The 129079-nt window shown below is 56.7% G+C and overlaps 4 protein-coding genes across 9 annotated transcripts; all 4 read right to left on the bottom strand.

Annotated features, from left to right (window-relative positions):
* Positions 1-915: 915 nt before the first annotated feature.
* ANKRD23 (ankyrin repeat domain 23) lies at positions 916-6371 on the bottom strand. Of its 2 annotated transcripts, none has more exons than XM_084900361.1 (9): positions 6308-6371; positions 5131-5277; positions 4820-4948; positions 4101-4232; positions 3790-3888; positions 3614-3712; positions 3421-3519; positions 3005-3103; positions 916-2922 (listed from the first exon to the last, which is right to left on the bottom strand). In XM_084900361.1, the coding sequence occupies exons 1-9, from the start codon at positions 6332-6334 to the stop codon at positions 2827-2829; spliced, it is 927 nt and encodes a 308-aa protein (XP_084756487.1). In that variant the 5' UTR covers positions 6335-6371; the 3' UTR covers positions 916-2826. The 2 variants fall into 2 exon arrangements, with proteins under 2 accessions (XP_084756487.1, XP_084756488.1); XM_084900362.1 differs by having other exon boundaries at positions 4101-4226.
* Positions 6372-11682: 5311 nt separating this feature from the next.
* ANKRD39 (ankyrin repeat domain 39) lies at positions 11683-23045 on the bottom strand. Its single transcript, XM_084900370.1, has 4 exons — positions 22917-23045; positions 20423-20526; positions 19944-20147; positions 11683-12083 (listed from the first exon to the last, which is right to left on the bottom strand). The coding sequence occupies exons 1-4, from the start codon at positions 23002-23004 to the stop codon at positions 11940-11942; spliced, it is 540 nt and encodes a 179-aa protein (XP_084756496.1). The 5' UTR covers positions 23005-23045; the 3' UTR covers positions 11683-11939.
* Positions 23046-23847: 802 nt separating this feature from the next.
* On the bottom strand, positions 23848-33252 carry SEMA4C (semaphorin 4C). Of its 5 annotated transcripts, XM_084900342.1 has the most exons (16): positions 33163-33188; positions 33075-33107; positions 31307-31451; positions 29371-29519; positions 29042-29104; positions 28478-28576; positions 28304-28400; positions 28109-28225; positions 27871-28022; positions 27624-27799; positions 27193-27337; positions 26884-27106; positions 26682-26794; positions 25744-25901; positions 25586-25656; positions 23848-25472 (listed from the first exon to the last, which is right to left on the bottom strand). In XM_084900342.1, exons 3-16 carry the CDS (start codon positions 31413-31415, stop codon positions 24640-24642), a joined length of 2505 nt encoding a protein of 834 aa, XP_084756468.1. In that variant the 5' UTR covers positions 31416-31451; positions 33075-33107; positions 33163-33188; the 3' UTR covers positions 23848-24639. The 5 variants fall into 5 exon arrangements, with proteins under 5 accessions (XP_084756468.1, XP_084756470.1, XP_084756469.1 ...); XM_084900344.1 differs by having other exon boundaries at positions 31307-31454; positions 33075-33252; XM_084900343.1 differs by having other exon boundaries at positions 33075-33197.
* A 3601-nt stretch (positions 33253-36853) lies between these two features.
* Positions 36854-84768, bottom strand: FAM178B (family with sequence similarity 178 member B; the record flags this gene model as incomplete). The annotated part of the gene is made up of 10 exons (XM_084900982.1): positions 36854-37490; positions 38636-38791; positions 39032-39109; positions 55320-55445; positions 63495-63582; positions 74814-74911; positions 75094-75270; positions 75518-75611; positions 81046-81160; positions 84672-84768. 10 exons carry the CDS (start codon positions 84766-84768, stop codon positions 37458-37460), a joined length of 1062 nt encoding a protein of 353 aa, XP_084757108.1. The 3' UTR covers positions 36854-37457.
* Between the last annotated feature and the right edge of the window lie 44311 nt (positions 84769-129079).

Genomic DNA, 129079 nt, shown 5'->3' with positions numbered 1-129079 from the left:
GGCTGCAGTGCTGCTTCTGCCCTCCGCTCTGCGTGAGGACTCCTTCCTGCTCCCGCATCACTGACCCGGGCCGCCCCGTCCTCTCGCCCGCCTCCCTGCTCGCTGGGGACACCGCCTGGCGTCTGCGGAGCTCGGGTGGTGGTGTGCCGCCGCCGACCAGGAAATCCTTTTCTGTTAGTTGTCTGACTTTCAACTTTCTTCTTAGCCTTTGGATGTCCAGTTGTTCCAGCACCTTTGTCTTTTCCTTCGTGAATTAACCATTGAACACCACAAAGTGTCTATACACTCAAGCAGTGGACCTTTTTAAATTCAAAATACTGTGGCAGTTAACTGGTTAAATCTTGCATCTTTGAAGAAAGTCATTTGGGCAGGTGGTGCCTGTTTCTGGGTTGTGGATTCTGAACTATTGGTCTGTGTCCATCGGCACCCACTGTGATCCTGGTGCTGCACACCGCACCTCACTTCACCGCGCCTCACCTTACTGCTCCTCACAGGCGTTGCGTGGCTTACAAACGGCGGCAAGACTCCTCCAGCAGAAAGACCCGCTCACTTTATCGCAGGCATCTCCGACGTATGCCTGTAAGGAGTTCTGAAATCTGGTAGACTCCTTCCACTTCATTCTTTTTCAAAATTGTTTTAGCTACAAGTTTAAAAATAATCTTATCTACCTCTATAAAATACCTTACTGGGTTTGGGCAGGAACTGCATAAATCTGTACATCAATTGGGGAGGGTTAAATCGTTGCTGTGTTGTATCTCGTAATCCATGGTCACCATAAGTCTCCATTTACCTCTTGTTCTGTCTCAGTCATTCGTGTTTTGTAGCTTTTGGCATATATGTAAGTCCTTTTGTGTTTTGTTATATTTACAATTAAGGGCTTTATTTTTAGAAGCAATTGTAAATAGTACTTTAACCTCACCAAGAATATGATTTATTGATTTTATTTTTTAATCCTCACCGGAGGACATACTTACAGGTTTTAGAGAAAGGGGAAGAGAAAAATACTGATTGGTTGCCTCCAGTATGCGCCCCGACTAGGAATGAAAACTGCAACCTAGGTATGTGCCTGGCTGGGAATGGAACTGACCTGTGGTGTGTGGGACGGCACTCCAGCCAGCATTTGATTTTCATTGTGGTCACATGGTCATCGTTAATATGTAGAAATGGGGTTTGCATGTTCACCTTATATCCTGAGATTTTGCCCAACTCTTATTCTAGGTGGTCTTGTGGGTTTCTTAGGATTTCCTGCGCGGACCAGTGTGTGGTCTGCATGACAAAGTAACACCTGGGGCCCACCCCGGGGACTCTGACTGTGTTGTCTGAATATTAGGACTTTTAAAACTTTCCCTTGTGAGTCTAAGCAGCAGCCCAAGGCTGAGAACCACTGCTCTTTGAACTTGTCCACCCATGAGCAGAGATGCCCATGAGCGTGAGGGCCGCGGGCCTGGACTCCCAGCGTGCTGCCTGCTGTGCGTGGTGAGCAGCGTGCCCGGCTGCTGGGGAGGCGGGCCCTGGCCCGATGGCCTCGCTGCTGCTCGCCCCGCACACACCGGCCCGGGGAGTGGGGGGTGACCAGCCAGTTTCAATGGACACATTGATGCGTATAAAAGGTACTGTTGTCGGTCACGTAAGTGTCCCCATTCTCTGGGTGGGGAGCCATCTTCTCCGTGGACTAGAGTCCCTGCTGCTCCCCCGGCCCAGCACCTGGTGGTGCTGGCTCCGTCCCCTGGGCGGGCGCCGCCCTGGGGAGGGACAGTGTGGGCTCTAGTCGGCTTTTTCACAATAAGAAGAGCTGGCTCTTGGCCCGAGAAGGCCACCAGCTTAGAAGTAACTGCCTGCACGGTGTCTGCCCGGGGCCGCCCGGGTGCGAGGGAGGGAGGCGCCTTCACCTGGAGCTGCCCCTCGGCTTACCGCTCGGGTGAGGGCAGAGCTCCTCGAGGCTCCCTCCTGGCACTGAGGACCCAGCCTGCCGGGAGCCCGCCCACACCAGCACAGGGAAGCGCCGGGGACAGTGGGAGGAAGGTCCCTTTGGAGAGTGTGCAGTTGGGCCCACGTGGGCGCCAGCCAGCAGGGGGCAGGTGCCGCTCTGCTTCCCTCCACGGCGGGGCTCAGAGCCTGCGGTGCCCCGCAGGGAGGTGGCAGAGGCGACAGCTGCAGGCACGGACTGAGCTCCCTGCATTAGCGCCTGAGGCAAAGAGGGTCCTGGGCCACAGCCCCAAAGCTGAGTGGGCCACCGGCACCCCCGCACCCAGGCCTTCACCGTTACCGGGAGCGCCCGGCTGACCGGCTCAGCGGCACAGGCCTGCCCCAGCCTTCCCCGGGGCGCGGGCTCCGAGCACTGGCTCAGCTCCTCGGTCTCAGGGCTCCCGTGGCCACCAGGCTGGCTCTGGACTTCTGCGCTGGGGCCTCAGACCTGCTGAGCAGCCCCGTCCAGACCAACACAGAGGTCCTGGGCCGAGCTGTCCGGAGCCGCTCAGACACCCGCCGACGGAGCGGCATCACCGAGAGACCGTCCCCGGCGCCGGCCGGCTGTGCCGTGGCCACCGGCAGGAGGCGCCGTGGGAGGGAGGGCACCTCGAAGGCGGCTCCTGGCCCGGGCAGCCCCGCACAGCCCGGGCTGGAGGCCCGGCTTCCTCAGCTTCGCGGCCGTCCCCGCACCGGCTCCGCCGCCTTGTCTGGCCTCCTGGTTCTGCCGCAGCCGCTCCTGCTCCATCTGCCCGCTGGCCGGCCGGGGCGACACCACCGCCTTCCGAGGCCTGAGGTCCGCGCGGACACGGGAGGGGAGGGGAAGGGCGGAATGGTGGCGGAGCGGCCCTGCGGCTGCCGTCAGCACCGGCTGCGGGGATGCCCCTCGTAGGCCTGCAGAGCCTCCCGGATGGCCCGCTGCCAGTCTCGGGCCAGCTGCACGGGGGTCGCCGAAGCCTGGGAACAAGGTTGCCGGTCAGTCCTTCCTCCTGGTGCCCGCCCGCCCGCCCGCCTTCCCGGGAGCCGGGCTGCGGCTCACCTGGTTCCGCACGCCCAGCCGGGCTCCGTAGAGCAGCAGCATCTTCATGGCCCGGTGGTGGCCGTGCCGCACGGCCTCGTGGAGGGCTGTGTCCCCTTCCTGCCGGGAGCGGACGTCGGTGCTCTCCCTGCCTTCCCCTCCCCCACAGGAACGCACTTCCTACGCTAAGGGACCCCCCAGGTCTGGCCCGGGGGAGCCGCGGGCAGCAGCAGCTCTTCCTGACGCACCCTGCCCTGTCCCCGAGGCTCCCTGCCCTCTGGCTTCTGGGCGCTGCTCCTGTCCGGAGCCGACTCCCCGTCCTCGGCTTTAACACTGGGCTCTGGGCCGTGAGCCCCAGTGCTGCCGTGGGGATGTCCTCCTGGCCCCGAGCTCAGGCCCGGTCCCTGCCCCGCAGAGCCGCCCAAACAAGCGCCTACCTTGTCCTGCGCGTCGATGTGGGCCCCGCAGGCGATGAGGTGCTCCAGGCACTCGCAGTGCCCCGTGCGCACCGCCACGTGCAGCGGGGTGCTCCAGATCTAAGGGCGCGGGCGGCAGGGTCACTGAGCGCAGGCTCACCCCAACCCAGGGCTGCGCCTCCTCGGGAACAGGCCGCCACGGGGCGCCCCTCACCTTGTCCCGCGCGTTGACCTGGGCGCCGTGGTTGAGCAGCAGCTTGAGGACGTCCAGGCGGCCGCCCCGGCAGGCCCAGAACACGGGCGTCCTGTCCAGCTGCAAAGCAAAGCGCTGAGTCCGAGGTGCTGCGGCCGCGCCGGCCCCTGCGGGGGGAGGCGCCCTCCCGCTCTCACCAAGTCCCGCGCGTCCACGGCGGCCCCGGCCTGCAGCAGCTTGTCCACCAGCCGGCCGTGGCCCCTCAGGCAGGCCCAGTGCAAGGCCCGGCGGTGCAGCTGGCGGTGGAGACGGGAGGGTGAGCAGGGGCAACGGGTGCCTCTGGAGGTTCCGCCCCTTTCCCAGAGCTGGTGCCCGGAGAGAGCTGCCTGCTCTTAGTCACGCAAAGAGCCCCTCCCTCTGGGTTTGTGCCCCGCAAACAGAAAAGCCCTGTGGTTCCCACGGTGGCACTCCCGCAGTGCCAGCTGCTCTCCGGCCCCCCTCCCTTTACCTTGTCGTGGGCATTGGGGTCCCCTCCGTCCGCCAGGTACTTGTCGATCAGGGCCTCCTGGTTCTCAGCCGCCGCCTTCAGGAATGTGTCCAGGCCCACGGGCTCGGCCTGGGCCTGGGCCTGGGCCTGGGGCTGGTAAGGTAAGGACGAGAGCAAACCAATTGCACACTGCGGGCTGCAGGGCCTACAGACACTGTTGGCTCACACAAATGAGTTTTAAAAACCGACCTCAGTAGATTCTGGCCAGGTAGCTGGTGGGGTGGGGGGTTATGGGTTGACTTGTGTCCCCGCTCCCAGTTCATACACTGGAAGTCCTGACCCCCAGGACCTCAGAATGTGACCTTGTCTGTAACCGTCATGGCAGCTGCCGTGCAGGGGCGGGAACGGAGCGGGTGGGCCCTAAGCCAGGGTAACCGGTGTCTCACCTCAGAGAAAGGGGCACTGGGAGCAGAGCCAGGCACGGGAGAAGGCGTGTGGGCCTGAGGCGGAGGGCGGGTGGTGTGGCCACAAACAAGGGAGCAGCCGGACGGCCGCAGCCCCAGGAGCTTGGGGAGCAGACCCGCCTCCCGACCCCGGACTCCAGCAGCCGCAGGCCCTGAGTGCAGCGGGGCTCCGCTCAGGCTGTGCGGCTGGCAGCGCCCCTTCCCCAAGCCCGCCCTCACCTCTTCCTCAGCCTTGGGAGCGCGCCCCCTTACTCCCCCCTCTGACTGCTCACCCACCTCAACCACGGGCTCAGGTGCCCTGCGGGGGACTCTGCGTTTCAATCGCTTTTCTCTTCGTCTCTGAACCAAGTTTTCCAAGTCAGCCAGGTTCTCCAGGTTAGTTCTGGAACTCTTAAACCTCTCAAGCTGGGGCAGGAGACAAAACCATGCCACTCATCAGCCAGGTGCGGGCTGGGGCAGCCTCTTGTTCTCGGCTGGCCTCTCCCGCCTGCCGCAGACACAGCCGCCCCGCCCCGGCTGCCTGCCGGCCTCCAGGCCCCCCGGCTCTGGGCCTCCCCCGCTCGCCCCCCCTGCACCAGGGCACTCACTCTCCTCCTCTTCTCCTCTTCCAGCCTCTGCCTCTCCTGGGCCACGGCCTCATGGGGTCCCAGCCTCCAGTCTCCGGGCCAGCCTCCAGGATCAGGAATTCCATGTCCACATCCCAACACTTTCCCTCCTTCTCTTTCTCCACTCACCTGTGAGGACAGGGTGAGGGTGAAGAGGATAATTAGGAGGGTCCTTAGAGAGCCAGCTGTGCAGTGGGGGGTCCAACAAGAGCTCACCCTTTTCGGAACTCTCCATGCAGGGTTGCTGCTGGCTCTCCCACCTCCGCCTGCCCTGCCCTGCCCTGGCCTGTCAGCAAGGGCACAGGATGGGGCGTGACCCCGTCTATTTATATGCTGGGCTTTGTCCAGGGGAGCTGGAGCACATGACACCTCAGCTTTCCCTGCATTCCTACCAGATCACGCCATACTGCCAGCCGACCCCAAGCTCGGGGCACAGGAGATGCCTGGGCAGCAGGGGGTGAGGGGTGAGGATGGGGTGGGGGATGGGGTTGTCTTGGATTCCTGGGTTCCAGTCTTGGCTCCTCACAAAGCTGTTTCTTCATCAGTAAAAGGGTGTGGAACTAGCACTCAGCTGTGCTGGGACAGAGCCCCACACTGCTCCGCCTGCCCCTGCCGGGCCCGCACCAAGGAGTGAGTGTGCAGGGGAGAGGCTGGGTGGCCGGGCCGGGGGCTTCAGCCACAGGGAACTGTATTCCCTTTCAAAGCCAACGCTGGCCACGCAGCACGGCTGGGCCCGTGGGCACTGTGGCACCACAGCATCCCGAAGTGCCACCGGCGCTGCCGTTTCCCTCAGCCCAGCACCCTCCCCCTCCCTCCCAGCCGAGGCAGCTGGCCCCCGGCCATTCCCAGAGCCATGGATGTCCGGCATTGAGCTAAACTGAGCCTGGGCCTGCCGCTTCCTGTTCCTCTTTAGCCATCGCCATCCTGTCCAGGGCAAAGCTCACTCTTCTAGGATTTTCACGTCACTCTTTCCCTCTCTTGCTCCCTAGCCCCCTCCCTCGCCACCCACAGGAGAACCAGCACACAGACAGGGAGCTGCTGTCTGGGCTCTGAAAACCCCATCCTCAGACAGAAGCAGCTGCTGCCCCTCATTCTGCTGAGAAGGCCCGGGGGTGCCCGGATGACTGGCTGCCTCCTGGCCCTCCTCCCACGTCCTTACCAACTGCTGCACGCTGATGCCCTCCATGGTCCCCCGCTCTCCGCACCCCAGTGAGAGGAGCTGAGCTGCCAGCACTTTTATAGGGGAGCTGTCCCTGGGGGCAGGCAGGGCGGGGCAGTGGCTGGCACCCAAGCCAGATGACTCTGTGGCTCTGTAATGCCCACCAAAATACCAGGTGGGCCTGTTGCCGGACAGGCAGATGAGGAGCTGCTCTGAGCTGAGTCAGGGGCATCCTCAGACACCTACTACCCCGCACCTATGCCACCCCCCATGCCTACTCTGGAGCAGTTCCACCGGACACGGGTCCTAGGGTGCCTGGCCACTGGCCCGGATTCAGGGGGAAATAGCTCCCACTTTCCTAAGTCCAGACACCACTTATGAAACAGAGTCAAGTGTGAGCCTCCACACTGTGGGTCCGGCCACCTGTGACCCTGCAAGGCCCAGCCCTACCGCCCGTGGGAAAGGAGGCCTGAGCCCACAGGGCCTGGGAACCCTCATGGCAAGAAGTCAGGCGGCAAGGGGTCTCCCAGTGCCAAGGCTGCCCCCACTCTGGGTGGCGCCCCCAAGGTGCCCTTCTCCCTCACCGCGGGGCCTCGTCCAGCCTGTTGCCAGCACCTCAGCCCTGGAAGGCCAGGCCCCACCAGCAGGTCCCTACCAGCCGCCCTCCTGGAGCAGGACATGTCTTTCCAGAGGGGAGGCCAGACTGACATGGCTGCAGGTCCAAGTGCATAACATTCACCGCTAATCCAGTCGCAAAGCAACCTGTCACCAGCCTCAAAATCAAAGTCCTAACAGGCCCTAATGCCAGCCTGCCCTTCAACCAGCCGAGCAAAACGCTCCGTCTTGACCTTTGAGAGGAAACCCGATAGCCAGTAAATAAGACTCCAGAGGGGGAGTAACATGAGCAGAGATGACCGAACGAGAGGGAGGGGGATTTCGGGTCAAGGACACCCCAGGCCCTGAAGAGCTGCCAAGGCCCTACCCCGGGCTAACCGGCTAGTTTGTAAGTTCTTGCCAGTTCTAAGACCAGATTTTTAAAAAAAGTTTTTTGTTTTTTTTTAAGTATGTTTTTATTGAGTTTTTAGAAAGGGGGAGGGATAGAGAGGAACATTTATGAGAGAAATATCATTGACTAGCTGCCTCCTGCATGCCCCCACAGGGGATTGAGCCCACAACCTGGGCATGTACCCAGACCGGGAATCGAACCCTGACCTCCTGGTTCATGGGTGGATGTTCAACCACTGAGCAACACTGGCTGGGCTGAGACCAGATTTGTTTTTTTAAGAAACTCAATCTGTATGCGTCAGGGTGTTCTGTCAAAGGTGCTTCCCTTTCTTTCCTTATGAGGAGGGAAAGGGTACCCAGACCTGAGTGAGGCGGACAGACAAGGAAAAGTGATAAGCTCTGGGCTCCACTGCCAGCCACCTACTCACCCTGCTCCCTGTGTTCCTGGCGGGTTTCACCTGCAACTCAGCAGAAAACTAGTCTCTTCCACATGAAACTAACTGGCCTATTAAAAAAATTACTCCTTGTAAAAAAATCCATACGTAACAAATAAAGCTCCACAAGAGCCCCTCACTCCCCACAGTGGCCCTGGGAACCTGGTCAGTTTGCTAGACTTCCTCTGACTTCGTTCCTGCCATTTGGTGTATGTACATACGTGTTTCTACAGACATGTTTTAAGAGGCACATGCTGTGATCACAACTCAGCACGCTTCCCACATTAGCAGACACCGTTCCACTGCACTGCACTCAAATGGCATGTGGACCCTTTCCCTATCGGGGAGCACCCTGGTTATCCTTTTTTTTTTTTTTTTTTAATATTACACCCCACGCTCAAATGTGTATCTTTGTGAATACCTCCATAAATAGGCATCTTTGTAGATATGAATATTCTTCTATGTAGCTACAGAGAAACCAAATTATTGGCTCATTTAACAACAAATTTTTAAAATGTTTTTCTTGATTTCAGAGGACAGGAGAGGGAGTGAGAGAGAAACATCAATGATGAGAGAATCATTGATCAATTGCCTCCTGCATGCCCCTACTGACCAGGAATCGAACCCTAACCTTCTGTTTCATGGTTCAATGCTCAACCACTGAGCCACACTGGCCAGGCTGTTCATTTAAATTTTAATAGATACTGCCAAGTTACCATCTATAGTGGCTGTAACAATTCATTAACAGATGCCAATGACAAATAACAATATGAAAGGATACAAAACATACTTCTAAAGCTTCTAATCCAGAAGCCATAAACAACTCCTATCCTTTATAATAAAAGGCTAATAAGAAAAAGGTAAAGATTAAAAATTATGAATAACAAATACATATCTATCAACAAGTGAACCTAAAAATCAAGTGAATTAAAAATCTGAGGAACAGAATAAACTGGTGAATATAATAGAATCAGGGGCATAGAATGGGAATGGATTGATAATTCTCAGGGGGAATGGGGTGTGGGGGGTGCGGGAAGAGACTGGACAAAAATCATACACTTATGGATGAGGACAGTGGGGGGGGGTAAGGGCAGAGGGTGGAGTGGGAACTGGTGGAGGGGAGCTATGGGGGGAGGGAGGGAAGGAGAAACAATTGTAATAATCTGAACAGTAAAGATTTATTAAATTTTTAAAAAGAATGCAAAATAACAGCAACAGCACTTTAAAAAAAAATAAATCTTTATTGTTCAGATTATTACAAATGTTCCTCATTTCCCCCCCCCCCCCATTGCTCCCCTCCACCAGGTTCCCACCCCACCCTTTCCCCACCCCCCACTGTCCTCATCCATAGGTGCAGTTTATGTTCAGTCTCTTCCCGCACCCCCACTCCCCTTTCCTCCGAGAATTGTCAGTTCACTCCCCTTCCATACCTCTGATTCTATTATATTCACCAGTTAATATTGTTCATCAGATTTTTTAATTCCCTTGGTTTTTAGATTCACTTGTTATAGTTGCGTATTTGTTGTTCATAATTTTTATCTTTATTTACTTACTCTTCCGAAAGAACCCCCTTCAGCAATTCATATAATTCTGGTTTGGTGGTGATGAATTCCTTTTAGCTTTTTTTTATTAGTGAAGCTCTTTATCTGTCCTTCGATTCTGAGTGATAGCTTTGCTGGGTAGAGTATTTTTGGCTGCAGGTTCTTATTATTCATCACCTTGAATATTTCTTGCCATTCCCATCTGGCCTGCATGGTTTCTGTTGAGAAATTAGCTGACAATCGTATAGGTGCTCCTTTATAGGTAACTATAGGTGCTTTGCTCTTGCTGCTTTTAATATTCTCTGACTTTTGCTCTTGGAATTTTAATTATGATATGTCTTGGTGTGGTCCTCTTTGGATTCCTTTTGTTTGGGGTTCTGTGTGCTTCCTGGACTTGTAAGTCTATTTCTTTCACCAGGTGGGGGAAGTTTTCTGTCACTATTTCTTCCAATATGTTTTCAGTATCTTGCTCTCTCTCTTCTTCTAGGACCCCTATAATTCTGATGTTGGTTCGCTTGAAGTTGTCCCAGAGGTTTCTTACATTATCTTCAACTTTCTGGATTCTCTTGTCTTCTTGCTTCTGCGGAGGTGTGTCCTCTGGCTCTTTGTGTTCCAAACCTTTGACTTGATTCTTGCAATCTTCCATTCTGTTTTTAGGACTCTCTATAATATTTATTTCAGACAATGTATTCTTTATTTCTAGTTGATCCCTTTTCATATCCTCATAAGTATTGTTTATTTTATCAGCCTTTTCTAGGAAATTCTTGAAAAACCTTATAACCGTCGTTTTGAACTCTATATCAAGTTGCTTTTTGTCCTCCATTTCTTTCGTTTGTGATCTGTTTCCTTGTGTTGGCATTTTCACAGTTTCCCTGAGTTGGTAGGGTGGCTTTGTGTGTTAAGGTATCCTATATGGTTCAGTGGGTCAGCCTCCCAGTTACCTGAGGTGAATACTCTTGGTGCCCCCTTTTGTGGACTGTGTGTACAGTCTTGATTGTTGTTGGTGTCACTGGGAGGAACTGACTTCCAGGCCAATTGGCTGTGAGGATCAGCTGTGTCTATGCCAGGAGACAGCCTTATTCCACTAGACTTGGAAAATTGCAAAAGCCTCTGTGCTCAGCTTGGATGGGGCGAATTTCAGGTTGGAGCCTTCAGCCTTGGCTTCCCTCAGCCCCGCCCTATGAGGTTCCTGAGTCTCAGTGTTCCTCAGGGTCCTTCTGTACTCGCTGCAAGCACCTCTGAGAGAAAGGTGCCCTCGAGTTTTGCCTGCTACGAAACAGTCTAGGCTATCCCCCAATGAGCCCGGAACTGGGGTTCAGTGCTGTTGGAAGTGGGGTTGGAAGTGGGGTTCAAAGCAGTCTGGAGCTTTTGTCTCCTTCCCACTAGGGCAATCCAGGGGCACAGTCAACAGTCTGTTCTCTGGACACAACGTGTGCGACTGCCTTTTGCCACTCCCCTGAGTTTCCACCTTACAGCCCAGACTCCCTCCGTATGAGCCTTGGTCCCCAGGGTCTCGCCCAGAGCTGGGGTTCAGTGCTGTTGGAACTGGGGTTCAGCACAGTCCGGGGCTTTTATCTCCTTCCCGCTAGGGAACACCAGCCAGGCCCTCAGCCTCCCCCTCCTCTCTGGCTCCGTCCTCTCCCTGCGCGCACCGTGTCTCCGTACCTTAGGCTTTTACAGCTCCTGATTTTCCTTCTGGTTTTCTCTTTCCTTCTAGTTGTAGAATTTCCAGTCAGTCAACTTTCCTGTAGTTTTGGATAATGTCCATTTTGTATTTTAGTTGTATTTTTTTTTTTAATTGTTGTGTGGGGCTGCAGTTAGGCGTTTACCTATGCCGCCATCTTGGTTTCTCCAAAATCCCAGCAACAGTACTTTTAAATGTATCAGATTATTAAAATGCATGAAACTATGGTATAAAAACGCGATCAGGTTTTGAGGAAGGATGTGCTCTAATACACTGCTTGCAACATGCCAGGCTCTCTCCAGTGCGTCCCATAACTCAAATACCTAATCTCCAGTGCCTCTGAGGCAGGTCCTATTAAAACCATCATCTCACAGATGAGGAAAGTGTCATTTAGCACGATACCTCAGCTAGCAAGAAGCTGTTATGTATTCTGTAGTTTCTCCTAACACTTACTTGCAAAGTTCTGTGGTTTTCAATTTAGGTCTTTTTATTTAAGTTTTTTGTTGTTATTTATTGATTTTAGGAAGAGAGGAAGAGAGAAAAAAAGAAACACTTGTTGTTGTTCCACTTATTTATGTGTTCATTGACTGATTCTTAAATGTGCCCTGATGGAGAATTAAACCCACAACCTAGGAGTATCTAACCAACTGAGCTACCTCGCCAGGTACAATTTAGGTCTTTAATTTACTTGAAATTTAACCTGGGCATGGGTGAGGTAAGGATATAACTTTATTTTTTCCAAACAGATAGATTTTTCCACATGAACTCATTTAGAAGAGGGTCATCTGTCCAGGCTTAAGCACTTGCAGTCCCCCAAATCCACTTCGTCACTCCAGGGGCCAAAATCAGGCTCTTCCTGGGTCTTCGGGCCTCACTTCCCCACCTGCAGCATGGATGCTGATCAGAGCTGGGCCGTGGAGACGAGTCTATGTTCCCTTGCATGGCAGCCTGAGGCAGAGGGTGGTGATTCAACTGGCCAGCAGGTCCCGCAGTTCACTGTTGTGGGGCAGCAGGTCACATGCTAGTCGTGCCTTCCGATCCCGGACGGCCTTCAGGGCTGGGCTGTGTTGCAACAGAAGGGAGCAGATATCCACGTGACCCTTCTCGGCAGCCTGTGGAGAGAACGGCCTGAATCAGAAGTCACACCTCGCCAGGCCCTGCTCTTGCACTACTTCAGGGGATCTCTTGGTCCTCATGGAAATGGAGATACTGGCTGTTTGGGTAGACCTCGCCTAACTCCTGCCCACTCCCACGACTGGCGCGCACATGGGCGGAGTGCTCGAGGGCCATCCTGGCAGTTAGCTTTAATTTTTGGTTTTTGTGGTCTTTGACTCAGTGGCCATTCTTCCTTGTCCAGGCTGCACAATGAGGACAAGTACAGAACTGGGTCTCTGTGTATTTGACAAATACATGTTCTGATCATCGATGGGGGGCTGGGCACCATGAGCGCAAGAGACATCAGACATGGCCTCTGACCTCTTGGAACTTTCAGATGAGCAGAGAAAAATGGGCTCAGGTCACCAGCTTTCTCCTCTCCTCTTCTGAGACAGATTATCCCAATCTGGATGTCAATTTCTAATTTATTTCCAAAAAATAGCAATTAAGTGATTTACATAAATTATCTTATTTAACTTTCATAGTAACTATCAGAAGTAGGTACTATCATTATTCCCATTTTATAAATGAAGAAACTGAGGCTTATGAAAGTAAAGTGACTTACCTAAGGTCACAAAGCTAATGGGGCAACCTGGGGATTCTAAAGCAGGTCTGTCTGATCTCAAAGTCTGGACTCTTACAACTGTTATACTACTATGCTCCCTACTCCTCCCAATAGACAAACTGATGGAATACAGAACTTTTAAGAGGTATCAAAATTAATATTAGTATCAACCATCATCTCAAGTTTGAACCCAAATCTTTTTTTGATGATATAGACACAGGTTCTTAATTCTGTTGCCTCATTTCAGGCAATGCTATGTTGTGAACAACTGTGAGAAGTATTTCAAGTAATTTTTTTTTTTTTTTTTACCAGAAAAAAAGTACCAATGTTTGCAAGTAGTTTATTAAAAAAGAAAGAAAGAAATTGAACTCCGGAGAATCCAAGATGGCTGCTCGGGTAGGCAACTAGCCGCAGCCGCACACAACAATTTTAATAAAATACAACTAAAATATAAAATGGACATTACCCAGAACTACAGGAAAGTCGACTGACTGGAAATCCTACAACAAGAAGCAAGGAGAAAACCAGAAGGAAGCACGGAGGAGCTGTAAAAGCCTAAGGTACGGAGACACGCGGCGCACGCGAAGAGGTCGGAGCCGGAGAGGAGGGAGGCCGAGTGCCTGGCGGGCGTTCCCTAGCGGGAAGGAGATAAAACTCCGACTGTGCTGGGCCTCCGACTGCTCTGAACCCCAGTTCCCCAGACCCCGGGGAACCAGGCTCAGCCATAGGGAGCCGGGCTGTAAGTCGGAACCCCGGGGTAGCGGAGAAAGGAGGTCCCGGAGGCGCGCACACTGCCCCCAGAGAAGGGACGGTCGGCTGTGCCGCGGGATTGCCCTGACGGGAAGGAGACTGGGGCTCCAGACTGCTCTGAACGCCACCTCCAACTCCACTTCCAACTGAACTGAACCCCAATACCGGGCTCATTGTGGGAGAGCATAGACTGTTTGGCAGCAGGCGAAAATCGAGGGCACCTTTCTCTCAGAGGCGCCGGCAGCGAGCACTGAAGGACCCGCATAGGGCGGGGCTGACGGAAGCCAAAGCTGCAGGCTCCACCCTGAAACCCCGTCCCATCTGTAACTGCGAAATGCGACAACAAAATAGATCACAAACGAAAGAAATGGAGGACAAAAAGCGTCTGGATATAGAGTTCAAATCTACGCTTATAAGGTTTTTCAAGAATTTCCTAGAAAAGATGGATAAGGCCTATGAGGATATGAAAAGAGATCAACAAGAAATGATCAGGGATCAACAAGAAATAAAGAATACATTGTCTGAAATAAAAAATATTCTACAGAGTCCTAAAAACAGAAGGGAAGATCGCAAGAATCAAGTCAAAGATTTGGAACATAAAGAGCCAGAAGACACTCCTCCACAGAAGCTAGAAGGCAAGAGAATCCAGAAAATTGAAGATAATGTAAGAAACCTCTGGGACAACTTCAAGCGAACCAACATCAGAATCATGGGGGTCCCAGAAGATGAGAGAGAGCAAGATATCGAAAACATACTGAAAGAAATAGTGACAGAAAACTTCCCCCACCTGGTGAAAGAATTTGACTTACAAGTCCAGGAAGCGCACAGAACTCCAAACAAAAGGAATCCAAAGAGGACCACACCGAGACACATCATTATTAAAATTCCAAGAGCAAAAGATAAAGAGAGAATACTAAAAGAAGCAAGAGCAAAGAAGGTAGTAACTTATAAAGGAGCACCTATACGATTGTCAGCTGACTTCTCAACAGAAACCATGCAGGCCAGAAGGGAATGGCAAGAAATATTCAAGGTGATGAATAGCAAGAACCTACAGCCAAAAATAAGCTACCCAGCAAAGCTATCACTCAGAATCGAAGGCCAGATAAAGAGCTTCACTAATAAAAAAAAGCTAAAGGAGTTCATCACCACCAAACCAGAATTATATGAATTGCTGAAGGGGGTTCTTTCAGAAGAGAAAGTAAACAAAGATAAAAATTATGAACAACAAATACGTAATTATCAACAAGTGAATCTAAAAACCAAGGAAATTAAAAAAATCTGATGAACAATATTAACTGTTGAATATAATAGAATCAGAGGTATGGAAGGGGAGTGAACTGACGATTCTTGGGGGAAAAGGGGAGAGGGGGGAGTGGGAAGAGACTGAACATAAACTGTGCACCTATGGATGAGGACAATGGGGAGTGGGGAAAGGGCAGAGGGTGGGGTGGGAACCTGGTGGAGGAGAGCAATGGTGGGGGGGGGGGGAAGGAACATTTGTAATAATATGAAAAATAAAAACTTATTAAAAAAAAAAACAAAACAAAAAAAACAAAAACAAAACAAAACAAAAAAAAAAAGAAATTGAACTCCAAGATGGCGGTGGTGAACTCGGCCCTCCATGAGCACACTGAAATATATGCCCACAGAGAGAGCCATTCATTCAAAGAGACCCCTGGGAGCGACTGAGCTGCTTCTGCAGAACAAATGCCAGAGAGGAACGGTACAGGGAGGCTGGCGGACCGCGGGAGCCATCCAAGATGGTGGGAATTCTCTGGGCACCAGTGAACACCCTTCTTATATTTCCCTCCACCTCCATAGGGCAGGGAGCAGCTCTATCCAGGTACTCTGACCTCCAGCCATCCCACCCAGAGCCCATTTCCCTCTGAACATAGGAGAAAACAGCATCCTTAAGGCATTACCACACACAGCTGGCTCCAATGGCCTGCCAAACGACCCAGCACACAAAGCCACAAGGCCACTTTTTCTTTTTTAACTTCTTTTTCTTTTTATTGATTTCAGAGAGGAAGGGAGAGGGAGAGAGAGAGAGAGAGAGACATCAATGATGAGAGGGAATCATTGATTGGCTGCCTCCAGCACCCCCCATTCCCCCACTGGAACCCACAACCCTGGGCATGTGTCCTTAGATCAAAATATAACCTGTGACCTTTCAGTCCACAGCCTGATGCTCTTTCCACTGAGCTAAACCAGCTAGGGCAACACAAGGCCACTTTTTCAAGACTGGAAAATATAGCTATTTTGTCTAATTATATAAACTAGAATGTCAAACAAAATGAGTAAATGAAGGAATATCTCTCAAGGGAAGGAACAAGAAATATCCCCAGAAAAGAATCCTAGTGAAACAAAGATAAGTAATTTATCCAAAAAAGAATTCAAAGAAATGGTCATAAGGATGCTCACCAAACTTCAGAGTAAAAAGGGACTTAGAGAGAACTTCACCAAAGAGTTAGAAAGTAAAATAAAGCACCAAGCAGACCTAAAAAATACGACGAGTGAAGTGAAAAATACGGAAGGAATCAGCATCAGATTAGCTAAAACAGAAGAATGGATCGGCAACCTGGAAGCCAGACTAGTGGAAACCAATCAATCAGAACAGCAAAAATTTTTTTAAAAAATTTTAAATGAGGATAGTTTAAGGGGCCTCTAGGAAAACACCAAGCACACAAAGATCATATTATAGGGATCACAGAAGGAGAAAGAGAGAAAGGAACAAACTTTCCTGAGAGAGGAAACATACCCAGGTTCAGGAAGCACAAAGAGTTTCAACAAGATGAATCCAAAGAGACCTACACCAAGACATATTGCAATTAAAAAGGCAAAATGTAAAGATAAGGAGGCCATCTTAAGTGCAGCAAGAGGCAAGTAAGTTGCATACAAGGGAAAACATATAAGGCTATCTATAGATTTCTCAGCAGAAACTAAACAGGCCAGAAGGGAGCAGTAGGACATATTTAAAGTGCTAAGAGAAAAGAACCTACAACCTAGAATACTTTTTTTTTTTTTTTAATATATATTTTATTGATTTTGTACAGAGAGGAAGGGAGAGAGACAGTTAGAAACATCAATGAGAGAGAGTCATCGATCAGCTGCCTCTTGCACACCCCCTACTGGGGATATGCCCGCAACCAAGGTACATGCCCTTGACCAGAATCGAACCCGGGACCTTTCAGTCCCCAAGCCGACGCTCTATCCATTGAGCCAAACCGGTTTTGGCAACCTAGAATACTTTACTGGGCAAGATTATTATTCTGAATTGAAGAAAAGATAAAGAATTTTCTGGACAAGCAAAAACTTAAGGAGTACATCATCACTAAACCAGCTTTACAATAAATGTTAAAGGGTATTCTTTAAGCAGAAAAGAAGAGGTGATAACCAGACACTAGGAAATATGAGAAAGGAAAATAACTTACAGGTAAAGGCAAATATTTAATAAACACAGCAAATTAGCCATTTAAAAAGCCACTATGATAGATAAAAGTACCAGACTCAATAAAAAAAACTACAAGTAGTTAGGAGACATACAAAACAAAGATTTATTAACAACAAAAAAAGAAAACAAACAAAAAATATCTTAAGTATGACTTCAAAAGCCCTAGTTGGTTTGGCTCAGTGGACAGAGCGTCAGCCTGCAGAATGAAGGGTCCCAGGTTCAATTCTGGTCAAGGGCATATGCCTGGGTTGCAGGCTCGATCCCCAGAAAAGGGCGTGCAGGAGGCAGCTGATCAATGATTCTCTCTCATCATGGATGTTTCTATCTCTCTCTCCCTCTCCCTTCCTCTACAAAATCACTTTAAAAATTATTTAATTAAAAATGAATAGATAAATAAAGTATGACCTCAAAACATAAAGACTAGAGGGAGGGGGAGCAAAAATGTAGTCCTTTCAGAATATGAGAACTTTCATGCCTAGCAGCTTAAAATAAACAGCTATAAATATAGAATGATACACATAAACAGCTAACATCACACTCAATGATGAAAAGCCGAAAGCTTTTTCTTTAAGATCTGGAACAAGAATGTCCACTTAACCACTTATATTCAACACAGCATTGGAAGTTCTAGTCAAAGCAATCAGACAAGAAGAAATGAAAAGCATCCGAATTGTAGAGGAAAAAGTAAAACTGTCATTGTTAGCAGATGATATTATATATGGAGAACCCTAAGGATTCCACCAAAAAACTATTAGAACTAAATTCAGTAAAATAGCAAGATACAAAATTAATATTAAAAAATCAGTTGCATTTGTATACAGTGTACAAATATATTCAGAAAAAAAGAAAGAAAACAATTGCTTCAAAAAGCATAACATATATAGGAATAAATTTAACCAATAAGGTAAAAGACAAACTTGGAAAACTACAAGACACTGAAGAAAGAAATTGAAGAAGATACAAATAAATGGAAGCATACACCATGTTCATGGATAGGAAGCATTAATATTAAAATGTGCTAAATAAATAAATAAATACGTATACCACCCTGCAATCTACAGTTTCAATGCAATCCCTTATATCAATAGCATTTTTCATAGAACTAGAATATATAATCCTAAAATTTATATGGAACCACAAAAGACGCGAATAGCCACAGCAATCTTGAGGAAGAACTTTATCTCTGTAAACATAACATGTCAAGGCTGCTGAGCCCATGCAAGCACCTGTCAGGTCCCCCCTCTCCTGGAGGCCAGCAGCTTGCTGTGAATTCATCAACCCTGAGGTCTCTGTTACTAGCGGGGGCAACAGAGTTGGAACACTGATTCCCAGAGGCTTTCTCCTGGAAAAAACGATCAGTATTTCTTGTCTTCTATGCGTGAGGGGATGGAATCTAGTCTGTAATTAGAGATCCCCTTTTGAGGGACATGTCTTTCATATGAAACAGTTCAATCATTATTGTACACCTCAAACTAATACAACATTGTATATCAACTGTAATTAAAACTAACTTTTTGCCATACCTGGTTTGGCTCAGTGGATAGAACGTCGGTCCGAGGACTAAAAGATTCTGGGTTCGATTCCAATCAAGGGCACGTACTTCAGTTGCAGGCTCGATCCCGGCCCTGGTCGGGAGCATGCATAAGAGGCAACCAATCGATGTCTCTCTCTCAGATCAATATTTCTCTCTCTGTCTCTCCCTAAGAACTAATGAAAAATTATCCTTGGGTGAGGATTAACAGAAATAAAGCAAGCAAGCAAACAAGCAAACAAAATAAACAAACCATTTTTTTTAAAAGTGAGCACAGCCAGCGGGAGTGGCTCAGTCGGTTGGCTGTTGTCCTATGTAGTTCTGTTCCTGGTCAGGACACATACCTGGGCTGGGGCTTCCATTCCTGGTTGGGCACACAGGGAAAGCAGCTAATCAATGTTTCTCTCCCGCCCCCTCTCTCTCCTTCTCCATTCCTTTTTCTCGGGTAGGAGTTAAAAAAAAGAAAAAAGCGAGCACAGGTTTTTAGTGAATAGTAAAAAATGTCAGTTACAGGTTCTGTTGTTAATGTAATGCAGACAAATACTTAAATTTTTCTTTTAAAAAAAAAAGTTTTTATTGATAATTGGAGAGAGGGACTGAGAGGTAGAAACACCGATGAGAGAGAAACATCATCAATCAACTGCCTCCTGAACATCCCCCTACTGGGGATTGCGCCTGCACCCAGGCATGTGTCCTGACTGGGGACTGAACTGGGGACTTCTTGCTTCCTTGGGTCGATGCTCAACCACTGAGCCACACTGACTGGGCTTAAATTTTTCTATCTTAATATTCACAGCCAGAAATGTGTTTCACAAACTACAATTCAAAAATATTATTTATTGTGCTCCTGCTTGTATAAATAAATTAAAAAAAAAAAAAAAAAAAAAAGATGCACTGGAGAGGCAGGGAGGGGCTAGCCTCAAGCCTGGTAAACTATATTCAGGGCTTTAAAAGCTCGGGAAGAGTCTAAGTTTGGCACAATCCAAACTGCTTTTTAAAACTATCACTCTGGAGGAAAATCAAGTGGGGATAAGACAGAAATAAATTTACACATATCCAATAAACCACTTCTCAAAGATGCATAAGAAATGGGTAAAAATGTATGTCTTAGGGAGGCACCCAGAAGAGGGACTAGGGGCCGGGGGTTGAAGGGAAACTCGTTTTCACAGCCTACCATCTTGTACTCCTCAAACTGTCTACCACGTGCAGGTATTTCTAGTTTGAAGTGTATAGGGACAGGTGAGTATAGGTGCAAGTTTCAGGAAAAAATTATGTAGAAAAGCATTCATGACATATCACTAAAGGAAAGAAAAATTAAATGATACCACATTTAATTCTAATTTACAATCACCGGAAAAGTGCTGGAAAATTACACATTAATCCTAAAGTGATGAGACGAGAGCACCGCTTTTTATTTTCTGCTTCATGCTTTCCCATCTTCCCCAGTTTCCTACAGTGAACGTGTTCTATACCTTTTATAATGACATGGAACAGGTGTTGGAGGGCCTGAGGGGGCATACCTTATGCAGACTGGTCATGCCATCGTCATCCACCAGCCTGGGATTGGACCCGTGGGAGAGCAGAAGCCGTGCAATCTCCGTGTGCCCACAGTAGCTGGCCCGGTGCAGAGCGGTGGCCCCGCCCCGTGTCTGGGCGTCACACTTGGCCCCACTCTCCAGCAGGAACTGGCAGACTGCGTAGTGTCCGTTGCGGCTGGCGTAGTGCTGCAGGGGACAGAGACGAGGTCGGACAGCAGGCGACAGGAGAAGGGAAGGGGAGGGGAGGGGAAAGCATGGGTCCCTGAGCAGAGGCCTGGCTCCATCAGCTGTGTGACTTGGGCCACTGGCTTCCTCAGTCATTTCTACCTCACAGGATTGTTATGAAAGTGAAATTAAATAACCAAATAAAAAAATCCAGGTTCACATGACACTTAAAGAGATCAACGCTGCTGGGAGAGAAGAATGGGAGGGAGGAGGACCCCAAGTTCCTCCCAGCTCACCAGAGCGGTGTAGCCGGCCAGGTCGGGCTGACTAGGGTCCACTGCCTTCTGGATTAAATCCTTCACTCGGCCCAGGTCTCCATTCAGGGCTGCTGACCAGATTCCTAAGGAAAGACAACCGAAGTGCCAAAGCACTGACTGATGCTGACCGGGGACATTCAATACTTCCTTCACCCTGGACCCCATTTCCCCATCCATAAGATTGGTAAGAAACGGGCATTGGGTTAATATCCACTCAACAAACATTAGCCAAGCACCTCCTCTGTGCCAAGGATTGACCTAGGTGCTGGGGACACTGTAGTGAGCCAGACTATGAGCTTGCCTGACCAGAGCAGGGGGGTTGGACACAGAAATCCCTTCTCCCCACTTTAAATACTGAGTAACGTTTAACATGGTTGAATGCACAAATTCAAAAGCAAGACAAGAACCTTGCCGAGACCGGTTTGGCTCAGTGGATAGAGCGTTGGTCTGTGGACTGAAAGGTCCTAGGTTCGATTCCGGTCAAGGGCATGTACCTTGGTTGCGGGCACATCCCCAGGAGGAGGTGTGCAAGAGGCAGCTAACAGATGATTCTCTCTCATCGTTGTTTCTCTCTCTCCCTCTCTCTTCCTCTCTGTAAAAAATCAATAAAATATATTAAAAAAAAAAAAAAAAAAAAAAAAAAAAAGCCCAAACCCCCAAGCTAAGAATGTGGCATATAAACTGGTCCAGACAAGTATCCTATAAGGGCCAGTCAGAGGCAACTTTTTTTAATGACCCTTAAGGTCCAGCCAGCCAGCGTAGCTCAGTAATTGAGCATCAACCTATGAACCAGTTGATGGTTTGATTCCTGGTCAGAGTATATGCCCAGGTTGCAGGGTCCATCCCCGGGGGGGAGAGGGGGTGGGATGCAGGGGGCAGCTGATCAAGGATGCTCTTTCATCACTGATGTTTCTTGCTTTCTTTTTTTTTTTTTTTGGTGCCGTGACTCGGATACGAACCGAATCACTGATGTTTCTATCTCTCCTCCCTTCCTCTCTGAAATCAATAAAAATATTTTTAAAAATAAAATTACCCATTAAGATGCTTCTGTTAGCCTCAAAGCTATGTGTGACAATCTCTTACAAAGGAGGACCCCCTGGCCAGTATGGCTCAGTGGTTAACTGGGCCCATGAACCAGGAGGTCTTGTTAGATTCCCAGTCAGGGAACATGCCTGGGTTGCAGGCTAGATCCCCAGGAGGGGGCATGCAGGAGGCAGCCAAAGATTCTCTCTCATCATTGACGTTTCTCTCTCCCTCCCTCTTTCTACAATAGAAAAATAGTGTGAAAAATAAAAGAATAATATTTCCAAAGGATTGGGTGGGAAGGGAAAATAACTGTCAACCTAGAATTTTATACCAGCTAAGATTGTGTGTGTGTTTGAATCATGCTCAGAGAAAACTATTAAAGGATATACTTCAGGCCTGGCCTCATGGCTCAGTGGTTGAGCAGCAACTTATGAACCAGGAGGTCACAGTTCAATTCCCAGTCAGGGCACATGCCCTGGTTGTGGGCTCCATCCCCAGTAGGGGACATGCAGGAGGCAGCCGATCAATGATTCTCTCTCATCATTGATGTTTCTATCTCTTTCTCTCCCTTCCTCTCTGAAATCAATAAAAATATATATATTTTAAAAACAGATATACTTCAGGAACAATAAAGTGAACCAGAAAGAAAATGAGGAAAAAAATCCACACAACAAAAAAGATAGGATCTTTTCCATGTGTGCAAAATAGGTTGCGAACAAGCAAACAAAACACAGGCAGCCTCGTTTCACTGCACTTCACCTTCGTGTGCCTCCTAGATGCTGTGTATTTCACAAACTGAAGGCGAGACGGTCCACCAGCAAAACAATCAGCACTCGCTTTATTGAGATGCTCACTCCCTTTACAGTGGTCTGAGTCAAACCTCCCAGGTGTGTCTGTGGCGTCAGATGGTAAAAACTGCTCTGATGAAAGCAAGGTGATCTACTGGAACTGGAGGGGCCGCGGCCCTACTTTGCACGGGTCAGCAGGACAGACAGGTGTGGCCGGGAACTGCGGGGAGCAGCCTGGGAGCACCTCCCAGCGCCCTCGGCCCTCAGGGTAACCCACGGGCGAAGGCTTTGCCACAGAGCCCAAGGGGCAGAGCTGTGCCCGCTGAGAACTAGCGTGCTCCTCGGGGCCCTCGCGGCGGGGGCGGCGGCCTCGAGGACCCCCGGGGCGCACTCGGTGCGGACGCCGCGGCTCGGAAACGTCAGCCCCGCACAGCGGCCGCCCGCCCCGCGGCTGCAGCCCCGGGTGAGCGCGGGTCCCAGCCGCCCGATCCGACGCCCGAGCGGCCGGAGCCCCCGCGTCGCCCGGGCCCAGCTCCCCTCCCGTCCCGGTCGGCGTTTCCAGTGGCCGAGCTCCGGCCAGGCCCCGGAGGGAGCTGGTGACCCAGGACCGGTGCCCCCGACCGCCCCCTCGGGCCGCCTCGGCCCCCGCGGCCGCTCACCCCTCTCAAAATCCATCTCGTCCAGCGTCTGCCGCGCGCCGGAGCGGCTGCAGCAGGGGCCGCCCGCGCAGGGCCCCGGCGCCGCCATGCCGGCCTCGGCGCCGCCCGGCCACCTGGCCAATCGGCGTCCACCGCCGCGCGGACCAATCAGGCGCCAGGGCTCTCACACGACAGCCAATCGGACGGCGGGGCGGGACCCGGGCTGCGCGCCTAACCCTGGACGGCCGCACGGGGGCGCCCCAGGTCCGGCGGAGGGCGGCGCGGGCGGGGCGGGGCGCTGGGCGGGGGCGGACGCCGCCCCAGGTCCTCCCCGCCTCCCCGCACCGCCCGGGGCCCAGGAGGGAGGCTCCCCAGCCACCTGAGGCCTCGCGGCCACTCGCTCCTCACGCGCTCCCGGTCCGTTTCCGTGGGAGGCAGGAGCAGCTGTAAGCCCCGCGGGCAGGAGGGCGGAACCCGCCCCAGTATAGGGCTCGGCCCTCAGGACATCAGAAGGTCCTCGCGGGTCCAGCGGGTCCCTCAGCCAGGCCCGCAGCGCCGCCGCCGCCGAGGCCCGCCGAGGCCTGTGTGCGGTGCACGTGGCCGCCCTGCACTCCCGCCCTGGAGCCGCAGCCCCGCTGCCCCCCAGCGAGGCGGCCCCAGAGCTTCCAGGGAGCGGCCCTCCAGCCCTCACCCCCTTCCCCTTCCCCTTCCCGAGTTCTGGGAAGTCAGTTCCGCCCCGGCTGTGACTCCCTGTCTTCCCCCCTGGCCAGAGGCCGAGGCCGGCTCCGCGCCCACAGCCACCGCTGGGGCCACTGGGTCCACCGTCCTCCCCTTCGAGGCACCGGCGGCGGGCCAGGACCCAGGGGAGTGGGATGGCATGACTCTTCCACAGGGAGCCTTCCCTCTTGGCACTGAGGCTTTAGCCCAAATGTCTCAGTCCAGTCAGTTTCATTTTCTCCATTTTATTTGTCAATATAAAAATACTCAAATATTTACAACAAATAAATACGCGGGGACACAATAAGTTACACTGTTAGGAGCCCTCCTCCAGGCCTGGGAGAGGCTATGCCATATCCGCAGCATGCCCACCCTCTGCCCCCTCCTCTCCCAGCCCTGTGAGGGAGGACAAGTATAAAATACCACGAACCCAGGGCCAACGGGAGGCCCTCCCTCCCTTCCCCCAAACACAACAGGAGGTCCACTCCCTCCCCGAACCCTGGAAACATTCACCACCCTAGAAGCAGGACTAGGCCCACCCGAGCCCTGCACTCCCCCAGGGGCACAGCACCCTGCCCAGCCCACCCCCATATGTACACCCCTGCCCCTCCTGGGGACAGTGGGGGCAAGAGAAGCAAAGTGATCCACCCCTCCCCCTTCATAGCTCCAATGACTCACCAGGAGGACCCCAGGCCAAGGGAAGACGCCACAGAAACAGAAGACGGTCACGCAAACACGCCCACGTGCACACACACATACACAAACGCACCCATATCTCCAACTTCTGTCTGAAGGTTTGGCTGCTGGGGTCCCGCGTCCTGTGATTCACAGCCCCTCACAGAGAGGAGGAAGACGCCGTGTGGGCGGCTGGTGCCTTGGTGAGCCACACCAAGTGGCAGTGCCCGTGCTGAGCAGAGCAGGTCCTCATGGGCGAGCGGGTGCCCACGCCATGTCCCTGAGGTAGCTGGTGCCTGTGCAAAAGTAGGAGCCGGGGCTCCCGGGCCGCCCCACGCCGCGGTGGGGCCCCTCATACCGAGGACTCCTCGGGATTGGAGTCCGGTAGGGGCTGGCGCTGGTGGAGTTTGCGCCTCATCTCGTCCGCCAGCTCGGGCAAGGGGTGCCCCAGCCCCTCGCCGTGGTCCTCCCCGCCCAGCTGTAAGCGCACGTAGCCGTTGGCGTTCGAGTTCCGCCCGCCCCCCAGGTGGAGCCGAGTGGGGGACGGCAGGGGCTGGCCGGGGATGCCCGGGGGCGGGGAGGGGGGGCCCGTCCCGGGCTGGCACCGGGCGTGTCCGGGCACGATCTTGAGGGAGCCGTCCGAGTAGTAGTAGCCAACGGGGTCCCAGAGCTTCTCGTCAGTGTCGGGGCCGGGGCGGAAGGGGGGGCTGGTGGGCTCCTTGGGCAGCTCCAGAGGGTACACCAGGGTCCTCTCCGCCGCCTTGGTGCCTTTCTCCAGCTCCTCCCGCAGCCGGCGGCGCAGCGACAGCACCAGCAGCAGCAGCACCAGGCACACGGCGCCCAGGGCCACCACGGCCAGCCACACCAGCCCCAGGTTCTCCAGGGGCGCCCGCGCCTCCAGGGTCAGCGCGGAGCCGGCCACCACGGCCACCAGGTAGCCTTCGGCGGCCAGCCGCGCGCCCTGCTCCTCGGAAAAGCAGTGGTAGGCGCCGGCGTGGCGGGGCTGGGCCGCCATCACCACCAGGGCCTGGAGGCGGGCGTCGTAGAGGAAGGAGCCGGGCTGTTCCACAGGCAGGTCCCGGCCCCCGAAGGTCCACCGGGCGTGGGCCAGGTTGGAAGACAGGCGGCAGGGCAGCACCAGGTCGGTGCCCGCCACCACCGTGATGTTCTTGGGCGTGAGCCGGACTGCAGGGCGGAGAGGAGAGGGAGCGGTCAGCGCGGGAAAGCCAGGGCCCAGGGAGTGCGGACACTCCGCTCTGGCCCGGGCCAGCCCCGCGGGAGGGGGCGGGGCAGCTCACCTTTCTTGCTGCCGCGGAAGTTACACATGCCCGAGGTGTCCGAGATCCTCACTTGCTGGACCAGCAGGGACCTGGTTGGGGAAGAGGGTCCATCAGCGTCCCTGCTCCCGCCACCTGCCCCCCCCACCCCTGGCCAGCGGGAGCAGAGCCCCGCTCACCCAGAGGGGCCGCCTGCGGCCACACAGCGGCTGGCGTTGGCGTTCCAGGCGCAGTAGGGGTCCCGGGCGAGGATGCAGTCGGCGCAGGAGCGGTACTTCGCGCAGTCGGCCACGGGTAGCTGAACCAATTGGGAGCGCGAGCCGGCAAACAGCAGCTTCTGCAAGAGGAGCGGTGGGCGTGGGAGAGGGTCACGGGCCCGGGCCCGGATGGGCACTGCTGGGACGGCACAGGGCAAAAGGGGCCAAAAGAAGGGAGAGCCAAGGACGGAAATCTAAGGACCACAGAATGCACGGGGGCTTATTACAGCCGACACCACCCTGAGCACCTTAAAGGTGGCCTTCCTGGAGAGAACAGGAGCCTGTGGTGCTGTGGATAGTCTCTCTCTCACACACACACACACACACACACACACACACACACACACACGCTCCAGTACAGTATAAATAGTGCAGGAAGTATGTTTTCCGGCAGCCCTCACAATGGTCTCACAATAGAATGGGGACATTGGACGGAGATCAGGACCCAGACCAGGCAGCCAGCCCTCTTTTAGCAGCAGAGCATAAGGTGTTTTCCTCTTTGCACGGTGACTGCTAGTCTGTGTTTCTTCAACCAGACTTTCTTTCTGCCATCACTCCACGTTCTGGGAACAGTGTGAGCCACACAGTGGTAAACGAGGAGCCTGTGAACGTCTAGGTGGGACAACAGGCCGGAAGGGGAAAGGTGCACCTCAGGGAAGGGAGTGTGGGGGTCAGAACTGGGGGGCACGCAGCCTGGCAGGGCCCTGGCCATGCACAAGGCCTCCGGAGTGCAGGGGCACTGGACTGACCCCGGAGCTTGGCCCCAGTCCAGCGAGGTGTGCGGAGTGCCCGCTCCGCCCGGAAAGGGCCACGCACAAGACCAGGGAGGAGGACGGGCTGGGGGCGGGGCTGGTGACTACCTTGCTCCGGGACAGGACCAGGCTCTTCACGGGCTCCTGGTCAAACACCTGCAGCTCCTCGATCAGGTGGACCCAGGACCCCAGGCTCACAGCCTTAAGTAGCCAGCCGTCTCCTGTGGGGGGGGACAGGTGTCAGTGAAAGCACAGGGCCCCGGGGCACCCCCTCTCCGGGCACACAGGCCTTCGATGCCCCCGTGCCCACCTGTGCCAATGAACAGCACTGTGTAGGCGGCTCCATCGAGCCCCGGGACCCGGTCCGCCACCAGGTGGGTGAAGTTGGTGTCCTTCTTCACGAGCAGGGGCCGGCCCCTGAGCGGCTTCACCTGCTCCTCCAGCAGGGGGTGCTTCTTGATGAAGTTGAGGGTGTTGTCGGGCAGCTCCAGAGAGCTGGTGTAGCCGTGGTGGCGGTGCCAGTTGTTGATGCACTGGAGAGCGGGGTCGGGGAGAGCGGTCAGTCCATGGGAATGGCGCCGGGGCTGAGGGCAGCGGGCCCCCTCCCGGGGCAACTCACCGAGCCCGGCCGTGGGGTGGGTACGGGGTCGGTGTAGCGGCCCCACTTCTGGGATTGCTCGTGGTACTCCTTGTAGGGACCCTCGAACACCCTCTGAATGTCCTCCAACTGGTACTCGCAGACGGCGGACAGGTCCACGTCACCCCTGCCAGAGGGAGGGACCCCCGGTCAGGCGTGGTGCCCTCTGTACCGGTTCAGGCCGCGTACGGGGAGGGCAGGGCCCGGCGCGGAGCGGTCACTGCATGCACAGTGAAATGGCCACTCTGAAGTGCCGGGGGCAGCGAGCCGGTCCCTGTCCCCCTGGGAGCGGGTGACCAACACCCTCCTTGGCTTCCGGAGGCCGGGCCAGCGGACTCGCCCACAGGCCCGCACCATAAACCACCCCCGACCTGCAGACCCGCTTCTCCCCACCCTGACCCCGGCCTGCTCACCATCGCGCCCGGAAAACCGCGAAGAAGGTGGTGTTGCGCCAGGAGGCGCCCCGCAGAGTGTGCAGCGCCTGCAGGTGGCTGAGGGAGAGGTGGCGGCCGGGGGCCGCGCACACCAGGTGCGCCTTCAGGAAGGTGGTCCACTTCTTCTGCAGGGTCCGCGCGCCGCCCACGTCGCCCTGCGGGGACACGCAGGGTTGGCAGGCGGCCCGCGGCCGGCAGGGCGCCCGCGCACCGCCGCGCCCCGTACCTTGCAGACGCGGGCCACGCGGGCCACCACCTGCTCCGTGTAGCAGTTGTACTCCAGCGCCCGCTCGCTGAAGAAGAAGTACACCTTGTCGTCGTCCCCGGTCACGCTGCCCTCGCTCTCCGGGACGTAGGCGGAGCCCACAAAGTGAGGTTCTGGGGGAGGGGGAGACTCAGCGAGGCCCAGGGCAGCCTTCCCCCTCCCCCCCCCGCGCCCCCCACGCAGGCTCCGAGGGGCTCACCGTTGAGCCAGAAGGCCAGGTACTCTGTCTTCATGGGGTGGTGGGGCCCCATGTTACGCAGGATGATGGGCTCGGTGCCCAGGAAGTTGTTGAGTGTGGCCGAGTACAGCTCGCCATCTGTGGAGACAGAGGGTCAGCCAGGCCTGGGGTGGGAATGAGCCCTGGGGACCCCGGCCTCCGCAGGGGGCCGCTCACCCACAAGGAGGCCGGTGTGGCCCTTCGCGGGGTCATAGGGGCACTTCCCCTTCCCGTCCTCAAAGGCGCCGCGCTCCAAGGTGAAGGTGCCCGTGTCCTGGCAGAGGAGAGAGACAGTGAGGCCCGCAGGCCCGGCGCTCAGGGAGCACCCGGGCGGAGGAGGCGCACACTCACGATGTAGGCGCACTTGGGCTGGAAGGCGTAGGTGCCGCACACGTACAGGTGGGACGCGTTGTACGGCTGTAGGAAGCGGATAAAGTTGAAACACTCCGTCTGGGGAGGAAAGTGGATCCAGTCAGAAGAGGGGGGCCGAGGATGGGGGTGCAGTCAGAAGAGGAGGGCCGAGAATGGGGGTGCAGTCAGAAGAGGGGGGCCGAGAATGGGAGTGCAGTCAGAAGAGGAGGCCCGAGAATGGGGGTGCAGTCAGAAGAGGAGGGCCGAGAATGGGGGTGCAGTCAGAAGAGGAGGGCCAAGGATGGGGGTGCAGTCAGAAGAGGGGGGCCGAGAATGGGGGTGCAGTCAGAAGAGGAGGGCCGAGGATGGGGGTGCAGTCAAAAGAGGAGAGCCGAGAATGGGGGTGCAGTCAGAAGAGGAGGGCCGAGAATGGGGACACTGGAGGGAGATCAGGAATGAAAAGGGAGCCCCGGGCAGAGCGTGAGCCATGAGGCCCAGCCGGGGGGAGGCAGAGGCTCCTGCCTGGGCCCCCCCCCCCCCCCCCGGCCTGTCGGAGGCGCCCACCTGGTTATTCTTCCCTTTCTGGACACACTCGGTCTTCTTCTCCGCAGGAGCTGCCCATGAGATCTGGGGACAGGGACGGGTGGACTGAGCAGGTGCCCGAGCGGCCTGTGGCAGCCACAGGAAGACCCAGTGACAGGCAGGTGCCCACAGCCGGGCGCTGGCTTCGGCGGAGGACACGGCCCCACGCGGCCCACGGAGCAGAGCCAGCGAGTGCCGCGGCGGCCAGGCAGCTCGCTCTGCCCGAGGTGCCGCAGACCCAGCCAGTTCCCCAGGGCCGCCTGGCTGCCCCTGCCTGCCACGGCCCTGCCTCCCGCTCCCCCTCCGCTCACCACTCCTTGCAGCTCCAGAGCCTCCACGCTGAAGGCAAACAGGGCCTCCCGGGCCCCCACGTACAGCAGCCCGGTCTGCTCGGTCAGGGTCAGCGTCAGGAAGTCCTGAATGCCCGTCTGGGAGAAGCGCCGCACCACCGGGGCCAGCTCTGCGGGGCGGACGGGAGCGAGGCTGTGGGCGGGCGGCCTCCTTAGGGCTCCAGGCACCCCGCCCCAATCACCTTCCTCTACACCAGAATGTTCAACCGGTGTGCCACAAGAATGTTTAAAACATGCACTACCTGCCCCAGCCAGTGTGGCTCAGTGGGTAGAGCGCGAGCCTGCAGACTAAAGGATCCCGGGTTGGGTCAAGGGCACATGCTTTGGTTGCAGGCTCCTCCCCAGCTGGGCCCTGGTCGGAGCTTGGTGAGGGCACGTGCAGGAGGCAACCAATCAATGTGTTTCTCTCACATCGATGTTTCTCTGTCTTTCCCTCTCCCTAAAAACCAATGGAAAAATATCCTCAGGTGAGGGTTAACAACAAAAACCATGCCTGACTATTTTAGTCAAGGGCACTGACCACATTTCCCTTAGACTGTCCAATAAAAAAATGACAACAGGCAATATAACAATAGCCATTCCGTATGAATGAACCAAAATTATCTTTCTTTTTTTTTCCGTCAGACTAGCCAAAAATACAACATCTTTTTTGGTGTGCCACAGAACTTTAGTAATTAATTTATGTGTGTCATGAGATGAAAAAGGTTGAAAAATCGCTACTCTATGCAATGGTGTCCTTGTTTCCCACATGAGGGCTGGCAGCCCCACAGCAACGCAGCCCAGTGCCCTGATGGCAATAAAGGGCATTTCCTGAACTGCCGCCTGGCGGACAGCGACTGCGGGCCTTGCTTTCCCGGGAAAAGCCTGGGAGGAGCACATCTGAGCTGCGAGGAGGAAGGAAGGATATCTCGGCCACAGCTTCCGGCCAGAGGAAGCCATCAGAATGATGGCTCCCTCTCGGGTCAGCAGCGCCTCTGGCTGCAGAGCGGGGCAGGCTCCTTCCCGGCTTCCACAGTGGCCTCTTCCTTCTCTGCTCTGCTGCCCACTGCCCACATCAGAGCCCAGCCGGACCCCGCCCGGACCCCGCAGGGCAGGGCATACAGAAGTTGTGAGCGCTCCTTGTCTTAGAAACCTCCCGCTCCTCTCAAACAAATGCAGGCTGCCCGACCCGCCAGCACAGCTGGCCGCTGGAACAGGCGGGGACGGAGGGGAACCGGAGGCTGGGACGGAGATGGAGCTGAAGCCTGGGGCCGGGAGCCTTGCTGCCATTCAACAGGCAGGGCACTACGACATCCATAGTCACAGGACCCCTATGTCGGCTTCCAAAATAGCTGCCGACCTGTCCTCAGGCCCCCCTAACCCAGCTCAGTCTTTGGAGCCAAAGCTGGGCCCAGACACAGCCAGGCAGGAAGGCTTCGTTAGCACCTGAGAGCAGCCTGTGGGAGTGAGCTCATCCCAGGTCCCCAGAGTGCAGGGATGGCACAAACACCTGACATCACCTCTGGGTACGTGCGCGCCCACAGTAAGGCTGGCAGGCCGCTGTCCTCCACAGGAGCACGTGCACACACGCCCACCGGGGGCCACAGGGCGCAGGCCGTGGTTTCAAGCTCGTGCGGGTTCAGGATGTCTATCTGGCTACACTCAGGGAGAGTGACAATTGCAGAAGTGAGGATGGGGAGAGGGATGCAGAAGGGCACTGCCGGACCTAAGCATCGGAGGCAGGGGACGATCAGTCCCAAGTCCCTAGGGTCAAAACTGGGTCACCTGCATGGTGGGCCTTGGCAGCAGAGAAAAGCTGGCACAGTCAAGGGGGCAACCCGTCAGCGTCTCTTCCCTCAGCAGCCCCTCCCGGCCCCTCTCTCCACCTGGTCTGTCTCCTCTGCTTTCAGACACTCACCCCCAGAAGATACCGTCTTCCGGGGCACCAGGTTCCACCACATCTCAGCCCCGAAGCCCAGGCCCCACAGCCCCACAGCCAGCAGCCAGCCAGCCCAGTGTGGGGCCATGGCACGCGCCTGGCTCAGAGCTCCAGGCCAGCAGCCCTGCTGGGGGAAAGAAAAGGGTCAGCATCGCAGCGGCGCACCCGGCGAGGGCACTGCCAGCAGACAGATCAGGCCTCCCCGGGCCCCCTGCCCGGTCCAAGGAGCCGAGACCTAGTTCCCTCTCAAACCTGAGCCCCCCTCCCCCCAAAGGACCAGGGAGTCTCCCTGAAGGGGTGGGGCCGCGGGGGGGGGGTAGGCCCTCCCCCATCCCTCTGCTCCACAGGAAGTTGTTTAAGAAAATAAAAAGGGACCCCTCCCCCACCCCAGGCCTGACAGATTCCAGGGTTTTTGAAAGTAACCTCTGGAAGCAAGACTTGGCCCTGCTGGGGCTCCCGCCACCCCAGGCCTGATTCTGGACGGGACCCCTGGGCGGTGCGGGGCAGGAGGGGGCGGCGGGGACCGGCGCCGCGGGCCGGGGTCCTGCCCGCTCCCCGCCCCCCGCGCAGACAAAGGCGGCGGCCGGGCCCGCTCCCCCGGAGGCCGCCGCGGCCGGGCGGGGGGCGCGCTGCCGGCCCTTTGTGCCCAGAGGGGGCAGGAAGTGAGGGGGGCGGAGTGACCAGCGCCGCCCCCGCTCCGCCAGCGGCCTCGGCGGACGGCGGCCCCGGCCGGGCGGGGGGACGGAGCCGGCCGGGGCCAGGCGGCGCCCGGGGGGCGGGAGGCCAGGCCCGGGCTGGGGGCGCGGGGGCTCCCCGGAAGCCGCGGTGCCGCCAGGGTCTGAGGAGCCTCCCCACCCGGGGATCGCGCCCCGCGCCCGGCCAGGCCAACCGGGCTCATTCCGCCGCCGCAGGCCTCCCAGGCCGGGCACAGAGACCAGCAGCCGGGGCGTGTTACCCCCAAAACAAAGGGTCCCCGCCAGGACCCGTGCCTGTCCCCTCCCCCGCGCCCCCAGCTCGGGGATTTGAATGCAAACAAAGCAGCCGCGCCAGGAGCGTGCGGGCGGCCGGCCCAGGACGCCCCCTGTCGGCCAGGACCCCGCGCGGGAAGGGCGGGGGACGGACCGCTCACCCTCCGGGTCCCAAACCCCCGGCCGCCCTCCGTCCCTTACCCCGGCCTGGCGGCTCCGCGGCGCGCAGGGTCCACACGGAGACCGGGGCGGCCTGGAGCGGGTGCAGGGCGCGGGGTCCCGGGGGGCCCTCACCCGTGTCCACCACGAACAGCAGCCGATGGGCGAGCGGTCCGGCCGGGGACAGGCCGGCTGAGCTCGGAGCTGGCTCTCCAGGACACCCCGCCTCCCGGCGGAACGGGCGGGGGGCCACGGCGGGGAAATCCGATCCCACAACATTGGCCTCGGCCCAAGCCCGCCCCAAACTTTCCATCGGGGGTGGGGGAGCCGGGGCAGCTCGGGGGCCTGGAGAGGATCCCGGCCGCGGACCCGCCTGCACAAGGGACCCTGCTCCGAGCCGCGCTCCGGCCAGTCCGCGCCCAGGACCCCGGCTGCAGGCGCTGCCGGCCCCGCTCCACGCCCTGCCGGGGGCGCAGGGAGGATCTGAGCGGACAACTGCCCCTCCGCCCTTCCCTGCGCCCCCGGATCCCGTCCTGCGCCCCCGATCCCCTCCTCGCGCGTGCGGCGGCCCCTGCCCGGGAAGGGACAAAGCGGCGCCCCGCGCCCCGCGCCTCGCTCACCGTCTCCTCGCGGCTGGCGTCCCGGCGCCGCCCGCACGCTCGGCTCCGACCCGCCGCCCGCCCGCGCCCTCCGCGGCCCGCGCCGCCCTCCGTCCCGCTCGGCTCGGCGCCCTGGGCTCGGGCTCCGCGCGCCACCGCGGCGGCCGCCGGCTCTTTCTCCGCCGCCGCCACCCCGCCCCTCCCTGACGTCAGGCGGGGCTCGAGGGCGGGCCCGGAGGCCGCCGGGAGGGGCTGCGGCCCGGCCTCTCCGCGCCCGGCCCGGCCCCGCGTCCCCCAGCCCCGCCGGCCGCGCGGGACCCGCGGGCGCTCCGCGGCGCCGGGGGCGGACGGGGCGGGCGCCGGGCTTTGTCCGGGGAAGCGCGCACCGGCCTCTTCGGAGTGTGTGCCAGGCCCACCGCGGGCCGCGCGGCCGGGCTCGGGAGGGGCCTCGGGGCCAGAGGGCGCAGGGGAGCCCGGCCCTCCTCCGGGCCGACCGCCGGCCCTGCAGCCAGACTGCACGGGGCTCCCGGGCCGGGAAGACCTGTCCGCGGAGACACTGCGCTGGCTTCTCGCTCCACGGGCACGGGGACCCGCTCAGCGCCCTTGCCCAGCTCCCTCTAGTTGGGGGCACAGGCTGCCCCAGGAAAGGATTCCCTCGGTGCCGCCGGGAGGCTAACCATTGACAGGAGCCTGATGTTCAGATGAAAGGGGCCGAGGGTGGCCACGCTGCAGATCTGCCACCTTCAGAACCGCCAGTCTCCGCCCACGGCCGCTCCTAGAAGTAACTGGTAGCTCCTGGGTGATGTTGCCAGCTGGTCCTCCGAACTGGGAAGGTGGACAGAGGCCAGCACCCAGCGAGATGCCACCTCCTGGCCAGGAGCAGAGGGCAGAGGCGACGAGGCCCAGAGGCTAGGGTGGTGGCTTTACTCCGGCTGCAGCCCTACAGGGGAGGAATGCTTTCGGGCCCCATCAGCAGATCTGGATTATAAATCAGTCCAGACAGAAGCTTTTGTTCTGGGTTAAAACTTGGCGTCTGAAGAGCAGAGACCAGCAGAGTAGAGGAGATAACTGGGGAGGCAGCCCAGTTTGGACTCAGTAACAACTGGGTCTTTGCTGGGCACATAAAGGCCCCTTCTCCCGCTCTGGCTGTGGCCACATTTCCCAGCCCCTTTCCACCAGAGAAAAGCTGTGTGGCTTTGGAGATGCTGGAGACAGGGGGCAAGCCAGCTATTAGGACGGGGTGGGCAGCAGGCTCTGCTCCGCAGGCCAGGGGAGAGGAAGTGGGTGGCTTGGTACCCATTTAAGAGGTGCCCCGTGTGCAGCTCCCTCACCTCCATTCTGTGCTGTAGACTTTGCAACCTGCCTCCACCACATTTTCTTTCGTCCCACCCTCAGGACCACTTTGTAAAGTGGGCATTGTTTGTCCCACTTGGTAGATACAATGAGTCTGAGAGACCTGCTGGAAGTCACACGGATGGATATCAAGGTCAGAATGTTACCTTGGGCCCTGGGACTCCAAACCCATCTTTCCACTAAGTCACATTGGATTCGGGCAACTTTTAGCCCCCAACTGCTCCGTTTCCTGCTACTCTGCCTCCCCTCCCAGCCCCGCCCCCACTGCCACCTACTAGGTGTGAGGGTTACCAGACAGAGACTTGAGCTCCTCCTGCAAGATAGCCCCAGTGGAAAGTTTCAAAGGTGGTTTGGTTTCACTGGCAGGGACAGCCTTCCATGCCCCACCCCCCATGGCAGGCTTCTGCGCTCCAATAACAGCCTGCAGGGAGCCCCTCCTCCCAAATGCTCCTCCCAAAGCTGGGCTGCAGCCCCAACCCTCCCCACCTGCGCCCATTCCCTCCGCGTTCTGTTCACGCCCCGCACTGGCCTTTTCCGGGGGCGGGGGAGCAGGGAATAAAGTTTCCTGCATGACCATTTGCTCATGATTCATACTTTAAAAAAAAATGTTTTCATTCATTTTTTTTAGAGGAAGGGAGAGGGACAGACAGAAAGACTGATGAGAGACCTCAGGGATCCGCTTCACAAGGGATCGAGCCCACAGCGCGGGCATGTGCACTGACCAGGAATCAAACTGGTGGCCTCTTGATTCCTGGGTCGATACTCCACTGCTGAGCTATACCAGCGGGCAAGAGTCATACTTCTTAATATAAGCACAACTGGTCTAAAATGAAGATTCCTGGGTCTTAAGATAAAAAACAATGTGTATCTATTGACCTCCCTGGGGCCTGTCTGGCATTCCCCGTGGAAGTGCCCACCTCAGCCTCAGGCCCTGACACTCCTACTTGTCCCACTAACTCAACTGCCGAGGCCAGTCAAGGAGAGGCGGGCGCTAAGTGCCTTCTGAGTTTGCTCAGAGGCCCCGGCAGCAGAGGCTGGCCCCACAGCGGGCCCAGGGGTCCCTCCTGAAAAGCAGGCTCCATTCCCCCCCACACTGCTCTGAGGCAGCTGGCCGGAGGAGCCGTGCTTCCCTCTGGGGTTCACTGGTCAACATGCCTGGCTCCCCCCCCAGAGAGCCGAGCTGCTGTGACCCCAAGGGGAAATGAGAAAGCCTGGGTGAGCCGCCCTCCAGGGACCTTCCTGAGGGCCTGGGGACTGAGGTCAGTGGGGACATAGGAAAAGGACTTCCGCTCTGCTTCCTCCTGAAGGGGAGTTATCAAAGCCGCCCACCTGGGAAGCCTTTCCCTTCCAGCCCCTCCCTGCACCGTCACCCAGAGGAAGCAGGAAAACATCCTTCACCACAGCCCGGACGCCCCTCCCTTTCCCCAGGGCGCCATCTGGAAAGGGCAGGGGTGCCGGGACCAGCACCTGTCAATTCTTGGCCTAGGGCAGGCCGAGGCTCTAACTGGCCCCAGACTGGTTTTAGATCAGGTCTGCTCCAGGCCAGTTCCAGAGCAGGCCCATTACATGTCCCAGGGGATGGTGCATGCCCTTGGGTCACCTCAAACTGCACACCTCTGCTCAGGTTACAGCCAGGCCTCCGGAGGGACCGAGTCGCCACCAACACCTCCTTTCCTTGGTGTCCATTTCTCCCCGGGGGGACGAGTGAGTGGGGCGGTGCGAGGCCAGAGCCGGGAGTGGAGGGACAGCGCCACCCTTCCTAAGAGCCACAGAGAGAGAGATCTGGAAACTCCCCAGGTCTCCCTACTCTTCTCTGCCCTTGGCAGTGAAACAAAGAGGGGAAATTACAAAGGTGATTTCCAGGTTTCCAGAGTTTACTGAATGGCTGCAGATGAACTGCCGGGATGCACAGTGTTAGAAGCGGGCAGCCCTGCGGGAGGGTGCAGGAGTGGCCCTTGTTTGGGGTGCCGCGGCCTACCTGGGGCCTCAGAAGTGCCCTGGCCCAGGGGGCCTGCGAGGCAGCCAGGAACAGAAACCAGAACTCTCGGTCCGGTCACCTGGGCAGCCAAGTCCCCTGGCAGAGGAGTTCTTCCACCTCTCGCTTGGCAGCGCGTGGAGGCCGGGAGGCGTCCGCACGGTACCAGCCTCTGAATTATAGATGCCCTGGCTCCCGGGAGGGAGGCCCAGGAAGTGAGGGGTGCTGCGGGTATGCCAACTGAGCTACTTGCCCTGAAAGTCCTTTATTTTGGGGAGCCTCTCTCCTAGTGAGCCCCCTTCCCCGACCTCGGTGGCTTGAAAGGACAAAGGACAAAGGAGAGGGACAGTTGAGGCACCCGCCGTGGTGGCGCTCCACTGGCAGACACGGGCTGAGCCGAGGGGTGAGCACAGGCAGCAGCCACAGGCACACCCTGCCCGGTTACTGCCCTTCCATTTCTGCGGCCCCTGCAAACCCCATCCCCACCCCGAAAGAGGCAGGAGGGGCCAGAGACTAGAAGTGGATGCTCAGGGTTGGAGGAATGGACAGAGGGAGGAAATGGACACCCGGGGTCTCCTGGGAAGGCCCCTGGGATGCCAGGGTAGGGAAAAGCCACTCTTTCCTCAAGGGGAGCAGGGCTGCGACATCCAGCATCCTGTTAGGGAGCAGCGCCCACAAAACTTGCCTCGGGCAGCAAGGCCTGAGCCGTCACATGGCTGTCCGAGGTGAGTTCAGCAAACCGGATGCTGGCACGAGACCTCAGGACAGGGGCTGCAGGAAACCGTCCGAACCACTGATGTGAAATCGGCTTTAGTGTGCACAAAGCAACCTCACATTCGTGAGAGAGGAAGGAGGGCGGGAGGAGAGGACACGCTGGGCAGGGAAGGAGAGCGGGAGGAGGGGGGGCGGGCAGCGAGGGGCAGGGTCCCTTGCCGCTGGGAGTCAGGGCAGTGGTGGAGGCAGGCTCTTGCTTCATCAGATGGTCCTCCTCGGGCCCCCATCCTTCGCTGCCTCCAGTTCCAGGGTCCTGTTCACTCCCCAGCAGAGCGCAGCCCTGGCCACCCTGCCCAGCTCCTTCAGATGTCGCCCGGGGGGCTGATGCGCGGGGCCTGTGCAGGGTGAGAAAGGTGTGGTTGCCCTGACTCCCCAGTGTCCATTCACCATCCAGGACAGCCTCCCGTGCCAGCCGCTGAGTGACGGGGCTCCTGGGGCTCGGCCCAGGCAGGGCTCAGGGCAGCAGCCACAGGCACACCCTGCCTGGTCCCTCCGCTCCCCCCCAACCCTCCCTGTTGGCTGCCTGCAGCCCCGGGCAGTGTGAGCGGTGGGCCTGCCTCCCGGCTTGGCCAGGCCACAGATCACTTTTCTTTCTTTTCATGACAAACACAGTTTCCCACCAAAAAACCAGTGTGATCCAGTTCCTTGGGGACCAGGGTGAGGTTAGCGCTCCAGCTTTCTCAGGGACTTGCGTAATCTGAGACCTAAGCCACAGCCTGTGGCGACATGTCAGCCCCGTGTCAGAGGTTACAGGGGAAGGACACACAGAGAAGGCAGAGGAGAGGCTGCTCGTCTCCACCAAGGGCTGGGGCCTGAAGGGAAGTGCCCCTGAGCCAGCAGGCGCTGCTCCTTGAGGGATGGAGGCCGGAGGGAGGATTCCAGGGCAGGGCCGCAGGCGTGGGTGCCAGGCTGGCCCAGCGCCCCAGTTCTGACATTTATACGCTGCCTGCCTGTGCGACGGGCAAGCTAGTTAACCTCTCAGTGACCGTGGTTACGCTCTCTATAAAATGGGGGCACAGCGATACCGCCTCGTGGGCTGGGTGCACTCATGTAGAGCATTAGCTGGGAGCAGCATCGCCTCCGTGTGAGGAGGAGGCGTGGAGGCTGATGCTCCAGAGGGCGGAGGGAGGGCCGGCAGCTGGGAGAGCAGGCCAGCTTCAGCCTGCAGGGCGGGCAGGCAGAGGGGGCACAGCTGGCGCCTCTGGTGCCCGGGTCTCCCCTCTCTGGGCAAAGTTCCTCTGCATTTGCTCAGTGGAGGCTTCTCTACCCCACGCCACACACCCACACTGGTATCTCACTCCTGATAAGAATGCTGAAGGCCTCCAGGCCCTCCCCTCCCCCTCAGGGCCCTCTCCAGCCTTTTCCAGCCCGAAGCTCAGCAGCTGCAGTGGGGGTGGACACGGTGGGGGGGCCGTGCTCTGGCTCTGGTCAGCTGCCTGACCACTTCCCTCCCCTCCCAGTCCGGAGGCGAGAGGGGCACCACCTGGGGCCGGCCGTGGGCCAGCAGCTCCTGCCAGCGGAAGTAGGTCTGGGTAGCCAGGTCCTTGAGCTTGGTCCGGTGCATGGCCTGGGGGCTCTCCCGGATGTGGGCGCTGATATGGCGGTCCAGCTGCATACACAGCAGCCGCAGCTCTTCCTGCAGAGGCACGTGGAGGGGCGGCCGGAGAGGTCGGGCAGGAAAGAGAGGAGAGGGTCAGGGCAAGTGCTGGGGGTACATGTCCGTCACTCTAGAGAAGGCCCCATGGGATGCTGGGAGAAGACAGAGGCCTGCTCCACTCACACATCCCTGCCCCCGCCCCTGTCTGCTGCGCTTCTTTCTCAGCCCCTCTTTGCAGTTCCCGACAGCTGACTGCAGCCCAGCCTCGGGGAGACTCACCCAGCGGCCTGGAGTAAGGTCTTGGCAGCTGACCACCACCCCCGCGAGGCTCAGGAGGCTGTGACACAGGTAGCAGACCTGGAGGGCACAGGAGGGCAGCCCTGAGTCCCTTACCCAGTCCCCCAGTCCCCCTTCCAGGCCCTGCAGGGCGAGGGCTGGGCTTCCAGCCAGGTTCCTGAGGGCGTCTTCAAGGAGCCGGGCCCCTCACAGGCTCCCCCTCCTTCAGAAAGGAAGAAACCCTTCCACCAGGCCCAGCTGCCCCAGCCCCGCCCGGGCTCCAGCGAGAGGGCCGCCTGAGAGGCTGTCCGCTCAGACCTCTGCGCTGCTCCTCACGGTGCCCCCTGCTTCTGTGGGCACGACCCTGGGGGCCACTCTCCTCGCGGGGGCCTGGGGCCCATGGGTGCCTGCTCACCCCTGGGGGGAACACCACTTGCTCAGACAGATGTGCAGCCTGTCCAGACACACAGACCTGCGGACGTGACGAGGGTCGAAGGGGCGGAGGCAGCGGGTGGCCATCTGCAGGGTCACCCTCCAGCACATACCCTCGCTCTTGCCCTAGGCACTGAGGGGTGAAACCGGACACAGGCTGGTGCCATTGTCAGAGTGGTGTGATCCCAGGGCCTGCACTCTGAGTGCTCACTCATCTGCTGTGCAGGGGAAATGAGGTGCCAGGCACCCTAAGACTGGCGAGGCTCCGCTGTGGAGACCGTCTGCTCCTGGCACCCTGAGGTTCTGTCTGCGGACACCCTCCTCCTCCGACTCCTCCTGTATCTGAGACAGGGAGGGTGGCAGGAAATGACCCTGACCTGCAGATAACCGGCCCGAGGCTGAGCTGGAGGGAGAGGCGGCTCCAGAATGGGGCTGGAGCTCAGAACCAGCCCTGGGCTTCCCCTGCCATCACTTCCCCCAGAGCACTGGTGGGCAATCTCGTTAGTCAACAGAGCCAAATACCAACAGTACAAGGATTGGAATTTCTTTTGAGAGCCACATTTTTTAAACTTAAACTTCTTCTAACGCCTCTTCTTCAAAATACACTCGCCCAGGCCGTGGTATTTTGTGGAAGAGCCACACTCAAGGGGCCAAAGAGCCGCGTGTGGCTCGCCAGCTGCAGTTTGCCGACCACTGCCCTAGAGCACCAAGTGGTACCCAGAAATGGGGCAGCCTCTTTGCACAGACCGGAAGCCTCCTTAGGGCAGAAGCCAGAACCGTGTTTGAGGGCACCAGACTTGGCACCATGGAATAGTCTTCATGAATTCAAACACCACAGCACAAGGCCTGACAGAGACCACCTGCCCTCCCCCAGCAGCACCTGCCCTGCACGGACCCAGCCTGTTCTTCAGCCCCCCAGCGAGGCCCGGGGCTGACCCGGAGGCTGGCAGGCACAGAGACAGGCAGTGGGGGAAGCTAGGGGTGTGCCTGCAGGCAGTGCTGCGGGGGTCTCGCCTGGCCTCTCTGAGCCAGCTCCGGCTGCAGGTCCTGCAGCTGCCGGTGCCTGAGTCCCAGCAGGCCCGCTCACAGGGCGCTCACTGGCTGGCCACCTGCTCCCCAGGGCTCCGTCCCCAGACTGGCGCGCCCTTTGGAGGGAGGGCCAGGGCATCTGGAGCCCCTTCTGACCCCTGCAGTCCGGCCAAGAGGCTCATCGCCGCCCTCCCCACCTGGACTTAAGGCGGGCTCAGCTCAGTGTGCCGGCCACTGCACTTGGACTAAACGCAGCCACAACCTTAGACATCAGGGGAGAACGACCTGCAGGATCCTGAATTCCAGCCTCCCCAGCGAGCAAAGGAGAAGGGGCTTCTCAGTTTTCCGCGGGGATTGAGGTGGGGGGGGGGGGGTTCAGGGAGGAAGTGACTAAACTACAGCAGGCTTCCAGGGAACAGCAGTCTGTGGTGAGGTTGGCTATGGGGCCGGGGGGCAGGCTGATTACAGCACCAGACAGAGCCGGGGCTGATTCAGGGAAACGGAGGCAGGCACCAGGGGAGGAAGCTGGCTGGGGTGAAGCAAGGAGGGGAGGGCGCCCTGAGGAGCGGCTGGTGGCAGGGTTCTGGGCGGGGCTGGGGAGCGGGAGGCTGGCCTGAGTCTCACCCTCCGCTCTGGTATGCTCACTGTTTTGAGCTACAGGCGACTTTAGCCTCAGGCTAAGAGAAACTGCGGCCTCTCCTTTTAACCACCTGGAACGTTTGAATGAGGGCCTGGCAGAATGTGACCTCTAGAAAGGTCACAAGAGACAGGGCAAATATCTATTTGCTGAATGCCTGTGCTTCTGGCCATCATCCTGCAATGGCCGGTGGGAGGCCCGCGGACACGACCTCTCGGCTCAGCATCTTCCATCCTCAGCCCCTCTGTCCCGAACCTCGACTCCCCTGTGCCTGTGGGGTTCCCGCACGAACGTACGTGCTACATTTGTTATTTTCTCTTGTTAGTCTGCCTCATGTCTCTGATTATTAGGCCACCGGAGGCACCTCGAGGGAGGAGGGAAGTTTGCTCCTCCCTGACGGGGGGCAGGTGGACACCCCGGAGGCGGGCACAGACCCCGCTGAGGAGGGGACATCAGTGCAATGGCTCTGAGAGAGGGTGAAAGGACATCCTCCTCTTTTTTTTCCTTTTTAAGATTATTTTTCTACAATGCGCATATTTTACTCATATGATCAAAGTACAATGAGTTTTCAAAAATTAATTTTAAATAAGACAGTGCCAATTAGCATTGACGAGGCCTGGCTGGGTTTGGGATGAGTATGACCTTAAAGGAGCAGAGCCCACTTCCGTGGCTCAGTGGTTGAGCATCAGCCTATGAACTAGGAGGTTCCGGTCAGGGCACTTGTCTGGGTTGCGTGCAGGAGACGGCCAATCAGTGATTCTCATCAATGATGTTTCAATCTCTCTCTCCTCCCTTCCTCTCTGAAATCAATAAACAAATAAAAATAAAATAAAATAAAATAGGCCCCTCCATGAGAGAGCCCTGAGCTCGCAGAGGGTGAGGGTGAGACGCCAAAGACAACGGTCAGGGGCAATGGTCTGAGGCTGCGAGGGGCCGTGGCTGAGGGGGGTGTGAGAGCCAGGGAGGCGGGCAGAGGGAGAGGAAGCTTTGTTCTCAGCCTTTCACTCAGCTGTCCCTTAGCCCTGAGCGGGGCAGTGGCTCTGCCCTCTGCCCAAAGCTCAGTGAGGTCCGTGCTGTGCGCAGCGGGCCTGGGCTAGGAGGAACCTGCCGCAGCGGAACGGTCCCCGGCCCAGGCACCTGCAGGACGAGGAGACGGCGTGGGGGGCGTGGGCCCAGGATCTGAGGGATGCTCTGCGGGGAGTTTGTGAGGAGGGATTTCTTTCTTTTTTATTATTATTATTATTATTTTAAAAAATATATATTTTTTTGATTTTTTACAGAGAGGAAGAGAGAGGTATAGAGAGTTGGAAACATCGATGAGAGAGAATCACCGATCAGCTGCCTCTTGCACACCCCCTACTGGGGATGTGCCCGCAACCGACGTACATGCCCTTGACTGGAATTGAACCCGGGACCTTTCAGTCCGCAGACCGACGCTCTATCCACTGAGCCAAACCGGTTTCGGCAGGAGGGATTTATTGAGGAAAAAAAAGGACTACTTGCATGTAAAATCCACAACTTCCTTCTTCTGCTCTTTCCCATGACTGAGCCGGAAAACGTTTCTGAATGAGTTTCGGGGGGTGGGAGTGTAACAGCAAGAAGAAAAGCCCCACTAGCCACATTGTTTTATCAGCGACTTTCCGAAGCGGAGAAATTGCTCCTGCCCGGGAGAGGGGCTGGCTTGAGGGCGATGCCTGGCGTCGGGGTTCAGTGACGGGGCCTGTAAGGAAGACCTTGACCCCACTTAAGGGGATAGTAAGGGTGCTGAACCGAGGGTCCTTACCACTTTGATTGAGTTTAATTCTAAATCATAGCACTAGAAATCCTCTCTCTCTCTCTAAATATATATACCTCTCAGAGACCTATCATTTTCTCCAATAATCGGCAGCCCCCCAGGCAGCAGAAGCCAGAGCCTGGGCTAACGATAACATCTTCACCTAAATTATACTTCAGCTCCCGAACCCCGGAATAGAAAGGCCCCTTGGCTCCTTTCCAGATCAGACAGTGGATGCTGTCGCAGGCTCCGCTGTCCGCAGACCCGGAGAAGCGACTCCCCTGACGCACCAGCGATCAGCTCCCAGCACCACCCGCACCCTGGGCCAGGTTCTAGGTGTTGCCAAACATAATCCGCACCCTACACACCATCGGGTGTCAGAGCTCCCTGCTTCCCGATGGGGCACTCACTATGAAACTTCCTTCCCTTTTGTGGGGGTCCAGAACGAGTTACCCCAAGATCTGCTCTAGTGGTATGCAGACTATTTGGAGCTAAAGGCAACTGTAGCCGCAGGCTGAGGAGCAATTTCTGCTTTCCACCTGTAACCGCCTGAAAGAATGAGCTCGAGGCCTTGCCCACTTCAGCAATAATCCTTTCAATCCACTTATACGGCAGGGCAAACTTTTACTTACTAAACATCTGCTCTTCCTTTTTTTGTTAATCCTCACCCAAGAATATTTTCCCCCGTGATTTTTACCTAGAGTAGAAGGGAGGTGGGCGGTGGGGGAGGGGGAGAGGGAGAGGGAGAGAGGGAGAGGGAGAGGGAGAGGGAGAGAAGGAGAGGGAGAGGGAGAGAGGGAGAGGGAGAGGGAGAGGAAGATTGAGAGGGAGGGGGCGGGGGAGGGGGAGGGGGAGGGGGAGGGAGAAAGCATACATCCCAGGCGCCAATTGGGGATAGGGATCTAACTGGCAACCCAGGTACGTGCCCTTGACCAGGCATCAAACTTGTGACCCTTCAGTACGTGGGCCAACGCTCTAGCCACTGACACACCAGCCAGGACACACATCCTGCAACAAGCCTGTGAAGCTTCCACAGCAGGTTGTATACCTCAGCCCCTTCTGTCTCTGAACCTCTCCTGCGAGTGGGGTCTCATACACGTGTGTTAAACCTGGCTAGTTCCTCTTGCTAATCCGTCTCAAGTCTATTTAATCATTCGACCAGCCGGAAGCTGTGCACCGAGTCAGAGGAACGTTCGCCCACCCCCACTCCCAGCTGCTGCTCTTCTCTGGCCAGTGCGGCAGGCAGGACTCAAACACCGGTCCCCGAACAGCCCCCCTGTAGGACTCCTGATGGCTAGCCTGTGTGGCAGTGCTTTGGGGAAAAGGCTTCATATGTACAGAGGACACGCCCAGACCACGTCCAGCCGCCCGCCCAGGCCCAGGCCTGCAGCCTCAGCGCTGAGAGGTGAGAGGCACGGGGCACGCCTCCCAGAAAAGCAGGCGTCAGGGCTCAGAGGAGGCTGGACCGGAGTCTCCGGCCTCCGACAGTCCCGCGGCGGCCTGAGCGCCAGCCAGCCGAGGCGAGAGCCAGCGTGCCCAGGACACCGAGCAGACAGCCAGGTGTGAGGCTGCGGTTCCTGCTCCAGTCGCCGTGACCAGTTCCTGAACTTAGCAAGCCCATTCCTGTCCTGGCTGGCACCAGACTTGGGCTCTGATTTCCTTCAAGTCGCAGGAGATGGGGGCTGGGCAGAGGCACACGCTGCTGGTCGCCACCAAAGCCCCTGCCGCTCCCATTTCCTACGCAGCTGGAGGCGGGGTGCCCGAGGCCGGCCAAGCCCTGAGGGCCTGGGGGTGGGGCGGGCTGAAGTGTGACCGGAGGGGGTGGGGGTGGGGGGGCTGTACCTGTCCAGTCTTCAGGAACTTGTCTGAAAGATGGGCCCCCACCTTCCAGGCTGCCCAACCCCCCCGGCACACACACACACGCACACGCACACGCACACGCACACACACACATACGCACACACTGGGTGTGAGCTGGAGGCTGGGAAGCCCCCATGGGAAACGGGCCCGGGAAACCTCCCTCAACAACTCCGAGAGGCAGCGTCTGAGGGTGCGGAACGGGATGTGCCTGAACCCCTGTGGACACGATGGGCCGCCCCTGCCGCCGGCCAGGCCTGCGCTTTCGCTTCCCGGGTCTCTTCCCGGAGCCCGCGGGCTTTCTGAGAAGTGCGTGCAGATGCCTCCCTCCTGGCTCTGGACCCTTAAAGGCCCAGGCCCTGGGAGGCGGCCCTGGGAGGGGACGAGGGCAGAGACAGGAGACAGCCTGCGGGGCTTTCACTCCGGACCAGGGCCGCGGCGCCCTCTGCAGCCTTGCGTCACACAGGGAGGGCGGGGCCGTTTCCCAGGAACTCCGTCCTTCACAGAATTCCCCTCCAGCCGTGCCAAGGAAGCGGGCTGTGGCAGGAGCATTTGTGCTAAAAAGGGGCCGAAAGGAGGAGGGAGAGGATCTCCCGGGAAGCCACTGGCTCTGCCTAGAACATGGTTTTCCCCACCTCAGGTCATGGCCAGGAATCCAGACTTCACTAACCGGCCAAGTCTTCACCCCAGCCCTTCTCCAGCAGCCAGGCTGCTGGCAGGAGGATCCTAAAGGAGCCGCTCCCGCGGGCCCAGGCAGCTGCGGTGGGGTGGGTGGGGGTGGGGGTGGGGCTAAGGCTGACCCAGGAGCATCTGCTGGGAGGATCAATGGACACCCAGGACGTGCCCTCTGGGACCTAGGGGGTCCAGGCTCCTGCTCAAAAAGTCAGCTCTGAATGCTTACTGGTGTCAGGGTTCCTGCCTGGGACCCCGGGACCCCAGAGCAGCCTCCTCTGGCTTTGCCACCCCGGATCACTGGCTCTGGGTGGTCACTGTGCCGGGGACCCTGCATTCGGCCATACCTGGCTGGGCTGCTCTCAGCCTGACTAGAGGGCCTGCCGTCCAGCCCCGCCACGGCACTGGCTCCAGGAGGGACCTGCCACGGGCCCGGCGCTGTCGTGGCGGTCCTCTCGGGGTCTGCTCCACGGGAGGCATTTAGACCACGCACAGGTGCTGAAGGTCAATGCCAATCTGGCCGGGCAAGACTGACGCTGCCCTGTCTGCTGCCGTGGGACATTCCGAGCCCAAGGCTAGAGCTAGGTCCTGGAGAGTTATTTTTATTTTCCTTCTTTCTGTTCTCTAAAATGAAATTTAAACCTACAGCCCCCCTTCCCACTGCCCTGACGGGGCGGGGGGGGGGGGGGGGGAGTCTGAGACGTGGACACTGAGCTTGGAGAGGTCCCCTGACTGCGTGACCACCTCCAGTGAAGGTTTGATCTGTGCTTCTGCCTTAAGCCAGACAAGCTCTGAGGGTGTGTGTGTGTGAGTGTGTGTGTGTGTGTGTGTGTGTGTATGTGTGTGAGTGTGTGTGTGTGAGTGTGTATGTGTGTGAGTGTGTGTGTGTGAGTGTGTATGTGTGTGAGTGTGTGTGTGTGTGTGTGTATGTGTGTGAGTGTGTGTGTGTGAGTGTGTATGTGTGTGAGTGTGTGTGTGTGTGTGTGTGTGTGAGTGTGTGTGTGAGTGTGTGTGAGTGTGTGTGTGAGTGTGAGTGTGTGTGTGTGTGTGTGAGTGTGTATGTGTGTGAGTGTGTGTGTGTGTGTGTGTGTATGTGTGTGTGTGTGAGAGTGTGTGTGAGTGTGTGTGTGTGTGTGTGTGAGTGTGAGTGTGAGTGTGTGTGTGTGTGTGTGTGTGCGCGCACCCCTGTGGTCCCCCTTCAGAGAGAACCAGGCCCTACTGCTGGCACAGCAAGGGCCCAGGGGCCTGCTGGAGGCTGTGTAGGGAGAGGCTGTGTAGGAAGAGGCCGAGCCCCCAGGGCAGGCTCGGTCCTCCCTCCCCCGGGCGGGAAGGACAACAATAATTAGTGGTGAGTAATCCTGACCAGGGCTACTGGCAGGCCCCAGGCCAAGGGCCTCAGCCCATGAGAAAGCCTGGCAGCTGCCGGCTGGTGTGTCCACAAAAACAAGACGAGAAGGGATGCGTGTTTTCAGGGGGACCTCGTCTGGACCTGCCACGGAATGTGGCCTCTGCTGTCACCTCCAGGAGGCTGCCTCTTCCCGACCCCGCAGCCAACCACAGACAGGCTCCTGTCCAGGTTACGCCCCTGACCTTGGCTTGGACTGTCGTGAAAGCGGCAAGCCAGAGGGCTGTGCCCAAAGGAAAGCTGAGTTTGGAGCGGACTCCTGGCCAGGACAAGCCATCGGTCATAAGTCCTAGAGAGCAGGAAATGACGAGGCCCCAGAGCGGTCACTAGGAAATGAGAAGAAGTGACACACCTCTTCCCAGGCAGGGTCCCTGCAGGCGCAGGAGAGGCCAGGGCCGCCGCAGGCAGGGCCTGCCACACTCCGGGGCCTGTGAGGCGGACATGCACCTCTCAATGGAAGTGCCCGCTCGGAGATGGGGCGGGTCAGCCCGGAGATGAGGCACTTGAGGGGACTGATGGGAGACAGGCTGGCGGCATCTCCAGGAGTAGGACCGGCTCAGCTGCGGGGACGGCACCTGGAGAGTGCCCCGAGCCCGCTGGGCAGAGGCTGGACGGATGGTGGAGGCCCTGGAGCCTCTGAAGCCCGGCTGTGTCCGTCCACGCCTGAGGACGGAGCTCACGTAGGAGAGCAGCTTTTCCTAGCTCTGTCTCGCCTCAGGACTAGGCCCTGGGCGGCCCTGGCCTCGACTCCTGGAGGGCCAGGGCCCGGTGTGGTGCGGGGAGGGGCTGGGGAGAGATGGAATTGGGACGAGGGCAGGAAGACTGAGGGCTTCTGTTGCTGGGACCAGCTGTAGGGAGGTTATCTGAGCGCCTGACCCACTGCTCTTCTGCCCGCGGGAGGAGGGTGGGGGCTGTAGGCAAAGCCTTGCTAGAGCCCTCCCACCAGCCCAGCCTTCCTTTCCGGCTCCCTGCTGGCCCTGGGGGCTGGGGAGATGACAGGCGGGTTGGCTGGCTCTTTCTGCTTCTCCAGCCAGAACCAGAGACCCTGATGTGGACGGGAACCCAGCTCTGCGGTCTGCCCCAGAGGGACAGGTTCTCCACGCCCCACTGGAGAGTCCACGCATCAGTACGTGGGCGCCTTGCCGAGGAGCCCGAGAGCAGCGGGCATGGCGCAGCGTCCTCGGGGGCTGGAGAGGCTCCCAGGCAGCGCCTCCTCCAGAGCAATGGCTCCTGCCTTCTCTTCCCCCTCTGGCTCCTGGCGGGCACAGGCCTCCTCCCTCCCAAGGATAACACGCGGGGCCATGCCCGTGGCTGAGCCGGGAGGATGGCATGGACGTGTAAGGTTCCCAGGTGCCCAGATGCTGTCCCTCCCTTTGTCAGCGTCCCAGCCTCCTGCTCTCCTGATCTAAGGGAGACACGGCCCAGGCTGGCCTAGCCCTGTGCGCCTGGCTCTGGGACTGGTTTACAGATGAGCACATGGCCTTCGCCAAGCCCCCGAGACTAAGCTCTGGGACTCTCCGGTCAGGAGCCGGGCCCGAAGCCTTTCTTCCTCCCTGGCCGGGGCTGACGAGGGCCGGGTGAGAGTGCAGAGGGGCCCGCCGCAGCGGGAGCGCCTGCTGGGAGGCAGAGCCGTGAGGGCCAGGGAGCAGCGTCCAGGCCTCACCACACTGCCCAGCCCCGGCCCAGCTGGAGGGCTCTCCAGACCTGCCAGGCTGTGTTTGAGGTTCTGTCGCTACGAAGTCCCGGCAAAGACAGGGCGAGGGGCGGAAAGGCAGCGAGCAGAGAGCTGGGGAGAAGCACGGCTGCCTGGCAGCTGCTCCTGGGACAGAGCGGCGGGTGGGCCCCAGCCGGCCTGGACCTCAGCTGGGCGCTGCTGCTGAGTAAGCTGCTTCACGAAGCACTCAGAAGGCACTGCCCTTGCCCTGGCCGGGTGGCCCCGTTGGCTGGAGCATCGTCCGTGCACCAAAAGGTGGTGGATTCGACTCCTGATCAGGGCACATGCCTGGGTTTTCGGTTTGATCCCTGGTTGGAGTGTGGGTGGGAGGCAACCGATCGATGCTTCTCTCACATTGATGTTTCTTTCCTTCTCTCCCTCTCAGTTCTTCTCTCTCTAAAATCAGTAGAGACATGTTTGTTTGTTTGTTTTTACTATATTGATTTCAGAGAGGAATGGAGAGGGAGAGAGAGATAGAAACATCAATGATGGGAGAGAATCACTGACTGGCTGCCTCTTGCACACTCCCGAATGGGGAGCGAGTCTGCAACCTGGGCATGTGCCCTTGGCTGGCGTCCCATCCAGCACCCTTCAGTCCGGGACCCTCTATCCACTGAGCCACACCAGCCAGGGCGAGGCATATTTATTTTTTAATCAGGCACTGCCCCTCCACCTACTGGCTCAGGCCCGGGTGGGTGGGCTGGGCGCAGGGGGTGGGAAGGGTCCCTCAGCGTCCCGCTGTCCAGCCTCCAGCAAGCCCTCGGGCCCTTGCTGTGCCCAGTGAAGGGGCTTGTTCCCTGTGAAGAGGGATCCACTGGGGGTGCAGCTGAGACAGACTCAACGTGACGCCGTTTTGGTGATGAAGCCACAGGGTGAGTGAACAGCCTGTAACCACGGGATCCAGGACAGGGGACAGGCCGCCCCGCCAGGAGGAGCAGGAGCAGGAGCAAAGCCTCAGGCCTGCCAGGGGGTGCTGGGAGGACAGCGCTGCCTGGATGTGACCCCGGGGGGAGCGCGTGGACGAAGGGCAGCTGAGGAGCAGGGGTGGCAGGGCTGGGATGACGGACAGGCATGAGGGCCGCTTTTTCCTGAGCAGGAACGGGAGGAAGGTGATCGGAGTGGCCCGGCAGGACTTGCAGGATAAAGAGGCTGGGAAGGTGCTAGGTCAGGAGAGAGGGGTCACAAGCTTGGGGCAAGGACTGTGCCAGGGGCCCCGGGGCCTGGGGTGGGGCGGGCAGAGAGCAGGACTGAATGCCAGTGGCGTGGAGAAGCCCACCTGCTGCCCGCCAAGCTCTGCCCCTTCAAGCCCTGCAGAGTGGCCCGGGCCCGGGCCGCGTGGCTTCGGACGCTCAGGAGGCCGCTCTGAGGAGGCTCGGCGGCCGCTGAGGGCAGGGAAGCGCGCGGATGCCCTGTAGGGTCAGCTCTCCAAAGGCCAGCGCTGGCGCTGACTCCCAAACGTGTCCGAGGCTCCTCGCTGGGGAGGAAGGAAGAAGACCCACCAGCGACAGCCCGGGAAGGGACTCCCGACTCCGGAACGTCTGCTTCCTACTCCTCGGGCCCAGCCAGTTCCCCATCCCTCCTACCCGTGGCCCTCCCCGCAGCGCAGGAAGAGAGGGGTCACCTGCCAGAAGGCGCAGGGTGAGGAGGAGGGACAGCTCCAGCCCCCCGTCGTCCTCCGGGGTGACAGGCGCCAGGCCCCAGGCTCTGCAGCCCCGGAGCGCTGTCCCATGCTGCTGGGAGCCGGGGGAGTGCGGCAGGCACACAGCCGCCAGGGGCCGGCCCCCTCCCTGCCCTTCCCAGAGCCGCCAAGTCACTCCAGGTGCTCTTGGCAGCAGGCCAGACACAGGGACAGGCCTGCCGCCATCCCAGCAGCAGAAGCAAAAGCAGTAAAACTTGTTCGTCGGCTCCACTGCGCAGGGCGCACCACGAAGATGTGTGCACAGAGATGTGCAGGAGGGCGCGCACACACAGACAGGCACACAGACAGGCGCAGCCAGGCCAGCGCCCTCCGCGGTGGACACGCGGGGACCCCAGGGGTAAGAGCATCAGAGACCGCGAGGCCCAAGGGGTGGTCCGCTGGGAGCACACCCGCCTCCAACAACCAGCTCTGCACCAGCACTTCTCCACCAGGCGCGGCACCGGGCTGCCCGCAGGCCGTACGCCCCGAGAGGAAGCGGGGGGAGCCACCTGTGGCCAGCCGGCTCCATCCGGAGTGTGGCCTCCACCAGAACCTCAGGCTGTCTGTCCCACAAGCACACCATCGGCTCCTGAGGATGAGGCCAGAGGCTGACAGACAGGCGGCTCCTGGTGCCTGGGGCAGCCCCCGGGACTTCCCCTTTGCGGACCTTCCTTTTCTTCCACAGCGAGAGACCTCTACTTCCTCAAAGCTCCCAAAAGCGACCACACTGGGGAGAACTCCCGGCCAGGGCGACCCCGAGGGAAGAGCGGGAGGCACAGCAGACGCGGAGGCTGGTATCAACAACCTCAGTAAAAGGGGGGCCGAGACCCTGAGATCGGCCGGGATACAGCCGGACAGAAGCTGTCCAAGCACGTGCTAACCCTGCTGGCTCAGGGGAGGCCCAGCAGCGGCCTTACAGACTCACGGGACCTGAACAACCACACAGAGATGTTTGATCATCAAAGTTCCTGCCTGAGAGGGTCCCGTCCGAGGCCCGAGGCTCCAGTAAAAAGTCAGTCTTTACCTCAGTGAGCCTGCCTAGCATCTTTTTGCATGGACAAGATAACGTGCCTTTGAAATGTCAGCGCAATCTTTTTTCAGAGCCCTCACAACCCAGAGTGAACTCTCGTTATCTTAACCCCGCATGCCATCTCTGTGCGGTAAATGTCACCCTCCTGCACCACATGCAAAAGGAGTACCTGTCAGTGGTTGAGCATCGACCTAGGAACTAGGAGGTCATGGTTCGATTCCTGATCAGGGCGCATGCCTGGGTTGTGGGCTTGATCCCCAGTAGGGGAAGTGCAAGAGGCAGTTGATAATGATTTTCTCTCATCCATTGATGTTTCTACCTCTCTCTCACCCTCCCTTTCTCTCTGAAAACAATATATATATACATATACATATACATATATATATATGTTTTACTTTATCCAATGTCCGAGATCCCCACCCCCACTCTGCTCTCTCCTGCCTCCCTAATCTGCCAATGGGTTTCATGTAACCCCCTTACATCTCCTCCTTTAACTCTAACGTACAAAATAAGCTGCAAAGCTGCCATTTTCAGGAGCATTTTTTCAATCAAATTCATTAAAAATTATCTACAGGTTTGGACATCTCTTACATCGGCAATGGTTTACATGTGTCAACAATAAACAAAAAGCTCAGATCCCTGGCTGTGGGCTGGAAGGCTCAGCGGGTAGCTTCCCGGAGACGGTGGCCGCTTAGTGCAGTTACCTGCGTTCCTCTGCCAGGGGCTGAAGCCTCACGGAGCCCAGGGGCCGGTCTCTCGCAGAACTGGTGCCCCTGGGTCAGAGGGGAGACCTGGAGGCCAACTCTTGCAGTCCGCTCCTGCATTAAGACATCCTTTCCCCCTCTCGTACCCCAAACCTCATGCTGACCTCTGACCCTGTCCGTCTCTGGCAGAGCCCCTCTCAAACCAGGCAAGCACAGGGCCTACACCAGCCGCACAGGGCCTACACCAGCCACACAGGGCCTACACCAGCCGCACAGGGCCTACACCAGCCGCACAGGGCCTACACCAGCCGCACAGGGCAGGGAAACCTCCCTCTTCCGGCTGGCGAAGGATTTGGAAGACATACAGAAGGTAAGAGGAGAAAAACAAATCTTTTTTAAAGATTGATTTTAGAGAGAGGAAGGGGCAGGGAGAGGGAGAGAAACATCGATTGGCTACCTCCTACATGCACCCGACCAGGGATCAAACCAGCAGCCTGGGCACCAGCAACCTTTCACCAACCGAGCCACACCAGCCAAGGCGAAAATCAAACCTTAGTACCTGTGCAAGGGAAATTCACAGAAACATAAAAATTACAAATGACACACATCCCTTAGTAAGGCAAACTGAGGGGTATATGTCCTTTTGGACTAAGGAGGGGAGGTAGTCAATTCACAGGCAGTTGAGAAGGATCAAACTTTTGGCAGATACATGCCCGCCTGCCCCCACAAAAGTGAGCGCCGAGGGAGCCTCGGAGTCAGATGTTCTTGGACCCGCCTAGCTGGTTCCCTGTTCTGAAGCAGGTTTTTCTCTCTGAATCTCCAGCAGGAAAGGGGGAGGCAAACTCTTCCTGAGTTTATTGGGCTTCAATTGTTTTCTGTGCAAAATAGTCTGACCCACACACCACAAGGGGCTGGGCAACCGTTCCCGCTGCTCACGGAGGACGCCCAGCCCGCTGAGCCACAGCAGCCAGGGCTGGGCAACCATTTCTTGTCCAAAAGCACCTGAAAATGCGCAAGTATTCTAGGGCCCGTCAGGAAGCAGGGCCCCTCTGCTCCGCAGCTGTGAGCGGCCGGGCCCGGCTCCCCCTCCGCAGGCTGCGCTGCGGCAGGCTCTCCGGGTGGTGCTGGGCGGTTAGCGTCACTGGCTGATAATCACACACAATGTCCTCTGATGGGCTCCTCACAATAGGTGCCCCTCGTGGAGCCCAGCGTCCCGTCCCACAGGCTACAGGCCCTGCAGCTCTCATGACACCAGGACTTTAGAGGCAAGGGGGCCGCAAGAGGGACTGGTCAGAGGGTCGGAGGGCGTGCAGAGGGAGCAGGTCTGAGGCCCTCCAGAATGGAGTTCAGAGAGGAGAGGAATTGAAGTTGCTTCATTCATGCACTCATTTAGCGCCAACCACACCACACGATGCTGGGAGACCCAGGCTGTGCCCAGCTGAGGACGGGTAAAGGGAGAACGGCAAAGCCACCCGATCAGCCAGGACAGGAAAGCCATGCCCCGGGCAGCCGAGCACCGCTCCGGGCGGGGGGCAGGCTGGGAGCTCCCCGGGAGAGGAGGCTGTGCCCAGGCCCCGGGCAGAGAGAGGAGGTGGGAAGCGGGCGGGAGCCTGGCAGAGTGTCTCTGAAGGCTGGGAGGGCTGTGGCCACACGGTCTCTCCAGGGCAGGAAATCGCCCAGACAGGAGCGAGCAGGCCTGAGGGAGGGGGCCCCAGGGCGGGGAAAGGGCCGTCCCCTTTCAACCTCGCTCTGCCCTCGGTTTCCCCGCGCGCCTCCAGGAGAGAGAAGCAGGCCTTTGAGCTCCGGGATGAAAGCTCAGTCGCCGACCACCACTCCCGTAAAACAGGACGGGTGACGCCTCCACTCTTTTCGGCGGGTGAGTAGCTGATCATCTTTGAAGATGAAACGTGTTGGGGCCTAATGAGGAGCCAGCGGCTGGGGAGGGGGCTGGGCTGCCGGAGCCCCGTCACCGGCCCCACCGGCCCCACCACATGCTCCAGGTCAGAGCAGAGCCGGCCCAGGGATCAGGACACTTCACATTCTGTGTCTCCGCTGTGCCTCCCGCCGGCCTGGCCTGCTCCCTGCCGGGACCACCTCCCTCTCAGACAGGACCGAGGCCGGGGCTGGTGCCTTCCTCTGCAGAGGCACCGGGAGCCCGGGCCTCTGTGCCCTGGCCAGCACACGCCGCCCTCCGCCTGGTGTGGGGCCTCTCCGCTTCCAGGCCAAACGGGGCACGTCCTATGCTGGCCAGGGGACGCTCCACACGCCTCCGTATGCGGGAGAACCGTCTTCGAAACAAAGGGTGCCCTCGCCCATGAGAGCGGCCACGGGAAGGGCCCCAAGGTGCCTGGAGGTCGCACTCTCCACGTGGTGGACAGACAGCGCTCCCTTACTCCCCCCCCCCCTCTGCCCTGTCCTTCCTTCTCCAGCCCAGCCTGCGGCTCTCACCTCTGCCTGCTCACAGACCACCCCGGGCTCACCCGACACTCCCCTCGCCTGGGAGCCCGCTCCCACGGGCCAGGAAGGAGCTGGCGCCGGAGAGGGACGCTGGGCGCTCCCAGGCGGAGGCCGCCCCTCGGGCACCACGCCGGGCGGGGCTAGGACAGCCTCCTCCCACCCGGAGGAGCGTGCGCGCTCCGGCTCCTAATGGTCGGTTTGTGCTCGTTAAGTCGTTAATTTGTTTATCTGATTTGCAGGATGATGCCCAAAGGTGAGACTTCTGATGCCAGCCCCAGGAGCCTTCGGGCTCGCTTCCGAACCAGGAGGGCGCCGGTCTGCTCCTCACCGGGTCCCCGGCGCTCACTGGGACGCGGCTCCCGGACCCGGGCTGGGCTGCGGCTGAAGCCCCACACCGCCCGCTGGCCACCGCCCTGTGGCCTTCACCCCGGGCCCGGCCTCGCTGCCCGAACCTCCGGAGCGCGGCCTCAGGGACCCGGGCAGCGTCTGGAGGGGCGACGGGAGGACTCGGGTCAACGACAAGCACGCAGAGGGGACGGGGGCTGACCGGGCGCTGCCCTCGGAGAACAGGGGCCGGCACGTCTGGGCGCCCGGCTTCTCCTTCGTGTCCCTCCCCCTCCTCCCTCCGCAGCAGGGCCGCCTGTCCTCTCTGCAGGGGCTGCGGGGCTCACGGTGCCCGTGGCTATACCCAGGCCAGGCCGCAGCAGACCCCGGGGCCGCGCCTGTGCTCGCAGCGCCCAGCGTGCGCCGGGCAGGGCACGACCACCGGGGGGCCCAGACAGGGTCCCTCTCACCAGGCAGGCGGGGAGCAGGTCCCTCCCCCTCAGGGCCCACGGGCGAAGGTGGGGCTGCCTCACCCGCTCCCTCCGCTGGTGGCCGAGGGGGGGCAGTGTGGGGCTCACCTGGTAGTCTTGCTCAGCACTGCCCATCGGCCGCTGCTCCTGGCGGGGTGACGAGGCCTCGGAGTCCAGGAGCTGCCCGAGGGCTGCCGGCCTCATGAGGCTCAGGAGCCGGCTGAGCACCACCAGCTGCGGAGGAGAGGCCGTGTCAGTGGGCGGCTGCTGCCTGCCGCCTCGCTGGCATTGAGGCCGAGAGTGGGTTCTGGGGCCAGACCACCAGCTTCCGGAGCCTGGGCCCACCGCTCACTCACGCTCTGAACAGTGGAGGAGTGTACACCTTCCTGGCAGGAGGGCACACAGCCACCCAGCCTGGCACCGGCGGGCCCTCGGAGGGGTGAGCAGGGAGGAAGAGCTGGGCGCTGGAGGCCGCACCCAGCTGTAGCCAGCAGCACTCATGGTTTAAAGCACAGCCAGCAGCGAGGGTCCCCGCTGCCGCCAGGAAGGCCCCTGGCTGAGCTGCTCTGGCCCGCTCTCCCGCGTCCCTCTTTCCATTCAATGTGTCCCTGTGGGGCCTGAGCGAGGGCTCGGGAAGGGGACAAGCTGTATTGTGCGCCCCCCACCCCCCGCTGGGAACAGTGGTCCACGGGTCATCCCGTGCTGCCTGTGTCCCATCCTCTCTCCCCGCTTTTCCTCCCAGAGGATTTTAAAGCAAATCTAAACACTGTATTATTTACCCACAAAGAGCTTCTAACAGACAAGGACACGGGTCCCTCCCAATATAATCATAATACCATTCTCTTGCCAATAAAATCACCAAGGATGGATTCCTTACGATCTAACACCTGTGTCTCCAGTACGTCCTCCTGGAGCTGCTTGTTGCAATGGGGATTCCCAGAAGGCCCACAGCTTGCATTGGGCTGAAATGTCACTTAATCTGCTAGCTCTCCCCACTCCCCCCTTTAACTGACTATCGTCTCTGAACAAACGGCCAGTGTTCCCCACCCTGTGGTCCACAGGAGTCCAGGTGTCTGCAGCAAGCAGTCTTTCCCCAGCCCTGCACCCGGTGCGGGCAGCCCCCGCTGGGCCCGGAGCTAACGGTGGCGGGCGGGCGGGCTGGCAGGCTCCACCCGGGCCTCTGCGGCCATGTGCTTCCTGGGAGCTGGAGGTGCAGAACCGGGGAGCAGCGCGGGGGGTGGGATGGCTCAGAGGCACCGTCTCTTCAGATGTAGCAGGTGCAGGGCGGCCGAAAGGGCAAGGGCTCGAGCCCCGAGCCCAACCCCTGCCTGAGCCCAGCCTGCCCAGCGCACCTGGCTTCCTCCCTCTCACCCTCAGCCACCTGCTCAGCGCCCAGCAACTGCGGGCTTAGCCCACAGAGCAGCTGGCTGAGGGCGAGGAGTCAGGCCTGAGGAAGCCCGGGCTCTGGGCTCGGTGTCTGATCCTCAGGAGGGCAGAGAGGAGGCGGGAGAGAGGGAGGGGGGAAGGTGCTGGGCGAAGAGTGACACCACCCCCGGTGTGCCTCTTGCTCGGTCCCTGGAGCCTGGGGAGAGGTCCCAGGGCAGCGCTGCTCAGGCGCACAACTGCACGGGGCGCCCAGGGGCGCTCTCTGCCCTCACCCCAGCGGGCCCTCCCAGCCAGGGAGCCTGGGGCAGGGCGGAGGAACACACACAGAGCTCAACCCCTACCCCCTCACCCCCACCCCCACCCCACTCAGCACACAGCCTCCACCTTCTGATTGCTTATGCCCTGTGGTTCCAGCTCAGCCGGCCCACCTCTCTCCAGGATAAGGACTTGTTTGGCCTGCATCTCCCCACCTGGCCCCGTTCCTGGGGGCCGGCTCCCTAACACTCAGCCCCGGAGGGCAGACACCTCTGGGCCAGAAGCAAACCCTCCCAGGAAGGCAGTGTCCACTGGCCTCAACAGTCTGGGGCAGAGGCGGCAGGCCGGTTCCAGTGCGGGCGCAGCCACAAAGCCCGTCGCTCCTGCCTCAACCCGACTGCTGCCCTCCTGCCCGAAGGAGAAGGCCAGGACCTCACCTGCGGGCGATGTGCGGGGCCCAGCTGCTTCCGGGAGCCTGTGCGAGTGGTCCTTCCGACCAGACACTGCAACTGCCCTCCGCTCCTTCCAGCCCAGCGCCGGGCCCACTGGCTGGTGAGGCCCACCCAGCTCCCCGCAACCTGCATCCTCCCGCCCCCACCACCCATTCGCCAGTCCTGACCGCCCTGCCTCATTTCCACGGAACCGTCACCTGCTAACACGCTGTGCGATGCACTTTCTATTGTTATCTGTCCCCCTCCCTTACCAGAGTGTAAGCCCATGAGGGCACTGTCCCAGAGTCTGGTGCAGAGCCGGGCACGTGGTACGTGTATAACCACATCGCTAAATGAACCAAAGTAAAGGGCCGGGAGGGCTGCAGCTAGTTCCCCTCCAACAGGCAAACCTCACCCCCTTGATGTCAGCAATCCGAAGCCCATGTTTTTCAAACTCCAAACTGGAAGACCTGACTTGACCAAGGAGGCTGCTGTGTGGTAAGAGGCGGCCTGCCACAAGACCTCCCTCCATCGGTTCCACCCGGGCTTCCTGTCTCGCCGCTGCCTCTCCCCCTGCCGGACGTACAGCCGTGGACCCTGCTTGCCTCCTCCTCTCACGTCCCAGGGCCACCGCCGTCCTTGGGGAATACACCTAGAATCTGACCACTGCTCACAAGCTATGGCACCACCTCCCCAGGCCGAACTGCCAGCTCTTACCATGGTTACTGCCATCACCTCCTTCTTCCGCACCCCCAACACTCAACTTCAAGATTGGGCACATTCTATAAACCAATTATGTTCTCCCTCTTCCTCCCCATGGATCTCCACTTTGGCCTGGAGGTGCCCGGGGCTTGAGTCCCCACTCGCCTCTCTGACTTCACCCTCAGCCTGCTCCACTCCCAGCCCTCTGCTCCAGCCACAGCGGCGTCTGGCTTTTCTCCAGCCTAAGAGGCCTTTGCCTGCCCCAGTGCCTTTGCACTTGCTGTCCTCCTTCCCCCAAACCTGCTCGATTCCCTCGGGTCTGTGCTCAAATGTCCCTGTTCATCCTTATAAAGCAGCACCCTCCCACCACTCCTCCTCCTCCTTCTCGGCTTCATTTTCCTCCTCAGCACGAACACAGCCTGGCATGCCAAGTACGTGCTTCTTCCCTGATCCCCCTGAACCATGAGTTTCATGAGGGAGGGACTGAGTGTGCGCAGGGCTGTGTCTGCAGTGACCTGAGAGCACACTGACCCCTGAGGCCGAAACCCCGCTGCTTCTGGGATAGTCCAGGAGGCAGCTGGACCCTGAGGCTCTCCTGGAAAGTGCACGCTTTGGGGTAGTTGCGTCTGACCACCTACAGAAGTCCTGACCCTCACTTTCAGTTGTCCAGCACCTGCTCCCGCTCCCAGGCCGCAGCCCGCAGCCTGACTCGGGGAGCCAAGCAATGCAGGCAGCAGACACTTCAGCCGGCAGTGCTCCGAGGGCCTCTGCACAGCACTCGTCCCAGCTCGCTCCTCCACATCAGCCCTCAGCCCGTGCACCCCCATTCCTGGGGAATCGGTTGATGAGGTTCACCAAGCACTTGTGCATTAAGGAGGACAAGGAAGGGATGGCCCTTGTCCTCTGACCTGCCACTCAGGACTAAAGCTCAAGGGACCAGCAGGCACCTGCAGCCGGAAGTGGCAGGTGTGGACCGGGCTGTCCCCACAGTGCGAGCCAAGGAGGGGCTGGGGAAGGGCAGATGGCTCATGCGGGTCAAGGGCAGGACTCTGGGCTCCAATCCCAGATCACGGCTTTGCTGCTGAGTGACCCCGAGAAGTTCCCTAACTCACCTGCCTCGGTTTCCCCATCTGTAAAAGATGGGCGATGAACCGATCCTTACACTGGGGCTGCTGTGAGAAAGAGGCAAGCTTAAGATGGTCCCTGGGACACGGTCCAGGTGGGAGGTGATGGGGAAAAGGAAGACGTGTCCGCGCACAGAGCTGTGTGTGGAGGCGCTGAGCTGGCCCCGGGCGGCTGAGAGGAATAGGAAGGAGAAGTCAGAGGAGAAGTCGGGAGGGAGCAGGGGGCTGAGTGTGGGCAGCTGTGGGCTGAAATGGCTTTGAAGGTGTGTTTCACGAGGATCCGTCTGACTAGCCAGACTGGAAAGGGGAGTGCCTGCAGCCGGCACCAGGGAGGAGGCCGTGGCAGCGGGCCTGGCTCCGAGATGGGGAAACACACGGAGGCCGCGGGCAAGCCTGAGCTGGTCCTGCTCCCCCAGCCACCAGGCGCCTGGCACGGCCTGGCACAGCTGTGCTGCCCGCTGCAGACTTCTCTGGCAGCACAAGCACGGGCCAGCCTCCAGGGTTGGCTCAGGACACCGCTAGGAGCCTGCTCACTGCTCCGCCCCTGCTCACACCCTCTCTTGAGGGTGGCTCCCCTGCAGAGCCCGCAGGCCTCCCACCATATACTGGCTCTTGTCAATAAAATCCAAGCAAAACAGCCCTGGCCGGTGTGGATCAGTGGTTAGAGTGTCAGCTGTGGATTCAATTCTCGTAAAGGACATGTACCTCGGTTGCAGGCATGATCCTCAGCCCTGGTCAGGGCCTGTGTGGGAGGCAACCAATCTACATGTCTCTCTCACATCGATATTTCTCTCTGTCTCTCCCCCTCCCTTTCCATACCTCCCACTCTCTCTAAAAACCAATGGGAAAATATCCATTAACAACAACAAAAAGCAAAAAAAATCCCAAACCTTGAACTGATGCTGACATTGGAGTCACCTCTGACTTTTTAGTCACTGCCAAATGCTACCCCGACCGGCCCCCCACCGCACGCAGCCAGTCCTGCTCTCCTTGACCTTGACTCTGCTGGCACTGCTCTGTTCTCCGTGGGGCTCGGTGACCTCTCTAGAGCCCTCTGGGATCATGCAGTCTCATCCCCAACCGTCCCTGCTGCATCTCTGCCCACCCTGTCCCTACCCCTTGGCACCCCCACCACACTGTCTGGTCCCTCTGCTCCCCACAGAGATGTCCTGTCATCAGCTGTCACTTCTGTGAAGTGACCCCTGTTCAGGCCACTCCCTCACCCAACCTCCCAAGGTCTCTGTCTGGAGAACATTCCCCTGCACATGTACCAGCAACTCACTGCCACAAGTGTACCCACAGTGTGCAACCACAGTGTGTACCCGCAGTGTGTACCTGCAGTGTGCACCTGCAGTGTACATCACAGCATGCACCCACAGCGTGCACCCGCAGTGCACCCGCAGTGTACATCACAGTGTACACCCACAGTGTGCACCTATAGTATATCCACATTATACACCCAGTGTGTATCCACAGTGTGAACCCCAGTGTACACCTACAGTGTGCACCCTCAGTGTACACCCAATGTGTACCCACAGCATGCACCCATAGTGTGCACCCACAGTGTACACCCACAGTGTGCATGTATAGTATATCCACATTATATACCCAGTGTGCATCCCAGTGTACACCCGCAGTGCATACTTGCAGTGTGCATCCACAGTCTGAACACCAGTATACACCTGCAGTGTGCACCCACAGTGTACACCCACAGTGTGCACCCACAGTATGCACCCACAGTGTGAACTCACAGTGTGAACCCATAGAGTACACCCAGTGTGCACCCACAGTATGCACCCACAGTGTACACCTACAGTGTACACCCACAGTGTGAACCCACAGTGTGAACCCATAGTGTACACCCAGTGTGCACCCACAGTGTGCACCCAAAGTGTACACCCACAGTGTGCATCCATAGTGCACACCCAGTGTACACCCACAGCATGCACCCACAGTGTACACCCATAGCGTACACCCATAGCGTGCACCCACAGCGTGCACCCGCAGCGTGCACCCGCAGCGTGCACCCGCAGTGTGCACCTGCAACGTGCACCCACAGTGTGCACTTGCAGTGTGCATGCACAGTGTATACCCACAGTGTGCACTTGCAGTGTACACCCACAGTGTGCATGCACAGTATGCACCCACAGTGTACACCCACAGTGTGCACCCACAGTATGTACCCACAGTGTGCACCCACAGTGTGCACTTGCAGTGTACACCCACGGTGTGCACCCGCAGTGTGCACCCACAGTGTGCACTTGCAGTGTACACCCAAAGTGTACACCCACAGTGTGTACCCGCAGTGTGCACCCACAGTGTGCACTTGCAGCGTGCATGCACAGTGTATACCCACAGTGTGCACCCACAGTGTGCACTTGCAGTGTGCATGCACAGTGTGCACCCACAGTGTGCACTTGCAGTGTGCATGCACAGTGTGCACCCACAGTGTGCACTTGCAGTGTACACCCAAAGTGTACACCCACAGTGTGTACCCGCAGTGTGCATGCACAGTGTGCACTTGCAGTGTGCACCCACAGTGTGCACCCGCAGTGTGCACCCACAGTGTGCACTTGCAGTGTGCATGCACAGTGTGCACCCAGTGTGCACCCGCAGTGTGCACCCACAGTGTGCACTTGCAGTGTGCATGCACAGTGTATACCCACAGTGTGCACCCACAGTGTGCACCCACAGTGTGCACTTGCAGTGTGCATGCACAGTGTATACCCACAGTGTGCACCCACAGTGTGCACCCATAGTTTGCACTTGCAGTGTGCATGCACAGTGTATACCCACAAGTGTGAACCCACAGTGTGCACCCGCAGTGTGCACCCACAAGTGTGTACCGAGCTCTTTTGTGGCCAGCACTGTGCTAGGCACCAAAGGGCAGCAGGAAGCAGCAGCCATTTGGTCTGTGTGCTACTGTGTGTGTACATGTGTGTGTACATAAAGGAGCTGCTGGGGTGTGTGCATGTGTATAGACCCTGAACAAACATGAAAATATCAGAAGGTGAACCCAGGAGTAATTGAAAGACAGGGTGACCATGCCAGGGTACTTGGGTTTGGTGGTCCAGAAAGACCTCTTCAGCCAGAATTGGAATGATAAGAAGCTCCAGCTACACCAATCCTAGGGCAGTGGTCGGCAAACTGCGACTCTTTGGCCCCTTGAGTGTGGCTCTTCCACAAAATACCACGGGCTGGGTGAGTCTATTTTAAAGAAGTGGCATTAGAAGAAGTTTAAGTTTAAAAACTTTGGCTCTCAAAAGAAATTTCCATCGTTGTACTGTTGGTATTTGGCTCTGTTGACTAATGAATTTGCCGACCACTTTTCTACGGGAAGAGCTTCTAAGGCAAAGGGGACAGCTAAGGCAAAAGCCAAGCGGGGCCTGCTCTGACAAGCCAACCCTGGTCCCCGTGCTGAGCTCTGTCCCTGCACGGCAGGCTCAGCACCCCGTCCGCCCTGCCCGGATGTGCCGAACAGCCTCTGCACTCTGGGTAAGGGGTTGCCCCTCAGTGGGCGGGCCTGTCCTGCCTGTCTCCCGGCTGCGCTGGAGGGCTGGGCTGTGCCCACACTCTGGGTGAGCGGGGGGCTCTTGGGAGGGTGAGCGCCTTCTCAGCCTCCCTGCCACAGCCCGGCTGGCGCGGGCCCAGCTGCCCAGGGGCCCTCAGGGATGTTCTCTGAGCTGCAAGGAGGTTGTATCAGCTTTTTGGAGAGCAGAGGACAAGACTGCCTCCCACAGCCCTCAGGATGCCTGACGCTGGCACAGAGGTCACTGAAAGGGAGCAGTTTCAGGTGCACAGCATTTGTTTTCCACGTATAAAGAGCGATAGAAGGGCCCTGGCGGGTGTGTGCAGGAGGCAGCTGATGGGTGTTGTTCTTGCTCTCTCCCTTTCTGCTCCTCTCTCTCTAAAAAGTGGAATATATATATATATATATATATACACACACACACACACACACACACACCTTCTTTAAAAAAATAAAATGGCATCACCAGGGGCTGCAGGAGGAGGGTGGGGAGTAGTGTTTACAGGTGGCTTCTGTTTGGGAAGATGGAGGTTCTGGAGACGGCTGGTGGGGACAGCCTCACGGCACCCTGAACGTACGTGTGGCCACCGAACTGGACACTTTAAAATGGCTAAAAGTGGTAAGTTTATATTATCTAAAATTTACCACAATTTTAACTAAAAGTAACACACACTCCCTGCTCCCCACTCTAGCACATAGCAAGCAGGCTTACACAAGTAACTGCCCAATGCGGGGATGTGAGTAAAACATTCGAATAACCGCCGGGAAAAGCACGGGCCGCCGGCCAAGGGGAGAGCTGCTGGCTCGCCCACAGGCTTCCCAGGCCGGGCAGACACACCCGGCGGGCCGCACTCACCTGGGCCTCCTCTCTCCAGAGCAGCGGTGCCTCCTGCTGGCCCAGCATCCGGGCCATGACCACGAGGCTCAGCTGGCTTCGGAGCTGCCTGTGGGAGGAGGGAGGGAGCATCAGACAGGAGCCGTGCGGACATCCACGGAGGTGGGGGAGGGGGGCGGACACCCACCGCAGAGATGGACAGGGCGAGCCGCTCTGTCTGGAGTATGTGGGCTTTCTCATTGATTTATTTTAGAGGTAATCAGCCACCCATGATGGGAAAGGTAAAAAACAAGCAAACAGAAAAATTAAAGCAAGTGGGAATTTCAGAGGCTAGCACAGTGTTTTCCTCCTGTTGGTTCTCTTGCTCTGTGCTCACACTTACTGTGGACACACACACAGGGCGTGGCCAATCCCCTTGACCAGGCCTCGCCTGTTCCCGCCTCTCAGCCCGTGCAGGGCCGGGGCAGGCGGCCGCCTGGCGCAGCAGCCACAGTTGCTGTTGTTGGTCACTCAGCACCCAGTGCCTTTCCCTGGGAGAGCCCCCTCCCCGCCAGCCCGCACCTGGGCTCCCGGGGTGGGCGAGCGGGCAGGCCTGGCCCACACAGTCCCCGGGGGCGAGCCGCTGGGCGGGCGGGGTCGTGGCCGGACAGCGGGGCACGTGCCTTGCCAGCAGGGCCGCTATTTGGCAGAGGCGATCCCACAGCGGCTGGTGCCTCTGCCTCCCTGTGGGCGCGCCTGAAGGAAGCGGCAGACCGGATGGAGCGAGCCCTGACGGCACCCAGCACCGCCTGCCCAAGCCTCCGGCCCCGGCCGTGCACCCGCGGGCAGCTGGGTGGCTGTGTGAGCCAATGAAGTCCCATCTGCTTGAGTCATTTTGAGCTGGCTTCTGAGTCTAGCACCAAACGGCCATGATTCACTCATGATGGGGCTGCCATCTCCTCCCTTTATTACTTTTTTTATTTTTATTTTTTAAAATATATTTTATTGATTTTTTTACAGAGAGGAAGGGAGAGAGAAGATAGTTAGAAACATTGATGAGAGAGAGACATCGATCAGCTGCCTTTTGCACACCGCCTACTGGGGATGTGCCCGCAACCAGGGTACATGCCCTTGACGGGAATCGAACGTGGGACCTTTCAGTCCGCAGGCCCAACGCTCTATCCACTGAGCCAAACCGGTTTCGGCCATCTCCTCCCGTTAGGGGTGAAGACCTCTGATGTGAATTTAAGATGCTAATGGCTGGGCTCTGATTTCCAGAGTCCTGAGGGCTGGAGTGAGCCAAAGCGAAGGGAGGGAAGTGGAGACCAGACGGGGGAGAGGTGATGGGAAGGGGTCCAGGGCCCTGTCCCCACTCCTGCCACAGCCTCCACAGGAGGTTACATCTCCCGTGCGTCCCCACACCTATGGCCCCCTCAGCAGCAGACGGCAGCCCCTGGCCGCAGCGCCTACTTCCTGCGGAAAGCCACCGCCAGGAAGCAGGGAGTCCGGAGCTGAGGAGACGCTGGCTGGAAGCACTCCTTAGGGAACCACCTTCGGTGACGCTCTGGGGGGACCCGCAGTATGGACGACAGTTCAGGAGCGAAAGGAGGGAGCGGACGTGGGGGCAGCAGGCTGAGGGCAACACGCTGCCCTCGGGAAGGACTCGGGGAGCTGAGCTGAGCCTCCTGCACCCTCCACCCCATGCCCAAGGCTGCCCAGGCCCCATGGTGCTGGGGACTGCGGCCTGGGCCGGTTGGCATCTGATCCAGGGCTCATTTATTTTCTTCCCTAGCACTTAGTCTAGAAAGTCCGAGGAATCAACAAAGCCAGGCTCTTGATTAAACAAAGAAAAAAGGCAGCAGCCGGCGGCACTGCTCCCACCAGGATGAGCATGAGGAGGGAAGGCCCAGTGCCAGGAGGGCGTGGGCAGAGGGCTCGCACACAGCTGGTGGGAACGGTCTGGAAGATCTACGGAAGCGGTCCGCATGCCCACCTCGTGGCCCGCAGCGCTGTCCTGGCACCACGCACAGAGAGGAGGAAGGCAGAGGCGGCCCCACGGTGGGCGAAAGACCCTACAACCAACCCTGCCCGGGCGACCGCAGCCGCCTGCTGGCTCTCCCAGCTGCGCTCACGACCCCTCAGGGCCGGGGGCAAGGCCAGACACAGAGGAACAGCCCTGCGGGCAGCGCGGGCAGAGCCGCGGCCAGCTGTGCCAGGGCTGCAGTTCGATCCGTCAGGGCACGTGTAAGAATCAAACAATGAACATGTGAATAAGAGGAACAAATCCACATTTCTTACTCTTTCTCCCTTCCTCTCTCTAAACTTCAATCAATAAAAAATTAAAAATAATATATGTATGATTTCATTTGTAGAAAGAACAAAAATGGGCAAGTACCAGCTAGCTATTGGAAGTGGGGATACTGGTGACACATGGTGGGGCAGGTTCTACTCATGTTTCATTTCTTTTCTTTTTAAATTTTTTTTTTTATTGATTTCAGAGAGGAAGGGAGAGGGAGAGATAGAAACATCAATGATGAGAGAGAATCCTTCATCAGCTGCCCCCTGCACACCCCCCACTGGGGATCAAGCCCACAACCCAGGCATGTGCCCTAACTGGGAATCGAACTGTGACCTCCGGGTTCATAGGTCAATGCTCAATCACTGAGCCACACTGGCTAGGCATGGTTCATTTCTTGATCTGGGTACTAGTTCCACATGCTCAATTTGTGGAAATCTGTTGAGCCAGACACTGACGGTCTGTGTTCTGTTCATATGTTTTAGCTCCATAAAATAATTACTTACAGGAGGAATCCAGCTGGGGGAGGAGAGAGGATTGCCAGATTTGGCCAATAAAAATATAGGGTGCCCAGTTATTTTTGAATTTCTTATAGATAAACAAAGAGTGTTTTTAAATATACTTTATTGATTTTGTACAGAGAGGAAGGGAGAGAGATAGAGAGTTAGAAACATCGATGAGAGAGAGTCATCAATCAGCTGCCTCTTGCACATTCCCTACTGGGGATATGCCTGCAACCAAGGTACATGCCCTTGACCGGAATCAAACCCGGGACCTTTCAGTCCCCAAGCCGATGCTCTATCCATTGAGCCAAACCGGTTTCGGCCAAAGAGTGTTTTTAGCAGGTGGCTCAGTGGTCCAGCGTGCCATATTTGCATGATAAACGGCAACTCTGGGAAGGCCTGGCCACTCCCATCCCTTCTTGCCGGGAAGATGTGGCATTAACCAGTGAGAGGTCGTCTGGCCTGGCTCCTGTCAGCCCTGACCTTCTCCGCAGAGGGCCGTGGGCTCCCACCTCACCTCCCTGTCCTGGGCTGCACCGGGCACCGGGCACCGGAGCCCTCATCCTGGTCCCCCACCCAGCTGGGCACCTCTCAGCCCAGGCCCCCCACACTGTTGGGTACCCCTCATCCCGGGTCCGGACACGGCCCTGCCCCCCTCAGCCCCACCCTTCAGCCCTCCCTGGCTCTGGCCCATACACGCCTGCGTGGCTTCCCTTCAGCGAGCCAGGCCCGGCTCTGCAGCTGCTCGCAGCCCCAGCAGCTGGCGCGGACACAGTGGGAGGTAAATGGCCCCTCTGAGCTGCTGCTCAGAGCAACGTGCAGCCAGTCAGAAGTCCTGCATCTGGGCGCCGTAATCCAGCCAGGACTGCGAGGAGCTCCTTGGCAGGGGCAGGCGGGAGGGCCCGGGGTGGGTGCGGGCCGGCGGCGAAGCAGAGCCGGGTGGGTCCAGAGGGAAGAGGCGGTGGGTGGGTCAGGACAGGGCTGCTGTCCAGAAATGAAGAAAAGCTCAGAAAAAAGCACTGAGGGGGTGAACGGTTACAAAGAAACCCACATCTGAGAGCGTGCTCCCCCTCGCCGCCTGCCTTTTATCCCAGGCTCCCCCTGCCTGGTAAACCGTCCCCGGCGCTCGCGGCTCCCACAGGGAGAGGGGACGGGACCCCTTTCTAATTTTAGACGGCGAAGTCACTCTGCAGAGGAGGAAAAGCTAAGATGCACCCTAAGCACCCCCGCTGCAGGGGGCAGGCGGAGGCCTGGCTGAGGACGGCCCGGCTCCTCCCCCTGGAACTGGCACCAGGCGGACAAAGGAGGACGCAAAAGCCACTGGCGGGCCCAGCCACTGTCATATAAGGCAAGGCTCCAGCCCAGGCTCGCAGCCCGCCCCCCCTGCCCGCCGCTCCCGGGCCGCCCGAAGACCAGGACCTGGAGTAGCTCAGAGGAGCCCCAGTGCCGGGGAATGTGGGAATGATTTTTCCAAACAGCCGGCAGAGCGGGACGTGGACGCACCCTCAGCTCCTTCAAGGGGCAGCGCAGCCGCACCCTGCAGGGAAGGCAGGACGGCCACCGAGGCAACGCAGTCCCCGGTGCCCGCTTCCCTCCTCCAGGAACCGGCCCGCGAGGCCGAACTACCCTAAAAGGCCACTGGGCAGCGGGCCAAAGGCGTGAGCCGCCTTTTCCACGTCTCCAGGCGGCTCAGGAAGCAGCAGCAGCAGCGGGCCTGTTCCGAGTGGAAATGCCGCCCAACACCCTGCCTCGGGGTGTCTGCCCCCTCCCTCTCACCCACCTGCCCAAGCCCTTCATGTGGCTCCCTCCGTGCATGAGCGGGCACTGCCCAGGCACAGAGCCAGGGCCTGGGCTCGGTCTGCGGGCATCCACACGCAGGCTGCGGCACCGACTGTGAGCACAGCGGGGACGGGAAGGGACGGCAGGCAGGGTACAGCCAGCCACAGGCCCGTTCATGAACTGCCGTGTGGCACCTCGAAGGACCACCCTCTTCAATGGAGATGAAACCATGCGCGCTGCCGCTCTCCACTGAGCACGGGGGTGAGCTCTGTTCTGTGCACGGTCCAGCGCACAGGCCACCTGCCGGGCGGGGCAGGAGTGTGGGGGGAGGGTCTCTGCAGGTGCCTGTTCTGTGCACGTCCCAATAGTGCAGACCCACCTGCCGGGCAGGGGCGGGGAGTGAGGGGGTCTCTGCAGGTGCAGCCGTGGAGGCTGGGCTCCTGGGAGCAGGCGCCGTCTCTCCCGGAATGTGCTGGTGGCCAACAGCGGCCCCTGTGAGGAGCATCGCGGCCCCTTCAGCGGGTCCTCCCTGACGCGCTTTATCACTAAGTGGAGAGGTTGCTGCTCTTTAGGAAATAGAGATCATGTGGACAGTTGCAAGACAACGTCCTTCCTGTTTGGTATAACCCTGGGCTTAGAAAACACCTGAACATCACCCGTCTGCCATCTGCCCGCCATCCACTCGCGCGGCCCCCACAGGCTGGAGGAGGTGGCAGTGCTGCCGCCAGCTTCTCCTCGCCCTCCGGGCGGGCCCTCCCAGGGCGCCGCGGCAGGGGGGCGCCAGGGCAGAGGCCCCGATGCCGTGCAGTAACGGAGTGAGCGCAAAGGCTTTCGCACACATCTCGCCGTCAAATCCCCCTTCCTGCGTCTTCCTAACTGTGCAGCTGGCTCTCTTTCCTCCCAGCCCGGCACCAGGGTGTGTTGAGATCTTCCTTTTGCTGTCAGTTGAATTCATGCCACGTGTGAATCTGACTATTGCTCCCCTGATGGCCTTGTCCGAGATGCTGGGCCGCCTGTCACGCTGGTGGTGAAGACGCAGGCTGGTGGCCACAGCCGCCCGGGCAGACCCATGGACAGCAGTGCCGTCCAATGAGGAGCCCGTCCAGCTTACCTCCCTCAGCCCTGTGTCCTCTCCGCGTCCACAAGCAGCAACGACGGCTCTGCCCAACGCCCCGGAAGAACCAAGGTCTCCGAGCACTTCCTGGCTGCCTGGCTCCGGGAATCCTGGGCTGTGTGCTCACAGCAAGGCGGGCGAGGGCGGAGAGCACCTCTGTCCCCAGGCCCCGCTCCCCCCCTCAGGGCACCATCTGCCCCTCACAGGACTGACGCCACGTCCCCCCACTGGAGGGGACCTCACCTCCTCCACACAGCCACCTCTGCCTACGCCCCGTCCTGAGCCTCAAGTGCCCGCGGCCAACATGTGAGTCCGGGTGAAACGTTATGCCCCAGACAGACGACAGATGCAGAAGAGGGGTCTGTGGTGCTTTTCCCTCCATCAGTGTGAACGCTCACATCAGCCCAAACAGCACGCCGCTCCGAGACAGCGGCACACCCTCCGGCCCTGGTTTCCCGCACAGCATTACCGCCGCCCCCCGTGTGGCCTACTCGTCCGCTTCTGAACCTTCCTCCCATCTCCCATCTTCCTTCCTTCCTTTTCTCCTTTTTTTTTAGAGAGAGAAGGGGAGAGGGATAGACACAAACATCGATGAGAGAGAGACACTGATTGGCTGCCTCCTGCACGTCCCCTACTGGGGTCGAGCCCACAGCCTGGCACATGCTCTGACCAGGAACTGAACTGGCAACTCCTGGTGCATGGCAACGCCCGACCACTGAGCCTCCCTGCTGGGCCGTAGTCAGTTGTATCACAGGATCTCCTAGCCCAGTGGTCAGCAAACTGCAGCTCTTCAGCCACATTCGGCTCTTTTGCTCCTTTGCTCTTACACGAAGTACCACGTGCGGGCGAGCACATCCAGAGCAATTGAAACTTCGTGGCCCATGCACAGAGGTTTGTTTTCGGTTCTCAAAAGACATTTCAATCGTTGTACTGTTGATTTTGGGCTCTGTTGACTAATGAGTTTGCCAACTACTGTCCTAGCCCACATGTAATCTTTGTTTTTGGAGCCTGATACTAAAAGATCACCTCTCTCCAGTTTTTGAGTTCTGCCCTCCAGAAGCGCCGCTCCCCCGCATGCTCACCGCTCCCCCGCGCCACGCTCCTCTCGGCAGGCTCCAGCCACGGGGTCTGCCCAGGGCGCCGGCCACAGAGGCTGTGGCAGGAGGTTTCGGAGGAGGAGACGCTTGCTCAGAGCCTCGTCTTGAGGGTGAGGAAGTGTTTACCAGACAACGGGGAGGAGCGGGGAAGAGGCTTCTCTCAGAGCGGGGGCGCTGGCTGGGGGCTTGGCTGGTTGGACCATGTCCCAGTGTCTTGGGGTTGGGGGTCTGATCCGGGTGGGCACATACAAGAACCAACCAATGAATGTATAGGTAGGCGGAGCAGCAAATCCATGTTCCTCTTTCTCTCCCCCCTTCCTCTTTAAAAAACTTTTTTTTTTAAAGAAGAGAGAACAGCCAAAACCGGCTTGGCTCAGTGGTAGAGCGTCGGTCTGCGGACTGAAGGGGCCCAGGTTCGATTCTGGTCAAGGGCATGTACCTTGGTTGTAGGCACATCCCCAGTCGGGGTTGTGCAGGAGGCAGCTGATCGATGTTTCTCTCTCATCAATGTTTCTAGCTCTCTATCTCTCTCCCTTCCTCTCTGTAAAAAACCAATAAAATATATTTAAAAAAAGAAGAAGAGAGAACAGATGTCAAAAAGCTTAGAGACGATGCTTGTGGTTTTGGTGGCCGCAAAGATTTAGGACGTGGCTGGAGCGTGGCAGCCTGAGGGGGTGGGGGCGGAGGAGGGAGAAGGTGAACTGGGAGAGGCCCAGAGGCCCTCATATGTGAGGCGGCTGTTTAACTTCATCCACAGGACCGAAGCCTCGGGGGTGGTAAGCATGAGTGACACGGCGGATGTGCGTGACGGTCACACTGCGGGACAGAGCGAGTCCCTGGCAGAAGGCCCGGCTGGTAGCTGAGCCGGAGCGGTGGCAGCCACGGTAGGATGACAAGGAGGACGCGGATTGCCCAGCGTGGGGATGGGGGGCCTGGCGGGACAGAAGGTGCCTGCACCGCCAGGCTTCAGGTGGTGGGCAGGTGCTAACGCCACCAGGGGCCGTGGGCGCTGGGAGGGGTGGCCCTCCTGGGCAGGAGGAGACTGCTTCACGCACGCGCAGCTGGGAAGGCTGCCCGCACAGGGAAGCCTGGCCGCAGCTGTCGCCTTGGCAGCCCTGCCTGTGCTGGCGCCGAAGCCGTGAGGGAATGGGTGGTCGCAGGTCAGGACCACCCTGGGGGAGAGAAGGAAGCAGGCTGGGCCAAGGGGGAGCCAGGCTGCGATGCTCATGGCAAAGCTGACCCCAAAGGAGCCCTGGGGCTGGCGAGGTCCTTCAGAGACACGGGAGTGGGGCCTTTGTACCCATCACCAGGCGGCTCCCGAGGGAGGGCCCAGCCCCGGGGAAAGTGACAGCTTCCGCAGAGACACCCCTGGGGTGGGCTGGGGAGGCAGCAAGACTCCGGCAGCCGGGCTGGGCGTCCGAGTTCCCCACCAGACAGAAAGCACAGGGCCCGGCCAGAAGGCCCTGGACATGCCCGCTGCAGGAAGCGGCCTGGGGCAGAATTCTGACGCACAGCAGGCTGGAGGGCAATCAGTGACGGACTGACGGACTGACCGACTGGAGAAGGGATGCGGACAGGGAGGGATCAGGAGGGGTCTGTGGAGTAGGGAAGAGGCTGGACGAGACACTGTTCAAGAGAAAGAGCCATCAGGTCACTGGTGACAGCCGCCGAGGAGAGGCTGGTGCCGGCGGGTACGTCTTGTCCACTTCTGGCTCGTCAGTCACTCGGACCACCTCCCTACACACCCCCCCCCCCCGGACGTGAGCCCGCCCCTGCAGCCACGCCCCTCACTCCGCTCCGGGCTGGTTTCCTTTGCTTCACCTCCCAGCTCCAGCATGGCCCCCTGACCTCCAACATGACCTTCGCCTTTGCTTCTTGTTCCTCCAAATGTTGAACCCTTCTGAAATACTGAGGGCATTTTTACACGTTGGCTGCCTCGTTCTAGAATGTTCTGAATGTCTTCCCCGGTGGGAACCCCCTACAACACTCTGAGCTCTGAGGAATCCAGCAGGTGTCCAGCTCAGACAAGAAGCAAGAGGAAGCGGGGAGGAAAGATGCAGCAGGAGGTGGAGGACGGGGGTGGAGACTCACGAGGGCAACGCTTTGCTGAGGAGGGAAAAGCCAGCAGAGAATAAACGCTGAAGGCAGAGGAGTAAGTCTGCTTCATCAGCCAGCTCCCCGCCGGGCTCAGGACCGGCTGCTCCAGGCAGAAAGGGCTGTGTGAGAGGACCCCGGGGCTCTGGAGTCCGAGGGAGGTGAGAAACGGGGCTTGAAAACAGTGGGGAGCCCAGGGCGCGGGCAGGGAGAGCAGGAAGGTCCCGGGGCGGAGTGGGCGGCTGCTTCCTGGGCTCCGTGCACAGCAGCACCTGCCCGGTGCCCGCCGGCTCCCAGGAGGTGACACGGCTCTGTGCAGGGAGCACGAGGGCTTTCCCGCAGCTCAGGAAGGATGCCCAGCGCCGAGGAACAGCAGGCCCTTCCCTTAAAGACAGAGCCCAAAGCGCATGCCTCTCCGTCCCAGGCAGAGGAGGGAGGCCCGCCTGGCCGCACGGGTTCACGGTGCTCAGGAGACAGGCCCCTCCACCACGGTCCAGGCGGGGACCTGCAGGGAGCGAGCTCCGAGGGGCAGGGGAGGGAACATGCGGACAAATGCCAGGAGCGTTTGGCATTTGGTAGGTCAGGAGGAAGCGAAGACACTCAGGTCTGGAGGCCGGAGGAGGCAGCGCGTGGGGAGGATGGCCAGCTGCGGTCTCTGTGAGGAGGCGACGTTTTGGCGGAGACCAGAGGGATGTGAAAGTGTGATCCCTGCCAGCGTGGGGGCGGGCTGTGCCGGAAAGAGGGGACACTGGACGGAAGTCCCCGTGTGCCCAGGGGCAGCGAGGGCGCGCAGCGGCGGGGCCGCATCCCCAGGCCTCACAGGCGTCTTGGCAGGACCCCCCCCCCCGGCCTGACGCGGAGCCTCGGGGGATTGAGACGGGGAAGTGACTCACTCTTTGGTGGTGGTTCCTTTACCGCTGGATGTCCTGTGTGATAACTATTACGTTAACACACACACGCGCACAGGAAGCAGGGATACCGTCAGAACCAGAACCAGAAACAGATCTGGGATCTGTTTCCCGAGGATCCGGGCAGGAGAGGGGGGAGAGCAGGAGAGGGCGGACGGAGTCACCAAGGCCATAGGAACGTCTGCTGAGATGGAACAAGGTGTGTGGAGCCAGTCTCTACTTCTGTATACGTTCAAAATGTCCCGGAGCAAAACCTTAGAAAAATCATTAAATAGCTCGGCCGTGTGACACTCGGTGTGAGTGTCGACCTGTGAACCAGGAGGTCATGGCTCAGTTCCCGGTCAGGGCACATGCCCAGGAGTGGACTCCATCCCTGGTGGGGGGCCTGCCAGAGGCAGCAAATCAATGAGTCCTATCATTGATGTTTCTATTTCTCTCTTCCTCTCTGAAACCAATATAAATATATAAAAAAGAACTATGAATAAGTGTGCAAAGTTCATATACATGGGAAGCCACTGGAGGGGTATCCAGGGCCTGATCATACGTCCGTCCACTAGGGAACACTGCAGCTGTGTTCCTCCTGAGTGTGCACGTGCATGTACACATGTATGTGTATGTATGTATGTATATGTACAGGATGCATGTACAGCCCAGTTCTTTGAAATATGGAGCAAAAACTCCCCTTTCAGGACCGTAGGGAGGCCTCCTCTCCTTCGGCCAGAGCTGGAGGAAGGAGATGAGCCGCCATCTCAGGACTGCACTGGGCTCAGGTGGTCAGGCCCCGCTAGGTCCGGGGACATGAAGCTGAGTTAGAGCTCCACGTTCCCAGCAGCCCCCGGGAAGGAGCTGCAGGGGCTGGCCCGGTGGGGGCGCCCTGAAGGCTGAGGCCCTCCCGAGGGGGACCCCAGGCCAGGCCAGGTTACAAGGGCGGGCAGGGGTGTCGTTCTAGGCGGGAGGAGCTGCAAGCGGACCAGCCAGGAGCGCAGCGGGGCTGGGGAGGGCCTGCTGAGGGAAGGGCACTGCGCCCGAGACTGCGGCCATCGGCCATCGTGACAGAAGGAAGCAGCGAGGCGAGGGGGGCCAGGTCTAGCGGGGGCGCATCTCCCCGTGGCTGAGCTTGCTCCGGCTCAGCAGTGGGGGGCGCTATTCTCGGGCGGATGCGGCATGGCTGGGAAGGGACCTGTCCCCGGAGGGCCCAGCCCCACACGGGAACACAGATCACCTGGGCAGAGCCCACTGCAGTGCCAGCCAGCAAACGATAAACCGAGCGTGAGAGGCGGGTGGGAGGGCAGAGACCAGAAGGAACCCTTCACCAACGGGAGGGATTCAGAGGAGGGCGGGGCCCCCAGTCACCGCTAACTGTGCGAGACAATTGCTTTGCTAATCAAACCACAGTAAGGAGATTCGCTTTCCCCTCTGTAATGAACTCATTAGTGAGTGCTGTTTTTAGTCCTTTCCCCGGGGTGTCAGAGGCCGTGAGGGTGGGAGGTTTGCTGAGACTGGCGGGATGGCTCTGGATCCCCCACCCACCGGCAGGGCCGGCTGAGTCAGAGGGAGGCGCTGCACCCACCTGCTGCGGGAGGTCACGTCCGGGAAGAACTGCACGACGGCCAGCAGGTTGTGGTGGTGGTCGGACACCGAGCTCAGGGCGCGGCACAGCTGCTGGAGCTGTGGGGAAGCCAGCACCGAGGGCGAGGGAGGGCAGAGGGTCAGAGGACCAGCACGGAGGCAGGGACAGGAGGGAGGGCCCCTGGCATCGCCATGACCTCGTGACCTCCGAGCACGCCACCCCCTCTGGGGCGTGAGGGGCACCGGGGGCCGGAGAGGAGGGCGGGCTGGGCAGGGCGTACCTTCCCCGGCCACTCGCGGACGTTCTGCAGGAGCAGGAGCAGCAGCTGCTGCAGGTCGGCGTTGGGCAGCAGGCGCAGCCGCACGTCCAGGCCGGCTCTGCACAGCAGCTCCATCAGGTCCAGGAGGTCTCCGTCAGGGCTGGCGCTGGGCTGCGCCTGGGCACACAGCGTCAGGAACTGGGGAGCAGAGAACACGACGGCATGAGGGCCTTCCTGGGCGACAGGGCACAGGAGGGGTCGCATGTGAGCACCTTGTTGCGTTGGGGAGGAGCCGGGATAAGCAGGGAGGCGAGTGCAGGCCCCACGGGCCTCAGTGGCAGGTGGTGGCGTGGAGGGTGCCCGGCCTGTGGGTGCTGGGTGGCACTCCCGGGGCTGGCCTGTGGGGCGGGCCAGGATGGGGCATGGAGGCAGCCATGTGACTCACCTTATAGATGTAGCTCAGGCTGATGTCCAAGGCGGTCTCCTGGCGAGTGTCCTGCAGCTCACGCCAGCCCGGGCTGGCCTCACTGGCAAGCGCTCTAAGGCAGAGACAAAGGGAAGGGAATGGGGATGGGCACCAGGGGGAACTGAGGCGGAGGGCCGCACTTGCTCACGAACACAAAGCCCAGAGCCCATCCGCTCGGCCGGGACCTGCTGTGCCAGTCGCTACTGCTGTGAACAGACTCCCCAGACACGAAGGCAGGACGACGTTTATTATCTCACACAGGTCCTGGGGGCAGGAAGAGAAGCAACTCAGCTCGGTGGTTGGGGCTCAGGGTCTCTCAGGAGGGTGTCCCCCAGACGCTGGGGGGCGGGCTGCTGTGGTCACAGGCCTGGCTGGGCAGGCGGAGCTCCTGAGCTCTCTCACGGTCAGCAGGCAGCCTGCTTCCTCTGGACGAGGCTGCAGCCTGTCACACCTGGCTTGGAGTGAAGTGACGGCCAGCCTGTGGACACGGGGTCAGCCTGCGGCTCCACTCCGGCCAGGCCTCCAGCTGCAGCTTCCTGGGGCTTGGGCAGCAGAAAGCCGTGCCCCACGGCCCCACAGCCGTCCTCAGAGGCGTTTTCTCTGTCCATCCAGGCGTGGAGACGTGTGCTCCGGACACAGAGCTGCACCTCCAGTCAGTAAGGCAGGTGACCATCAGAGCAGGAGCGAGGAAAACCCTCCCAGGGGCACACTGTCAGGCGGGCGCTGGAGCCCAGCACGGCCCCTGCCCCGAGGGCGGGAGCCCAGGGACAGTCAGAGGCCAGGGCCATAGCAAACGGTCCAGGACTAGAGTCACACTCAGGGCGGCAGGTGCCTTCTCCCTGCGGCCAAGTGTGTCCTTATGAGGTCCAAGAAGTGAGGCGAGTTTATGCCCCTGTCTCACCCACGTTCCCCCCGTGCGGCCCAGCCTGGGGCTGCCGGCCTCGCTGGACGAAGGCGCCGATGACAGCGCTGCCGACCCCGCCCTGCTCCCCCCGCGCTCCGGGGAGGCCTCTGCTCTCCCTACGTGGCATTGGCACTGCTTCTATGGCAAGAAGGAGACCCAGTCTAGGCAACATCGGTGCCAACATCCTCGCTGGGGCGCGGGCGAGGGCTGGGTCCCGTGGATCAGGGCAGGGAGGGGGCGGCATTTACACTGGGAAACGGGCTGGGCTGTCAGTCCGAGGGGATCAGCGGGAGCAGCCTGAGCTCACAGCCGGCAAGTGGGGGGCTTCCAGACTCCCAGAAGGGGGCGTCAGAGTGCGCATGCTGCCTCTGTGGAGGGCGGGCTTTCACACAGCGTGGTGCCCAGGCAGGTGGAGTGCAGCACCTGGTGACACCGAGGGGGACGTGGCTGTGACAGAGCCCACTCCTCCCAGGAGGGAGCCAGCCCCCCAGGGAGAGGGACAGCCCCCCCCCAGGGAGAGGGACAGCCCCCCAGGGACAGCCCCCCCCAGTGAGAGGGACAGCCCCCCAGGGAGAGGGACAGCCCCCCCCGGGAGAGGGACAGCCCCCCCCAGGGAGAGGGACGGCCCCCCAGGGAGAGGGACGGCCCCCCAGGGAGAGAGACGGCCCCCCAGGGAGAGGGACAGCCCCCCAGGGAGAGGGACAGCCCCCCACCCCCAGGGAGAGGGACGGCCCCCCAGGGAGAGGGACGGCCCCCCAGGAAGAGGGACAGCCCCCCAGGGAGAGGGACGGCCCCCCAGGGAGAGGGACGGCCCCCCAGGGAGAGGGACGGCCCCCCAGGGAGAGGAACAGCCCCCCCCTGTGAGAGGGACGGCCCCCCAGGGAGAGGGATGGCCCCCCAGGGAGAGGGACGGCCCCCCAGGGAGAGGGACAGCCCCCCAGGGAGAGGGACAGCCCCCCCCAGTGAGAGGGACAGCCCCCCCCAGGGAGAGGGACGGCCCCCCAGGGAGAGGGACGGCCCCCCAGGGAGAGGGACGGCCCCCCAGGGAGAGGGACGGCCCCCCAGGGAGAGGGATAGACCCCCCCAGGGAGAGGGACGGCCCCCCAGGGAGAGGGACAGCCCCCCCAGTGAGAGGGACGGCCCCCCAGGGAGAGGGACGGCCCCCCAGGGAGAGGGACAGACCCCCCGGGGAGAGGGACAGCCCCCCCCAGGGAGAGGGACGGCCCCCCAGGGAGAGGGACAGCCCCCCAGGGAGAGGGACGGCCCCCCAGGGAGAGGGACAGACCCCCCCAGGGAGAGGGACGGCCTCCTGGAAAGTACTCCGCCTCCCTGTGACCTCTCCTGGGGAGCAACAGGTAGAGCGGGGTCCTCCCCTCCCTCTGAAGAGCCACCTGACTGAAACGTGGCGTCTGACGGCTGTGCTGGGAGGTCCGGGGCCTCCACGTGCTCCCGCGGGCACCACGAGCACAGGGTCGGCCCGGCCCCTCCCGCAGGGCTGAGGGCCCACGGGAGTCCATGCGAAGCAGCCCGTCCGGGCCGCCTTCCTCCGGCGAGGTTCGGGCTCACGGCCCCCGAGCAGCACCAGGAGCTGGGTCTGGGTCACAGTGACCCACGGAGTCTTTCTTTTTTGGAAAGAATTATAAATGTCTCAGGTCATCTGGAGAGCCAGCCCCATTTTGTTTTTCCCAAGAGCTGATAAACAACAGTTACTGTCTGCAGGGCTGCGGCTTCTCAGCAGAAGGAGGGTAAGTGGGATACTGCCCCCCACACCCCAGAGCTGCTGTAGGGCGAGGAGGCCCCTGGCCTGCGGGGCCCTTTCAGTGGACAGTTGTCCTCTCATGTCCTCTCCCAGGCCACGTGGGGGCGGCCAGCCCGGGCCGGCTGCAGGCCTCCTGGCCCGGAGGCAGGCCTGTGTCCGCGCAGGGCTCCCGGCTTTGTCTCCGGAAGCGGCCCCGGAGGCCCAGCCGGGTCCCCGCGGCCCTCCCTCTCCTCCCAGGTGGACTCAGGAGCCCGTGACTCAGTGCCTCTGAGGCCGGGGCTCTCGTTCAGCGCCACACTGGCCCCTCCTTCCCCGCTCCACACCCCAAGGCCCTCCCGACGCCTCTCCGCCCTCCTCTGTCCCATCTTGGCCAGAGGGCGATTGCAAGAGGCGGACAGCAGACCTTCCACGTGCCCCCGCAGGGGCCATGTCTTTCCGAGAGGACATCGCGGGCGTCCCGGGGATGCTGACGGTGTGAGGAAATCTGAGAGTAAGAGCAGATGGCAGAGGCGAGTTCTCACGGCGGCGGGAAAGGCAGCCAAGCCGCGGCCGGCACACGCCCAGCCCTGCTTCCAGCCGTGGGTCACGGGCCCTGGGGTGCCCGCAGGAGACCCAGCGTCCGCTCTGCCCGAGATGGGCGTCCCTGAAGCCGGCAGAGAAGAGCGGTTCCTGGTGCGGACCCAGCTGGCCGGCGGGCCTGCTCTGAGCCGGGTCAGGAGAAGAGGAGGAGGCGGTGGGAGAAGGTGGCCGGCCCTCTGGGGCTCCTGTGACCCGTGTATCCGCGAAGGATGCCATGCCCTTGCTGGAGGAGATGCTGGAACCTGCTTCCTGAGCCCCAACTCCCCCAACACGACATGTCATCTTCCCACCGCGACCCCCAGCGCCTCCCCAAGCACAGCAGCCAGCCAGCTCCCCCGGTACCCGCCCCCCGCCCCCCAAAACACCTGAGCACCCTCGCCCCCGCCCCCGCGGCCACAGGGGGCGTCCAGGCCGTCTGCTCCTCTGAGGAGGCTGTGTCAGGCAGATACGCCTCCCAGGTCTCGTACGGCTCTTACGGCCCAGGGACAGGGAGCCCCGTGGCCACCGCCTGCTCCTTGGCGCCAGCTCTAACTGCTCTGGGGAAACGGCGCCAGCCGCAAGCCCAAGGTGCGGGCCAGGGAAGGAGCCGGGCTGTCACGCGGCTCTGGTGGCTCCTGGGCCTGGTCTGAGGACCACCGGGCTCGCCCGCCTCCTGCACAGGCTGACCGCACCTGGTAAGGACGTCTGTGTGCTGGGCCTGTTCCCGGGAATCTGGGGACACGTCTAAAGGGCCACAGTTCCAGGCCCGCTGCCTGCCTCCCCGGCCTCCCAGCACAGGGGTTTGTCCTGAAGCATCCGCGCAGGAAGCCACGGGGGGGGGGGGGGGGGGGGGCATGGCTCTGAGCGCAGAGTGACTGAGTGTCATGTCTCCAGCCAGGCTCTCTGAGCCCACAGCACCCCCACTTCTGATGCGTGCTGTTTTCTGAGGGCTGTTCTCTCCTGACTCATCCTGGGGGTGGGGTGGCGGTGGCTCTGGGCTGGGAAGAGGCTGGGGCGAGTGGGGGCTGAGCGCAGGCGGGCACGCGCAGGCAGTCCCGGCAGAGCCGTGTGGGCTGGTGGCAGATGATCACTGATCACGGCCGTGGAAGCGATTCTTCAGGAAGCGTGGGCCTTCTCTGCGATGGACATCGGTCCCAGCACCTTCCGGGGTGAGGGGCTGTCCGCGGGAGGGCTCCCATGGAACAGCTGCTCAGGGTTCTGCACACTCTGTTGTATCTCAAACCAACATATTTGAGAGATGTTGAATGAATTTTCCAGAAAGAGGTTAGGTGGGCCATAACCTGTACGGCTTTCACAGCCCAGGTCTCGTCACTGTCCATCCAACTGAAGGGTGTTGTATGGCTTTGCCCAAAGGGCAGGGACCCCGGCCCAGTGCACAGAGGGCACCGCACACAGGGGAGCATGGTGGAGTCCCGAGCTACTGTGCCCTGCTGACCACCAGGGTGAGCCCCCGGAGGCTGGGGATGGACTGAAGAGGCTGGGCGTGTCTTGGGAGAGCGGGGGCTCTGATCAGGAAGGGGCAGAAGAGATGCCAACCAAAGCAGCAAGCCGCGTGGGCCTGTTCTCTCTGTACCGCCAGGGCTGGGAGCCTGGTCGTTCACGCATGAGGCTCTCGGGGACTCGTGTGGGGCTGTCGAGTGATTCCCTCAGGCTCCGCTTCCCCGAGTTTAGTAACTTTTTTTTTTTAGTAACTTTTAAAAAATATATTTTTATTGATTTCACACAGGAAGGAGGAGAGAGAAACATCAATGATGAGAATCATTGATTGGCTGCCTCCTGCACACCCCACACTGGGGATCAAGCCCACAACCCGGGCATGTGTCCTGACCAGGAATCAAACTGTGACCTCCTAGTTCATAGGTTGATGCTCAACCACTGAGCCATGCTGCCCAGGCTAGTAACTTTTTATTTAAAAAAATGCATATAATTTTATATAAAAAGTCAGAAGAAATCTTTCTTTTTCTAGCTTATAAATGCTTACTGAGCTGAGGATCATTCCACAAATAATGAAATCGATAACTTTGTGCAATGAATGGTTGTGTTTCGTTTATAGAATAGGATATACTTTAGATTAATATTTCCCAGCATGGATATATTTTTAGAAGAATGCTTCTTTGTGAGGTACTACTTTGTTTTGTTTCTCGACATTTGTACTGAGGCGTAACTGGCATGGAAGAACCTGGTCCTACTCAGCGTACACATCTCAATGGGTCTGAACCGAGGCCCGTGCCAGCGAGGGAGGACGGGGGGAGGGACTGCACTCACCTCCTGCCGCGTGGAAAGGGCCCCTGCGGGCACAGAGCAGGGCTGTGGGTGCCCAGGCCGCAGACCACCTCCATGACCTCTTGCGTTGAGGGGCACCACATGTGCACGTCCTCATCTGCGGGGCCAGAGGGAGGCAGGGGTTAGAGCAGCGGAGGAAGACAGGGGTGGGGAGGCCAGGCTGGCCAGAGGGGACCAGCTTCTGCATCCTGCGGCACAGGCACCCGCTGGTGAAATACAGCACCTGTGGTTCTCAGACACTCGTTGGGGTTCTGGGAAGCTGGCCCTTCATTCTCTGACCTTCAAGCCATGGCCGCCTGACCGTCTCTGGCAGGCAGCCCGCAGGGCACTGAGCCACTCAGAGCGGAGCCAGACGGTGAGCCGTGACCCAGAGCCTCAAAACAAAACACCCATCTCAGCGCCCCGGCTCTGCCACACCGGGCCTGGCCCTGGCGCCGGGTCTCCCAGGCCCCATCCTGCCCCTGGCTTCTCAGCAAGCGGGGCTGGGAGCACCATCTTCTCTTGACCAGTTTACAAAACATGAGTGATAATCTGGCCCCATCCACAGAGGGGAAAACCTGACAGACTCAGTGTTAGACTCCGGGGCCAGGACGATGGGCCAGATACAGACGGTCCCAGGCAGAAAGCCCCGGATGCGCAGCAAGCGGCAAAACTGGGAGACAGGAGCCCTGCCCCGGCAGCCTGTCCCCCCCGGCATAGCACTGGCCCGGTCTGGACCCGGACTTTCGTGTCGCTGGTCAGGCAGTTTGAGCCCCTGGCTTTTTCCTCCCTGAAGATAACATCTAGGCCTCAGTTGTGTTTTATTTTTTAAAATATATTTTTTATTGATTTCAGAGAGGAAAGGAGAGGGAAAGATAGAAATATCAATGGGAAAGGGCATATGTAGGGAGGGATTTGGGATGGGAATGGGGGGATGAGGACAATTATGTGATACCATAATCAATAAAAAAAAAATCAATGAGAGAATCATTGATCGGCTGCCTCCTGCACGCCTTCCACTGGGGACAGAGCCAACCTGGGCTTGTGCCCTTGACTAGAATCGAACCCCGGACCTTCAGTCCACAGGCTGATGCCTTATCTGCTGAGCCAAAACGGCCAGGGCTCAGCTGTATTTTCGCTCCAGGCCTAGGAAAGCAGCAAGGCACTCAGGACACTGAGCCCCTCGGAACTGAGCCGGATGCGAGCCTGCCTCAGAAAACGGCCGTCTCAGCGCTGTGGCTGCCTCGGGACCAGCTGCAGTGGCCAATGGCCCGGCCCTGGCGCTGACCCACCGTGGAGACCACGGCCTGAAGAGCACGGGAAAGCTGATGGATGTGCTCTGAGACCCTCCGAGATCTCCCCGAGACAATACACTCAGGACAAAGGACCAGCGTGCGCTCTCCCTCCAAGGAGCACGCTCGGCCCTTCCCCCACAGACCCCACCCTCTAAGGGACCCCACAAGACTCGCAACCAGGGGAGCAATGGACAGTGGCAGCTCGTCCCGGGCTGACCCCCTAACCTGTCTCCAAGGCCCTTTTCTCTGTGCAGCCCTTCCCTTTGGATAGTCCAACTCCATCCCCTTCCCTTAAATAAATTCAGTTTTCTTTCATCACCGTCTGAGACGGCTGTTTTTCCTGACTCTAACTTTTCACTCAGGGCTTTTGCTTTTGTCAGACTATTTAAGGACATTTCCAGAAACAGGAGAACAGAAAAATAAAAACCGTGTGGCCAGGCATGTTTCCTAATGATGAAATGCTACAATGTCCTCTCTGCACATGACCGCTCCCCCTCTCCCCCATCCCCAAGGAGACACAGTGAGGAAGAGAAAGGAAGGGAGGGAGGGAGAGAGGGCATCCTAAACCAATCTGACGAAGTAGTGCATGGCTAAGAGCGCAACTGACAAGTCACAAAATAAACCGGCCGCGTCAGAACACAAATGCAGAATTTGACAGTGAATGAGGTGTTGGATCAAGAACCTGGAACAGGGCCCTAGCCGGTCTGGCTCAGTGGGTAGAGCATGATCCTGCGGACCAAAGTGTCCCGGGTTCGATTCCAGTCAAGGGCATGTACCTCTGTTATAAGCTCCTCAGCTGGGGCTCATGCAGGAGGCAACCAATCGATGTGTTTCTCTCAGTCAATATTTCTCTCTGTCTTTCCCTCTCTTTCCCTCTCCCTAAAATTAACGGAAAAATACCCTCAGGTGAGGATTAACAAACAAACAAACAAACAAACAGAAAAAGAAAGAACCTGGAGGCGAGGCTGGGCGTTAGCAGGCGTGTGCCAACCTTGCCGTCAGAGGGCGGATGTGCCACCTCCCTGCGCCCGCGTGTGTGGGGGACTGTGCCCGGCGCTAAGGCTATAAGGTGACCCTGTGAGAACCTGACCTCAGGGAGCCCGCAGTCCAGGAGGGAGAGGCCAGGTGGGCACATGAACACCGAGCATGTTCACGCAGAAACAAAGGTGAAAAGCACAGTGCCTGCTCAGAGGAGGAGACCTGCTGTCAGAGAGAGGAGGGCGAGGAGCACGCACAGGCAGGGGAAAGGAGCCACGGAAACGACAAGACAGAGAAGCATGACAGGGCCCGAGGCAGTGACCAAGCGGCCTGGACTCATTGCCGTTTCGGCCACAGAGCCAGCGCCGGCGGAGTGGCGGGCAGGGGTGAGTCCCATCCAAGGACGGGGCTTCGGCCGCATCGGGTGTCTCTCTCAGAAAGCGTATACGGGCCCAGGCTCACCCAGCAAGTAACTGGACTCCTGGAGGGGGAAAAACTTGCCTTGTTTGTGTCTCTCCCTCCCAGGCGGCTTAACAAGTGAGAGTGTAATGATACCCCTCGTCCCTCACAACCAGCTGGAAGAATGGAGTCTGCAAAACAATGCGGCTCGGCGGGGAGAGCCTGCACCGCCCGGACGCGCTCCTGCGTGCTCCCTGTGTGGGCGGCGCTGAGCTTTCCGGGGAGGGGAAGGCCAGATGGAAAGAGAATCAGCGAGGGCGAGGCCAGCTGGGCCAGAACAGCCTGCCAGAGTGTCAGACCCAGCGGGAGCCGTGCGGGGCCGACACCCTTCCACTGAGGCCCCACATCTACCCATCTCCCCAGCACAGCCCGGGGGGGGGGGGGGGGGGGCACCAGCCTCAAGCCTGGAGCCTGCACTGCCCGGCGGTTACTGCCCAGGCGGCGTGGCCCCGGCGCAGGTGTCGGCCGTGTCAGAGAGCGGGCCCCGGGCTGCTGGGATAAATGTCATCCAGCCCGGAAGCTGGCTCAGGACGACAGGCCCCAGAGAGCCCGTAATTAACGGCCTGTAAGTAGGCCACGGCTCAGCGTTTCCTGAGCAGCCTGTCGCGCGGGCGCGGGTGCTCCGGAGAGCTGGCTCCGGAGAAAACCCGGGCACGGAGCTCCGGCTCCATCTCCCCGTCTCCACGCCCACGGAGCCTCCCGGCTGAGCCTCCTCCAGCAGCAGCCCCACAGCTGCCTCTGCTGAGAGGGGAGGGTGTGGAGGCGTCCGGTCCCTGTTGGTGGCTCTCCTGGGACGGAGCGGAGGACGGAGCGGATGCTGGAAGGCAGGCAGGGCAGGGAAGCATCAGGCCTAACCATGACTTTCCCATCTGCGCCTCCGGCAGTGCTTCACGTCACCCACGTTCTCCGGCCTGTGTGCTGGGCTGGGAGCCACACGTCCCGGGACGGAGGGCGCCACTGCCTCAGCCTCCAGGGGGGCTGCTCCCGACGCCATCGCGGCCTGTCATCATACCGAGCCCCAGTCCGGAGTGGGGGCCTCCACACTGAGGGGAGGTTAAACCCACCTGCCTGCCCGCCCAGCTCCAATCGTTTAGCTCCCTCAGCACTTTCCTAGTTACATTTAAACTCATTTCCATTTCACTGATTCAGCCTGAGTCATTTAAAGTCTATTCACTCAACAAACAGTAAGTGAGCACTGAATGCTGGGAGAGTCAGACACACGTGCGTGTGTGCGCGTGTGTGCGCGTGTCCTGGTCTCCCAGAGCTGATGAGTGGGTAGGGATAGAGTGCATGTGACAAACTGACAGATAAACAAACGATGGCAGGTGGGCAGCTGGCTGGGAGAAAGGTGGCCAGGGTGCCGGTGACGTCACAGACCTGGGCCTGAGCTCCTCCAGCAGAGCCCGGAGCTGGGGGTGAAGCCCAGGTGGGGCCTGCTGCCCTGCAGGCTGGGCAAGGCCGCAGGGCACAGGAGCAGGCTGGACATGGGGGAGGAGTGATGTTACCAAAGGGATCCATTATGTGCTGAAATACAAAATCCTACCAAGTCCCTATTTTAAAATGCACTCATTTCACTGGCTCAACTACAGGGTGAGGCCCCATGCACGGGGGGCGAGGGGGGGGGTGTCTCCGCCTTAATGGGTGCTGGTTCCCGAAGGAAGCACGCTGCCCACCCATCGCTGGAGGGAGCGTGTTTTCTAACACTCACGGCGCCTCTCCCAGCAGAGCTGGTGCCTAGCAGGACCTTGGCGAGCTCCTACTCCTCTGTTCTCGGCTCTCACCGCCTGGCTCCTTCTCCAGACCTGCTCTACCCACCTTCTTCCAGAACCTTCTTTCTGCTTGATGCTGTGCAAGTGCCCATGGACCTCTTCACTCTCATTCCCTCCCAGAGACCAGGCCGCCCACCTGAGACCAGGCCCCCTCTCTGAGACCAGGCCCCTCCCTGAGACCAGACCCCTCCCTGAGACCAGGCCCCCTCTCTGAGACCAGGCCCCCCTCCCTGAGACCAGGCCCCCCTCCGTGAGACCAGTCCCCCTGTCTGAGACCAGGCCCCCCTTCCTGAGACCAGTCCTCCTCCCTGAGACCAGTCCCCTCCCTGAGACCAGGCCCCCTCCCTGAGACCAGGCCCCCCTCTCTAACCAGGCCCCCCTCTCTGAAACCAGCCCCCCTGTCTGAGACCAGGCCCCCCTTCCTGAGACCAGTCCTCCTCCCTGAGACCAGGCCTCCCTCCCTGAGACAGGCCCCCCTTTGGTGCTGCCATAGCCTCCTGCCTGCCTTGTGTAGCACAGCCTGCACTCAGCCCCATCGGTACCCTCCACCCACCACACGGCCTGTCAGCGGCCTGCTTCTCCATGGGCCGTGGGTGTGCACAGGTAGCCGATGCCGTCCTCACACCACCTCTCCTCTGCTCTGTAACTCACACTACCACCTGGTGTCACCTGACACAGTGGAGCACTCCAGGCCCTGCAGTGCGGGGACGGACCTGCATGGTGCCAAACCACTGAACCACTCGTATCAGCTGAAATTAGGTTCAGGTGCAAATAACAGAGACAGACAAACAGGTGCAAATAACAGACCACAGACAAAATTAAAAACTCACCGGGTTTGTAAGAGAATTACAGAGATTGTAATTCTCTTTGATTAAAAGGAAGCCTGGAGGGAGTGGGCGGCAGGGCCCTGACTGGCCTGTAGGGCTCTGGGTGCCCACCTTCTGCCGCACAGTCTCAGCACCTGCCTCTCCTTCTCAGGCTGCCTCGTGGCCCAAGATGGCTGCGAGAGGCCCGGCCATCACTGGCTCACTCTGCCACCTCAGTGCGCATGCTTGGGTTGCTGCTGAGGATGCAGGCCCCTCAGGGTGAGCTGGGGAGGCAGTGGCACATCACCGTCTTGAGTTTGGGAAGCAAGAATTTGAGAGGAATTTAGACACAAGCAAAGGGCTCCCCAGTGAGTCCCCGAATGCATGGGCCACCATGTTCTCTCTCTCTCTTATTTCTGAACCTGAGACATTGGAATATTCCAGATCTCTGGAGTAAAATGAGACAGAAGACACCAAATACAGGCAGGGACTTGGTGCAACAGGAATTTCATTCATTGCTGGAGGGAACGCCAAATGGTACGGCCACTTTCGAACACAGCCTGGCAGTGTCTTACAAAACTAACCATATGATCCAACAATCGTGCTCCTTGGTATTTTCCCCAAGCGCCGAAAGCGCCTGCCCACACAAAAAGCTGCACATGAATGTTTACAACAACTTTGTTCATAACTGTCAAAACTTGGGAGCAACCAAGATGTCCCCCCGCGGGTGATGGATGACACTGCTTCCCACAGAGAGTGAGCGTGCGTGGCTGACGTACAAAGAAGCAGACACAGGAAGCCTCCAGCGCATATGATTGGTGAGGACGCCTCTGCAGCTCAGATGTCTGAGTCCAGCTGCATGACATCTGGAAAGGCAGCCACAGACACGGGGCGGAGCGGCCGCAGGGCCGAGGGGGGGGGGGGCGGCAGGTGGGCACGGGGTTCTCAGGGCAGCGACTTCCGTGTGGGACACCAATGGTGAGAGGTGTCACCAGATTTAGCAAAACCCACAGAACACACAGCACAAAGGGTGAGCCCTAATCTAAACAATGAGCTTCAGTTAATAACCTTGTATGAATGGCTCATCAGTCCTAACAGAGATACCACACTAATGCGAGCTGTGACCAACAGGAGACACTGCGTGTGTGTGTGTGTGTGTGTGTGTGTGTGTGTGAGAGAGAGAGAGAGAGAGAGAGAGAGAGAGAGAGAGAGAGAGAGAGAGACACGGAGGCGAGGGAGAGAAAATGGGAACGCTCTGTACTTTCCCATTTATTCTTCGGAAACACTAAAATTTAACAATAACAACAACAAGGAATCCGTTAGAAAAGAAGAGAAACAGAGAAGAAGCACCCGCACCGGGCAGCGGCCCGGCCTCCCAGGGGCACGGTGGGGACCGCGTGTGCTCTGCTCGGGACGGACACGGAGAGCACGCAGTGGGTCTCGGCCTGGCCTGCACATTTGGAGTCACTTTGGTGCAGCTTCAGAAACAGCTGCCATCTGGGTCCCACCAGTGCCGGCCGTTCAGCAGTCTGGGTGTGGCTGGGCCTTTGGAATTTCTGAAAAGTCCCCAGTGGTTCTGATGCACAGCCAGGCTGGGAATGCCGAGCTAAGGGAAGCGCCCTTCCAGCTCCCTCCTGCCCTCCGGTCCTGCTCCTGCCGCAAACGGGGAGGTGGGTGAGGGGGGATGAAGGGCAGGCAGCCCGGCTCCCACACACAGCCCTCGCCGGCAGTGGCTGGGGTTCGAGCCCCTGCTGTGTTCTGGAGTGGCCCCGGAGATCTCAGGGTGCCCAGGCCGGGCTGCACCCAGAGCCCCCTCGGGCAGGCCTGGGCCCCCTCTTTGTGAGGCGCAGCAGCAGCTCGACGCTGCAGCGGCTGAGGGCAGACAGCGTGCCCGGGGCGTGGCCGCACGGACAGCGCCACAGCCCACTGGCCGGTGGGGCTCAGAGGAGCCGCCGGGAAAAAATGCTGCCGACCACCCGCCGCCTGAGACTCATCCCCTCCTCCACGGGCCCTACCTGGTCCTCCGTGCACCGGCTCACGCAGCTGCGGGCACTCGGAAAAAGGCTAAACAAAAACAAGCAACGGGTGGCTCCTGTGCTCAGGAGCTCCAGCCTGGGAGTGGACACGAATCAAGGAATTCACCACCAACTACGGCCAGAGCCACGGAGAGTGGAAAGGAGTGTGAGAGTAGAGAGAGGGGGGACAAGACACGGTGCAGGGCAGAGGGCCCCAGGGTGAGCCAGAGGAGAGGGCGCCGAGCAGGCAGAGGCAGCAGCTGTAGGGAGGCGGCGGCGTGCGGCCAGGCGGGGACTGGCACAGGAGAGGCCGGTGGCAGGAAGGAAGAGGGGAGAAAGGAGGCCATTAGGCTGGAGCACGGAGACCAGAGAGGACGGGACAGAGTGAGCCGGGCCGGGCCGGTGAGGCACGCAGGAGACTGGACTTTCCTGTTCATTTTCTGACAAAAGCGTCACCCTGAGAGCGGGCGGCTCGGGCTCCCAGCCTCAGTATCTGCACGAAGGGAAACCGCTCTGTCTGCCGCCGGGCTGTCCTGGCGGCCACTGGTGAGTGCGACAGGCAAACTGGGCGCAGTGCCTGGCACAGCTCTGGAAACATTAGCCATTATTTTCAATGAAACGACCTTCATTATCACAACTGACAATGTGACATTTAAAAAGTGAGGATCAATTATGAAGTGATATTACTGTTATCCTTGCTTTCCAACCGAAGGCTTTACAGGGTGGAGCCAAGCAGAGGATGGCTTTCCTGGCGGTGCCCATGCTTCCCTGCCCGCCGGGGTCTGCACAACCTGTTCGCAGAACCAGTGCGGGGCTAACGGTGCAGCTGGCAGACGCCGGTCCCAGCCGCCCTCTGGGCTGGGGAGAGCAGCACCGCCCAGGAAGTTAGTGAGCAAAGGGGATCCGCAGGTGTCCGCTGCCACTGCCTCTACCACTGCCACTGCCACTGCCTCTGTCTCTGCCACTGCCTCTGCCTCTGCCACTGCCACTGCCTCTGCCTCTGCCACTGCCTCTGCCACTGCCACTGCCACTGCCTCTGCCTCTGCCTCTGCCACTGCCACTGCCTCTGCCTCTGCCACTGCCTCTGCCACTGCCACTGCCTCTGCCACTGCCTCTGCCACTGCCTCTGCCACTGCCACTGCCTCTGCCTCTGCCTCTGCCTCTGCCTCTGCCACTGCCACTGCCTCTGCCTCTGCCACGGCTACTGCCTCTGCACTGCCTCTGCCTCTGCCACTGCCTCTGCCTCTGCCACTGCCACTGCCTCTGCCACTGCCACTGCCACTGCCACTGCCACTGCCACTGCCTCTGCCACTGCCTCTGCCACTGCCACTGCCTCTGCCACTGCCACTGCCTCTGCCACTGCCTCTGCCTCTGCCACTGCCACTGCCACTGCCACTGCCTCTGCCACAGGAGATACGGCCATGAACAAGGCGTGGGGCAGGGGGCTGTGCCCACCGGGAGCTCTGGGAGGCTCTGGATGGACTGTGTCCTGCCCCTCAGCGCCCGCGGAGGTCGTCCTGCCCGTGCGAGGCGGACCGGGCAGGTACAGCAGCTCCTAGTGGACAGTGAAGGGCAGAAATGTCCACCGGATGTGTAGACAAAGGGATTTCTGAATGCTTAAAAGAAAACAAAAAGAAAAACCCAACCCGACCATCTGGGACAGAAATGGCAAAAGCAGACCTATAGAAATTAAGAAAAGGGACAGACACTACTCAGAGTTCCCTCGGTTTATTAGTGGCCTCTCATTCATAAAAACACACGTTTGTTCTGGAAACGGCTGTCATGTGTGAGTGCTTACCATGCACCAGGTGCTCCCCTCTGTCATTGCTGCCGACGCCAGGACAATCCCGAGGGCTCGGAGCCGGCCACCCGGTGACTACACCGAGTCTGACTGCTGAGCACCACTTGTCCGACGCTGCCCTGTGAGCCCTTGGGTCCCCAATGAGGTGACTGCTGCCTCTATTCCACCCACCCCAACCTATGCTCTGTCACAACCACGCATCCCGCGTCCCCAAGATACATCTCTGCTCAAAATGTCCAGTGAGTCAGCCTAAGTTCCAATCAAAGAATGCTCGTGCTGGTCTCCAAGCTTTCCGATGAGCAGGTCCACCATTAAAAAATCTTAATTTATATCTTTAACAATTGTACATTTGTAAACTATGGAAATGTACCACGATACTTACATATGTTCGTTATATAACTTAGAAAACTTGAAAAAGATGAGTTACTATGAGCTAAGTTTCCACCTCAAGAAACTCGGGGGGTTGGGGGGGAGAGAGCAAATCAAATCCAAACAAGCAGAAGAAAGGAAATAATAAAGATAAGAGCAGAAGTCAGAAAACAGAAACACTAAAAGGGAAATTAATGAAGCCCAAAGCAGGTTCTTTCAGAAGATCAACAAAGTTGATAAACCTGTAACGTTGACTGATCAGAAAGAGAAAGAGAAATCCCCAAATCAGAATGAGAAAAAGACCACCATCGCTGGCCCACAGATGTTAAGAGGATAATAAGGGAATATTAAGAAAAATCTATACCAATAAACTCAACAACTTAGATGAGAGGGACACACACTAGATGTAGGTGACACGAACAGCCACACAGCCAGTATAAAAATCCGATTTGTAGTTAAAAATCTCCCGACAAAGAAAACTTAGAGCCCAGATGGCCTCACTGGTGACTTTTACTAAACATTTAAGGAAGAAATAATACCAGTTCTGCACAAACTCTTCCAGAAAATTGAAAAAAGGGATACTTCTCAACACAGTCTATGAAGTCTGCATTCCCTATGCTAACTAACACCAGAAGGAGAAAACTACAGACTAATATCCTCATGAACATAATGCAAGGGCTCTTAACAACAATTTAGCAAACTGAACCCAACAATACATAGAAAGTTAATACATCACAACCAAGTAGGACTTACTCCGGTATGCAAGGATGAATGAATCAACATTCAAGAATCAATGCAATTCACTATATTGAGAGACTAAATAAGAAGAAGCATATAAACATCTCAAAATCCAACGTTTTAAAAAATATCCAAAGAATGTACTGGCCTGGGTCATTTTACTTTATTATACTCTCTCCTCCTACACAAATACTACAGAAGCTGCTAGAGAATGAAATGGGTAGGTGAAAATGAACAACATTGTCCTGGAAGCTAATTCCTGGCAAAAATTCTCAGCAAAGTAGGAGTTTATTAAGATTGTAGTTCAGAAGGTCAATATACAGAAATCAATTGTATATCAGTATGCTGTAAAGGAACAATCCAAAAATAAAAATTTTTTAAAATCCCTTCTAAAGACTTTCTAAGAGAATAAAATGCTTAGGAATAAATTTAGCAAAAGAAATGCAAGGCTTGTACACTGAAATACTGAAAGAAACTAAACAAATCTAAGGAAATGGAAAGACATCCTGTGTTCACAAATTGGGGGACAATATTGCTAAGATGTCAAGGTGTCCCAAATTGATCTATTGGTTCAGTACAATTCCAATAAAAACTCAGGGGGATTCTTTTTGGTAGAAAATAACAAGTTCATTCTAAGATTTATAAAGAACCTAAAAGAGCAAAACAACTTTCAAAAAGAAAAACAAAGTTGAAGGACTTAAACTACTGGATTTCCACATGTATAAAGCTATAGCAGTGGTTGGCAAACTCACTAGTCAACAGAGCCAAATATCAACAGTACAATGATTGAAATTTCTTTTGAGAGCCAACTTTAAAAATATATACTTTATTGATTTTTACAGAGAGGAAAGGAGAGGGCTAGAGAGTTAGAAACATTGATGAGAAAGAAGCATTGATCAGCTGTCTCCTGCACAACCCCTAATGGCGATGTGCCTGCAACTAAGGTACATGCCCTTGACCGAAATCAAACCCGGGGCCCTTCAGTCTGCAGGCCAACGCTCTATCCACTGAGCCAAACCAGTTAGGGCAGAGAGCCAATTTTTAAAAACTTGAACTTCTTCTAACGCCACTTCTTCAAAATAGACTCGCCCAGGCTGTGGTATTTTGTGGAAGAACCACACTCAAGGGGCCAAAGAGCCGCATGTGGCTCTGAGCCGCAGTTTGCCTACCACAGAGCTATAGTAATCAAGATAGTGGAGGTAAACTTAAACATATAAATCAATGAAACAAAATAGAGTCCAAAAATAGACCCACACATATAACCAATTAATTTCTGATAAAGGTACCAAGGTAGTTCAATGCAGAAAGGATAACTTTTCAACAAATGGTGCTGGACCAACTGGACAGTCATCTGTAAATCAATTAACTTACTTTACACCATAAACAAATATTAACTCCAAATGGATGACTGACCTAAACATAGGCTAACTATAAGCTATAAACTTACCTTAATTATAAAAATTTTAACTTAGAAAAATTATAGGAAAAAAACAGGAAAAAAAATCTCAGTGACCCGAATTTCACAAATATGACAACAAAAACAGAAACTATACAACATGAATAAATTGTACTTCATTAAAATAAAAAATATGTTATCCAAAAGACACTATCATATAAATGAAAAGGAAAGCCAGATTGGGAGAGAATACTTACAAAACATGTATCTTGCAAAGAACTGTAGCTAGAATATATATAAAGAGCTCTCACAATTCAATAAGAAGACAACTCAACCCAGTAAGAAAGTGGACACTTCACGAAAGACCATATACAGATGGCAAATGAGGTCACACAAACACTATCCATCTTTAGGGAAATGTCATGTAAAAAGCCAGTGGGCTACCACTACATGCCTATGAAGGACGCCGGGCCCTGGGACGCTCTCCACTGCTGGTGGGAAGTGTATGACCACTCTGGAAAACAGTTTGGAAATGTCTTAAAAACGCAAGCATACATCTACTACACGGCCCAGCCTGTCCACTCTTAGACAGGTTCCCAAGGGGAAAGAAACAGGTGTCAGTGCATAAGCATGTTCCCAGCAGCGATATTTCAATAGGCTCCAAACAGAAACAACCAAATTGCCTATGAACAGGTGACTGGATAAACAAACCGTGGGGAATCTCCACAATGGAATACTTACTCAGCTACAAGAAGGAATAAAGTATCAATGCACAACAACATGGATGAATTTCAAAATAATTATGCTGAGGTAAAAAGTCAGACAAGAAAAAGAGAACCTACTGCCTGATTCTATTTATATAAAATTCTAGAAAATGCAAGCTAATCTGTAGAGACAGAAAGCAGGTCAGTGGTTTCCTACAGACAAAAGGGAAGGAATTACAAAAGGCACAAGAACACTTTGGAAGTGATGGACATGTTTATTATCATGACTGTGGTGAGTTTTATTGTGTAGAGGTTGACATATGTCAATTAAAACTCAGTAAAACTTTTTTAATGGGCTAAAATGTAAATATATGCATTAATGTTTTCGTTTTGCAGACTGGTGGCACATCCTACCTCCAGGACTCCCACTCTGCAGGCTCCTGGACATCCAAGGAGAAAAGTGGAAAATCCTAAAAGAGTAACTCTCCACTGAAGGTCATTTTGTTTTAAAAATATATATTTTTTATTGATTTCAGAGAGGAAGGGAGAGGGAGAAAGAGAGAAATACCAATGATGATGTTCCTGCATGCCCCACTCTAGGGATCAACCCAACCCGGGCACATGCCCTGACTGAGAATCGAACTGTGACCTCCAGGTTCATAGGTGGATGCTCAACCACTGAACTACACCGGCTGGGCTCTGGAGGTATTTTCAGATGACTGTTCAAGAGGCAAAAGATATACGGTGTAAGCAAACTATAAGTATGAATACTTACATTTTGTGGCTTGTGCATTCATTTTGTTCCTGGAAGTACCACAAGGGGTTGCTAATAATGAGTATTGAGAAGAAGTGGCTATTGGGAGCAAGTCCAGAGGGAGCTTTCACTTTGCACCTTTCTCTAGTATTTAAATTTTCTCCACTTGGTACATGGAATACTTTAAAAACAACAGCAGCCCAGCTGGTATGGCTCTGCATATGAACATCAACCCAGGCACCAAGAGCTTGCCAGTTTGATTCCCAGTCAGGACACATGCCCAGGTTGCGGGCTTGATCCCTGGAGGGGTGTGTGCAGGAGGCAGCTGACAGATGTTGATGTTTCTCTCTCATCAATGTTTTTACCTCTCTTTCCCTCTTCCTTCCTCTCTTTCTAAAATCAATAAAATACATATTTTAAAAATAACAAAGGTTACCTGGCTAGTGCGATTATGGTTATTTTTTGTTTGTTTTATTATTTTTCTAAGAAGCAACCTTATAAATATTATCTGGGAGGGAGTAAGGCAGAAGGGAGAGGAGGAGGAAGGAGAATGAAAGCAGGTCACGAAAGAAAAGAAAATTACCCACAAAACAGGGGCATGTCCACGACACTCCCAAAGCCCCAGTGACTATGACACTGGAGCTCTGGGGACAAAGGGAAAAGCATGGCAACCACATGAGGAAGAACAAAGTGCCCAAAGACACGACTGGTGAAAAGAAAACTAATTTGTTTTGAGAGCTGAATTTCTCGCCCACTTAAAAAATATCCAAAGAATGTACTGGCCAGGGTCATTTTATTTTATTATTCTCTCCCCTCCTACACAAATACTACAGGAGGGTAGGTAAGAATGAACGGCATTGTCCTGGAAGCTAACGGGAGAGAACCTACACATGGTTTATGCCTCTTCTGATGTGTTTTGATCTTGCTGACGGAGCTCCTTTCCCCAGGCATTGCTGCCTACACTAGGCTGATGGGCGCTAGGTTTACTGGCCAGTCCTACGTTGTTAAAGAAACATGAGGTCATGTCTTTCAAGCAATTAATTGCACAAGAATATGTTTGTTTTCAAAACCAAATTCTGCCATAAAAGAAGAAGCTAGTAGAACTAATAAATGAGTTCAGCGAGGTTACAGGATATAAGGTCAAGATATAAAAATTTGGTGTATTTCTACTCTCTAGAAAGGAACAATCTGAAATGAAAAACAATTCCATTTTTAATAGCCTCAAAAAGGTTTTACAATACTTAGGAATAAATTTAACAAAAGAAGTATAAGACTTGTACACTGAAAACTACAAAATGTTGTTCAAAGAAATTAAAGATATCCCAATATCCCATGTTCATGGATTGGAAGACTCAATATTATTATTTTGTTGTTGTTAATCCTTACCCAAGGATATTTTTCCGTTGATTTTTATTTATTTATTTTTATTTCTAAGAAAGAGTGGAAGGGATAGGGAAGAGACAGAGAGAGAGAAACACTGATGTGAGAGAGAGACATTGACGGGGACTGGGATCAAGCCTGCAACCGAGATACGTGCTCTTGATGGGACACTAACCTGGAACCCCCTACTGAGGCAAACTGGCTAGGGCAAAAGTGAATATTATTAAGATTGTCAATATTACCCAAAGTTATTTGCAGATTCAACACAATCACTATCAAAACCCCGGCTTTTATTTTTGTAGAAATTGGCAAGCCAATCCTAAAATTCATACAGAAATACAAGGGTTCCAGAGTAGACAAAATACTTTTGAAAAGGAAAAGTTGGAGGACTTACACTTCCCAATTTCAACATTTAATACAAGGTACAGTAATTAAGAATTTGGGGTACTGGCATAAGAATAGATGTATAATCAATGTAACAGAGTGGAGAGCCCAGACATAAACTCATACATCTATGGTCAATTGATTTTAACAAGGTGCCAAGACAACTCAATGGGCAATGAACAGTCTTTTCAACAAATGGTACTGGTCAGGACAAATAAATTTCCACCTGCATAACAATGAAGCTAGACTCCCTATCTCACACCATATATAAACATCAACTCAAAATGGATCAAAGCCCTAAATGTAAAAGCTAAAAGTGTAAAGTTCTTAGAAGAGCCCAGTTGGTTAGAGTAGTCATCCCAATACACCAAGTTTGATCCCTGTCAGGGCACATACAAGAATCAACCAATGAATGCATACGAAAACGGAACAACAAATTGATGTTTCACTTTCTCTCTTCCCCTTCGTTCCTTCCTTTATCTCTCCAAAATCAATTAAAAAAAACACACACAAACCTGTAAAGAAAACATAAGGGAAAATCTTTATGACCTTGGACTAGGCAATAGTATCTTGTTTGACACCAAAAGCATAGGCAACAATAGAAAAAAACACAGATAAAGTAGATTTTATCATAATTAAAAACTTTTATGCAGCCGAAACCAGTTTGGCTCAGTGGATAGAGCATCGGCCTGCGGACTGAAAGGTCCCAGGTTCGATTCTGGTCAAGGGCATGTACCTTGGTTGCGGGCACATCCCCAGTAGGGGGTGTGCAAGAGGCAGCTGATCGATGTTTGTCTCTCATCGATGTTTCTAACTCTCTATCCCTCTCCCTTCCTCTCTGTAAGAAATCAATAAAATAATATTTAAAAAAAAACTTTTATGTATCAAGGACACTATCAAGAGAGTGAAAAGATAACCCACAGAATAGAAGAAAATATTGGCAAATTATGTATCTGGTAAGAATCTAGTATCCAGAGTATATAGAGAACTCCCACAAATAACAAAAAAGACAAGAAAATCCAACCAAAAAAAGGGCCAAACACTTGAATAGATGTTTCCCTAAAGATGATATACAAACAGCCACATGAACAGATGCTCAACACCCTTAACCATTTCAGAAATGCAAATCTAAACCACGCTGAAATACCACTTCACACCCACTAGTAATGCTACTATCATGAGATGGACAATAACAAATGTTGGCGGGGATGTAAAGAAAGAGGAACCCTCAAACATTGTTGGCGGGAACGTAAGATGATGTCACCACTTCTGAAAAATAGTTTGGCAGTCCTTCAAAAAAGTTAAAAACAGAATCACCATTATGACCTAGAAATTCTATTTTTTTCTTTTTTTTAATTTAATAAATCTTTATTTCTCAGATTATTACAATTGTTTCTCCTTTTTCCCTCCATAGCTCCCTTCCACCCAGTTCCCACCCCACCCACTGCCCTTACCACCCCAGCCCTCCGCCCCCCGCCCCCACTGTCCCCAGCCTCTTCCTGCACCCCCACACCCCTTTCCCCCTGATAATTATCAATCTACTCCCTTTCTTTGCCCCTGATTCTACTATATTAACCAGTTTATTCTGTTCATCAGATTTTTATTTTTATTTTTTTAAATATATTTTATTGATATTTTACAGAGAGAAGGAAGGGAGAGAGATACAGACTAGAAATGTCGATGAGAGAGAAACATCGACCAGCTGGCTCTTGCACACCCCCTACTGGGGATGTGCCCGCAACCAAGGTACATGCCCTTGACTAGAATCGAACCTGGGACCTTTCAGTCCACAGACCGATGCTCTACCACTGAGCCAAACCGGTTTCGCCCTGTTCATCAGATTTTTAATTCACTTGGTTTTTAGATTCACTTGTTGATATATATGTATTTGTTGATCATAATTTTTATTTTTACTTTTTCCTTCTTCTTTCTCTTCTTAAAGAATACCTTTCAGCATTTCATATAATACTGGTTTGGTGGTGATGAACTCCTTTAGCTTTTTCTTTTTTTTTTTTTTTTAATATATTTTATTGATTTTTTACAGAGAGGAGGAGAGAGGGATAGAGAGCCAGAAACGTCAATGAGAGAGAAACATTGACCAGCTGCCTCTTGCACATCCCCCACTGGGGATGTGCCCGCAACCAATGTACATGCCCCTGACCGGAATCAAACCCGGGACCCCTCAGTCCGCAGACCGACGCTCTACCACTGAGCCAAACCGGTTTCGGCTCCTTTAGCTTTTTCTTATCTGTGAAGCTCTTTGTCTGACCTTCAATTCTGAATGATAACTTTGCTGGGTAGAGTAATCTTGGTTATAGGTTCTTGCTATTCATCACTTTGAATATTTCTTGCCACTCCCGCCTGGCCTGCATAGTTTCTGTTGAGAAATCAGCTGATAATCATATGGGTGCTCCCTTATAGGTAACTAACTGTTTTTCTCTTGCTGCTTGTAAGATTCTCTTTGTCTTTTGCCCTTGGCATTTTAATTATGATGTGTTGTGGTATAGTCCTCTTTGGATTCCTTTTGTTTGGTGTTCTGTGTGCTTCCTGGGCTTGTAAGTCTATTTCTTTCACCAGGTGGGGTAAGTTTTAGGTCATTATTTCTTTCTTTCTTTTTTTTTTTTTTTTTTTTTTTTTTAGGTCATTATTTCTTCAAATAGGTTTTCAGTATCTTGCTCTCTCTCTTCTTCTAGCACCCCCATAATTCTGATGTTGGTACGCTTGAAGTTGTCCCAGAGGCTCCTTACACTATCTTCAACTTTCTGGATTCTCTTCTCTTCTTCTCTCTGGAGGAGTGTTCTTTGCCTCTTTGTATTCCAAATCTTTGACTCGATTCTTGCATTCCTCTAGTCTGCTATTGTGTCTCTGTATAATATTTTTTATTTCAATCAGTGTATGTTTAATTTCTAGTTGGTCCTTTTTCATATCCTCAAAGGTCTCGTTAAATTTATCAGCCTTTTCTAGGAAATTCTTAAAAAAAAACTTATAACTGTGGTTTTGAGCTCTATGTCCAGTCTTTTGTTCTCCTCCATTTCTTTCGTTTGAGATCTGTTTCCTTGTCTCCCCATTTTCGCTGCTTCCCTGAGTTGTAGGGTGGCTTTGTGTATTTGGTGTCTTATATGAGCAGATGGGTCAGCCTCCCCAGTTACCTGAGGTAGACACTCTTGGTGCTCCCCTTTGTGTACTGCGTGTACAGCCTTGTTGTAATTAAGTCTTGATTGTTGTTGCTATCACTGGGAGGAATTGACCTCCAGGCCTATTGGATGTGAGTATCAGCTGTGTCTACGCCGGGATACCTTCTGTATTGGGGACAGTCTTATAGGATCAGACTTGCAAAACTGCAAAGCCTCTGTGCTCAGCTTGGATGGGGTGGAGTCTTGGCTTCCTGTCAGCCCTGCCCTTGTGCGTGCACCTCAGACCTCTGCCTTCCATGGTTCTCCTGAGTTTCCGCCTGACAGTCCCCCTTGTAAGAATGTGGGTGCTCCAGGGCTTGCCCTGAACTGGGTTTCAGTGCTCAGTGCAGTTGGAACTGGGGTTCAGAGCAGTTAGGAGCTTCCGACTCCTTCTGCTAAGGAGCAGCTGTAGCAATCCGCGGTCAGACCTCTCTGCACACACTCACTGGCACGCAATTCTAGATCTTGCCCGCTGCGGCTCCCAGCTCCCCCGAGTCTCCCAGTCTCTGAGTCTCCAGGTACCTTTCTTTACAGACCAGACTCCACCTGTATGAGCCTGGGTCCATGGGGTTTTGGCCGGGGTTGGGGTTCAGTGCAGTCGGGGGCTTCCTTTCCCTTCCCCCCAGCCAGGCACTCGTCTGCCCTTCCTCTCCGTGCGCATGTCTCCCAACCTCAGCGCTTTGCAGCTCCCTTGATCTGTGAGCCTATCTCCTTCTTTCTAGTTGTAGATTTCCCACTCAGCCAGCTTTCCTGGGGTTTTGGATGATGTCTGTTCTGTCTTTTAGTTGTTGTTTTAAAATTGTTGTGCAAGGCAGTAGTTTAGGTGCTTACCTAGGCGCCATCTTGATTTCCCTCCTAGAAATTCTACTCTTAAGTGTGTATGTGTGTGTGTGTGTGCCTGCCGCCCCCCTGCCCCCATGGTGGGGCTGAAAGGACTGGGGGACTCCGGCAGGGCTGAGGGATTGGGCACCGCCATCTTGTGACTATGGGCGCAGCCATCTTTATGACCAAAATGGGCCAAATATTTGAATAGATGTTTCCCCAATTTGCATATTCCCTCTTTATTAGATAGGATTATTCACAATAGCCAAAAAGTAGAAACAACCCAAGTGTTCATCAACTAATAGATAAAATGTTGTACATCCATACAATGATGCTATTTGGCTATAAAAAGGAATGAAATACTGACAAACACTACAACACGCATAGACCTTGAAAACACTATGCTGAGTAAAATAAGCCAGACAAAAGATAACCTACCTTTTTGTTGTTGTTCATTAGATGCCACATATGAGGGAGATCATGTGATACTTGTCTTTCTCTGACTGGCTTATTTCACTTAGCATAATACTCTCCAGGTCCCTCCATGCTGTCTCAAAGGTAAGAGATGCTTTTTTTTTTTTTTTTTTTTAACAGCTACATAGTATTCCATGGTATAAAAGTACTGATGAACAAAATAGATCTAGAGATATAGAAGCATGGAACAGACTGTGGAATCCCAGAGGGAAGGCAAGGGAAGGTGGGTGGGTGGGAAGAGATCAACCAAACACCTTGTATGCATATATGCATAACCCATGGACACAGACAATAGGGTGGTGAAGGCCTGGGGGCTGGGGAAGGGAGGATAGAAGAGGTCAATGTGGGGGTTCAGGAAAGGGGACATATGTAATATTTTCAACCATTAAAAAAAAATAGGTCACCTACTGTGTGATTCCATTTATGTGAAATGGCCAGAATAAGCAAATCCACCGAGACAGACATAGCCTAGGGTTTGCCAGGGCCTGGGAGAGTGGGGACTGAGGATGAGTGACTGCTGATGGGTATGAAGTGTCTTGTGTGGGGTGAGGAAAATGCTCGGGATTAGACAGTGGTGATGATTGAACAGCTCTGTGAACCACACTGAATCACATTCTTTAATGGAGTGAATTATATGGTATGTAGATTATATCTAAATAGCAACATTCTGTCTTGGTCTTAACAAAGAGTAAGCTTCACCCTGTCTGTAGCGACCCCACTGTCCTCTGAGACCTGGCCCCCAATGTTCAGCCTCATCTCCTGCACCCCTTTTCTTTGTTCTGCTGCTTCCTGCTTCCCTGAGCTCTGCACCTGAATCCTCTCCCCAGGGGGCAGGCCAGTGGATCTACTTCCATCTACAGTTGAAAAGAATCTGCAGAAGGATTCACAGCGGGAGTTTTTGCTTTCCTTTTTTTCAATCCTCACTCGAGGATATTTTTTCCATTGATCTTTAGAGAGAGAGTAGAAGAGAGAAGGGAGGAAAATTAGAGGGGGGGGGGGGGGACCAGACATCAATATGAGACACACTAACTGGTTGCCTCCAGCAGGGACCAGGGATTGAACCTGCAACTGAGATAGAGGTACCTGCCCTTCACCAGCAATCGAACTCATGAGCCTTCAGTCCTTCAGGCAGACACTCTGACCCTGCCGGGGCAGTTTTCACTTTTGTTTTCTAACTGAATTAGTTACCCTGAGATTTCACATAAACACCCACATTCTGGCCGTGGCAGTGGCTGCCTGTCCGTCCAAGAGCCTCGCTCCTCTTCTTCCCTGGGAGAAGCGGGCTTTGTTCTGGCTTCTGCTGGGAAAAGCTGGTCCATCCAGTGGGAGAACAGTGGCATCCCCTTGCCCTTTGCAGGGACTGGCCGAGGGGCTCCGGAGCAGTCAGAACTCTGAGCCCAGGACTGGCTGTTTGAGAGAAAACAGTCCTATCATGTGCCAGAGCCACCTGCCCACAAAGTTGGTGAAGCTTAAGGCCCAGGCTCTCCCCTGCGTGCCCGAACGTTCCAGGCTAGGTAAGGAAGCCCGGCCCGGTCAGCAGGCATTTGGGCGTGAATGTCTCTGGAAAACACTCTAAAAAGACGGAGGAGGAAGAACCTCCATGGTTCAGCACTTTGGTCCATGATTTCTTTACTCATTCTAAGTAACAGCTCACTTTCATGCTTAATTTTCCATGTAATGAATTAGATAATCCAGGTGTTTGAATTACAGAGGAGAATTTTAAAGCGGCTATTATAACTGTGCTCAAGGAGGTCAATGAAAATATGCTCACATTGAATGAACAAGAAATCCCAGTAAAGAAACAGAAACTATATAAAAAAAAATTAAAAAATAAAAAATAAAAAAGGACTAAATGGAAATTCCAAAACTAAAAATTCAAATATTTGGAAGGAGGCTGGAAAAGTGAGTGTCCGGAGTTCCTAAAGGAGTAGGATTCATGGAGCTGAAATTTTTCAGACATAGCCAGGGGTTCAAAGGGCACTGACAGTCAGGAAGCCCGTGACATGGTTCTGTTTAGTGAAACGAAATGCAAAGAATGTCCTGCCTTGCGCACTGCTGCCTCACAGGACATGGTGACGCCGGAGCTATGACAGCCACCCTGCAACCCTGCGGGAGCCGCGAGGCCCCGGGCTGAGCCAGGGCTCGGACACTCAGATCTGCTGGATAGGGCCCGTAATCCCGCCGCTGGAATGTTTCTTACGTGAGATAATAAACCTCTCTGACCTGGTATTTGTTCCTTACAGGCAAAGTCCATCCTAACCAACACGCAGCTTGTCTTGAAATGGAGAGAGACCTGGCGCACTGGACCTGCCAGCCCTTTAGAGAGGCAACTACCATCTTTCAAGAGATGGGTCACTGGCCCCCATTTACAAATCACGCCCCAACTCCTGTCCCCATCTAGCTGGAGTAATCCCCCTTCCTTGCAAGTCCACTGTTTTGCCCTGGCCTTCCTTCCACCTCTTTCTGCAGCTGCGCAGCCATCCCGCCCACGAGGGCAGGAGTCTGCCTCCTCGTTCTCCTCTCCCTCTGCCACGCCCCGAGCGAGCTGCCAGAATACAGGACGCCTCGGAGCACGTCTGCTGAGTAACTGGATAGACAGCCCCTGCATGAAGAACATCAGGGTCAGGAGTATCCTGTCCTCCAAGCTCACCAAAAGGAGCTCTAGACAGTTATGTGTGCTTCTCAGTCAGGAAAATCCTCCCGCCACACTCAGTACCACACTCCAGGGACCCCGCTGCCAGTCTCAGCCCCTCACCCGCAGGACACCTGCACACGGCCAGCTCGCCGGAGGCAGGCGCCTCGCCCTCCCAGGCCGGGGGAGCGTGGTGGGTGACGCCCCAGCGTGGTCTGGAAGGGCTGCCCGCAACCACGAGCTCCAGGAAAGGGAAGAAATACCCCCCGTTTATAGAGGAAGGTCAGGCACACCGATCACAGATCCCGATGGGAGGGCCTGGTTCTCCTCAGAGGCTGTGGCCTGTGCTGAAAGGCACTCAGAGCACCCCAGCTTGTAGACGAATCCCAGGGCGCCTGGTTCTGTTTGCAGCGACCCTTGGCTGGTGTGTGTGTGTGCGTGTGTGTGTGTGTGTGTGTGTGTGTGATGGTACAAAGCATGGAACGTGGAATGGTGATGGTGACTGCACACAGTGAGGGGGGTTAGGATGGCAAAATCTATGGTTCTCCAGAACTTCTCACCTTCCCAGACAGTGTGCCTACCAAACACGAGCTCCCCACCCTCCTCCCGTTCCCTGGCAACCGCCTTCTACTTTCCATCCCTATAATTCCGATGACTTTAGGGACCTCACATAAAAAGAGTCATATAGCAGTTGTCCCTTTGAATCTGGCTTATTTCACTCAGCATGATGTCCTCCAGGCTCATCTGTGCTGCAGCCTGCCGGCTCCTTCGTTTTCAAGGCTGACTCGTGCTCCATCGCGAGTGTACACACACTACTGTCCGGTCACCCACCGGCGCCGTCTTGGGTTGCTCGCACCTTTTGGCTGTTGTGAGTAATGTTGCTGTGAGCCTGCGGGTGAGGCCATCTGTTCAAGTCCCCGCAGACAGTTCATTTGTGGACCTGGCCTTTGACTTTCTCTGAATCTGTGAAGACTGCACCTTGGGCCTGGAATTCTAGGCCAGTCTATGGGATGGGGGGAGAAGAAGGGGGAGGGCGGGGAGAGCCCCTGGATGGACTCTCAGGTGGTGCATGAGAAATGCCCTGGGGTGGAGGGAGCAGAGCTAAGCCACCTGGGAGCTCCGGAGAGATCCTGGCCGCCCTGGTGGAGGCGAGTCAAGGACAATGTGGCAGAAGCAGAGCGGAGTGGGCCGGCCTCGCCCCTCTCTGAGAGGAGACATAGCGCTGCCCGGAGGAGAGGAGCAGGACAGGGAGGCCTCTGTTCCCCAAAGGGCAGGCATGCCGCAGAGGTGCCCAGAGGCTCCAGAAAGGGCAGCGGGCGCAGGGGCAGAGGTTATGAAAAGGGAGAGGATGCTGAGACTGGCGCTATTCAGAAATCCTCAGAGGGGCCCTAGGCGGGGGCAGGGGTCTGGATGCTCTAATTTGACAGCTGGCCCCCAGCTCAGCCAACTCCTGAAACAAGGAGGCACAAAAGCAGAAGGTCAAAGTGCTGGTGGGGTGTCAATGGTGCATCATGGGTCTCTGACCTTGGCCTTCTGAGCTATGCCGTCAGTGTCTCAGAGAGGGGGTGGGCAGAGGCGGGTGAGCAAAGGCGGGTCTGGACACCTGTCTGTCCCTCACTGTCTGTCTGCTGTAAGCAACTTGCAACTGGGTGCATGATACTGTTTTTGGTGCCAAAGTGTCTGGGTTCAGGTGTGAAATGGTGACAGCCTGGGAAGCGTGCAGCAACTGGAGAGAAAAGCAATTGCTTCTGGGAACTCAGAACTTCTGAAAGTGGAAGGGTGGCTTCTGTGCACCTTCGCTGTCAGGGCCAAGACAGAGATGTGAAGCTCTCTCTCCAGACCAAACTCGGGCCTCGCTGCTGGTGGGCATGGCTCCAGCCCCTGGTTAATCCAACCCCAGGAGCTTCCCTGACCTGATGTAGAAGTTCAGAAAGAACTGTCCCCTTAAATCCAGAGAACTGCCTTCTAGACCGTTCTGGGATCCCGAGTCTGTGAGGCCAGCCTGGGCTTGGCCACAGTGCTATTCCCCTGAGGCCAGATCCAGGTGCCACGGAGCCTGTCGGCTCAGCTTTTTACTAATGCCGTCGCCAGAGCCAACGATGACCCCATGTCTCCACAGTCTGGTGACACTGCGCCCCCAGCGCCCCCAGCACCTCCCCCGCAGGCCAGCGCAGGAGACTGGGAGCTGTGAATGGTGACCCCACCCCCGATACTGACCGGACGGACGAAAGAGACCATCCACGCTGAGATCCCACAGGAGACCAAAGGCGCCGGAGGAAACTTCTGGAGGCCATGTCAGCAGCTGGGAGGAGAAATAACAGGAGGCGGGTCACTCCCCTGAGTACAGCACACACCGTTACTGCTCCGTCCTCACGCCGTGCGGGACACGGACACTGTCATCACTGCCATCGTAGAGGAGGAACCCCGCTCATACGGGCAAGCAGCTTCCCCGGTCACCCTGCTCGTACGGGCAAAGCCAGGATGCAGCTGGTCTGTGTGACTTGAACCCTCCTACTCCGTCCACCTCCCTGTGCGGAGTCTTGTCCTGCCCCTCACTCCCTGTCACGGCTGGGCCCCTCCAGGCAGGGCCAGTGCAGGGAAGAGAAAGAGCTAGAAAGTCAGCTGGACAATGACAGGCCGAACCCCTTTGTGATCCCCCATCACGCCCAGGCATCACTTTGTGTGCCTTCACTTCCGTCGTCTGAGACGGCCATCATCTGAGACGGATGGCTGCACTCAGTGCAGGGCCTCCAACAGCCTGGGTGGGGGCGGGGGCAGCAGGTCACCCACTGACTCAAATGTCCTGGAATCATTACTTAAAGGCTCCTTGACTCTGAGGGTTGAAGGGACCAAAATTCTGCTTCCCTGAATCTGCCCTTTCTGGCATATTGATTTTATTTATTTATATTTTAAAATATATTTTATTGATTTTTTATTTTATTTTATTTTTTTTTACAGAGAGGAAGGGAGAAGGATAGAGAGCCAGAAACATTGATGAGAGAGAATCATTGATCAGCTGCCTCCTGCACACCCCTTTATCGGAACCCGCAACCAAGATACGTGCCCTTGACCGGAATTGAACCTGGGACCTTTCAGTTCTCAGGCCGACGCTTTATCCACTGAGCCAAACTGGTTTCGGCTGGCATACTGATTTTAAGCTGTTGGTTAAAAGACTCAGAAAGAAGCTCTGACCCTCCTCCTTGTCCTGTCCAAGAGACTCAGACAGACAAGCTGCTCCAGGAAGGAGACCTTAGGAGGTCACCTGAGCCACGTGGGAATGACGGTGGAGCCGCAGGCCTGGGAGCTGCACATGAAGCACGGCCTCTGGGTTGTCTAGCAAAAGGTTCCTGCCAGGTGCCTCTGCTCTTCCTCGACTGCCTGTGAGTCAGCCATTCTCACTTCTGGAATCTAATCCCCCATTCCCTCTTGTCTCTTTTGCCCAAAAATGTCTTATCTACCTGATGTTGCCTCATTGTCTTCGGAATTCCATGCCCATGTGAGTTTCCCAGGCACATGCATTAAGCTTTGTTTTTCTCTGTTAACCTGTTCGTTTGATTATTAGCCCAGCCAGAAGAACTTGGAAGGTGGGAGGAAAAGCATTAATATTTTTTTAGCCCCGCAGGCTCACAAGCTGGGCATCTGGGGTGAGTGGCATGGACAGCTCCCTCCCCGACAGTGCCATCTGGCCTGGGGACACAGATCCGGCCATGCTGCCCACGAACCGCCCTCCTGAGCGCTGAGAGAGAACACAGAGGTGGACGCCCTGGGCACCGCCCCTTTCAGGACAGGGCCCCACCTGTGGTGGCTGCCTGAGGCCCTGAGCCATTCCCTCTGGCCACTAACCTTAGATGAAGGGAGGGCCTCACCCAAGGTCTCACACCCCTCCAAGCACAGCTTTTGTCTGAGAACTGACCTAGGCTGGGGTGCAAAGGCCTGTACCCCTTGCCTCCATTGGGACAACTCTAGAGGTCCCCCCAGTTCCAGATGACCTCACTGTGACCTCTCTTGCATTTGCCCAGGCCTTCTTCTCTCCCTCCCAGGGTAGCTGCTGAGAGTGACGCACACCCCACCCTCTTCCCAGAAATCTGCTGGGAAATCACGTCTCAGAGCCAGCTTCCTGGGATCTGACCTAAGACACCAGAACTCTGCCGCCACCGCCTCCTCCTCTTCCCTCTCCTCCTCCTCCTTTCTCTCCTCCTCCTCCTCCCCTCATAACTTCTCATAATTTCTTTATTCATAGCTGGACATCTGATTGTTTCCCAACAAGAATATAAATTCAGAGCATATGATACCTGCTTTTGTCCACGACCCCAGCAAGGCTCACTTGGCAGGTATACACTAGCGCTCTAGTAACAAGTTCACGTGATTCATGAGCACCGAGGCCGAAGTCTATTCACCCAGTGCCCACTGTATATCCAACGGAAGCCCCTGGGAGGAGCCTGGAGGGTAGCAGCAGGACCCTGTCCCAGGGCCCTGAGGATATTCTTTCCAAAGAAACAGCCGATGAGCAGGTTGGGAGGTCTGCTCTGCTCACATGATTCTGAGTCAGCCGCAGGTGTGCCGGGAGCCTTGGACAGCCCAGGGACCCTGCTCCCCAGCTGCCTTTGGTTGGATGGAGTGGGGTTGGGGGCGTCATTAACCCCTTAGTCCAATCAGACTCTCCTTCCTGAGAATTTACTGGGCCATGGAGTCTGCAGAGTAAAGCCGAGATATTTCCTAGGATCCAATCCTTCTCATCCTTGTTCCTGCTCCTCCCGAGGACCACACAAACGACCCCTGCACCTTCCTAAGAGTCTCCTCAGCAGCTTCAGGGAGCCCCATGGACTGCTGTCTCTTGCCGCCAGAGTCCCTGTAATAGCGAGGCTCAGAAGTCTGCCGAGCACAGGGCCACGTTCTGGGCAGGCACCCGGGACGCCAGTCCCCAAGCCCTTTCACCCCTAGAGCTCAGCACAGCAGCAGGGCCTTAGCCGATGTCTACGGACGAACGGATGGTGCTGCTCCATGAGGAAGTGTTCCAAGTGCAAGAACGCCCAAACCTCAGAAGTGAAATGGCAGAGTCCGGTGAAGGCCTGCAGTGACCACATGGCAGCCACATGGCCACTTGGCTCCTTCCTGAAGGTGGAGAGCTGGAGCCTCTCCCTAACTCTCCTTCACAAGGTGCCAGGCCCAGCCAGCACCATGGGGACCCTCCAAACAAGGCAGGTCACAGGACTTCACTTCACCTCCTCGTGGGACTCTCAGCCCGTCCACAGAACACAAAACCGAGGCCAGGCTGACACCAGCTCCCTGCCAAGGTCACACGGCAGGAAGTGGCGGGGAGGAATGGTCTGGCCTCAGGCTGGTGCCTCCGGGCTACGGTTCCCCCGGGTGACAGAGGTGGGAGAGGAGACGGCAGGGAGAGCTGCTCCTCCCAGGACTCACGGACAGGGAGCCGTCCACACCGTGCCAGGGTCACACAAGGACCCTCTGTGGGTGACGTCTCAGACGGGCCCTTTGTGCCTCCCAATGCCCGATTGTGTTTTGTCATGGACTGTGCGCGGAGCACAGGCGCTGCCCTGACTGGGGGCAGAGAAGAATGGCCACACTGTTCCCTGCCACTGGCCCACCATTCCCACTGGGCCTGGGGGAGGGACAAGGGCAACAGCCACACACAATAGCCCCAGGCACCAAGGGTGCCTCTTCCCTCCGGGGCAGGGAGGGGCAGGGGAGGAGAGAGCTGGAGGGCTCCTCCTGGAAGGCAGCCAGGCAGCCAGGCGACTTCCTTGTCCAACTGCCCTGCAAGCTGCTTTCCTGCACAGCTGGGATCCAGGCTCCAACACGCCAGGATGAGACCAGGCGGAACTTCTGACCTGCCTCCAGGACAGGGACGGTTTGGTCCTGGGCAGGTGCCAAGGCTGGCCGCGTTCAGACCTCAGCAGCTGGTGCCTGGGCTGTCCCTGTTGGCTCTCACCCTCTCTCTCAGGCCCAGGGGAACCAGCGGGGCAGAAAGGGGCAGGCGCAGCTGCTCCGGGCTTCCCCAGCTGACTACAGCCAGGGGTCCTCAAACTTTTTAAAGTGGGGGCCAGATCACGGTCCCTCAGAGAGCTGGAGGGCCGGACTATATGAACTACTAATTCCTACTGTAACACCTCGGCTGCGCTCACTGCCCAAAAAACCTGGCGGGCAGGATCAGACTCCTCTGCGGGCCGCATGTGGCCCGCGGGCCGTAGTTTGAAGACCCCTGGACACCCATAGAAGAGGCAGATGCTCAACACCTGAGCAACCTCAGCTTGAAGTTCACGAGGCTCCCACACCTACAGGGTCTCCAGGCCGCGGTGGCCCTGAGCCAGGCCCTGAGACCTGGAGTAGAGATGAGCTGGGTCTGGGAGGCGCCTGTGGAGCAGCAGGGACAGAACCACAGAGGACTTCGGAGCACAGGCAGCACCCTGTGAGGTACATGCTCTGGGTGACAGACCACAAGCCATCACAGGCCTTCCTCCTCTTGCCTCAGGGGAACAAACCCAGAAGCAGCCCAGACCTGAGGAGGAAGAGGCAGGCCCCCGCCCCTCCCCCCTCCTCTGCCCTTCCCTCCCCTCCCCGCGCTCTGCCGGCTGTGGGCCGGAACGCTCCCGCCACCTGGTGGCAGGCCTGGTCCTCACCTGGAACAGCCACCGGAGCAGGGGCTCAGGGCAGCGGGGCCGGTGCAGGTAGAGGTTGCTCAGGAGGCCACTGCGCAGGAAGGAGAGCTGCTGGGCCCGCGGGGAGCTGCGGGGCAGAAGAGCCAGGTTAGGGGGCTCCGGCCCAGCTTTCCTTAACACCCGTCTCAGTAAAACGGGGTGGGGGTTCCTGAGTTTTGGCCTCACAGGGGTGCTAGGATCATGTCAGTCGTCGCTATGGACAGTTTGTAGAGCCCTGGATGCAGGCAGCTGCGAGGGCGAAACCGCTCTCACCAGAATGACTTGCTCCCGGCAGCACCTCTCACAGAGGTCAAACCCGAGGTCCTTCCCCGGACAGAGGGGACCGAGTGCTCACGGGCTGGCTGGGGGCGAGTGGCCGGTCACAGCCTCAGCCCAGGGCCCCACCGTCGGGCAGAGTTACCACCGGGCCCACGTGGGCCAGCATCCGGACTCGGGTTACACGGGGCTTTCGGCCTGGGCTGTTTTTCCGAAACAAAGGGAACACCTGAGAAGGTGGGGAATAATGGAAATTCTGGGAAGCGAATCACAAACAAGGGTGCCGCCGAGGACTCCAGAAATCGTCCAGGGACTGGCACCCAGTCACCACCTGCCTGTGCCCGAACCCGGGCCCCACTCGGACAGCGTCCTAACAGGAGCCTCCAAACCCCACTGCCAGTGGAGGGGAGCTCGAGGCCCCGCCTGCTGGCCATCCTGAGACCAGGAGCCGAATCGCGCCAGGTGGCTAGGGCCTCGGGGAAGGAGCTCGGAGCCACTTCGGAGGGCCGCTGGCTTCCTCCGTGGGAGGCTGGGCAGGGGCCCTCCTGCTGCTGCCTCTGCGAGCACCCTTTGCTCTCGGGAGAGGGGTGTAATTTCCCGTTCTCGCTTTGATGGCCAGCCCATGCAGGGATTTTGGACAGCGTTTAAAATGACTCCAGATAGAAAGTCCTCGGTCAGCCCACCCTTCTCCCTTTACAAAGGACATGCTTTAATCTGTGAGGCACGGAATGCTCCAGAACAAAGCTTCTGCTCCAAGCCAAGATGCTGTCTCCTTGAGTATGTCCAGGCAATTTACAGATTGTTTATATTTTCCAAGTCGTTTAAGTTCAGAGGAGAAAGCAGCTTTCCCCGTGTTTGTGAAGTTGGCGGCTCTAAACAGACGGTTATTTGTTCATGAAACATGTGTGTGCCCCGGGGCTGCGGCACCACTCGGCTCCATGAGCTTGGGCACACGGACACTTTCATGGACTGACCCCGTGATGCCCGCGTGGCTCAAGCACAGAACCCCGGTGCCGGCAACACCCAGGCAAACGGTGTCTGGAGGACCTCACAGACCAGAAGGACCTGGCCCGGGGCCACGTGGCAAGGAGGCGGGTGCTCCGGGGACTCTCGGGAGACTGCGGCATTCTGTTGGGGGCATCCTGCCCATTTCTCAATGGGGGGCTGACCGTACAAGCCCCTCTTGTCAATCAATGCATTTCCCACCGCTGCTCCAGGGGAGGGACACCCCCCAGTGGCCACGTCTCCCTCTGCCTGGCCCACCCTGCAGCGCAGTTGCTGCCTCTGGGCTCCCGGGTGCCGAGGTGGTTGGTCTGTAAGACCAGCAGCAGGAGACGGCAGGGAGGGGGGCCCAGGGCGCCCGGAGCGAGTGGCTTCAGGAACTCTGTGCCCAGGGCTGGGCCACAAGCGCCGCTTCCCCCGCGGATTCACAGGCTGCCCCTGCGCGGAAGGGATGGTGAGAAAGGAGCGACCTCCAGCTCGGTGGGAGCCGATGGGAGAGGAGGGAGAGCCGCAGCCGTACCTGGAGGCAAGGGGAGGGGCAGGAGGTGTGTGCTGAACACTCAAACATGTGCGTCACAGAACCCGTGGTGGTTCGATTTACCAAAACCCTTGCCACGTCTACAAATCAAGAACTTGGACGCGGGGTGGCTAAGCCAATGCTCGGTCAGCAGTTTGCAGACAATGAGCGGGGCGGAGGGAGCCTCGGTCCCACAGATGCCGCGGCCGGGCTGAACACAAAGCCACACTGTCCACCCGGGTCCCAGGAGGGAGGCTCTCACCAGGACACGGAGCAGCCAGTCAGGAAACTGCTGGTCCCCAGCCCAGCGCGGGACGGAGGGCCCGGAGCTGAGGGAGGGAGGGGAGTCAGCCCCAAACAGGGGCGGCACCGAAGGGCCACGCGGACCCACCCGTGGGCGCTGGCAGAGCTCCGGCCTCTGCGTGGACGTCCCTGCCGGAGAGGCCGGCCAACAGTCCTCCTGCCTCCCTCCTCCCCCTCCCGCGGCCGTCCCAGAGGGCAGCTCTCCTGCCTGGGGATCCCACGCTGGCGGAGGCATAAACACAGGCAGCTATTTATACAGTATCAGGTTCTGCGCCCGTGCCAAGCCACTCAAATGGACGTTAACGGCCTCCTCAGAGAACAGAAAGCAGTGCTCAGAGCCTCATCCCTGCTCTTCTCTTTCCTGCTGTCCTTTGTCCAAGTTAAGCAGCATCACCAGTCAGAGCAGGGACCCCGGCGACAGCCCTGCCTGTGGGCTCTGTATTTTCAGAGACAGTTGCAGCCAGCGGGCTCAGTCCTGCCCACTAACTACTGGATTCATTTCACAGGCTTCAACCCCAGCATGCCAGGAAGAGGAGGTCCTGGCAAAGCGCGGGCTGGGCCTCGGAGATCCGGTGCCCACACAGCAGAGCCCTCCACTCGGACCCGCCCACGGCCTCCTGTTAAAGCATTCACAGCGAGGCCCTGGCCTGCGCACCAGGCGCCCCGCCCGCAGGACGCCCCCCTGCACACTGCGGGGCCAGGGAGCACCCTGAATGACCCAGCGGGCAGCCCCCACCTTCCCTGGAGCTGCCTCCTGGCCGGGAGTGGGCACGTCCCGAAGCTTCCACTCCGGGCATCGGATTTCCTGTCGAACTGCTGTCCAGGGAGGAGGAAAAAGCTCAGCCTGGCACCAGCCCTGCCAGGAAGGCATGTGCCTTTGGTCCCAGGGAACCGCGCGGAGGCCACACGTCCAGCTGGTGATGGGCCAGGGGGCGGCCGGGCCACCTCCGGTGCCACAGCTGCGGCTCGGACCCTGTGCAGCCTGGGCCCGGTCCCGGGACGTGCCGGCTGGGAGCTCGGCCCCCGCTCGCTCTGCCGCCTGAGACAAACAGCTCGCTCACTCAGGCCAAGGCTTCCCCCGTGAACAGTGGGAGGCAGATAATCCTCCTTCTCACAGCAGGCAGAAGCCGCTCTATTTCTGGACGTGATTTTTATGGAGGCATTCACTCTTCTCCCCTCACATGGTAAGAATGTTCAGAAAGTCTGGGAAACACAGGAGGACAGTTACAATGACCTGTAATCACAGTGTTAGCTGTCTGTACGGCAGGAAATGGAAAAACTGCTTTTTTGAGATCAAGTGATCTTTTATTCTTCCTCCATTTCCGTGTTTCCGGCTGAACACAACGGGGTAATTATTAAAGGACCAGTATTCTCCACTCTTGTGTCTGAACTTGAAGTCCCTGGCCAAAACAGGAACTAAAAGATGGCCCCGAGGCTAATGGGTGACCTTCCGGAAGCAGCCCGTACCCAGGCGGACAGAGCAGGGGCCCGCACCAGAGCGCCCTCGCTTAGGATCTGCCGGCTGGCGAGGCCGCACTGTGCACGCGGTCAGCAGGCCCCAGGCGGGAGGGCCTGCATTCCTCCCGCCCAGAGCCGGCCAGCCACCTGGCCCCGTTTGGCAGAGCCGCTCAGATCCAGGTCACCGCTCCGCGGGCCAGCTCCTCCGTCCAGCACTTCCTGCGGCCGCCTAGCCCGGGGCAGGAGGCCTGCTGCTGGCACAGACCGTGAGGCTGCTCAGGAAGCCGCCTTCCTCTCCGGTCCTCCCCGCCCCACTCCTGCCCGGCCCGGTCGCTATCCCCTCCTTTCTCCAGCTCCACTATCTTTCCTCTCTCCCTTCATCCCTTTCCCCTTTTCATCCTCTCTTTATTAGATACATTTCAATTTGGTAAAGTGAACCTTCATCTTTATTCTTACGCTCAGGCCAAACCACCTCACATCACACCCACGGAATATTCCAGACCTCCAGACAGACGCGTAAGGACGCGTTGTAACAGGGGAGGGAGGGACGGCCTGCCCGCCACGCCACGAGGACGCCGGGCAGAGCAGCGGCATCCCTGAGCAGCGTGCTGGCCAGCGCTGCGTCCTGCTGCGAACAGCGTGTGGAAAACTCCTGTGTGACAATCGAGGGAAACTCAACATTGACTGATAAGAAGCTACTAGGTTTTTTAGGGGCAATAATGGCATTGATGTAACATCTAACGATAGAATCCTGCTTTTAGAGACACAAATTGAAGTACGTACGGATTAAATTATGTGTGTCTGGGATTTGCCTAAAGACAACCCGAGGGGACAATGCTCGTTAGCCGGCAGGGGTAGACAGAACCAGAAGAGCTTTGAGTAGATAACATGAGGCACATTGTACTGCTCCCTCTACTGTTATGTATGTTTGAAACTTTCCATGAATCTCAGTTTTAAAGGAAACACATCAAAATGTTATCTATTATTTTAAAAGTAGACTTAGAATTAATGAAACAGACACAAGGAAGCCCCAAACATCTGAAAAAGAGAACAAGATCCCTGGGTTCGAGTCCTCACGTGGCCGGAGGGGCCACAGGGGCAGCCTGACCTTGTGAGCGGTGGGCCATGTGAGCCGTGGGCCAGCGGCCTCCGCCCCAGCCCCTGGCCGCACCGCACCCAGGACGGCTGCGCCCTGCGCCCGCGGCTCTCTCTTCTTCCCTGTGTGAACTCACAATTGCAAGTATTGCATGTTACTGTCATGAGGTTTTTTAAGCCTTAGAAAACAACATAGTCAGGGCTTATGTGATAACAATCGTGAACTTCCTTCCCAGGGAAGAGGAACAAGCTGTCCTGACTGCACACAGAGCCTCCTCCCGGACACACTCCCCTTCGCGCACAGGCTGACGCAGGGCCTCCGGAGTGGCTGGCAGCGACGCGCATGCTCTGCAAACTGCTAGCTGGCCCAGAAGTGGCTCCAGGGCTGGTGGAGACGTAACTCCGGAGGCAGGTAGGATGACTGTGATTAAGGTTGTTTGATGAAGCTCAGGTGTGAGGGGGAAAGGCACTATGAGTACATGAATACACAGGCTAATATTTACTGAAATGTAAGATTTAAAAATTAAATATTGTTAGACACTGTGGCTCTTTCATTGACATCTCGAAAAGTCGACACCTCCAAATGGGCCAAAACACGGCTTTGGGTTGCCTCCTTTGGGCTGGTCCTAACCAGGGGCTCCATGGGGAGGGCCCGGTCGTGCCGCACAGACACTTACCTGAGGAACTGCCTTTCCAGGTGGTTGCGGGGCTCCAGCTGCGAACAGTCCAGGTCACAAGGCAGGGGGCGATGCCTGGGTACAAACACGGCCTCTCCTGGATGGACTGAGGGGATGACCTCTAGGGACATGGAGTACCTCTCCAACAGCGTCCTGCCAAGCAAGGATGGGAGAGCCGGTCAGCGGGCACACCTGGTCTGCAGCTGGGGCCTGGGAGCTGAGGGGAGGGGAGGGTGGAACTGAACCAGGAGGACAGCGCCACCTGCTGACAGAGAAAAACCCCTGCGATGTAGACGAAGGCAGTGGTCGCCAACCTTTAGGACCTCAGACAACCAGTGGTCTGGGAACTAAGGAGCCCCCTCTTTCGCTGTGTCGTACATCTGATCCCTCCGTGAGCCTCAGTCCATGGGCTAGAGGCTCTGGTGACAACCCCAGCCCCACCCGTCGGCTCTTTTCAGCTCCAATGTTCACTGAGTGCCCACCGTGTGCAGTGCCAGGTGCTGGAGGATCCATCAGTGCCCTTGCATTTCCCAGTGCCCTACAGCAGGTGGACAGACAGAGCCCAGAGCCCAGACCTGGGTCAGCGGGGTCAGGGAGGGCAGGCTCTTCCTCCGGGCAGTGGTCCTAAGCTGTGTGATCAGGAGGACTCCCTGGGAAGCCTCCAAAATGCAGATGCCCAGGCCCCACCTTCCCTGTGAGTCTGACTGAGTAGATCAGAGAGCAGGGAGAAGAAGAGGGATACCATCCAACTATGTCGGGAGGGTCTACCCGTCAGTCCCATCACTGCATGAAGAGGGAATGGGAAAAGGGAGGCAGTGGGATGGTTCCTGGGAGTGAGGTGGCTGCACCACAATGCGGTGGAAGAGCAAGCTGCAGAACAGAAAGTGTGTGTGCACATGTGTGTGTGTGTGTGTGTAGGTATACACACACTCACGAATGCATGCAGTATCCCACCCCCCACCCCCAATATCTGGTACATGCAACTATGACCTGGGGTCAGTCCTGGGCTGCAGGATTTGGAAAAAAGGAGGCACTTCCTCTTTACTTTATACAACAGTAACAGCAACAAAGTAAAGCAGCTACGGCACTGCATGCCCTCTCTCGCAGAGGACTGCTCCCGGACACACTCAGCCGGGCTGAGCACTCGGGGCTCCCGTCAGGATCTGGGACACCGCAGCTGGCACCGGAGGCGGAGAGGAGGTGGCTGCCCGCTGCTGGCCAGGTGAGCTCTCTGGCAGTGCCAGGCGAGCCACGGTCAGGGGATGACCAGAACTGCAGGCTGCCCTGAGGGTGGAACAGCACAAAGGGGTGACATCACGCTGGGAGAGTGACCCTGCGGCCTCTGGGGGCAGCCTGGGAAAACCGCCACAGGGGGTGAAACCATTTTCTGTTTTACTCGTTTCTTTGCCATTTGAGATTAATTTCTTCACTGTTTGAATACTCAGTTGTTTTTGTAATTAAGAAATGTACAAATGATTAAAAGTCTGTAAGAAGTAGGCTTACCTACAAAAAGGTCTTAACCTAGTCCCCAAACCACTGTTCAAAGGGACTTTTGTGATATTAACTGTAACGTCTGTCTGTCACTCAGAGTTCCGGGATGACCCTCACACATCTAATCGAGGGCTTCCTGTGCAGCCCGAACTGAGGATAAAGATGCTGTTGTGGTTTAAATGTCCTCCCTCCCCCACCCCAGCACACACACAAGGTCTTTCAACTTGAAGAAATAGGAATGTAGGACGTTGTCCATTCAAATACTAGCCAGTCAGTCCTTCGTGTGCGAGCAGATGATCGGCTCAGGATGCTCAGGGTCCCTTCTGAGGGCAGCTGTGGTTCTATGAGTCACAGGCGACTTGTCTGCCAGAGGAGACCGGGCCCCTCAGTTTCCCCCTCCGGACCTATGCTCCTCCATGCGCCACACCCGCCTCAGGGGGGAAGACGCTGCTGGCTTTGTGTATCAGGAAGTCCTTTTCTTTGAAGCAGACAGTTGAACTGTCCCATCAAAATGACCCCACATCAAAACCACCACCTCAAAGTGGCTACTATCAAAGGCTTTCTCAAAGTCCAGCTTGAAAATGTCACGTGCCCAGAAAAGTGTCAGTGGTTTCCAAGCCTGAAACCCCTTCTGTCTTAAACCGGCTGGCAGATAACTCCTTTCCTGCTAGGACTTAAACATATCCGAGCGTGGCTGCTGAGTCCTAGTGCCCGCGGCAGGAAGGCAGGGCTACAGTAATGATTCTTGCTGCAGGGATTTCTAAAAGGTTCAGTTGCAAGGCTATCTGTCCAGCGAGCGGGGAATCTGGAAACCAAATCCAGAGGCCCCAACACAGAGAGAGCAGTGCTCCCGTCACCTGTGCCGCCACCGAGGCCTCCACCCCGAGGTTCCACCGTTTCCATGCTCAGCACACAGCCCTCCCCTCAGGTCCCTGGGCAGCGCTCAGCCCATCTGGCCACTGGGCTCTGCACAGTGAGGACTGGCACCGGCAGGGGGCAGGGACCCCGAACCTAGACCGGGTCTGCGGTGCCGCCTGCCAGTTCTGTTGGAGGCTTTAGGGCAGCGCAGCCACTCCCATGTCTGTGGGGCGTTCCGCACACAGCAGAGGCGAGTCCTTAGACAGGCTGCATGGCCCGCAGAGCCTGAACGTTTACCGGTTACAAACTTCCCAGGAAGTGTGCTGGGCCCTGATCTAGTCCCGAGGTGACTGGTTACCGAGAAAATTGCAGGAAAAAGCAAACAGCCCACCACAGTGTCGCTCTTCATAATCTCTGGCCAACAACCAGAAAGTGGAGGGCCCGAGGAGGCCGTGTGCTTTCACTCAGCATCCTCAGGAAGGGGGTGCCCAATGCACACTCCGCCTGTCACGCAAACCCGCCCCGGATAACAGCACTCAGACTCAGGCAAAGGCAGAGCCGGCCCTGGCCGGTGTGGCTCCGTGGTTAGAGCGGCGGCCTGTGCACCAGTCAGGAACATGTACCTGGGTTGCAGGTTCGATTCCTAGCCCCGGTTGGAGTGCATGTGGGAGGCCACCAATCAATGTGTCTTTCTTTCCCCCACCTTCCCCTCTCTCTTAGAATCAGTGGGTAAATATCCTCAGGTGAGGACTGAGAAAAAAGAGAGGCACAGCCTGGACAGCCACAGTCAGGCGTGTTGACCATCACATGGCTGAGGTGGCTCCCTGCCGGCAGCCGGAGGGAGGGAGGGAGGAAGGGAGGGAGGGAGGGAGGCAGGGAAAGACAGAGAGATCTATCCTGACTTCGCCCCCCTCCAACTACGGCCCAGTTTGCTCTTTGTTCTGCTCTGTTCTCCTAGGAACCTGTTCCATCAGATCTGCCCAAAACCACACCAGAGTCGCTCTTGTCAAGGTCAGCGTGGCCTCTATGTTGGCCTTGGGCCCTTGTGTCTTCTCTCTATAAATGGCTCCCAGGTCATCTCACTCAGTTTTGTGGCTTTAAATGTCATTTGTATATAGAAACTCCCAAGTCTGCCTTTCCAGACAAGGCATTCTATCCGCCTCCTTGATTCTGCCCCTGGATCCCCCAAAAGAACTCTCAATCCCACCCCACCCCACCCCATAACCCTTAGTTTGACCCCAGACAACTCCCTTCTGCTTGCTCAGGCCAAACCCTCTGGCCCCTTTGATTAATACTCCCCCCTCCCTCTCCGCCAGTCGCTCCTTGACACCACTCGCCTCTTCCAGGGCTCTGCATAAAAGTCATCTGGTGCAGGGGTGGGGGGTGGTGTGGTTCCCCAACCCCTCATCCCAAACCTCCCAGCCCCCCAACAGTCCCAAAGCCCCTCCCCAGCTTATCCTTTCTCATGAGCGCCTGTCACATGGCTTCTCCCGGCTGGCTCACTGGTTGTCTCCTGCCCTAAAGGCAATGATCTGAGGGCAGAGATGTCCGCGGGCTTTGTTCCCGCTGCGTCCGGAGTCTGTTACAGAGCCTGGCTCCAGTCAGGCGCGATGGACGTTTGTTGGATGGGTGACTGGATGGAAGGATGGACAGACACATGGAGGAGCACATAACGGGATTCCCTGAGGCGGATTCAGCTGTGGTCCTTGGGCGTCTCTGAGGCTGGCACAGATGAGTCCCCGCACAGCAGCACCGAGAGAAGCCGCCTTCTCTTCCCAGCGGGGACGGGACGGTGCCAGGTGGCTGCACGCCCCTTTAAAGCCAGTCTCCATTTAGGCTGCAGTTTTGTGTAGTCACTGTCCCAAGAGTAGGTTCCATGAATGTGGGCAGACAAGTGGGGCCGAGCAGGCCATGTTTTGGATCTGTGTCCTCAAAGGCCCACACTAGACCTGGCACACAGCTGGGAATAAGTATATCCCAGTAAATGTGGGTTTAAGGGAAGGAGGCGACCAGAGAACTCATAAAGGACACAAATCTCTGGCTGAAATTGTTCAAAACCCGGAGTGTGGTGGGCTAAATCCTTTGCGTGAAGAGGTGGGTGAAGGGGTCCTTCCCCCATAACCTCCCACCTCTGCCTGCTCCTCCTCATACCCTCCCCAGTGCCCCTGTGCCCCCCATCGCCCCCTCTTCCCACGTGTGCCCGCCACCTGTGCTCGGGCGCGAGCGGCCCGGCCTCCTCGTGGACATCCAAGGAGCCATGGTCAGCAGGGTCTTGCAGGAGCAGCTGCCCCGGCTCCGGCTCCAGGGCCTGTTCCCTGCGGGGAGATGAGAGCCAGAGGTCAGTGCTGTCCTGAGGGTCATCCAGCAGCACTGGCTGCGGGGACCCCTGGAGAGGGGCCGGCAGCCGAAATGCCCGCCTCAAACTCTTCCACCTTGGCTCTCCCTTTCCCCTCCCTTCCCCACAGACATGTGCCCTAACCTCTAGGGACCTCATGAGACTTGCAGCCAGGGGAGCAGCGGGCAGCTCTTCCTGGGCTAAGCCCCTGGCCCCTCCCAGGCCCCTTTTCTCTGCCTTCCCAGGGAGCCTGGGCTCCCCTGGGGCTTCTTCTAAGTTCCACTCTCCTAAGTATATTTTTGCTGCAGCCAATGAATTCTTCCTTGCTTTCCTGCAAAACAAAAAAACAAAAAAAAAACCCACACAAAACAACAATAACAACAAAAACACACAACAAAACCCCCACAACTTCTACCTTCATGGGGGCAGAACTGCACTGCATTGACTGAATCATTTCTGAGTGTGCAGAGGAGCACAGGCCTGAGAGGACATGGTTTCTGCCTGGCCAGTGTGGCTTAGTTAGTTGGAGTGCTGTTCCTTAGTCCCAAATGTCAGGTTTGCTTCTGGGCACAAACTCCAGTTGTGGGTTCAATCCCCAGCAAAGTGGATACAGGAAACAGTTGGGCAATCTTCCTCTCTCTCTAAAATCAATAAAAGCATGTCCTCCAGTGAGAGCTAAAAAAAATTACTAAGGAAGACTTGCTGCACTACACACTTAAAAGTGTGCTTTTATTTATTTTCCATTTTTAATTTAAATATATTTTTATTGATTTCAGAGAGGAAGGAAGAGGGAGAGAGAACCATTGATGGGCTGCCTCCTGCAAGCCCCCGTGGGGATCGAGCCCACAGCCCAGGCATGGCCCTGACCAGGAACGGAACCTCGACCTCCTGGTGCATAGGCTGGTGCTCGCCCACGGAGCCCGCCGGCTGGGCGAACGTGTGCTTTATTATGGACCTCACTGTGGCGCCTGCTCACTGTTGGCACATCGCGCTGCGCCAGCCCCTTGGAGCAGCCCACGCCACGGCTGCCGCTCGCCGCCTTCCGCCTCCAAGGGCAGCTCCAGACCTTCCTCCCCACCCTGTGCCTCAGCCAGAGGCCTGCGGCCCTGAGCACGTTACAGTCAAACCTCAACTCTCCAACGTTCCCAACCAAGTTGTTCACAGAAAAACAAAATGCCTTGATTGTCGACCCAAACGTCAGTTTTCGACCTAACAACCCTCTCCAGCTGACACCTCGGCCGGACAAAAAGCATCTCTCAGGCCACAAACAAAGGAGAGAATGCTCTGGTTGCTGGCAAATGGAGATTAGCACAGTTTTAAAACATAGAGGCTACCAAGAGTGCTAAAACTGTTAAGGGTGTAAAAGGCAATTGAAAAGGTAGACAAACTCGTTGATTTAGATCACATGTGTCAAACACAAGGCCCGCGGGCCAAATCCAGCCCGCCAGGCCTTGCAATGTGGCCCGCACCGCGCTGTCATCACTGCACTCCGCTGTCAGTTTATGACATTGTCAGTTTATGACTGTTCAGTAAACCATTCGGCCCGCGATTTAGGCTGGATTTTAGATTTTGGCCCCTTCTCTGATTGAGTTCGACACCCCTAATTTAGATAAACAAAAAGCAGTGAGCTGGTGATAGCATTTCTGAAGCAATGATATATGAAAAATTCATTTAAGGCTAGTAGAGGGTGGTTCAATAAATTTAAGAAAAGAAGTGTTTATTTGTAGATTAAACAGTATTTGGATGTGCACTGTATATAAGAAAGGTTAAAACAGGAAATCATTTGAGATCTGGAATGGATTAATTCAATTTACAGTACTTTTTGTTTTGTTAATCCTCATTCTAAAGATATTTTTTCATTCTTGTTTTTTGTTTTTTTTGGTTTGTGTTTTTTGGTGTGTGTTTTTTTAAGAGATAGTGGAAGAGAGGGAGGGAGGGAGGGCAAAGGAGGAGAGAGAGAGAGAGAGAGAGGAAGAGAGCGAGCGCAAGTGAATGAGAGAAACATCAATGTGAGAAAGAACATCAGTTGCTTGTCTCCCACATGAGCCTTGACGAGGGCCGGGATTGAACCTACTTCCCAAGTATGCGTCCTTGATCAGAAATCAAACCCAAGACCTTTAGGTATTTGGGCCGATGTTCTAACCACCAAGCAACACTGGCCAGGGCTCAATTTACATATTCCTAATGGGGAAAATGATTCGGTTTTTGAACAAATCACTTCTCGAACAGCCTTCCAGAACAAATTAAGTTAGAGAACTGAGGTTCCCCTGTATTCCCTTTTCAACCGGCCCCACCACAGGCCCTGCTGCCAGCCATCGCCTTCCCTCATGGCTCCAGCCTTCGCTGTCCTCGGCTGTCCTTGACCGTGGGCTGTTGAGGGAGTCATGACTCCCAGCCTTGGCCTGCCCCTCCCAGGGCCTGCCCTGGCTCTGCCCATAGGTTCTAGCTCTGAGATCTGTACCTGCAGCCTGGGCCTCTGTCTTGAGTGCAGGTCCCCCTAGCTAGCCACTCACTGGATGGCGTCTGGCTCAGTGTACTCAGGCCCGCTGGACGCCACAGGTCCAGGTCTTTCCCACAAAGACATCCCTTCTCATCACCAGTCGCCCTACTTCCTCTCCTCCTTCCCCCCATCCTCCATGATCACCCGGAGCTCTTTCTCAGACACGTGGGCAATCGCATCACTGCCTGCCTACACCTCCCCGGGGGCCATCTGGCATTCCCGAGGCCCCTCAGGACCCAGCTGCCATTCCCGGCGTGGCTGCCGTTCACTCTGGCCACCTGTATGTGTGGTCCCCTCCGCTGCCCTCCCTGTCTTCTAACCCTTTGAGGTTCAAGGGCAAGGACGCCTATGGGGAGCCATTTCTGATCTCCAGGTGCCACTCTTCCAGCCCCCTCCACAGCAGCCTGATGGCACAGGCAACAAAGAATTAGCCTGCTGGCTAATTCCCAGGGGGGCAGGGGCTGCATGATCTCTGTACACCCGGCACCTGGTCAGGGCCCAGTGCAGAGCGAGGACTGCCCAGTGCAAAAGTCAGTGTCTCCAACACCGCCCCCACCTCCCTAAGGGACATCCCCGCCTCCCTAAGGGACATCACTTTGGCCTTTGGAAGGACTTCTTCGTGAGATAAGGCTCACTGTGACCCCAGGGAGCCGGCACACGTGAACTAGATGGCGTGCTATGGGAAATGAGCAAAGCGTGCGCCAGTCAGGGTTGGCACAGAGCAGGCAGTGGAAGTGACCCTCTCTGGGCGGCAGGAGGCGAGCTGCACACCCTCAGAACCAGCGCCTTCTCTGCCTCTAACACAGGAAAGGGAACCGAGACCAGCTCCCCCGCTTCTCCAAACTGGCAGGAACTGGGCAGAAGAGTCAGGATGGGAAGAGGAGCGGGGACGCGGGCTCTGTAATGGGCAGGGGGTGGGGCGTTCTGGGGCTCTCTGCTTGGCCATGCCCTCCTCTACCTGGCTGCTGTTCTCTGTGTTCGTTATTAGGTCAGCACACAGGGGCTGGGCGGGGGAGGCGGGTGGCTGCAGCCTAGGAGGCATTGATCTGAGCCAGAGGATGAGCCCTGTGAAGGCACTGCCAAGCCCACAGACATGAACAGCCCATGATGGACCCTTCCCTGCATCACCTCTTCTCCTGCAGCAAGGAATCCAAGCTGTTGACATAGCTTTCCGAGCCCTCAGCGGTGAGCTAGAGGGAATGGGGAAGAGAGAGAAAGACAAAGTAGAGGGAAACACAACGAATTTTAATCTAAAGTACCCTCTTTATCTTGTTTACTTTTCTGAGCAGGCAACCCATTCACCTGACTAAAAAATAAACCAACCTGAGATGAGTGCGTACAGTAAAATGCCCTCCCCGCAGGCCAGGCATGCTATCAGCGATTCTGTGCGCAGGCAGGCAAACAGACCTGCCAGAGCCCTCAGCACGGAGGGGAGCACCCCCAGGCCCCCGCACACACCGGGTGAACTAACAGTGTGCCTGAGGGTCATTCCATGTCAGTACTACAGGGGTAACTTCAGAAACACTCTCAGGGCGCCCCGATGTGTGGCCGGAACCTAACTCCCCAGCTCCCCAGTGGTGGGCATTTCAGTGACTGGCCATCTTGGACTGTCACAGACACCGTTTCATGTCCCCACAGTCTACCTGGCAGCGGGGTTTGCTCCGTGGGAAGTTCACTGCAGAAGAGTCCATTCAGGACTCCAGGTCCACGGACCACAGCCAGCCCGGCCTCTGCGCCTGACTATTCCCGGCCCGGCCCCAAGGTCCTTCTCTGCGGCCACATCCCAACCACATCCCCGAAGGCCCCACTGCCACGCCACCTCCAGCCAGAGCGAGGAGTGGAATAAAGGGAGGCCACCCCGGCCTTTGGAGCCAAGGGTTAAGGGATGAGGATGAGGAGGGATGGTGCAAAGGCGGTGGTGAAGGCCAGCTGGGGTGTAGCCAAGGAGTGGCCAAAAGAAGTAGCCTGGGGGTGACAGGCAGGGGACCAGAGAGGGGCAGTGAGGAGAGGAGGCCAGTGCTTACCCCAGTGCCGGTCCCCGCTGCAGCCTGCTGGCTGGCACCTGCCGGGTTGCAGAGCTGTTCCTCCCGTGAGGCCAGGTCCTCCACGGGGCCCGAGTCCTGGGGCTCTTGCTTTAGCTCCACGGGCACAGAGCAGACCAGTCTCCTGAGGCCCTCAGGCCCCACCGTGCCCACCCACTTGTGGGCTAGGGCCCCCCTGCCGGCTTTCGGTGGCCAGGGAGTCAGAAATGTGACATGCGGGGAGCTCCAGTGGGTGGGGATCATGTCCCCCGTTGCCCTCGGGGTCAGAAACGTGACATGTGGAGGGCTCCAGTCCGTGGGGGCCACGTCCCCTATAGCCCTCGGGGTCAGAAACGTGACATGTGGAGGGTTACAGTGGGCGGGAACCACGTCCCCCGTGGCCCTCGGGGTCAGAAACGTGACATGTGGAGGGTTACAGTGGGCAGGAACCACGTCCCCCGTGGCCCTCGAGGTCAGACACGTGACAGGCGGGGGGCTCCAGTCTGTGGGGGCCACATCCCCTTTGGCCCTCGGGGTCAGGAGCGGGACACGCGGGGGGCTCCAGTCGGCGGGGAGCGTGTCTCCTGGGGCCTGCATCTTGGGCTTCTTCGACATCTTGGGAGCCAGAGCTGAGCTGGGGCTGCAGAGGCGCTGGGTGGGCGGCAGACCCCCTGGCGTAGGGGGTGGGCGAAGCCACTGTGGTTCAGGTTGGGCAGAAGAATGGGGACTGCGGCGGCTGCCTGGACGGACCCCTGTGGACAGGATGAGTACTGCAGTATCCCACCTGACTGCCACCGTCCCGCCATGCTGGGTGCGGAGAGGGGCAACCCTGTATTGCAAGATGCAAGGGGGGCCGTGGCCGGTGTGGCTCAGTTGGTTGAGCATTACCCTATGCACCAGGTCACCAATTCAATTCCCATTGGGCCACATGCCAGGGTTGTGGGCTCAATCTGGTGGGCAAGAGGCAGCCTATAGACGTTTCTCTCTCTCTCTCTCTCTCTCTCTCTCTCTCTCTCTCTCTCTCTCTCTTTCTCTCTCTCTCTCTCTCTCCTCTCACTCTAAAATCAGTAATAACATATCTTTTAAAATGATGTAAGGAGAAACCAGCCATGGGTTTTCCACTCCCTTGTGGCCCAAACCTCAGGAGAGCTCCACCTCTGAAGTGAGGGACACCCACCTTCAGGCTGAGGAGGGGCGAGCACCGTCTTCTGGGACCTGGCCACCCGCAGCTTCTGGGAGCTCTGTCCTGGAGGAACCACTGGTCAGGGGAGGGGAGGGGCCCCCAGAAGAAAGCTCATGTCCTGGGGCCCTAGGATCCCAGAAAGGAGGGCCCGGCCTGTTGGTACCCAGGAGGACACCCCTTCCAGCTCACCCAGGGACTGAGCACATGCACCACAAAGATCAAGTTGCTGAGTTGATGGGGGCTCAATCTGGCCTCTCTTTTCAAGGATGTGATGGGCAAGTGTAAGGTCATCAACTTTTTAAACACCTGCACAGAATGGAAACTAACATGGCGCAGCAGGAAAACCGTGTTCTGAGATGACATCCTGAGCACCTTGCTGTGATGTCGCCCCTATCCAGCTCTTTGCCACAAGGGGTGGGGCATGGCTGCCCCAGCACCGTCACAGGCCTGGTACTCAGCAGGGCTCGGTACATGAATGATTTAATGAACGAATGACTTAAACAGACCCGGGATCTGGTCCAACAAGCCTCCCCAGCATTAGGGGCTGTCTGTCCCCAGCTAAGATGGACCAGGCCATTTACACAGACGTCTCTCGTACATCAAGCCCAGGCGCAGGTAAATGAAAATGCAGGTGAAAGGCTAATACCTGAACAAGCCTAAGAGTCTAATGGTAAAAAAAATCAACAGTTTACAGAAAAACAAACACTAAATCAATAAGTGTTCAAACTCAACAATAATGCAATAAATTGAAATCAGTATGACTGTGAAGTATTATTCAATAATAACCAGAAAATTAAAAATTATAAAAAAATTTATAAAAAAATTATAACAAAATTAAATAATTTATAACAAATTTTATAAAAATTTATAACAAAATTAAAAATTTATAACAAAAATTTATTTAAAAATTTATAACTAATTGAATGCAAGGCTGTTAGTTAGCACTATAAAATGGATTATTCTTTTTAGAGAGCAATCGTCAATATAAAAATAACTGTAAAAATGTCCATATCTGAGAGCAGGGAACCCCCAAATCTGTCCCTTCACAAAAGCTACAAGTAAAGCTGGCAATTACTATCAGAACCAACACGTACACAACTTCAGTATCTAATAAAACTAACTGCAACCAGGGGGATGCTTCATGAAAAAAGGAGCTGCTAAATTTCAGAAAGATTCCAATCTGGCTTTTGAAGGTACCTGCCTATCATCCCAGCTCAGAGGCAGACCTGGGACTGTGTTCCTGGTATGGTTTACTGGTGCTGGGGAAGAGAGAGGGGTACAAACATTCTTACAGAATCGTTGCTGTGTGTTTTGACCTATCTAGTGGCTCCCTGATGGATCAGTTTATGGCCTTGACTTTTTTTTAACCCCTTCAGAACTTTCTCCGGGCTGAAGTGGCCTCCTGGGGAGCATTTGTCAAAAGTGTTTAAAGACAGATCTACTAACTGCAGCCAGCTTGGGCAAGAGATAATAGATGGGGCAAGCATCAGAGAGACTGAACAGCCTGAAAAGAAGAGGCTGAGAGGAAGGAGGAATAAAGAATTTGTAAGGCTCCCACTTAAGCCAGAGACTAGAAGGCCCCATGTGAACCCACGGCTGACACATGCTCAGGAAAGACCGCCAGCTTCCATCTCTGGCTGATGGTCAGGCTCCACATAATCAAGAAGTGAAGGCTAGGGAGAACCAAGATGGGGGCACAGGTAAACACCTGTACGTGCTGCCTCTCACAACCACATCAAAACGATAATTAAAAGACAAAACAACTCTCATCCAGAACCACAGGAAAGCTGACTGATTAGAAGTCCTACAACGAGAAGGAAAGAAAAAAGTGCATTACGACTGGTAGGAGGTGCAGAGGCACGCGTGGAGGCTGGCAACCGGGGGCACTATTGTTGTTGTTGTTTTAAGTTCGTGATTGCTCTGAACTCCAGTTCTGGGTGAGACTCTGGGGATCCAGACTCATACGGGGAGAAACTGGACTGTCTGGCATCAGGCCGGTACACGAGAGCGGCTTTCTCTCAGAGGTGCTCACAGCGATCATTGTTCCTGCGTAGGGGCGCAGGACAGGGAGACACAGGGACCTCTCCGGTGCAGGGCTTACTGGCAGCCATTGCTGTTTGCTCTGCCCTGGTGATTCCCTGAGACACCACCCCACCCAATTTACAACCCCACCCAAGCTGTGAGCAGTGGCTTTTGCATACTCAAGAATCTTTTAGAGCTGAAACCGGTTTGGCTCAGTGGATAGAGCGTCAGCCTGCAGACTGGAAGGTCCCGGGTTTGATTCCGGTCAAGGGCATGTTCCTTGGTTTCGGGCACATCCCCAGTAGGGGGTGTGCAGGAGGCATCTGATCCATGATTTTCTCTCATCAATGTTTCTAACTCTCTATCCCTCTCTCTTCCTCTCTGTGAAAAATCAATAAAATATATATATATTTTTAAAAAAGAATCTTCTAGAAACATCCGAGGAACTTAATGAGACCTTCAAAGATCTTAATGAGAATGCAGAAAAAGAAAAGAAAAGGAAAAGGACCAGTCAGAAATTAAACATATACTGACTGAAATAAATAATAATATACAGAGGTTCAACAATAGATTAGAGGATCCCAAGAATCAAATAAAAGATTTGAAATGTGAGGAAGCAAAAAACACCCAACCAGAAGAACAAAAAGAAAAAATAATCCAAAAATATGAAGATAGTGTAAGGAGCCTCTGGGACAACTTCAAGCATAGCAACATCTGAATTATGGGGATGCCAGAAGAAGAGAGAGAGCAAGATACTAAAAACCTATTTGAAGAAATAATGACAAGAAACTTCCCCTACCTGGTGAAAGAAATAGACTTACAAGTCCAGGAAGTGCACAGAACCCCAAACAAAAGGAATCCAAAGAGGACCAGTCCAAGACACATCATAATTAAAATGCCAAGAGCAAAAGATAAAGAAAGAATATTAAAAGCAGCAAGAGAAAAACCATTAGTTACCTACAAGGGAGTACCTATATGACTATTAGCTGATTTCTCAACAGAAACTATGCAGGTCAGAAAGGAGTGGCAAGAAATATTCAAAGTGATGAATAGCAAGAACCTACAACCAAGATTACTTTACCCAGCAAAGCTATCATTCAGAATTGAAGGTCAGATAAAGAGCTTCACAGATTTAAAAAAAAAAAAAAAACAAAACAAACAAACAAACAAAAAAAAAAACGCTAAAGGAGTTCATCACACCAAACCAATATTACATGGAATGCTGAAGGGAATTCTTTAAGAAGAGGAAGACAAAAAAAAAAAAAAGGTAAAGATAAAAAATGAACAAAGTGACAACAAATACATATCTTTCAACAAGTGAATCTAAAAATCAAATGAGCCGAAACCAGTTTGGCTCAGTGAATAGAGCATCAGCCTGTGGACTGAAGGGTCCCAAGTTCGATTCCGGTCAAGGGCATGTACGTTGGTTGCGGGCACATCCTCAGTAGGGGGTGTGTAAGAGGCAGCTGGTCGATGTTTCTCTCTCATCGATGTTTCTAGCTATCTCTCTCCCTTCCTCTCTGTAAAACAATCAATAAAATATATTTAAAAATCTGATGTACAGATGGACTAATGAATATAATAGAATCAGGGACATAGAAAGGGAGTGGACTGACAATTCTCAGGGGGAAGGGGTATGAGGGCTGTGGGAAGAGATTGGAGAAACATCTTACACCTATGGAAGAGGACAGTGA

Source organism: Pipistrellus hanaki (assembly GCF_964339955.1).
Source record: "Pipistrellus hanaki genome assembly, chromosome: 12".
Taxonomy (NCBI): Eukaryota; Metazoa; Chordata; class Mammalia; order Chiroptera; family Vespertilionidae; genus Pipistrellus; species Pipistrellus hanaki.
Note: the sequence above shows the minus strand (reverse complement) of the source record. Positions and strands in the feature narration are given on the sequence as shown.

Excerpts from the sequence above, each read along its gene's own strand:
- ANKRD23 (XM_084900361.1), bottom strand. The coding sequence starts at position 6,334 with ATGGAGGGCATCAGCGTGCAGCAGTTG. Across the intron at positions 3,889-4,100 it reads ACCCCAATGCCCACGACAAG|CTGCACCGCCGGGCCTTGCA; the intron begins GTAAAGGGAGGG and ends CTCCACCGCCAG. Across the intron at positions 3,520-3,613 it reads AGGTCAACGCGCGGGACAAG|ATCTGGAGCACCCCGCTGCA; the intron begins GTGAGGGGCGCC and ends CCGCGCCCTTAG.
- ANKRD39 (XM_084900370.1), bottom strand. The coding sequence starts at position 23,004 with ATGGCGGCGCCGGGGCCCTGCGCGGGCGGCCCCTGCTGCAGCCGCTCC. Across the intron at positions 20,527-22,916 it reads CGAGATGGATTTTGAGAGGG|GAATCTGGTCAGCAGCCCTG; the intron begins GTGAGCGGCCGC and ends GTCTTTCCTTAG. Across the intron at positions 12,084-19,943 it reads GCATGACCAGTCTGCATAAG|GCTGCCGAGAAGGGTCACGT; the intron begins GTATGCCCCCTC and ends TTCTCTCCACAG.
- SEMA4C (XM_084900341.1), bottom strand. The coding sequence starts at position 32,733 with ATGTTGTGGGATCGGATTTCCCCGCCGTGGCCCCCCGCCCGTTCCGCC. Across the intron at positions 29,105-29,370 it reads CTCTGGAGCTGCAAGGAGTG|ATCTCATGGGCAGCTCCTGC; the intron begins GTGAGCGGAGGG and ends CCCTGTCCCCAG. Across the intron at positions 26,795-26,883 it reads AGTGCTGTTCATTGGCACAG|GAGACGGCTGGCTACTTAAG; the intron begins GTGGGCACGGGG and ends CCCCCCCCACAG.